The sequence below is a fragment of the Xenopus laevis genome, chromosome 3S (genome assembly GCF_017654675.1).
Source record: "Xenopus laevis strain J_2021 chromosome 3S, Xenopus_laevis_v10.1, whole genome shotgun sequence".
Taxonomy (NCBI): Eukaryota; Metazoa; Chordata; class Amphibia; order Anura; family Pipidae; genus Xenopus; species Xenopus laevis.
Window position 1 is genome coordinate 49006183 of NC_054376.1, and position 144179 is coordinate 49150361.

Genomic DNA, 144179 nt, shown 5'->3' on the forward strand with positions numbered 1-144179 from the left:
CTAGTTCAGCTCGTTCTTATTATGTTGGCTTTGAAAAAGCCAACATCTTGATCTACTAGTTCAGCTCGTTCTTATTCTTCTTCTTATTATGTTGGCTTTGAAAAAGCCAACATCTTGATCTACTAGTTCAGCTCGTTCTTATTATGTTGGCTTTGAAAAAGCCAACATCTTGATCTACTAGTTCAGCTCGTTCTTCTTATTCTTATTATTATTAGCGCCCCCCGGTTTTCTAGACGCTACTCCTCCTACAGTTTTAGGGGTACAAGCGCCAAACTTTCCACACCTATTCGCCTTATAGCAAAGTACATTGCTTGTGCTTTAGTAAGCAATCCCACCCACTGCGCCCGTGCGGCGGACCACCGAAGACGCCTTTTTTCGTATTGACTTTGACAGGGAAAATTTTCAAATCGCTGCCGCTCGTACAGTTTTGAAGCTACACTCCCCAAACTCGGACCGCATATTGTTGGTGCCACCCCGAATAAAAATATGTATTTTTGGGGGGCACCCCAAAGTGGGCGGAGCTACCAACAGCCAATGAAATTTTAGCAATTTTCTAAACGCTACTCCTCCCAGAGTTTTAGGAGTACAATTATGAAACTTTGCACACTTGTTGGGCTCATACCCGAATAGGTTGCTTGTGCTCTGTTAAGCAATCCCACCCTCCGTGGCCCTGTGGCGGCCCCCCAAAGACCCCATTTTTTCCCATAGACTTTCATTGGAAAATTTGAAACTTTTGCCACTCGTACAGCATTAAAGTTACACTCACCAAACTTGGGTCACTTAGTCATGGGGTCAACCTGAAAAGTTCTGTCAAATTTTGGGGACTCCAAAAAGTGGGCGGAGCAACAAACAGCCAATCAGATTTTCCCTATTGACTTCAATGAGAAAATGTCAAACACTGTCATTCCCACAGTGTTAAAGCCAGAGACCCCAAACTTGGCACCATGGGTCACTGGGGTTAGAATTTGGAAAAGTGGGCGGAGTCTACCACAGCCAATCAAATATTAGCCATTTGTTTCAATGGGAAAAGTTAAAACTGTCGCCGCTCTTAGATTGTTCATGGGAGGGTCCTCAAACTTGGCACAGTTGGTCACTGGAGGACCGGGATCAAAATCTGGAAAAGTGGGTGGAGCCAAAAACAACCAATCAGATTTCTTTGATGATTTCAATGGGAAAAATTAAAATTGCTGCCATTTGCACATTATTGCTGTCATGGACCTCGAATATCACAAATGTGGTCACTGGGTGTTTGCACTTCAAAGTTAGGAAAAGTGGGTGGAGCCACCAACAACCAATCAAATGTCATTCATTGATTTTCAAGAGAAAAACATAAAACTGCTGCCATTTTTACAGGTTTAATGTCATGATTCCGAAACCTTAAAGTGTTAGTCACTTGGTGACTCTGGTTCAGAATTAGGAAAAAAAGGGGGCGGGGCAACAACAGCCAATCGGACTTCAGCCATTGACCTTAATGAAAAACGCCAAATTGCTGCTATTATTATGGCGTCCATGCCAAGTGTCCCAAACTCAGCACAATTACTCACTGGGTGACTGTGGTCAAAATTTAGGAAAAGTGGGCGGAGCCAATTACAGCCAATCAGAATTTACCTATTGACTTCAATGTAAAAGTTTCAAATACTACCATTCTCACAGTTTTAAAGCCAGAGGCCCCAAACTTGGTACAGACCATGACTGGGTGACTGGGGTTAAAATTCGGAAAACTGGGTGGAGCTTAAAACAGCCAATCAAATGTTACCTATTGCTAATCAATGTCAATATATAAGTTGCTGCCATTCTTTCACAGTTAATGGCAGGGACATCAAACTTGGCACAGTCGGTCACAGGGGGACTGGGATTCAAATTTTAAAAGTGGGTGGAGCCAAAAACAGCCAATCAGGTTTTTTGGATTGATTTTAATGGTACAATTTGATCTGCTTCAATTTTCACAGTTTTAAACCAGATTGTACCAACTTTGTGTACTCTCTATGCACCAGGGGCGACTGGCCCCAACACCTCTTGCGTTTCAAAGCCAACATCTTGTGGTTTCTTCAGAAACGACACCATCTAGTTGTAATTACAATTCTATGCCCTTTGGAGAAAGGGTGATATTTTTACTTAAAGGAGAAGGAAAGTCATCTTGCACTTGGGGGTGCCAAATCTTAGGTACCCCCAGGTGATTGTATCTACTTACCTGAAACCCTGGGCCGGTGATCCTATCAGCAGAAAACTGCACCAGCCCGGGGTTATACCAGTGAGCACCACGGATCGATCCTCTTCCAGCATCTTCTTGTTGGGGGCAATCTGAGGGATTAACTGCAGTTGGTACAGGTACAAATGGGGGGCAATATGATAGGTGCTGGCACAGGCACATAGGGCAGCAGGGTGGCTGCTGGCACAGGTACAAGGGGCAATATGAATGGCACGGTGGGAAATAGTAATGCAGATCCGGGTTGGGCACTGATTGAAGCCCTTGCCTAGGGTGCCAAAATACCTTGGTCCGGCCCTGGTCTCTACATTCTATTTTGCATTGCTGAGACCTGTGGCAATTCTTCTATGTGCAGGGCAGGGTGCAAAGTGCAAAAAAAACCTGGCAGATTCTGCCATTTTATTCCCAGAATATATTTAAATGACCCAAATGGATTTGACTCTTTCTCGATTTCAAATCAGAGTCACTTACCCCATCTAAAACAAATGCTCTGAAAGGCTTTAAATGTCTTGTTATTGCTACTTTTTAGTACTCATCTTTGTATTCCGACCGCCTCCTATTCATATTCCAGACACTTATTCAAATCAATGTAGGGTTCCTAGGGTAATTTGGACCCTAACAACCAGACTGCTTAAACTGCAAACCTGAGAGCTGCGGAATAAAAAGCTAAATAAATAAACTGCAAATAATGAAAAACAATTGCAAACTTTCTCAGAATACCACTCTGTTAAGGTGTCTAAACAGTGCAGAAGGAAGAAAAAAAATGTAATAGTAATGCATGGAAATGAAACTTATGCCAGTATAAATAAACCATTTGTATTTTGGTGTTTCTAGTACTTTAGGTATGCAGCTGCAATATTAAAATGTGACCACTTTCTGACACCCAATGTATATACACCTGCCCTTCATTATTCATTGCAGGCTCTGTACAGGTTCTTCCAAAATTGGGCGGGTTTTGAAAGTCCAATTCCCAAAATTCGCCCAAATTCGTACATTGGTGGGTTCGGACTTTTATAAACCTCCACCAAGTTATAAAAGTAGCCCAATTTGACTATAATCCCCAGCCAACCTGGCAACCCTGCCCAACACTGTACTGAAGTGAAGTATTTTATAAATACAGTGCTATAATAACAGGATAATGGTGCAAATGTATTGATGGTTGTGAAAAACGACATCCCATACAAGCACGGTTACAATCTATGTCCCACAGCAGCCTTTTGATTTTGTGAAAATTTCTCATTTGGGCATGGCACAATGTCTGTGACTGGCTACTGCCACCTGCTGCTATTAAATATAAACACAGCCCTTTACATTCTAGAGAATTGTACATGGATACCTTGCTGCCACTAACCCTCTGACTGCCTGCACTGACACCCCAACAACACTTGATTGAAGAATATAAATTGTGCAGGTACCAGTACTGGCCTAGTCACGCGCCAGCAATATGGAACACCAGTACCTTGTTGTGCTTCAAACGGGGTAATCCCAACTTTTATTGCAAGGTGCTTCAGACACTGCACTCCGTGATGGAAGGACCATTTTGCTCCCAAAATGTTTGATCGGGTGTGCAGTTTCGGAAAGCCAATACACAAAGGAAATTATTTTTGGTGCGGGCTAATTTAAAGGGGAAAATGATTACATTTACCGGCTGTTAAAATATGTGACATTATGTTTGGATATTTTTAGCACACATGGAGTCACCATTCCTCCCCCCAACCCCCCCCTTTAGGCTCACTGTGTCATGCAACAATTGTTCCATTGTGAGGTTATGGATTGTGGGACTTGAATTCCTCTAATGCAAAAATCTGCCAAGTAAAAGTTGTCAAGATCCTATAGAAATCAATGGGAGCTGTGCTGATCTTATTGGACCATTTTTAATCAATTCAGATGGTCTTTTGTTTGTTTTTTTCACTAGGAATTGTCAGAAATCAAATTTTTAGAGGGTTTTAAAGGTGTTTGCATTTTTAACCCATTGTTCAGCCCTTTTTTTGTTCATACTTTTTATATTTGGATCTTTAATTATATTCCATGAAATGCGTGGTTTTAGAGAAAGCGAGTTTAGTCATGGTTTCAAAAACATTTAAAACCACATGTTGTGTTTCATAGCCTTAGCAGTGACAACCCACCCACTTAGTCACAGTTGTAGCCACAGTCTGATGATTGCCTTTTACACTGGACTATTTGCAGAGCTGTCAACTTTCAGAGGAATCCACCGTGGAACCTGCTGAATGCGACAGCTGGAAGCCTGAATAAGCAACTTATTAATTCTCACTATACCCAGGAAGGAGGTGAATGGCTGGCCCGGGTATATATTGATTTAAATGGGTATGAACAGGAGCTGGGGCTTTGGTCTTTGTGATCTTTTATCCCACATGCACATTAACTCATTTATATAAAGTCCTCAGTGCTTCATCTACTGGATCAGCTTTACTAGCCTGCCTGTGAGAATTCTGTGGCAGTGGTGTATGTGACCCCTACACCCCTTATTATTTTTACAGATGGGAGAGGGAGGTGACAGTTAGGTAAGGATGAACTTTTAGCTTCAACTGACTCTGCTTATTGCGGTAATGGGATTCACTTCTGGTTTTGGAATCCCAGTGTTATGGTTAGGGGCATGAGCCTTACATTCTCCATTTCTTTTTTCCCTTATGGGGTGGTATACTTTTATCTTTTATGGAGGATTTTAGGTTCAGAGCCAGCTGCCTCCTTCACAAGTATCTCAGGGTTAAAGTAATTTACCAAAAAAAAAAAGTTTGCCTTTAATCTGCAAGCACAGAGTTAATGTTCAAGCTCTGTGTGTAAGGGCTCTTACAGACGAGCGTTTTTACCTGCGCTCCCCTGCGTTCTGGTTTCATGCGTTCAGAAAAATGTAAGCACCGAACGCAGGTAAAATGCAACATGCTGCGTTCCAACCTGCGTTCGACGCTTACATGCGTCTGTGTGAGTACAGCCACATTGAAAAGAATTCAGTGCGTCTACTCCTGCACTCCCCTGTGGCTGAACGCATGAAACTAGAATGCAGGGGAGCGCAGGAAAAACGATCGCCTGTAAGAGCCCTAAGCCGATTCTCTGTCAGCAGTGCAATGCTGGTCTGTGCAGGTTCCAGATGTTGGTTATCAAGTAATTACTCTGCCTTGCAGTATTCAGGTGTAGGTAATGAATAGTTAGGTCCTACTCCATTCAGTAACTGCTGACAATGAACCTCTTGGAGTATAAGGTATTGTGTCCTGTTAGTTACTGCACAGGTTGGTAAGCTTCAATTTAACTTATCGGACGGTATAGCCTGGCAGCCAGTTAGTATGTATAGTACTTGGATCTTTAGCAGAGTGTTCTCAGTGTTACATAAGGCATACCTCCCAACTGTCCCTTTTTCGGAGGGACAGTCCCTCTATTGACAGCTCAACCCGCAGTCCCTCATTTGTACTGGAAAGTCCCTCTTTTCTCTGCACTGAACAGCCAGAAAAAGAAACAAAGTTTCTCACTTAATTGGCTTTTAGCAGAGAGCCCAGAACAGCTAACAGGTGCAAATAAGGTACTTTGTAACAATTTTGAGACACAAAAACACAGTTTAGATAAGGAGAAATATTTTCAAACTTTCATAACCTGCCAAATTTTGTAAAACGAACATGGTAATTAGGGGGTGTGGCCACAGAAAGGGGTGTGGTCAAAAAAATTTCTGCGCTACGTGTGGAAAAAATTTTTTGTCCCTCTTTTTACTTCCAAAATGTTGGGAGGTATGCATAAGGCAAAATTAGACTTGAATATGTTTGCTAAAGCATTTCAGTGGTTTTGGAGCTGGCTAATGTAACAGCCAAACCTGAAGATATACAGTATGCTAAAGCATTTCAGTCGTTCTGACGATAACATAACCTGAATCTGTATGTTTAAACAGGTCATTGGTTCTATAACTGGCAAATATAACCTTAATATGCATGATATAACATCCCAGTGGACCTAGAGATGGCTACTGAAGCCTGAATAAGAATGATAAAGCATTTCAGTGGTTTTGGGGCTAGCTGATGTAACAACCAAACCTAAATGATTATACTAAACATTTGGTAGATATGGAGTTAGCATACCTGTACATGCTCACATCTCTCTGGTTTGACCAGTCGCCTGCCTATTAAAAAAAATATAAATTCCAGCAAAAACCAGTGTATTAACCATAGGTTTGATGATAAGTCTGATGCAATTTAATTATGCTACTACCTTTACTAGTAATAGGTAAGTTTATCTGTGATAATGCAACGTCATTTAACAGCTGCCTAATTTATTTGCAAAATTACTTCTGTTCATTATGCAAAATATATTCAGCATATTATTACCAACTAGAGAGAACATGGACTGTAAAATTTTAGTTCTGTACATAAAGTGCAGAGTAGGGGGCACAGTTACTTCGCTCGAGTGAAGAATTAGAATAAAAAATACTTAAAATTTCAAAGAACTTTTTTGGCTACTTCGACCATCGAATTGGCTACTTCGACCTTTGACTACGACTTTGAATTGAACGATTCAAACTAAAAATCGTTTGACTATTCGATAGTCGAAGTACTGTCTCTTTAAAAAAAACTTCGACCACCTACTTCGCCACCTAAAACCTACCGAGATACAATGTTAGCCTATGGGGAAGGTCCCCATATGCTTTCTAAGTATTTTTTTATCGAAGGAAAATCGTTCGATCGATGAATTAAAATCCCTCGAATCGTTCGATTTGAAGGATTTAATCGTTCGATCGATTTTTCAAATTGCAGTAAATCCTTCAATATTCGAAGTCGAAGGATTTTACTTCGACGGTCGAATATCGAGGGTTAATTAACCCTCGATATTCGACCAATAGTAGATGTGCCCCCAGGCCTTTCTTTCACATTCAAAATGGATTTATTGATTGATTGATCATGTTTTTATTTCAAATTACTGCCATATTTATATTAGCCTATACCTCCAAACAATGATCTCTATAAAAAGGTGTTACATAAAACCTTCTTAAAGGGGTGGTTCACCTTCAATTTAACTTTTAGTATTTTATAGAGTGATCAATTCTGAGCAACTTTCCAATTGGTATTCATTATTTTCTATATTTTTCTTCCGAATCTTTCCAGCTTCCAAATGCAGGTCACTGACCCATCTAAAAAACAAATGCTCTGTAAGGCTACATATTTATTGTTATCGATACTTTTTATTACGCATCTTTCTATTCAGTGCCTCTCCTGTTCATATTCCAGTCTCTCATTCAAATCAGTGCATAGTTGCTAGGGTAATCTCTACCCTAGCAACCAGATTGCTGAAACTGCAAACTGGAGAGCTGCTGAATAAAAAGCAATAATAACTCAGAAACCACAAATAATAAAAAATGAAAACCAAAGCAAATTGTTTTAGAATATCACTCTCTACATCATACAAAAAGTTAACTCAAAGGTGAACAACCCCTTTAAGTATTTTGGGGGTACAGTTTTTAAAGCTGTAATAAGGATTTATTTCAAATTTCCGCTACTTGCAAATCAAAATTCTGCACACTAAACTTGGCAGTATTTATCAAAAGAAAAACTTCTCCCCATCTTTTGCAAAACGACTCTGAATTCTTTGAATGCTATATTATGTAAAGTGAGCTGAAACATCTTCTGTAGCTGCAAATTGCACGGAATGTCAACATTTAAGAAAAGAAAATGATACCGATATATATTTTGTTTTAGCTATTTTCACAAGAACTAGCACAAACCTTTCAAACCAGTAAAACGGGTACACATTTAGAAACCGGGAAAAGGGGGAAGAACAGCATATGTTAAATTTTATAAACTAGATGAAAAATAACCCTTTATGGACAAAATGAGGTCATCCTTCCATCATACTGTTAATCCCATCTTGTAAAGAAGCAATGAGCATGAGAACTGAAAGCCCAGTAAGTGAATGTGTTATATTTCAATCCATTTTGGTAAAGTAGTATACATTTATACAGGGAGGGAGGAGAACTAGACACCAAACTGGGACCCATGTTCTCCCCAGTGAACACACTTCCCATGTCCTTTACAGAGCTGAAACTATAGCGTTTGGTTTTGTCTATACTGTATATTTCTTTTTTTAATTAAATGAGCCATATGTGTTCAAACTTGGTCCATTTGAGCAGGTCACGCGATTTGGACTAATCAAAAGCAAAGTTTTAGCTGCTGAATTGCTGGGGGCGGGGCAGGTACATTTGTTCCTCTTCACTTCCAGCAGTAATGTTGGCTTGGATTGTCGGCCCAATTTAATATAACAAGAGCATTTGGCCAACCTCTTTTAAATTCAGTTGTGCAGTATCTGGGGGCTGATCGGAGTCTATGATCACCTCATTCAAAAAGATTCTAAAACAATCTTTATTAAAAATAAAGCTAAACTAAGCAGTGGTATTATCAGACAGTTTGCATTTGGTACTCTTTAAAGGGGACCTGTCACCCCAAATAATTACTCCAAATCCTATTTTATGATGTTAGTCAAGCAAAATGAACTTTAATTACACTGTAAAAAATATTTTAATCTTGTTTCCTTCCATCTGGTTATTCATAATTATAGCAAGCAGGCAGGAGCCATTTTGTGGACACTTGTTATTAAGACAAGCCTTGTATCATCTCAGAATCTTGTTTGTGCACCAGAATGGGGGACTTGATGTCCATCCCCATGCCCTGACTACACAATTAAATGGTTAAGAGAACTGGAGAAATGTGGGGAGAGCAGTGACATCTAGGAAGTGCTGAATGGAAAGTGAAAGTAATTGCCCAAGGCATAGAGGAGGGACAGGCAATAGTTGATTGACAGCTGAGATTTTAAATGAGTTTACAACAGCTATGAATGCTTAAATAAAATAAAAAAATAATTTGGATGTCCTGTTTAATTTTAAAAGCACTTTTATTATACAGATTTTTATGTCTGGGTGTCAGGTCCCCTTTAATTTGTTAGGCTGTTGTTCTGCAACTTAGAATTTAAACTGGAATTTATGATCCTACTTACCCTTGCAACCAGTCAGTGACTTGAACTACAGACAACAAAAGTGAGTGCAAATCTAGATCGATTCATTTGCTTTCTGGTTGCCAGTGATCAGTGAGGTCAGTGATTTTCTCTTACACATGGTACTTGTGCCCGTGACTGATGTTGAGGAGACACACTTAATAATGCAAAGCTGCCTCCGTCTATTACTGCTGACTCTGATATAAATTGTTTTATTTATTTAATTGTAATTTAAATTAGGCACACACAAAAAAAAATCATTTTGTGAATCTTCAGGTCCCTTCGGCAACTTCCATGGCGGCGCACGTGCAGTATTTCGAGACCAGAAAATTGCTACAACTGCACAAGCGCCGATACGCCGCTTGCTTAGTGAAGACTGCCGAATAGGGATGTAGCGAACGGCGGAAAAAATGTTCGCGAACATATTCGCGAACTTGCGTCAAAAATGCGAACGGTTCGCGAACGTCGCGAACCCCATAGACTTCAATGGGAAGGCGAATTTTAAAAGCTAGAAAAGACATTTCTGGCCAGAAAAATGATTTTAAAGTTGTTTAAAGGGTGCAACGACCTGGACAGTGGCATGCCAGAGGGGGATCAAGGGCAAAAATGTATCTGAAAAATACATTGTTGACACAGCGCTGCGTTTTGTGCTGTAAAGGGCAGAAATCACACTACGTCACTCAGGTGATGTTTCTGGACACGGAATGTGAAAAAGCTCACACAGCTAGGTGGCACTTGGTTAAAGACTGGGCAAACAATGCCTGCAAGGGCAACCTATACAGTAGTGGGTACGGAATATATTATTGCTGCTGTAAAAACATCACTCAGGTGATGTTTACGGACACGGAATTATTATTGTTATTTAGACAGAATGTGAAAAAGCTCACACAGCTAGGTGGCAGTTGTTTGAAGAACACACTGGGCAAACAATGCCTGCAAGGTCAACGTATACACTACAGCAGTGGATACGGAATATATTATTGCTGCTTGGAAAACGTTACTCAGGTGGTGTTTCTGGAGACGGTATTATTATTGATATTTAGACAGAATGTGAAAAAGCTCACACAGCTAGGCGGCAGTTGTTTGAAGAACACACTGGGCAAACAATGCCTGCAAGGTCAACGTATACACTACAGCAGTGGATATGGAATATATTATTGCTGCTTGGAAAACGTCACTCAGGTGGTGTTTCTGGAGACGGTATTATTATTGATATTTAGACAGAATGTGAACAAGCTCACACAGCTAGGTGGCAGTTGTTTGAAGAACACACTGGGAAAACAATGCCTGCAAGTGCACTACTATTGGTGCACTACTATGAAGAACAGCAAACAGCACTGGACACGTTAAAGAACAGTAAGATAAGTAAAATAAAAAAAAATATATATATGTATATTAAAAAAAAAATTACTCTGGTTGGTGCTGAACTACTAGGAGCAGCACACCAGTCCCACTCCCCAACACAGCTAGACTAATAGCACTGGGCTCTTATAGTAGCAAAGTAAAAAAACAAAAAAGAAAATAAAAGCAGTCATTACAAGGACTATTGGGTTACAGGCAGCAGTCAGCAGATGAGAGATCAGCAGCAGTGCCCACAGCAGCTACATACAGAGCACTGCAGTAGAAGGTAGATTACTAGCCAGCAAAGCTACCTAACCTAAAATGTCCCTCAAATCCCTGCAGACTTCTGTCCCTACAATACAGAGCAGTATCAAGTAGATTACTAGCCAGCAAAGTTACTATCTACTGTCCCTCAAATCACTAAACAGCTCTCTCCCTACACTAGCTCTTCCAAGCACACACAGGCAGAATGAAAAAACGCTGCAGGGCTTCAGTTTATATATGGAAGGGGAGTGGTCCAGGGGGTGTGGGGGTGGTCCAGGAGGGAGAGCTTCCTGATTGGCTGCCATGTATCTGCTGCTCTGGGGTGAGAGGGCAAAAATAAGCGCCAGCTAAGGCAAACCCAAATTGGCGAACGTCGCGCGACGTTCGCGAACATTCGGCGGACGCGAACGGTCGATGTTCGCGCGAATTAGTTCGCGGGCGAACAGTCCGCGACATCCCTACTGCCGAAGTGGTGAAGATGGCACCCGTGAGCTCCGCTGCGCTGACTCTGCATCGAGGGTTAATTAAAGACTATGGGGCAATTGGAGGGTAGGGGTATTTATTAGTTTGGGGTTTTAGTTCTCCTTTAAATAAGGGCCATAATTGATACCTGTTTTTTAACAGAATGAATGACCTCACTAACTGAACACTCCACACTGCTATTATTTAGAACAAGCTATTATTATTTTGAATAATTAATGATTTAATTACACAGAATCAGCAGCATACATGTCGTGACTGTTGGGTCTGTTTGGTTTCTATTACTCTACTACTCCTACTAGTAAAATATTTGCCTTTTACCAAAAACAGTGATTGATTAGGTTAGTGATGTTGGACTGCTATTATTCTGAACACAACTGTACATGAGCGCTTGTGTTATAAAATTGAGCTTTTCTGGTGCTTGAGCCATAATACTGTGTAGATTTCATACATAATATAGTTTGTGTACATATAGTAAGTCTGAGCATCTTTGCAAACCCTTTCTGTGTGCAGTGAAGGTTCTTAAATTTCCAGGACTGCAGCTGCAATGAATGTGGATGTGGAGGCGACAGCCTCAACTTGCCTCATTGGCGAAGCACCCCTGTGTGTAAGCTCTGCAACTTCTGTCTGTTAAATAATATCTGTTAAACTTGCACATAATACCTTTTAAATAAATACCATTACTGCACAATGGTCTCTCTGAGTATTACAAATCACAGAGCTTTCTACAGCTGTATATGGTCCCTTTGTGTTCTTTACTCCTATGGGTGTCCTATATCTTAACATATCATGATTAATTGCAGCACATGCACATTTCAGCTTTGCACTTTAACTCTTTCAACGGCTCAATGCCAGGACCAGCCAATTACCAGAAAACAGAATATGAATTTGAGCAATAGAGAAGATAGGACATTTTGCACTGGGCGATCTACATCACAGGGGCCCCTTGTGAAACCTCACATTTGCATACCATGATTTTACATTTTCACACAATTTACTTGTTTTTCTATGGTCCTACCAATATACAATACATGTCCTTGATTTTACATTTTCCTAGATTTTTCACCAAATTTTCCGGTCTACCGAAAAACGTAAAATGGGGGTTAAACTGTAAATATAAAGCATCCTAAGTAAAAGCGCCATTGGTCTTTTGAACATATGTAGGATTACCATTACCACTATTATCCCCAATACTACTATAGGCACCATCTCTTCCTACTATACCTGCTATCCCACAGTCCGTTCCCAGAGACTATTATATCCAGTGCTACTATAGGTACCATCTCCTACTATAGGCACCATCTCTTCCTACTATACCTGCTATCCCACAGTCCCTTCCCAGAAACTATTATCCCTCTGTTACTATAGGCACCATCTTTCCCTACTATACCTGCTATCTCACTGTCACAGTCTCTTCCCAGAGACTATTATATCCACTTCTACAATAGGCACCATATATCCCTACTATACCACAGCCACTTTGCCTTCCCAGAGACTATTATCCCCACTGCCCCAGACCCCCAAAATGTACATTGGGCAAACAAATTCCATGATTCTATTGTCTGTGTATAAAAGCCCCAAAGAGTAATTTGACTCCAGAATACCACATAGTTTTAAAAAGTACACATTCTGTCTTTCTACTACAAAACTGTAAATCTCTGATAAAATTAGCATTTTATAGGATATTTTCATGACTGGCTGCTGCAAAAGAAGCACACTGCCTGATTTCCTGGTTTTTAAAGTGTGATAAAAGCCCCAAACAGTATAAATAAAGGTAGACCAGTTGGTTTTGTTTAATCATTGTTTATTAGACGTTATGAGCTTTTATTTAAAAAATGGATATCATAATATTTTGATATTAACATCATTGTAAACTGTGAAAGGGACACTGCATGTACTCATAATATGCTATGTTTTTTATGCAATTGGTGTAAATGAGAATTCATCCAATAAAAATTACAAAAAAAAAAGGCCCAAATAGTAAGTAGGCCTCAGAAAACCTCAGTTTGGAAAGCAAATATTCTGCCAAATGCAAAATAAACTGCGTCTTTCAGCACCAATCTACTAAAGTGCAAATCTAAGTTAAAGGTGGTAATTTTTATTAAATATGCACCCAAAGGCTGCACCCCCCCCCCCAAATTGCTGCCTTAGACAAGGAACATTGGGTATTTATATAAAAAAATGTATACTGTACCTTTGATACAACTGACTTGTATTGCTGGAAAATTCATATGCATTATGCAGTCCTGGTCAGGGTGATCTGAACTCAGTGTTAGTGTTGTGGATTGGAATCACACAAAACTTAAATATTTGCATGAGGTCTCTTAGGTTATCAGAATTTGTATTTTTCTAGTTCCATGCAAAAGCGTGTAACTGCAGAAAATGCTGCAGAACAAAAATATACAAAATGCTTTTCAATGTATTGAAAATTAAGATATCATTAAATTAAACCTTTATACATAACTAATCTGTGTGCAGTACAATACTTTTTATGTTTGTCAGGGTGGTTTTGGGTTGATGAAATCACTTAACCTCCCTTCAGTTTACCTAACCCTGCAGTTGTTTTTGAGGGCCTGTAGAGGGAGTTCATGCTTTAGTAGTAAACTAAATGGGTATCACTTTATACCTCTATCAATGGCTTTTTGACTTTATCAGTGGCCCTTATTGCAACATTTATCAACGCATAAATAATCCCATTGTTATCAAGTCATGGCACTATTCCCAACACAGTCCTCTGTCCAGTGAATAAATAGTATTTTCAAATATTGTAGGCAATACTGTGCCTATGGCATGTAATTACTTGCACCAATCTGCATTAATGGTGGGAAATGCAAAAAACACCAATTTTCAATCTTTTAGTGAATGCAAATTATAGGTCACATTCCTACAAAAAAAAAAATAAAACTAAAAAGTCCTAAAGTCCAAATAAACATGAATATCTTGTAAATGATATCCTTATAAACAGTGAGTTCTGAAGTCATCAGTTATAATCAGTGAGTTCTGATGTCATTTCAGCCACATGACTGAAACGTGTGTATTATAATAAATAAAGTACCCCCAGTTGGAAAATATGAGGATATTAGAAGTTACCTCGGAGTTCCATGACCTGTATAAAAATGTTTATATGGTTATGAAACTCCTCTGTAATTTATAATATCCTTTATTTTACAAAAGGGGGTACTTTATTCACTATATATTGTCAAACTAGTCTCAGGTAAAAACATCTTGTGTATATATATATATATATATATAAGCTTGTCTGTACAATAGAAAAACCAGAGCAACCAGAACCTCAGCTTTACATTCTTAAATTTCTCTTCTCCTTACTATTAATACTACATTTCAAAGTGCCAAAAATCCCAGCTTTTGATTTGTTACATTTTCCCAGAATTTACACCAAAAAAAACATAAAATGGGAGCCACAGTCCCTTCCCAGATGCTATCATGGCACTGCTACTATAGGCACCCTCCCTCCCTACTAAACCTTATATCCCACAGCCACAGTACTTTCCCAGAGACTCTTATCCCCACTGACATTATAGGCTCAATCTCTCCCTACTTTAAGATCCCTTTAAGACATGTGCAGTTATGTAGGAATTCAGGGAGTGAAGAAAATGTGGCACAGCTAAGCGCCTCATTATGCTGAGCAGTGCAGGGCCAGGCGCTGTAGGTGACCCCCGCCGCAGCAGTGCGCAACCAAGTACGCGCGTGCGTAACCTTGCGCAACCGCGTGCGGTAGTGCCCAAAGCACTTTGACTTTAGAGAGCGCACCCACTTTTCGCTGAGGTAACACTTGCCGGACTAGGGGTAGGCTGCATGTGAGCTACTTGTCTGGCGCCCCCAAGCTTTGCGCCCTAGGCACGTGCTTCTTCTGCCTCCCCCTAGTTCCAGCCCCGAGTAGTATATTTGACTTCTCATGTCTATAACTGGACAGGTAAATTTGCGCTGGCTCTTTGGGTAGTCGCTGCCCTATTAGCGCCTCCAAAACGCACAGTACACTTGCTCCAATTAGGAACCAGGTTACAGGATGTTTGTAAGGAGCAATTCCACTTTAGCCGAGCTCGGGGCGCTTTCTCAAAGAGCCAGAGAGGGTCCCCCGCGGAATGGGAACATTAGCAGAGGAGCAAACTGCTCTTTAATGCGCTGCGCTGGTAGGAGAGAAGCTGCCGCGAGCTGCAGGCGTGGGCTGGAGGATGAGCCTGTCCCTCCTCTATGTATGTGGGAGGCTGCTGCTATTGCTGCTGGAACAGGAGGGATCCGTATCGCTGTAGAACTCAGGAGATCACTTCCCACACTCACGTGCCAGGCAAGGAGTTGGGGTGCGGGCAGCCCCTAGGAAGGCAGAGTTTAGGGTGACACTAAGCCTGAGCCGGCGTGTGTGTGAATGGGAGGGAACTGCTGAAGCCTGGAGGTGCTGCTATGTGAGCAGTGAAGCAGCGGGAGGAGATCGCTGGATCGTAAGCTTCTCACGCCTACTGGAGCGCTAGTGTGCCGGCTGGAGCCTGTCCGATTGGGATTTAAATAGCAGCTGATAAACCAGAGTGTACCGCATGCACGAGGTACTGAGCAGTCCCTTCAGGGGAGCGAGGAGATCGCCTGCCTGTGTGGGAGAGGCCACTGGCGAGCCACCGAACATGGGGTAAGTCACACTGCATCTCTCCCACTTACACATCTCTCCCACCTGTCACACATCTCTTATTAGTTCTTATTGTTACACACTCACAGCACTACTCACACACTCACAGGGACAGCAATACACAGCTGATGACCACAGCAGCAACTCCCATTTCTACAAATATCTTTAGGGGACCTTTACTTCTCCTTTAGTTGTGGGGTTGGCAGAAAGGTGGGCATCCAATGTATATATACTGCTGTAGAGCTGCCCTATCGACTGAACAAATTCAACATGATCTATAAAGCTTTAATAGTGTCCAGTTGTTCCCATCCACTTGGAATCCCTTCTAATACTGTCAATGGCCCAGGGTTTAGCAAAGTTTTGCTGTACGATGAGTGCTCACATGGAGGGTTAATTTACCCTTGGTTGTGGTTCATGTCTATTCATTTATTAGTCCCAGGTACATGGAAAAGTTTCCAGCTGAATCTCACATCTAATCTTTACTGATTACCATATATTGAAACTTGTGCAGCACATAGTACACTAACCCCTGGGGATACTACTGACTCCCAGCCTACCCAAACTGACTTATTTCCCTAGCAGCCAGGGATCTTTGTTTCTGTATATTTAACAGTAAGCCAATCAAGCACCCTTAGCCCTAGGAGGGCCCGAATTGTGTCTATTGGGAGAGTTTAGGGTAGGGTATATTTGTTCCAACTGGTTGAGTCTGGGAGGAATTGCTGTGTAAGTATTGGGCAAATCCGCATGTGTTTCTTTATGATGTAATCAAGCCAGTACCCCAGGGGCTGCTGTTTGTCATGTATTGAAGGTTGTTATATTTTCTTCACTCCAGCTCTCCTGTTCCTATAGTACTTCATAATTAATCCCTTAGGTGTAGGGATGCACCCAATCCACTATTTTGGATTTGGCCGAACCCCAGAACCGAATTTGCATATGCAAATTAGGGCTGGGAGGGGGGGAAACATTGTTTACTTCCTTGTTTTGTGACATAAAGTCACGAGATTTCCCTCCTGCCCCTAATTTGCATATGCAAATTAGGATTTGGCTAGGCAGAAGGATTCGGGCGCATCCGAATCCCGAACTGAATCCTGCATTCAGTGCATTCCTACTTAGGTGTAAATCACTAAAAGTTCATTACAAATTCCCCCTACCAGAGTTGGACAAAGTTAGCATTCAGGTTACGCTTAGCCCCTTCTGCTCGCCCACTGGGAACCCTAGGAGATACAATCCCAAATCAGCAGGAATGTACATGCAGAATATCAACAGACTAATAACCTTTTGAAGTGTCACTGCCCTTGCCAGACAAGCTGTTTATGTATGGGAATTTTGTAACATCCACAGATTATTTGCATGATATAAATCAAAAAAATATGTTTTTGCTCTATAGTTTTAAATATTGTTTTCATGAATGTTCATTTAATTGATGTATCTTTGTTTCCTGTTCCTGGGAATAAAAAGATGCTTCTGATCTCTGCTTGTACAACTGCATTGAAACCCAACAGCAAAAGATAATAAGAGGGGATTCACATGCCTCATTATTGAGTGTCCCTGCATTGTGTTTTTATTCGATCAAGTTTGCTGACAACACGTAGCCACCCCCCTGTTCTCCAAAAAGCAAATCTGGCTTTCCAGAAGTTAGACTGATTGATTTCTATCACAAATGCCATTGACCAATGAGAAGTATCCAACAGGCTATGGCTTCTGTGTCATATATTATAACTGAATCAGTGAAGGCAAAGTGCATCTACATATGACGAGCACCTCTGACAAACTTGTTGTAAAACATAATTAAAGCTCATTCTAATCACATCTGGGTCATCAGGGTTTATGCAGAAATTGAGTTTATATCTTTTAACTGTAACTCCAATTATAAAGTCATCATTCTTTAATAACCCGGTTTGAAGTTCAAGGAGAAGGAAAAGTAGAATCACTAGGGGTTGCCTAAAAACTTGATTCTACGATTCTTTCTCCTTTGAGGTGTCAATGCAAAGACATTGGCCACAGCCTTTTTGACAGCTTCTTGGCCTATATATATCTGCTCTGGTATCAGACAGGTTTTGCAGAAAATGCTGTCAGCCAAGATTCACACTGGAATTTGGATTTTCATTTTTGCAGTGATTCAACACTGGCCATTTTGCTAAAAACAGTTGGTGGGAGGTTTCATATAAAGCAGAGAGAAAGCTAAAATCACTGAGGAATGTTAGAGCACCCCTAGTGATCATAATATGATACCCGTGCTGATGCTCCTATTAGCAGAAACTGCACTGGCACCATGGAGTAATCTTCTTCCTGCTGTGTGGAGGTGCACATGTGCAGTAGACTAAAAGGCAGAACATAAAGCAAAAAGTCACCCGTTTCATTCTACTGCACACACATCGGCCGAGAGCCTTCAAAAAATGAAGAAGCCGAAAAACACAATTGCTGCATGGTGCTCATACAGAATCACCCCAGGTCTCCCAGGAGCACCAGCCTGAGTATCAAGCAAGCTATTATAACCCCCCCCCCCTGTGATTTTAACGTTTCTTCTCTTTTAGGGCAGAGGCACACGGGCAGATTCGGGGAGATTTAGTCGCCTGGCAACTAATCACCTCTTCTGCGGGGCGACAATCTCCCCGAACTGCCTTCTATAATAAGAAAACGCCAGCGCAATGGCACTCGCGGCTCTTTGATTTCCGAAGTTGCCTCACGAGGAAACTTCGGGCGACTTCAGAAATCGAAGCGCCACAAGTGCATTGGCGCAGGCGTTTTCTCATTATAGCAGGGGGAAGGCAGTTCGGGGAGATTGTCGCCCCGCAGAAGAGGCGATTAGTCACCAGGCTACTAAATCTCCCCGAATCTGCCCGTGTGCCTCTGCCCTTAACCTCTGGAGTGGAGGAGGTCCATCGCGGACCTACCCTTTAAACAGATATGTAATCAGGGTATCATGTTCCCTGCTGACATTCTTAAGGCCAAGGGTACATGCAGTAGATCTTCCACTTTCCTGGAGCTCCTCTTTGCATTTTCAGGCTGAATCCAGTAAGAAGCAGATCAGCATTTTTCCAAATGTCACATGTGCCTTTAGTCTTAGGCCATTGTCCTATTTGAGCTGGTGAAGCATGTGATACGGCCCAAACTTTTTCCCATTCACTTAAATGTGCACCTGACCATGCCAGTAATGGAACGTTTCAGTTCAAACACATTTACTGTAGCATTTAGACTAATGACGGGGGCTGGACACTGCCCAGCTGAAATGAACTGCGTGTGCAGTGGATAGTGGTGCCAGCTAGGTAGGAGGCTGATGCCAGCGCAGGCATTTCAAAGTGTTTTAAAGGAATGACAATATCATGTACTGTTGCTCTGTACTAGTAAAACTGGTGTGTTTGCTTCTGAAACACAATTTATATAAACAGGCTGCTGTGTAGCCATGGGGGCAGCCGTTCAAGCACAAGATACAAAGTAGATAACGGATACAATATAAAGAATCCCATTATATAATATAGAGCTTATTATCTGCTGTGTATTATGTGCCTTTTTCAGCTTTGAATGGCTAACCCCATGGCCACACAGCAGCTTGCTTATATACCTATAGTAGTCTTTCTGAAACAAACACACCAGTTTTACTAGTGCAGAGCAACAATACATTATATTGCCATTACTTTCAAACACTTTCATTTTTTGGGGTTACTGTTCATTTAAGACTGAAAAGAACCAGCATGGTCAGGATATTCCCGTTCAACTAAATGGGAGGTGCCAAGGGTAGTTTCAAGTGCTTCTTCCTCAGCTACAATACTGTATGCCACGGTGTGCCATAGCTCTTACACAGTCTATGGAGGCAGTTTGTTTTTTTTGCAGTTTATCTAGACAGGAGCTATAAGAATGGTTCCCAAGTAATGGAAGTTTTTCTTGGCATAACAATGCTTCTATGCCTAGTGTAAGTGCAAAATCTCCTTTTAATTAATAATATGTATACTCTAATTAGTATAATTAGAGCCTGCTTCTGTTATGGACCTGGTTAGTAGTGTTCAGCTACTTCCCGTGCTCCCCTCAAATCCCACTTAAATATTTGAGTACTGCACCATGCTATGATGGCCCTGGTGCACAAGAAGAATAAAGCAGGCAATAAATGCATATGATGATCCACAAAACCCAGACTTCATTTCCAGATTTTAGTCAGACTGTGCCATAGTATGATGGTACTTTTATCTCAGCTGTCAGCTGCTTGTGCTCACCTATATAAATCTTTTTGGAGACCCTTTACTGACAGAATGGTGTAACCTTTAGCAGGAGAAGAGGGGACACAGAGGTGACATTACTTTCATTCTTTCTTTTTAGTTTAACTTCAGATTCTTTTGAGCCTCTCTGTGTTTGTGATCTATGCCGAACTTATAAATATACACTTTTCATCATCTTTAAAACTAGGAACCTTCAGCTTCACAGGCTTCTGCTGTTCTGCAATTCTCCATTGTGATATTTTACTTGTTCAGCATGAAAATATACATGCTTCCTCCTCCACAGCTCTTAAATTATTAATATATTAACAGTGCAATGATAATCAAAGCAAAAGTGTTTGTAACAGCAACATTTACATTGCATTTATAAATTGGAGCCATGAGGTGCAGAAGTGCTAGCAAACTCTGGGATCCAGAGTACACTCCATGCACACAAAAGGTTAGCTCTTTCACTTGAGAATACAAAATACCCTTTCCTTTACCCTATACAGTAAAGCTATATGCAGGGATTGACCATATTACAGGAGGTGAAATTAATGGCCAAGTAAAATATAAAATATAAGCAATTTCATTTTGGCTTATTTAAATGATGCCCTTTCTTATAGTGAGCAGCAAAATGCCTGTTATAGAACCCATGCCAGCTCCAGTGGCCCTTAAGATTCTTCTGATATAGCCAGCCATCGATAGTGCTGGGATTTTTAGGGTTGAGACTCATAATTGGTTCCTGATGTATCAAATGGGTCTGAATTATCCCCTTCAATACAGTGACATTTCTTATTGCAATTCAAATTTGTAATTAAATAGAGACAGCTAATCTATTCTGTCGGAAATCTTGGATCCTAAGGGCTCTTACTCATGAGCGTTTTTACCTGCGCTCCCCTGCGTTCCGTTTTTCGGCGTTCGGCCGCAGGGGAGCGCAGGAATAGATGCATTTCATTTTTTCAAATGGGGCTGTACTTACACAGGCGCATGTAGGCGCCGAACGCAGGTTGAGACGCAACATGCTGCATTTTTCCTGCGTTCGGCGTCTACATGCGCCTGTATGAGTACAGCCCCATTTGAAAAAATGAAATGCGTCTATTCCTGCGCTCCCCTGCGGCTGAACGCCGAAAAACGGAACGCAGGGGAGCGCAGGTAAAAACGCTCATGAGTAAGAGCCCTTAGATAGATTCTCAGAGTTAATAGGCCATACACATGGCGATAAAAGCTGCAGACTCGGTCCTTCCATGCACCAACAAGCCTGCCCAGCCAATATATGGGTAAAAATCAGGCAGGTTTGATTTTATCATCCAACGGGGACTACATAAGCATGTTGGTCCCTAAGGACAGATTGTGCCCAGCATGTGGGTGGCCAAATTGGGGCCAGATCCATTTGCTTTGAAGATCTGGCAGTGTATGGTCACCTTTAATTTGGCTCTCATTAAAATAATGAAGGAACAATATTTTTAAAGTAACATGTTAAAAATAGCGGGGGCATTTGTAAAGCTGACACTGCTAGAACATATATACATATGTACAAACTGCCGTATCCTGTAGTAAGCCAGACAGGTGACTACTGCAAATGTAAACTGAAAATGTTTCAAATTCTCCGTTATTGTTGCCATTTACATTCCTCTGAAGTGTCGTATTCTGTGCTTTTCTTTTATGTCTTTTATGCACATGATTTTTTTAAAAAAATGTATATTATATTTATTATTTTTCTAATAAATTTAAATAAATTTTAGAACCTATATGAAAGTATATATTGGTACACACTTGTTGGTTATATTCATCCTATTGTTAGGGACTGCTTATCGCGTGCATCTGTACCTCCAGGTTGCAAAATCTGCACCCCCACCAGGCAAATGTATTGCATTTACGGTCTTACCATCAGTTCTTCAGATATGCTGTGTGGTGTTACTGGTGGGCTTTCCCGGGGGGATGATGAAATTGTGTATTGTAGATATGGTATCCCTTATCAAAAATTCTTGACAACTATTGTCAAGCAAATGCATTTCTCCAATACTGAGGTTGTACTTCTTATGTATTTAGTAGTAATTGGTATCTAACTGTTTGTGTTGTGGCTACTATTTGCATAATTTTTCTATGCAAATAGTAGCTCTCGATTTTTTCTTTAGGAAATGAAGATTTGCACAATGTATTAATGCCATGCAAATAATGCATACATTATATGGCCACAAGTATCCAGACGTTCCCTATCTTCATCTGCAACTCTCACTGCTGAATCCCAAACTGTCAACACTGGAGTGGTGTAAAGGTTGCTGCCACTGGACTTTTGAGCAGTGTAAATGTGTTCTATGGAGTGATGAATTGTGCTTCACTGCCTGTTAAGCTGGCCATAGACGCAAAGATCTTATCGTACGAATCATTGTACGATCGGACTTCCCCATCTTCCGACCTGCCACTAACCATTTCAAACAAATAAATTACAAAAGAACAGATCAGCCGATGTTCTAACCCTGACAGCAATCATAAGAAAGTTCTGTCTGAAAAAAGCTAGTGACAGTCTCCCTCTGAAAATCGTACGATACATGCAGAGATATTATCAGCAGCCGACAGAAATCTTTTAACCTGTCTGATCGACCAAGCGACCGATCTCCGCCGGACGAAAAATGTTGGGACTCTCCACACAAGGTCCGAAAATCATATGAATCCTTGATTCATATGATCAGATCTTTGCATCTATGGCCAGCTTAAGACTGTGTTGCCAAAAGAATGCTACCTGGCTTCATGGCTATTGCCAGTTGTGAAGATTTTGTGAAGGAGCATGGGTCGTAACTACAGAGGAAGCAGACCCTGCAGTTGCAGGGGGCCCAGCAACACCATACTTAACAGGCAACTTCAATATATCTGTGTAGGACTGCTACACATAGCAATGTTTTTAGGCCCAAACTTGAATTTGCTGTTGGGCCCAGTAACATCTAGTTACACCACTATGGAGGAATAATAATTGCTGTTTTCTTTGTTTGGTCTAGTTCCATGCCCGGACTGGCAATCTGTGGGTTCTGGCAAATACCAGAAGGGCTGCTGTAAATTCCCATAGACAGTAACTATTTATTGGGCTGGTGGGGGGCTGCTTGGGCCTATGTGTACTTGGAATGCCAGGGCCTATTTTGATTGCCAGTCCAGACCAGGCTAGGGCTCCTGGTTGCAGCAAAATCAGTCCTTTGTCTTACACTTTAAAATGAAATTCTTGACCAATGCTGTGCTTCCTATGTTGTGGCAGAAGTTTGCTGAAGACTTTTTCATGTTTCAGTGAGATAATGCTGCCATATACAAACCAAGGTCAATAGAAAAGGAAAAAATGTCTGTTCTTAGAAAGTAACCTACAGAAGAGTCCACGTTGCACAGTCCACAAAGGAATAAATTATGTAAAGACAGTGGAATTATACGTGTGTATAAAGCAAGAGGGAAATCCTTCATAAATCTTTGGTGGGAAACGCTCTTCTTGTGATCGCACAACAAGCTCATACACTCGACCAACCAACCCTCTCACAACACTTTTGCGACCCAAATAGAGGGGGGGGGGAATTATTGGAAGAAGGTGTAGAAAGTTACAGGTAATGGTACGTTCATCTATGATATAAAAGAGGTAGTAATTATTAAGCACACCAGTGACCATTTATAATCCGTGTCAGGGCAGTATATTTTATATTCAAAACCCATAATAGTTGCCGGCATATCAGTAGGAAGATTCAATTTGCAATGCCTAAAAACTTTGTCCTCTCAGCGGCACTTACAAATTGTGGTGGCTTTATACTTATTCTAATCCACTACCTCACAGCATTGCAAGTCTTCCCCTTCTAAGTCAAGTGGTAGCTCCGATTTAGCAGACAGCCTCAGTCCACAAATTGAAAAAAGGCCTCCCCCATTTGTTGGTAAATGTGATTCATATGGAGTAGTCATCTTATTGCCAAAAAGAATTATCAGTTTGTTTCATCCCTGCTGCCTCGCTTCCAAATCCCCCCCCCCCCATATCTCTTGTCGCTGTTCTTTTACAGTTATGTATTTCCGATGCCACAAGGCATTGCATATTGAATTCTCCTTCTTGCTGGCAACTATTATGGGGTTATGAATCTAAAATATACTCACCCGATACTGCGTATAAACGGTCAATGGTGCACGTATTTATTATTACCTCCATTATTGGATAAATGATATCCTTATATACACTTAAAGGAAGAGTAACATCAAAAATGTAAATTGTTTTAAAGTAATAAAAATATAATGCAGTGTTGTCCTGCACTACTAAAACTGCTGATAAACTCAGTAGAACATAATGTTATGAACTATTATATAAACTATAGTAGTGTTTCTGTCAGTTTTACCAGTGCAGGGCAACAGTTGGAACTGGGATAATTACTGCAACGTACATAATTTATATAATTGTCATTTATCCCGAATCCAAACATTTATTGACTAGATCTCAAGACACCAGTCATTTTAACTTATTTTTCTTTTCCATTAAATTTTATGTTAGAGCAATAAATGTTAAGAGTTTTAATTTACCAACTGGATTGCAATCTGGTGATTCAGATTCACTATAATGATGAGTTGAAATGAGACACACTAGGAAGTATATGCACTTTAATTCTGCACGTTTGCACAATATGAATTATATTCCAATGGTGATTTTGTGTGATAATGAGATTGTTTCCCACAAAAGATTTATGAAGGATTTTCTTCTTGCTTTGTACACACAAATAATTCCCTTATCTTTATATCATTTATTCCTGTGTGGACTGTGTGACGCTTAAATCTTCTGTAGGTTCCTTTCTTGGAACATAATATTTTTTCTAGTAAATTTTGGAGTTATCAGCATGTTTAGTTATCTGGATTTAATTCAGAATTGGTAAGTGGTTAGAAGGTGCGGAGAATACCTTTCATATTTAGTCAATATAAAATGAGTTGCTGAGTAGAAGAACTTGACTAGTACAGACTTCTGACCTCAACCCAATTGAACACCTGCAGGATAATTTGAAGCCAATGTCCAAGCTTCATTCTGCTCTTATGCTGAATGGAAGCAAATGCCACCAAAATTTATTCAAAATCTAGTTGAAACCTTTCCACAAGTAGGGGCTGCTATAGCAGCTAAGTGAAGGCCAAATTTAATATTCTTGGATTGGAATGAGGTATTGGACATACAGGCAACCAGTTACTTTTGTTAATATAGTATATTTCTAAAAATGGAAAAAAGAGAGTTTTGGAATCCTTATGAAATACATTTTAGCTTTGAACCAAATATACAGTATGACTCTACAAGTTGTAAATAAAACAAATGTATGACTCTGCAAGTAGTAAATAAAACAAATACATGTTTCTATAAGTAGTAAATGAAACAAATTTTGCAGTTTTGCATCTGAAAGTTCTTTGCACCCTTATCCAGAGATAATGTATCTTTATGGGAGTGCTTTGCATATTAAGTTAACATCTGCTTTCATTCTGGTTTTCTCCTCTGTGCCTCAGTGATATGTACATACCTGTTGTACATGCACCGCGGAGCAGAGTAAAGGTGGCCATGGACGAAAAGACCCGCTCGTTTGGCGACATCGCCAAACGAGCCGATCTTTCCCCAATATGCCACTAACGGGCATGGCTATATCGGGAGTAATCTGAACGTTCGGCCCTATGGCCAAACGATCGGATTACGATGAGAGCGCAATTGGCTCCGGCAGGATCGTTCAGGACAAAATCAAACCTGACGCCGCCGGAAGAAAAATGTCGGGACTCTCCACACACGGTCCGAAAATCGTGTGAATCCTCGATTCGTACGATAGGATCTTTCCGTCTATGGCCACCTTATGTTCTCTGCCTCAGGTTGAAGGTAAGACTTAAGGTGGCCATAGACACACAGATCCTATCGTACGAATCGAGGATTCGTACGATTTTCGGATCGTGTGTGGCGTGTCTTTCGTCCGGCGGAGATCGGTCGTTTGGTCGATCGGTCAGGTTTGATTTTGACCCGACCGATCCCGCCGGAGCCCACGGCACATCGTAATCAGATCGTTCTGCCATACGGCCGAACAATCGGATTACACCCAATATAGCCATGTTTGTTAATGGCATATCCGGGAAAGATCCGCTCTTTGGCGATGTTGCCAAACGAGCGGATCTTTGCATCTATGGCCACCTTTAACCTCTGCTACAGCAGGTCTAATAAGTTTGAAGAAAACTATCAGGGGGGTGTAACATGAGAGCCCTATATCAAATTAATAATTAAACAAGCCCACATTTAGTAGAAAACGTAAGCCCTGCTTTAGCCTTATGGCACCATATATGTTTCCTTGAAAATATGGGATGCATGTCTATGTCTGGAGGCACAAAGGTTAGCTGGGGAATAGGTAACACACACCACAAAGGTTATTGGGCTTCAGCTTCAGGGAGGATAGCTTTTTTGATGCCTAAGAGCTGCTGAACATTGTGTGTGCTGTGAATGTCAATGGTGAAGGTTAAGTGGACCGAGATGTTTCTGTCTTGTTTTCAGACTCACTTGCGCTGTTCTGCAAGTGACATATTTTCATATGCACTTTCTTATTCTCTTTGGTATTTATATTGTCTTTACTGTGTGTCTCTTTTTTGGTCTGAATGATATATAATCTGTCATATTAATCTCAGTCAAGCAGCAAAATCCTTTAAATATCATGATACATGTATGATAAGCTTAGGTGACAAACTCTTGCCATTGTTGCTTACTGTTAGCAGTAGATGCCTTGCTTATATAAACATGTTTATTGTACCATTTAAAGAGATGTATGTGTGGAAGATGTATATAATGGTGCATAAAATACTATTATCTCTTCATTATTTATTGTTGTATAACTTGTTATAAATACAATATGACTATGATTAGCAGAGGGTGTGAATGCTGTGAAACACTTTATAATGATTTGTAGGGCTTACCATGTTTTCTATAAGAGGATTGCCTGTAGATCACAAGTATATTTTGTCTCTGTCGTATAACTCTCAATATTCCCCACTGGCCTCATGTCTGTTAGTGTCCTGTTATAACTCTCAGTAAATGAAAGAGCTTGGGGGCTTGGCCATTATTGATGGAATCTGCAATGGCAGAGAGCATGCAATGGAAAATCTGGCAAATTCATCTACATTAGCACATAGGCTGTACAGAGAGATCATACGGCTCTGTGGGGAATTAGGTAAAGATCACTTAAAATATGGTTTTAAAATCTTGCATGGTCGTTTATTAAAACATTGCAGCAGAAATAGCTGATTCACATTTGCTCCCGTATTTTAAAAAGGGCTAGTTGCTAATTCCGTGGCACACACGGGCACAGGTCTCTTAAGCAGACGGCTAACCACTGTGTGATTGTAAACTCTCCCAGATTCAAGCAATGTCAGTGAAGCAATATATTATCCGTGTGACATGTTGCGTTTAGCACCTGCAATTCCTGCCTGGCTAAATCCAATAATGTAAAATGGCCAAAATACTGGCATAAAGGGCAAGTCTGCTATGAAATTTAACCTTCCACTTCCGTCTGTGCCGGCTTTACTCAGCCTGTAATTTTGGTAATAGCCTTATAAGATCTTAATTTTAAATGAATTTGAACACCAAATAGAATTAACTAATTTCAACAACAATTGAAACAATTTCAAAATACAGTTCAAAGATTTAACATGGCCAATTCTTTCTTGTAGAAAATTCTTGAGATTTGTGAGAATTTCACCTGTGCTATACAAAACTAATGTATCATTTATGATTAAAATTAGCACTAATGTCACAAACTTTAGGTTTCCATGGGTAGAGAGATTGGGTCCCAAGCAATGTGCAAAGGATGGGACCTGCAACTGGATAGGGAAAATTTGTCATGGATATACAATTGCATTTCTCCAGAACAGTGACCCTGCAGCGTAATGCTTTTATGAACCCTGGAGTGTGGGGGCAATATGTTATTTATCTTTTGATAGACTGTGGTATGGAGTCTAGAACATATTTTTGTGCAAGAGCTTGGTCTGTCTGTGACAAATATATAATATAAATACAGGTATGGGACCTGTTATCCAGAATGCTCAGGACCTGGGTTTTTATGGATAAGGGATCTTTCCATCATTTGGATCAACATACCTTGTCTACTAAAGAAATCATTTAAATATTAAACTCAATAGGATTGTTTGGCTCTAGTAAAGATAAATGATATCTTAGTTTGGATCAAGTATAATGTACTGTTTTATTGTTAAACAGAAAAAAGCAAACCATTTTAAAAAAAAAATTGATTATAATGGAGTCTATGGGATATGGCCTTCCCATAATTCAGAGCTTTGTGGATAACGGGTTTCCTGGTAATGGATCCTATACCTGTATATTATCTATAAGGCCTAAGGTAAATGAAAAAAAATATTGAGTGTGCACTTACTCTGAAACAGAAGCATGATTGTAGTGCTAACATAAAATGGAGTGCTGAGTGGTAAGCAAGTGATTGACAGCAAGTTCTGTTTGCGATTTCCCATACCCTTATAACAGCTGGCTGAATCTGTTGGAAAGGGTTGAGTTTGCTACAGAAAACTGTTTTGGTGTTCATGAATTTGTTTTGTATTCAGTCGGCTAAAACCATTTTCTCTGTAATGTTGTAACCTGCAGAGAATCTAGTTTCTGCAAGGCTGGTTGGCTCCCAGGGCTCTCCCAGGCATAAATGCAGTGTAGGTTGTTAGTTTCTGTTAACTGGTGTTGTACTGTTTTTTGGAAATTAAGAAAATTCAAAAAAACTATATAATGTGTTTTTGTTAGATGAAAAATATGATGCTTTTATTATACTCTGAATATTTTCTTTTTGTTAAAATATACTGAAAAAACTATTCTCTGCCTATCTTATCATGAAAACCAGAATTTAATAGGTGGAAATTCTCTTTTATATTATATAATCTGTCAAAAATGGAACGTATTCTATGCATTTAATTAGCTTCATTAATTATTTTAATTCTTTTAGTTCAGCATAAATCTGTCCCTGCACTCGTAAAAGCTTTTTGAAGTGCCTGTATCTGGAGTCATTGTACAGTACGCCCTATCATAAATATACCATAAGGATATTATAAGTCACAGAGGACTTTCATAATCATATAAAAGCATGAGGCTGAAGGCTGAGTGTTTTTATACAGGTAATGGAACTCTTTCTTCACATTTTACACACACACACACACAAAGGCTTTGCCAAAATATTTTTTAATAGACTCGATTCTCATTTAAAAATAAAACCTGTCAGGGTTTTATTTTTTTAAACATGGCTGACTGAGTTGAAACAGTAGCATAATAAATAATAATGGTAAACCTTCAAGTGCTGTTAATTTAACACGGTAAAGTCAAGCTGATAAAAGAAAACAAATAGGGTTGCAGTTGATAAATGGCAACAGTATGAAGACTGGCTTCCAGAATAGTTCTGGAATTAATCAGCCACATAAGGGACATATTGTACTCGTAGGTGTCTTAATTTACATGCAAAATTAAAAATGACAGTACGTGTGAACGGTGTTTATTTAGTGCCTTTGCATAATTCAGTTACTGCATTTCTATTGCACAGGTTCTTTGGCTGGTTGTTAAGCACCCTGTTCTAATTAATTCTACCAAATCCTGTCATGTTAATTATGTTTTATCACTGCCAATTATACACTAATTAATTGCCCAAAACAGTTGCTTTGTATTTCTTGTTTTAGAGACAGATGGCAGTGCTCACAACCATATGGTTAATTAGCTTCAATCAGTTTAAGGTAAATTCACAACTATCCATAAATATATTAATCATCTTTTACTGGGTTGGTATATGCAGCAGGAGGGACACACTGGTGGCTCTCCAGACTACAGTTCCTAGAAACAACCAGTGGCTTACTATATTTATTAAGGCCTGCATGATCTTGGTAGATATTAAAGCATACAAATTTAAAGGGGGGAGCTGCCCACCTTGCCCACCCTAAATACTGCAACTCTTTGTCTGTGGGTAGCAACCCCCTAAGGGTATGTACTCATGATGATCAGTTTTGGCAGATTCAACTGCAGGGTGATGAAAATGCTGGCTTCCTTCTGGCCAGCCTGTACCTATGCCACCAGACTTCATGGCTAGGTACTTTAAACTGCTTTCCCACTGGATAAATTCTGCCTCTGTCCATGGATGAAGACTTACCGGTATCACCGCATGCCTGCATGGTCAGCTCATTAAAGCACCGTGTCTGCTCATGTAGACAGTTTAGGGTCATGCACACTGCAAATTGACTAGCATGGGTTCAATCTAGTTATAGCAGAGCTCACATTTGTTGATGTTCGTCATAGGTCCGCATGTATCCTTGTAATGAATGTGTTTCAGCCAGTGGTGCATACTACAACTTTGTCCAGACTTGGTGTTTCTATGCTTTTCTAGTTTAACCAAAATCCAACCTGCTTGACTGAAATCTGATCAGAATTTGCAAACTTGCCTTAAATGTTAATATATAAGTATGTGTAAATGATGGCAAAAAACCTTTTAGGGGGTTATTTATTATAAGTCCGAATGCCCAAAAACTCTAGTTTTTTTTTTATTTTAATATAAAATCCAAATTTTTGGTGGATAAAAAAACCTAGAATTTTTACAGAGTTATTATAAAAACTCTGAATCCCAAAATTCAGCATCTCAGATCAACTGAGGTTGTATATAAGTCAATAGGAGAGGTCCCTATCCAATTTGGAAGTTTCGGCAGACTTTTGGGCAAAATCCGAAAAATTCTGGATGAATGGGAAAAAGCCCTTAAAAATTTACTGATTCTGGAAAAAAATGGGATTTTCACTCAATTTTTACGTGTTTGTTCCTGATCCGATTAAATTGTGCTTTTTTTTTTAATAATAAATAAGGTCCAATTGTGGATTCAAGTTTGGACTGACTTTTTTTTATTAAAATGTTGATAAATATGCCCCTTAGTGTAAATCAATTTGAATTTTTCTTAGAATTTTTTTTTATTTGGATTCAGATTGATGCTTCATTGATAAAAAAAAAAGTGCTGTTTGTAACTCTGCCTAAGGAAATTTGTTAAAGGGGAGCGGGCAAGCTGATTAAAGGAGAAGGAAAGCTACCGAAGCAGTTTATTGCCAAAACATTAGCCACAAGTACAAGCTATAACAGTATATTTATTCTGCAGAATGCTTTACCATACTTGAGTAAACAGCTGTTGAAGTGTTCTCTGTTTGTTTAGGATAGCAGCTGCCATTTTGGCTTGGTGTGATATCACATCCTGCCTGAGTCTCTCCCTGCTCGCTTATAACTCTGGGCTCAGATTACAGCAGGGAGGGGGAATGGAGCAAACTGAGCATGCTCAAGGCCGTGCCCTGGAGGTTTAAGCTGAAAACAGGAAGTCTGATACAGAAGTCCGTGTGTACACAATAAAATGAAAGAAATGTGGTGTTTCTTTTGACAGAGCAGCAATACTTTGAGAGTTTACTGGTGTATTTATATAGACCTTTTTAAAGGAAACCTATACCCCCCAAACAATGTAGGACTCTATAGAAAGATATTGCATAAAACAGCTTATATGTAAAATCCTGCTTCATGTAAATAAACCATTTTCATAATAATATACTTTTCTAGTAGTATGTGCCATTGGGTAATCATAAATAGAAAATTGCCATTTTAAAAAATAAGGGCCGCCCCTTCAAACCATTGAAACATTTTATTTCATGTATATTGGATAGTTGCTTAGAATTATATTTTGTTATGCAACCCCTCCCCCTTTGTTTTTATGTTTGTTTGCTTTTCTCTGTTTTTTTGAGCTACTGGGTTTTAAGAATGGGTTTTAAGAATGAAAATGTACGTAGCAGAGCCATTGTACGGATAGAACTGATATTCTTATACTAAGAGGCCACTATGATTTCTAAATACAGTTAAAAAGTTCAGTAACGGTGTCCTTGTAGAGGTTATTATTAGGTAATAATTTGTGAAGTTGTTCAAGTTAAGAGCCCTTATCTCTTTGGAGAAATCTGCCAAGGCTGGTTACCATAGCAAGGATGGGAAATCATCATGAGTCCGCAGCTATTCCAGTAACACCTTGTCACCAACGACATAAATGTGAACCTGCTGTGCAGTACACTTCCATTCCATTATCTAGCTCTTTCCCCCCTCTATAGTCTGTTGTAGGCTCAGAATTACAAAAATAGTTTCCATTTAATTAGAATGGTTCATATTGTATGTATCCATTATTGAGTATTATATTGTGTGTTTTAAATACTTGCAAGAAGACACTGCCATGACATCAAATTGAATGCAATCCTATTTTATTGCCTTGCACGTGGCATTTAAGGTGCACCTTTTACAAAAATAATTTCTTGTTTAAGTATATCATGTAATATTGCATACTCCCTTGCACCAGTCAATCTCTTATTCTGTTTCCTTGAATCTATCTCTATTTTAAAAATATCAGATGAGCTAATCTTGTGAGATTTGAGTCAGGTAACATCTCAAAGAATGAAAGCTGATTTTAATTGAATCTCAGTAGTGTATCAGAACTTCTGAATCCTCTCATTTGATTTGGGGTTGTTATAGTCTAAAATCTTAAAAATTCTGAATTCTAATTATATATTCATAACTGTAAATTATATGACTATAATTCCCTGTTAGTTTCATATCTAGACAAATTTTCTAGGTGCCTTTTTGCTGTTCCTGTTTTATAAAATGATTAGTAGAAAATAAGCACTTGTTTCTCTGTTGGAATAGTAATTGCTCCTGCAAATAAGCAAATGGATTATATGGTACATTATAAGCTATCAATTAAAGACAGCCTTATACTAGCAGGGAAAAGGCCTTGAATTTTATATATGAGATAAGCTCACTTGCTGCAGAATTCTGGTGCCTGACATCTTTCTGAATTATCCTGTCCTCCCCGGAAGTCTTGGTGACCAGATTTCACTGATAAACATGCAATTTGGTGTGGTGAGTTTCTGGAGAATGGGTCTTTCTGTAATTTGGATCTCCATGCCTTTTACGTCTACTAAAAAATCATGTAAATATTAACCCAGTAGGCTGGTTTCTGAGGATTAATTATATCATTGCTTAAATCAAGTACAAGGTTTTATTATTTCAGAGAAAAGGGGAATAATATTTAAAAATTTGGTTTATTTGGATAAAATGGAGTCTGTGGTAGATGGCCTTTCCGTAATTTGGACCTTTCTGGCTAATGGGTTTCCAGGTAACTGGTTGTCTATATCTACATGCTTTTAATGGGGGTTGAGTAAGAAATTTCTTCTCACCCTGTTCCCAGCAAGTACACCTGCTACATTCCCGTAACTCTTTATTTGTACTTACAAAGTAGGGGTATAATAACAAGAACAGAGCTAAATATAATTACATTTCTATGAAGACTATTCCTGGACTATTACCCACATTACGCTGTTTTTGATCAACTACAGCTCCGAAGGGTGCTCCGTCTCACCTAATTTTCCTGCCACTTTTTAAGCAGTGGCCTTTTATCTCAATATAATATGAATTTGTTTCAATTATGAATAATTTTCTACCATTAAATTTATATATATATATATATATATATATATATATATATATATATATATATATATATATATCTATATATCTATATATCTATATATCTATATCTAAGAAACTATATTGAAGCTCATGATTGGTTCATTTGAATGTTGTAGAGCTTTTACCAGCCATCTGTGGGGGATTATATGAACATTTGAATAAAGACACTAAGAACCATCCGTGAGTACTCCTAAATACTTTTTAATATTCATAAACATGAGGAGCACCCGGGGCTTGATTTTGTGATAGGTGAGTCCCGGTGTACTTTGAAAAAAAAAATATATATATATATATATATATATATATATATATATATATATATATATATATATATATATATATATATATACACACACTGTATTGTATGTTTTGAGTGCATAAGTTTAAGCAGAAAAGAAGATAAGAAGGTACTGTACTGGGGGCATCTTTGGAGGCAAAGATCTTCCCTGCTAAAGGGTGGTGGTTTTGCCAGGTACAGACATTCAAAATATAAAGTGAAGCAATGCTAGCTTGATTCTTTGTTGAGCTTTAGCATTCCTCTAATGCATGCACCCCTTAATAAAAGTTCCTTATCTTGAAAACCCCAAGCACCAAGCTTTCCTTAAAGAGACTATAACAATTTGAGCATGATACTTGTAGCCTGAATAGGCTCCCTGGGATGCTGTTGGCTTTCTACCTGTATGGAAATGTATTCATACCCCTTGCTTATGATACTGTAGCCAGCGTATCATCTAACTTTTTACCAAGCAGTGCATGTAGAGCATGTACAAGGTTGCTAACAGAAGAACTAATATCTAATACAATATTTCATCAGAACAAAAGGCTACATCAATATCGCACCTATTCTACTTAGCAGCTAGATTTTAGCCCATTTGTGTGAAGATAGAAACCCTATGGGTGGTGTTTACCAGTTACATCAGTGCAAACACCTGTAGTTGAGCTACATCCGAAGGCCAATCCTGTTCTTAACCTTTACAATTATATTAATTAAATGTGCAAAACGTTTGCAGGAGTTGGATAAAAACAGAGCTGGCAGCAGCTGATTGTTGGCCTTATTTTGCTACACTGTCTGCTTGGCTGAGAGTAGACTTATTGATTGGTCAGAGGTGGCCAATTTGAATCCTCCAAGGCCTACAAGTCTCATAAAAGCCAGAGAGCACTGATAACATTGTGGGTCATTTTGTGTCCTTCATAGCAACGCCTAAAGGCACTGTCTGCTTAATGTGTTCTGTCTGCTTCCAGTACACAGCTGTGACATTTCCTATTGTTTTTGTATCTATAGGACTTTCCTTGAGGGATCTTTTAAGATACTGTTCAGATTTGTTCATTGCATTAAAGTAATATTTTATTGCACTGTCCTTGTGTTCTGGCCAAAGTCTTTTATGATTCTGAGGCCTACAGAGATTTTGTAACACTTTCTCAGATTAGTTGATTTTTTTGCCATCACCCCTTTACTCTCATTCTACACTAACATCTTTTGTACCATCAGTCTACAAACAATTCTGAAAAACAAATTTAGATTCCTGTGCTTTAGGCAAAGTATGCCTCACCAAAATATTTCTTAGTGCTGTGCTCTTAAATGAAATGTGAATGGAAACCATTCTTGTAATTTCAACAAGTTGTAGAGTGAAGAGTATAACATCCCTCACATGCCTGGGCTGCAGGTCAATATAATGTCTTTTGCACTTGATTCCTGTCTTTTAAACTGCAAACCCCTGGCATGCTTAAGGAATGAATTCTATTCTATGTGGAAGGTAGCAGTTCTGATACATCTATGGAGCCCAACGCATTACAATTACTGTTATCTGGAGCAGAACTAACTGTAGTAGTAACTGGGGCCCTGGGTAGGTTGTGCTTAAGCCTTGCCTCTCAAATGACTGTATAAATGTTTGAAATTTACTCTTCCAGTGGTTGTGTGTGTTCCAGTTTCTGTTTTGGATATCTGAGCTGTTTCGTGGATAAATAATTTACAGATTCTTAACACCCTTATCTTCAAAGTCACAGAAGTAAAACTAAACCCTAGAATCATCTTTCTTTTGCCTTTAAATGTGGAGTAATGAGCTCAAATGACTTTGGTTTTTTTTGGCTGTGTTGAATTCCATCAAATGTTAAGAAGGTAATATAATTACAACAGCAAAGTTTGCCCCAGCTGTTATAAACCTTAGCATCATACAGTATAATTTGCATGTTTGTTGAATGAAAGCAAACACCTGATTGTGGGTTAAGCTAACCCATAAGGGTGAATATTAATTGAACAATATTGGTGGTATTTTTCTTTCTACATATATGGTTCGAAAGGAAGCCTAAGAGAGACTAGACGAATGAGCAAGTGTGCCTTGGAAGCCTAGGTTATGTGAATACAGCATTAAAGGACCAGTAACATCAAAAATTTAATTGTTTTATGGTAAGTGCACAAGATAAGATTCGGGCAGATTAAGTCGTCGGCGGGATGGCACTCAGAGCGCTTTGTTTTCACTTTGGGCGACTTCGGAAAATGAAGCAGAGTGCCATCCCGCTGGCGATTTTAGATTCTAGAAGTCTTTTCAGGGAGATTATTCGCCCGAAGAAGAGGAGATTTATCGCCGAGCCGGGAATGACATGTTCTGTCACCTCTCCAGTCCATAATGAACACTTCTGTGAGGCTCATACACCTCAGCAACCGCTCCTCCTCCTCTGCCTCGCCATTCTGTCAATCCCTGCACTGGCTTCCATTACCTTTCAGAATCAAATTCAAATTAATGACACTGACTTTCAAAGCACTTCACAACTCTGCTCCACCCTACATCTCTGAACTCATCTCTATATACTCACCCACTCGCTTACTACGCTCCTCTACTGACCTGCTACTCAACTCTTCTCTCATTACCTCCTCACATGCTCGCATTCAAGACTTTGCAAGGGCTGCACCCCTCCTCTGGAACGCTCTTCCACGGTCTGTCCGACTTTCTCCCAACCTTTCTGCTTTCAAAAAATCTCTGAAAACGCACTTCTTTCGAGAAGCCTACCCTCACTCTGCTTAACTACCAAACGCAACACCACATACAATACCACATTTCTCACCCACTCAATTTGATCTTGCCCACTCCCACACCTTGTGTATTACTCCCTTCCGTTTAGACTGTATGCCTATGCATAGGGCTTTCCTCACCTTTTGTACCTGTATTGATTGTGATGTTTGTTACTCCATGTATTCTATATATGTAATTCATGTGATGTAGTTGTATAATCACATTTACTTTACAGTGCTACGCAATATGTTGGCGCTATATAAATACATGTTAATAATAATAATAATAATAATAATAATAATGTTCGCTCTTGCTGCAAACACCTAGTATGATATGCAAATCCCACAGCTTTCTGCTTATTGTTGTTTCATACTCATTGATGGGTAGTATTTGTTAAGCAACACTTTTATTGAAGAAGATTTATGTATAGCACTTGTGAGACTTGCTCTATCAAGTACAGTGGCCTGTTCCTCTGCCACAAAGGAGCTAAGTGATAATTGCTGTTACATTAGCAGAACATGTGGCAATCGTTATTTAACAAGCTGGGTCTTGCCTGTCATTGGAGACTCCCTTCTGTAAGAGCAGTAGGAGGACTATTAGGATGTGGCATCTGTTTGTCAGGACCAGGAAATATTGAAGGTACAGATATGAGGTTTTTTGCATTGTAAAACACAAACAAAAAAAAAGACATGCAAGAGAGATTCAAGCCTTTGCATGAAACAATAGTTCATTGTATACACTCTGTCCTTGGAAGTCTCACTGTTGAAAACGAAAGGGTTCGATTCAGATAGTTATTGTTTACTTTTTTTATTTTGTCCCCTTGCCTAACATATAACTTTTTTGCTCCTCTTTGTTGTACTAGAGCACTAAGAGGGAAACAACCCTTGAGTTTGCCATTTACAACTGTCTCTACTGTTACTGCTCCAAAATAGGGGACAGAATGGTCTGCTGCACATAGGACATATTAACCCCAGACATGGCAAAGTGAGAGGACTGCACATTAGTGAATTGCAGGTCGAGAGAAACTTTACCCACACCCGACCCTAACCAGGGTGCCCCCGATCTGCGCTCACCTGCACCCAACCTCCGCTTTCCTTTTATAGACCCGTGCCGCCCACTGATGACATCACAAAAGTGGCAGACAGGCATGTACCTATAAAACCAGAAGCTGGAAGGCGGAAGCTGGTAGTGTAAGTCCTAAATGGGGGAGTGAGGTCCCCCTAACCCGCCAGATCCATGGGCAAAGCCGCAGGTATCTGGCCAGCCTGCACATCACTACTGCACATGCAAACAGATTCTTCTGAAGCCTTCTGAATGCTTTCTATGCATGTGCACAAGCTCCACTGATGCTACTGCTGGTTGCTACTTAAACTTGCTGGAAAACTGGGGGAATGGTGTAAGGTAATAGGGAGGGGGTGCAAATCATGTAATGCACATCTTGTGTGCCCATTGCCCTTTATTGCTGATGAAATCAGAGGAAAGGGAAATCTGCATCGTCTGGGGAATTGGGAGTTTTTTTCAAAAAGGTGAATACAGCCAGCTCAAAAATAAATTGCCACTTTGCGGTAAATGGTGCTGATGTTGTAAGGTGTCAGATTGCGATGTCATCATGTTGATAGAAATTCTATGCGCCCAACCAGAGCATCTGTGCAACAGGGGAAGCCAATAATAGAACAACATAGCAAAGGCATGCTTAAAGTGCTGACTTATAAAATCCCTAAACATCCTTATTTGATGTCATGCTTTTTATTTTATTTACTTTGGAAAATACATTGAAATTTCTCTTGTACGTTCAGTTCAGTGTAATAAAGAAAAAAGCTCATAGTTTCTCATTTTAAGTTTTATTAGTTTCTTTTGTAAAGTATAATTATATTTATATAATGCTTGTATGCACATTCTTTATAGTATCTCAGTATTATAGACATTAGGAACAGAAGGGCAAGGAAATATTTAATAATATACAAGTAAGAGACACGGGAGTAAGGAGGTTCCAGCACTGCAGAATTTACAATGTAAAAGAGTGTAGGGGGAATTCCTGTATGTATGTATGTGTACTTTTATTTACCACTGCTTGTGTATATAGCACTATACATTAAAACAATGCATTAGTAGAACAGTAAGTTGATAAGTGCAGCAAATGCTGTTTTTGCCCATTAAAATGTCCCTGGCTAGGGGTGTGACTTTTATGCAATTGGAAATAACTACCTAGTAATCTTACATTTTATATGGGAAGTAGGGATTTCGGATTCGGTTCGGGATTCGGCCAGGATTCGGCCTTTTTCAGCAGGATTCAGCCGAATCCTTCTGCCCAGCAGAATCCAAAATCCTAATTTATATATGCAAATTAGGGCGGGGAGGGAAACCGCCTGACTTTTTGTCAGAAAACAAGGAAGTAAAAAATGTTTTCCCATTCCCAGCCCTAATTTGCATATGCATATTAGGATTTGGTTCGGTATTCAGCCGAATCTTTCACGAAGGATTCGGGGGTTCAGCCGAATCCAAAATAGTGGATTCGGTGCATCCCTAATGGGAAGTAACCATGTTCTCTGTTGCAAGGTACATATAGTGCAGGACACAGGCACAGCAAGTCCCTAATCCAAAGGTGCAGAAATGCAAACTACACTGTGTGTGACTGCACCTGGAGCAACATAATGTTTCTGGGTATAGGCAAAGAAGAAAGCTAAATATTGGCAAACTTGGGGATAATCAGCCCCGTGTGCTATTAGCCAAATGTATTCAGTCTATATTTTATGGCTATAGCACAGGGAGTTGTACGGGGTGCTATGTAGTAAAAGACAGGAATAAAATAAAAATGGGCATTTTGTGATGAAATAATGTTCACTAGACAATTTATTACTTTAATTGGATGTATTTATGGCCAAGTGGTGAAATTTTGCTGGAAGTAAAATAACTGCTTTTCCAGTAAAATATTTATTACATTCACTGCACACACTGGTGCAAATGACCAAAGGGCTGATGCCCGAGGAAAAACTCAAGCACATCTTTACCTACATTCATATTACATTCACTTTAGTACCGCACTTATCTTGCCAAGTGTTGTTGCATCATATCCCAAGATGCCATAAAATGTGACCTTTGGAATGAAAGCTTTTCTTGCCCAGGCGTTTTGGTTTGTCTTTCGTTTTCTTTTTAAGCACTTGTTCTAACCCCAGGGAGTCTGTTCACCTGGTCCTGACAAGAACACCGACAGATACAAACACCAGTATCGCTGTTTGTTAATCACACTCTGCAAGGAAATAATTGGAGTGTTTTTATGTTGTTGATTATGTCCAGTTTGGTAAGCGCTGTACAGACTGCAGGAAAAATACACCGTCGATAAGCCCAATATCTGATTTATTCTAGAAACCAGAATCTAGATTGTTAGCTCTTCTGTAACACAGCACCAACAAGTACAGAGTTTGCCATATACACACAGATATAGATATATATATCTATATATAGTCGTGCCTGTCTGTGAACACTAAAAAAATGTATATGTTTATATGAATGTTACCTAGGTGTGTTCTGGTTTGATTCTGAATTATACCAGATAATTCAAAAGGAAAATGTCAAGACATCTGTCTGTGAATTGAATCTCAAGAGACAGTGAGTCATGCAGCAAGGCAACAATCCTAAACACACAAGTCGTTCCACCAAAGAATGGTTAAAGAAGAATAAAGTGAATGTTGTGGAATGGCCAAGTCAAAGTCCTGACATTAATCCAATTGAAATGTTGTAGAAAGACCCTAAAGCAATCAGTTCATGTGAGGAAACACTCAAGAGTAGAAGCTGTACTGTATGGAGGAATGGGCTAACATTTCTCCGGGTTGATGTGCAGGACTGATCAACAGTTACTGCAAATGTTTTAGTTGCAGTTAATGCCATACCAGATACTGAGAGCACAATTCACTTCTTATTGCCACACGCAGAAATGTTATTGAATTCTTTTTTTTTCAATAAATACATGACCAAATATAATAAATGTTGTTTTGTTTGTTTAACTAGGTTTTCTTCATCTACTTTTAGGACTTATTTTAAATCTTATTTATATAATAAAAAAAACAAGCCAAATGATAATGGCCGGATCTGTAGACTATTTTATTTTATATGACTCACTGTGTCATATAGTGTGGAAATATGTAACGCCCTGAAAACTGTGTTTTTTTGTTTTTTTTAAAGGGAACAACCGATCTTCACCACAAAAGCACATGTCTTCCAAATTGATCCCAGCACTAAGAAGAATTGGGTGCCTGCAAGTAAACTGGCAGTTTCAGTTTCTTACTTCTATGATAGCACAAGGAACAGCTATAGAATTATCAGCGTTGATGGGACCAAGGTAAGTATCCACAGAATTGTGTGCGGACCAACACACCAAATCTTCCTATAGAAAAATGATGTACTGGGATATTATACTATTGCTACTTTTTTAAAGGAGTTTTTCACCTTTGAGTTAACTTTTAGTATGTTGTAGAGAGTGATATTCTGAGACAATTTGCAATCGGTTTTTATTATTTGTGGTTTTAGAGTTTTTATTCAGCAGCTCTTCGGTTTGCAATTTTAGTTATCTGGTTGCTAAGGTCCAAATTACCCTAGCAAACATGGCCGAATAAAAATATGAGTAATAAAACGTAGCAATACATTTGTAGCCGTACAGATCACACATTTTTAGATGGGGTCAGTGACCACCATTTGAAAGCTGTAAAAAGTCGGAAGAAGGTAAATAATTAAAAAACTATAAAAAATAAATCATGAAGACCAATTAAAAGTTGCTTAGAATTAGCCATTCTATAACATACTAAAAGATAACTCAAAATTTTCAGTCGCTGAAAAGGTTTTTTGCTTCTCGGTGTAAATAAACACTAAAGTCACCTTCAAATTGAGATATCTTTACTAGCAAAAAGTAATATTATTCCATTTTTAAAGAATAAAACCAACACAAGGATTTACCTTTCCTCAATTGTGCTTCTAGCATAAAACAATTTTCAGATTTTTTTTGCATCAAAATTGAATGACTTCTCCTTAGATGTGAATATCAAGAACATCTCATTTGATATTCTGTCCTTCCTGAGCAGTAAAGACCTTTTAGCTAGAGCAGATGTTCTGCGCAACAGCAGAATAAGATCCCTTTTCATGTATGACCAATTAAAGCTTTCACAGTCATCAAAGAACCCATTTCACAAGGAATAATGTGATAGAAAAAGGCTTTGCTTCTCCAGAACAGGGAACAGTGATTTTTACTGGCAAGCAATGAACATTCTTGGAAATGACTTAATAGGTTAGTTAGGAATGGAGGTACTGTACATCAAGGAGATCTGGGCTTTTGTATTCTCTGCATCGCTTCATCTTTGCTTTTTCTCAGTCCACTCCCTCTGTAATGAGACTACAAAACTGCTTTTAGATATGCCTTGTTTAATCACTACCACCATCTACAACAGATTTGTGACTTAAAGGGCAAGTTAACCCTAAAATAAAAACTTGCCTAATAAGAGATTCTAAGCAACTTTGCAATATACTTGCATTACTAATTTTCTATGGGTTTTAAGTTATTTGTATTGCAATTGTAAGCAGTGCCTGTTCCTTTCTATTCTCTGCCCTGAAGGCTCAAGGCAGCGGATTAACAGGCCTGACTTTGCTGGGGAACCAAGACTTTTACAAAATTGTTTAAAAAGTAATAACCAGGGAATTAAGCAAATGCTGCTTTTAACAGCAAACATTTTACAAACAACTTTAAAAGCATCAAAAATGTTTAATAAATATACATTGGAAAGTTGCTTAGAATTATGTTTTCATTTATTAAGCAAATTTTTATTTTTGGGGTTGACATACCCTTTAAGTATGACAGTGTAGGAAATGGGCATAATTTCTCTCAGAAGATGAACAGTGTCCTCATGAAGATCTGGATTTTATTTTATCCTTTCGAACACAATGCTCTCAGACCCTTATACTTCTCAGTATAGAAATAATAAGTAATACGCGAAATATCTGTATGTCTGAACTGGGAATACCGAAGCCTCCCAACATATTTGAGGTGTCACAACATACTGACAAAGCAAATGGTTCATTTGGAGTTTAGAAATTGTATTTCAGCTGGATAATGATGAGCAAAAATTAACTTTGGCAAATTTTTGCCATTTCAGATTTGCCCATCACTACAGCTGAACTTTATATTCATTGTGCAAACTAAACAGAGCCAAGTGAACAATGTACAGGCCCTGTAAAATGACTTAAAATAATTTTTAAGCCCATGTTGTTCCATGGTTAACCATAGATACTCCATGAGTAGTGGAAGTATTAAGTCTCACCCAACTTTTTTTATAATATGGTGAGTTGGTTGTCAACCTTCTAATTGAATTCTCTGTGTTCGAGTGCACGTGTTTTCATCCAATATAGATGAAAAGATACAAATAAAAATGTTACAATGTATGTCCGTAGAGCCACTCTTTTAAGGATCACTGTGGATGTCATCTCTTCAGGGCTGAATTCTCCTAGCAAACGTGCGAAACTTCTTTGTCATACCCTTCTGGGGACATTTATTGCACAGAATGTCTGAAGACGCCACAATGACTAATGCTTATTAATAGGCTAAATTTAAAATCTATTCATATATAGACCTCAAAGTTGTTAACCTAGTGTTGAGTCAAATTCTGTACAAAAATATGTCACGTAATTAAATTTCTAGAAGATTATTGTAATGTATTTTTTGGCATGGGGAAATAAATAATGCTAAAAAGGTGATTTCATGGGATAGGCTTTATGACTGACCAGTTTTCATTTAAATATGAATTATATTAGTCGTGTATCGGTCATTGGGCTATACTTAGCTACTCTGTAAATAATCAATGTCCCCCAGAATGAAGGAGTACTATAGAAGTTAGATGACCTCCTATAAACTTGCCCCAAGAGTCTTTCCCATCATTCAAAGTACTTTCATTTGGCTCTCCTGTTCTATACTGAATTAAAAACAAACACTTAGGAAAATAGCATATTCTATTAACAGGTTGGTGACTAACTCAGCAGTTTGTCGTGTCCAGCAGTATCAATGTGATAACCAGTGGGTGACTGCATGAAGTACTCAACTGAATTCATTTTACCGTAACATCAACACCTGCGTGCAATGCTAAGGTTAACTAACTTCTTAATGTGCTTGGCTTACTGCGTTTCATAAGTAATGTGATTCACACATTTGAGAAATGAGTCATGCCTCTTGCAGAGTTCATAATGGCATATGAACAATTCCATTCAGCCTTCAAATTACAGTAAGGAGTTTATCAGGCTGTCTCCATTAAAGTCACTGCACATCAAAAATGCAAAAGCCTGTCCTAAGAACATTTGCCCATAGGGCTTAATGAAAATGGATTATACTCCAAAATTAGCATCAGTTTACTATTCCATACATTCAGGGCTATTCCACACGGGGAGATAGCGACGCGTTTGCGGTCGCGGCGACAAAGCGCCGCGACCGGCGCAGGCGACAGTTTTGTATGGGCGCCTATGTAAAAACGCCTGTGCTAACCACACGAGGCGATGCGCTTTTCAACAGTCGCCTGAAAATGCCTCGCGGCGCTTTTTCGCCGCGACCGCAAACGCGTCGCTATCTCCCCGTGTGGACTAGCCCTTAAAGATATAGGTTACAGGCTTTTTAGGGTAGTGACACAAGTATGACTATTCTGTGGCAATTAAAACCATACACAAAGGCACCCTGATAATGAGCAGTATCCCCACCATGGAGTAAGGCAATATGTCATCTGAGACACTTACTTGAAAGCTTACGTTCCTGTCTGTCTGTCTGCCTTTCTGTAAAGTTAGCCACACTGAGGTTTACATTAGGTAACCAGCCTTTGGTACATAGGTGACCAGTCAGATATTTAATGTAGCATTGGCTACAAATAATAACTGGAAAATGGAGACTGATCAGCCTGCAAGTGGGTCAGCTGTATATTAATTTAAATGTGCAGGCACATTTGTGTGCAGGCAAACATTCTAATGGTGATCAATAGTTTAAGCACAGTTATCAGCATGTAAATATTATGATATTCGTATCCCCGTAGTCAAATAGTCCTGCATGCCTGTGCCACACATTTTTAACTCAGTAATTTCTCTGTCTTCCTCTGCTTGAACCTCCTTTCTATCAGCCCATCATCTTGCTGTATATTTTTGAAAGTTAGAGACTAGTACCTAAAATCACCAGGCACACGAAACACCCCCCGTTCCACTCATGCCAGATGGCCACAATTCTACTCATATATAATTAATTTGGGTTGAAAACTGACAAAAGTCCATAAAGGCCAACCCTACCAAATCAGGGGGTTGAATAAGTCACAGAGGATTGTTACTTGTTTGGCACAAACCTGTGTTGTAAAACTTTCATGTTTATCTTGACAGTATGGCCACATATGGCTTTTATTGTACTGGTCCACTGAAAACTGTATTGTTAGAGGAATAAGCTAGTTTCTATTTGTTCTAAAACCAGAAGACTGCTGTCTGGATGCTACTTTCTAAATGATTCTTAGACCTCCCCCAGCCTGCTCCATAAATTTCTTTGTGAAATCATAATTTTAGGCCCTATTTTATTGGTTTTGTTTTGGTGTGTAATCTGTATGTTCAATATATACATCCATGTATTGTACAGTGAAAATGTTGGTGCTATAGAAAAAAAAGGTTAACATGACCTGAAGATACACCACCAAGTGCAAATCTTCATACAGTAAAAGGCCAAGGCACACTTGACATTATATGGAACAGCTGTATTTTAGCAAGCAGAGAAATGACGAACCTATTGGTGCTGCCTTTCTTTGACTTAATTGGCAACTGCCTCTTTATTCAGTGTTTTGAACCCAAACATACATCTTTAAACAATTTAGGACTGGCAGCTGCTTATGAATCCAGTGGCAAGTGACACCTTAGCTAGTCATACAATTTAAGACATCTTTGAAATCACAGCTCAGGTTAGGTGTATGATCTGAGGAGATGGAATTGTACAATAACAAACAAAACGTTATTGCAATTAAATCAAAACCTTTTTTTAAGAACCCATACCTAAAAGAATTTTTCCATAACCTTAAACAAGATAGAAACTTTCATATGCCAATACATAAGGAAATGAGTGACGGTCGGACTACTATTTCTTGTACTAGTATCATGAATACCCTTGGTTAAGAGATACTGGCAGCAAATTTAATGGGCCAACTACCAATTTATCATCCTGACAACCAGTGATGTGGATCCTTTTCAAATGAGTACCGCATTGCTCTTGCATTGACTTTCATAGTTCCTCTTACATGCAGAGCTTGTTTGATGAGGTCGCCAAATGAGCAGATCTTTCCCTCGATATGCCCACCTAAAGTGGTCTATATCGGGCATAATCTGATTGCTGGTCCGAGGGCCAAATGATCATCTTACAGCAACGAGAACACAAGCCATTGGAGCAAGTCCTTGATCCAAAGGGAAAATCAAACATGCCAGATTGATTTTTGGGCCTGTCGGAGTGCCCCGTACACTGGCAGATTAGCTGCCAAATCAGTCTGAAGAGTCTGTAGCTTAAATCTGTAAACATCTATTGTGGCTTTAGCTTAAGTGATGGTGAGTTCCAGCACACAAACTCTGATCCGTGAAAGGCCTCTCTATACCATAATCCTCCTTCTGTGTTATAGCATGCTTGCAATGTGAGCCGCTGACACTGAAAATGACAGAATTTACTGCTGGAGCTACCAGCTATAATTGTATAACCCTCATGTTGGAATGCAATGCCTTCAGTCATGCTCTGAAAGCAGATCCATGGGCACCAGGAGCCCACACACTGGGGGACATAGCTCTGAGGTGCAAATTGCATGAGAGATTAGCGAGGGGATTTACTGACTGCTTTCTGGTCTCACTGACACTCCACATGCAGCTGCCCTTTGTTAGATGCTCATGTGTCAGCAACACATTTGTAATCTCTGATATATGCCAAAACATGGTTTTCCAATTTGTGGTCATTCAGCTGTTGGAAGCTACAGTCATGAGAAAGTGGTGACACTATTGGGCTAAAACACCATGCTCTTGAAATGCTGTTGAGGGATTGTGATGTTTGTAGTTCACCAACAGCATAATCCCACAGCATGTATATCTTGCTTAAATAAGGAGGGCAGATGTATGTGCAGGCAGCACTATTTACTGGATCTCCTCTGTGCCACTAATAAATGTGCACCTTGCAGACATATGGGGTTATTAATGGTCTGACTCTTAGCGAAGCGCTGAAGGAGATTATAGGAAGCCAAGGCCTCTAATATTTTTATGGTGCCTTTTAACATAATGATATAAAATGAGGCCACATTAGTAAATGCTTGCTATTGTTTGCATCTTGACCTAATTACAAGATGGGGAAAAAAAAGACATCAAAGCCTGTTATTCTGTGTAATTTCTTTTTGATGCCAAATGAAATTTAAACATTACGGCTGAGACATTTTTTACATTTATTCAGAGAAAATCGAATATCTAGTTTATTGCAGATAATTATTCTAGTATTCTATTTGTGGGGGAGAACGCACCGCCTCTCCCCACGGTGTTCTGCTGAGTGCTTGCCCCTTACTGTGAGACTGTTATTAACCGGCAAATTTCCAAGGGCCTGAGCTTCCCACACACTTCTTCTTGCCCATTATTCGCTACACACTACAAATTGCTTTTTTCATTTGAGACAATATCATTCTAGAATAAAGTACAGATCTTATGCGGATACATGAAATTCTGGCACGTGTTGGTAAATGCATCCCGTTTTAAACTACAACTCTCTGATTTCTACATTAGAGCTGCAGACCCTTATCCCTGCTTATGTGGGCAAAGACCATTTGACAAACCTTCTTGTGTAACAGAGATGATGCAACGTTTTAGACTATTGCTATTATGTTATTATACTTTTTCTTTCTTAATTATTAAAGGGGAACTATCTTGAATGAAAAAAAGCACAGTATAATTAGCTATAGTAGAAATTATTTATATTATATTAAACAGATTTTTTTCTACCATATCCATTCCTCCCCTGAACTTTTCTTCCTTTGCAGTTGGCCAAAATGTTAGATGTTAGTCAATGGTTGATCTTCTCTCATTTTAGACCAGAGGTTTCTTTTGACACCATCATTGAATGCTACATCAGGCTTATAAATAATGTTCAGGATGTTTTCTTCAACATTATTGGTTATTGCAGATGTGCAGAGTATCCGGTGTGAAAAATTCAGCAAAATTTGTACTTTCAGGCCATGTACATCATAAGCCAGACCTATCTCCCCAATACACAGGGGCACATTTACTAAGCTCGAGTGAAGGATCGAATGAAAAAAACTTCGAATTTCGAAGGTTTTTTTTGGGGTACTTTGACCATCGAATAGGCTACTACGAACTTCGACTTCGACAACGAATCAAACTAAAAATCCATTCGATAGTCGAAGTACTGTCTCTTTAAAAAATACTTTGACTACTTACTTCGGCAATTTAAACCTACCGAGGTACAATGTTAGCCTATGGGGACCTTCCCCAGCACTTTTCTAAGCTTTTTTTGATTGAAGAAAAATCCTTCGATCGATCGCTTATAATCGTCCGCTTATAATCGTCCGAATCATTCGATTCGAAGGATTTTTACTTCGACCGATCGAAGGATTTGCGCTAAATCCTTTGAATTCGATATTTGAATTTAAAGGGTTTAACTTCGAGGGTCGAATTTGATTAACCTTCGAAATTCGACCCTTGATAAATGTGCCTCACAATGTTTTTCATCTAATAGTTCCACACACCCATCCTTTTTCAGGATTAAGAAAATAGCAATTTTTGGAATAATAGAAAAAAATAAGTAAGTGCAGAAAAATAAAAAAAAATTAAAATCCATAAAATGCACCCTCTGAATTATATGTGGGTATACAACATATTTTAAACACTAGACAAATATACCTTTGTTCCCATACTCATGGGTGTATAGCTTCATGGGAGCTTTGAAGCAAGAGAGTGCAATATTTCCTAACTTTGATCCTAATTGTCCAAATAAAGTCCTCCTGTAAATGGTATTCACATGTGCTTATCCTGGAACAAGTACTCTGTAGGGCGTAGGTATTGAGTTTGGTGGCATTTCTGCAGTTACCACCATCGTGGGAATTCTCATAAAACAGGAGATCACTTGAGGTACGGAGTTGTTTATTGATATGAGCTGCGTGGAGTCCGTACTCCAAAGAGACAGAATACAGAACAAAGAACAGGGGGGTATTTATACCCTTCTACACAACACGTTATTACAATGCTATTCAAAAGGCAGAAAAACATTGATGTGGGAGCCGTCCCTTCAGTTTTGACAGCCTTGAACATTGAAAAAGGGAGTTGGGCCTCCCTTAGTGGCCCCACAGATGTGAAACAATTCAATTTATACATAGTACTGATAAGACCTGTTCTGGAGATGTTACACCAATGGTACAGCAATGTAGGGGTAATTTGTAACCACTTCACTGTGTCTCTGATGGGTCTTGCCTGCTATGCAAGTTTAACCCTTTTAGTAAATTTAACCATTACACCACCATTATACTGGATCTGCAATAAAAATAGGTTTACGTCCTCTGTAGAACTAAATGTTTGAGTCTGGTTGGCAGCGTGGCCTGAATTAGATTCGCCTCAGCAGTACCTTAGTTTAAAGGCTGATTTGTATGTTTTTCTGTTTCAGATGGTGTTTTTGAGAGGGAGAGGAATGATTAAGATAATTACTTCTAGGTAAATGAGTTTTTCCCCTGGGTACAATGTATCTGTGAGGGCAATAACCTAGTTAGGAAGGAAGCTTTATTAAGCAACTAGTTCAGGTTGCTTACAAAACTAGATTGCACAGTTGTTAATCTTGTAACCCAATGGCCATTGTGTTCTGAAATTCCCAGCATGCCCCAGCAACTAACAGAGGACATCAACTAGAGTACAGACCAGTTTGCTTACTTGCTTTTGCACATATGAGTGGGAAGCATATGAATGAGAAACTGCCATAATTATTGCTGAGACATCCTCGGTAGAACTGAATCTCAGATGATCATAAATAGATATTGCTGACTGGTTAAAATGTCTCTTCTGAGACGCACCAGATTCTGTCCTGCCAACTGTCCCTATTTAGACATTGCTTAAACTGTGTGATTTTCCAGTTGGGAATGTTGGGAAAAATGCATGTTTTGCAACAAACTCTTGTGGCTAGCGTACATTTTCTCAGTGAAAAAAAATAATTAGACCAGCAATAATTCTTTTTCTACGGTGAAATTGATTGTAATACAGAAATACCACCAAACAACCAGTTAAGGCCAAGTAATATTATTTTTGCATCTCTATTTATGTTAATATAAGTGTTATATACACTGGTCCTTTCAATAATGTCATTGTATTGAAGAAGGTAGCAAAATGTCAGTTTTAAGTCATTTGTGCCCAGGATATTATTTCTGTTTATGGTATATAAGACTAAGTGATTATTACCTGTGTGGCACCTGGTTAAAGTGGGTTGGTAGAGTGCATGCTCTTTAGAAAACTTTGGATTCATATTATGATATGAGCTCCATATTAGTGAAAAAGGCCTGCATATAAAATAAACGTTATTTTCCTAGGGAGAAGGAATACCTTTATTTTTTAATGTGTTTGAGAAACCACATATCATAGATGCAAATATAGTTTGTTTGGTTTTTAAAGATGGTTAATTTGGTAAATAAAAAAAGTTACATTTTAAGTAAGTATGCAATAACAGGTGTCTTTTTGCACTTCAGCTGGGCCTCTATGGGTTGGTTTCCTTCTTCAGAGACCTCCCTATACTTTATTAAGGATTTATCTTTACATTAAGGATTTATTTCCTTTTTGCTGTTTTTTTATGCTCATGGGATATTTTCATTTCTCTGCTTGCCCATACACACACTGTTATCTGACAATTTATGGATATTTATGGATTTATGCACTCTGTAGAAGTTTTATAGTGAATAATACATATTTTCTTCTACGTGTTATGTTTTTATTATAATGGTTGTTTTCTTGTAATCCTATGCTCAAAGCTGCATCGGTTGGTCATCCCAAAGTAGAAGTTTGGCCAAAGTGTGGAGGGAAGGCCATACAGAGGTAGAGGGCTAGTTATCCATAAAGAGAGCGAAAGCTGGTCAGGAGAGGCAAGGCCATCTAAAGGGGTTGACCATCCAAAGGGATGGTGGTTTCCTCGAATTGTGTCATTTAGCAAAATGTATTCAACTTAATAGGTTCATTTACAAAGATTAAAAAGTAATTTACTACTGTTCTGTTCTAACATAATGGGGCAAAATTGGTTCCAAAGAACCCTGGGATTCTGCAAATGTATTGTCATCTATTATTCACATTTACAATGTAGAGAATATGGTTAAAAGGTCCTCAAATCCATATGTCGCCCTTATAATATTTGTATATACTCTACGTTTAACATTCTGCTAATTTTGGAATTCGCTATAATCAGTATTGTGCGTGATTTTTGTTTTGTTTTTTGCTTGTACTGTGCCACCCTGTATCAACTGTGGCTCTGAGGTTAAGTGACTCTGTGTAGTCTTTGTGCTTAAACAAGTTAGTAAACCAGCTGAGAGGCTGCTCTGGAGTATCCACCCTTGTATGACTAGACACAACCAAGGAATTGTGTTCCAGGGCCTTAATTGCCAAACAGGGTTGACAACTTTGGAGGAAATGATGCCAAGCTGAGAAATCACTCAGACACGCTTATTTTCTAGGCACATCGTCTCTCGTGCTAGTTTTTGCAATTTTGGCATTAGTAAAATGCACGGCTTGGAACAATGACTCCACTGAACAAAGGAAAACCTATTGTTCCTACAAATGTTTTCCATCAGGCAGTGGTGTTTGGAATCTGCCATGTAATTCAAACTGACTCATCAATGTTATCATCCTCTGACAAGTATGTCAATCTATAGAGCGCATATTCTACCATAGTTCCATCATTTCTGAAGGTTTAATGGATTTTAATATTTTCTCACTTACATGCTATTAGAAAGAATGTTTATTGTTATACTCCTAACAGTTGGTAATAAGCCCTAGAAGAAAGTCAAAAGTCTGCTGGCAAAATGTTGTGTATACTGCAAATTAACATTACTTTTTTCAATATTTATAATAGATTAGGGTTGAATAAAATACACCAAAGATCTGCTAGGCACCAGGGACCAGTCTTTAAAGGTGGATGCAAGAACTGTAAGTGACCTTGATTATTTATAGCTAGGTTGAGAGATGAGAAAGGAGAAAAGAATGTTTTCAGATGAAGGAACCCAAGAACATGCTGTAGGAATGCTTGGTTTTGAGAAAGAGGGAAGGTCATACTTAGAAGGTCAAGTAGAAACCTTATGGGAAAAGAAATTCAAGCCTTTATGCCAGAAATACTGAAAGGTTCATAAAAGAACCACATCAGCAGCATTTTCCTGTTGTGGATGTCTAATGGAAATGTATTTTATTCTCTGCTTGCTTTGTTATTCCTAGCTTCTATGGAGCCGTTACTGACTCAGCTTTAGGAACTAAACACTAAATTCTGGGTGCAGACATGAGATGATGTCAGATAAGAACAAATAAAAAAAAAGAATAGTGTGATGGTTTTTTTCATATAAATGTATCTTAAAACCACACAAAGTTTATAAAAATATTAAATGAATTAGAACTTAAAAGTAGCCATTTCAGTTCATGAAAGTAATGTATTAGTCTGCGTGGTTCACCTTTAAACTAATTTTTAGTATGTTCTAAAATGGTTAATTCTAAACAGCTTTTCAATTGGTCTTCATTATTTATTTTGTATGGTTTTAAATTTATTTGTTTTTTTCTTCTAACTCTCTCCAGCTTTCAAATGGGGGTCACTGACCCCATCTAAAAACAAATGCTCTGTAAGGCTACACATTTATTTTTATTGCTACTTTTTATTAATCATCTTTCTATTCAGGCCCTCTTCTATTCCTATTCTAGTCTCTTTTTTTAAATAAATGCATGGTTGCCAGTGTAAATTGGACCCTAGCAACCAGATTGCTGAAATAGCATACTGGAGAGCTGCTGAATAAAAAGATAAACATCTCAAAAACCACAGATAATAAAAAAATAAAACCAATAGCAAATTGCCTCAGAATATCACATTCTAAATCATACTAAGGGGTCCGTTTACTAAAGTGCTGTAAATCTGACTTTAAGTTTCCGCATGTTATCGCTGAGAATATTTTTACGCCAGAATATTCGCAGCGACTAAGTTTACTAAACAGCAATACGCTCCGAAGTCTTTGCGATCACTTGCGGTAACTACGTTAAGGAACCAGCTTACGTTCCCGGTAATTTTAGCGAGTTGCGAATTTTCTGGCGAAAAATTAAGCTTTTGCGAATATTTATGCTATTAAATAGTCTTGTTTTATGGCGGTTATTATGACAATTTTTACTGTGACATTTATGGCCAGAAATGCATCTTCAAAACTCATAAACTTTGACTGATGATTATACCATCCAACAACATCACCAGAGTAACACCAATCAAACATGTCTGCATCATATAAACCCTTCTGCCAATAGAATCATAGGAACAAGAAATCATACCAGTCAATCTCTTTGCTTCATAGAAATGCACAGTTTAATGTAGCCAATCACAATGAAACCAAAAAAGTGTAGAGGCTGACGAATCCTTGGACTGTGATGCCGCTGCCAATAATACGACTTTGAGCTGAAACTGCTGCTGTTGCAACAGATAGAAGCAGAAGCCAAAACATCCTGTCAGCAATAGCTACCGATCTGTCTCCTGTCAGCAAAGAATGATGGGTAAAAAAAAAACAGTATTATGGGATATTTCCTGCCCCTTGAGAATTTTCTGGCGAAAAAATACTTTTACGCCACTACATAGGTGGCGGTAAATGTTTGTGAATATTCTGACGTTAATTTTGTCTTAAGCACATTTCGCTGTTTAGTAAACCAAGCGTTAATGTGTACGTAGCGTTATTTTCAGCGAATGCGATAACTGGCGAACAATTATTCTTGCACAAGAAAATTCGCAAATTTATATTTACCGCAGGTTAGTAAACTGGCGATAACATATTTAGTGAAAATTCTGTCTATATATTGTGCGAATATTTTTAACGCACTTTAGTAAACTGACCCCTAAAAGTTACCTCAAAGGTAAACAACCCCTTTAATGCCTCTACTGCTACATTTCTTTACTCCTCACTGATCCCTCTGTTGGAATCCACTGTGCAGCCATTATTTCCCTAACACAGTTTGTGAATTTCACAGTCGTTTCTGTAGACAGGTCTGTGGGAAGTGAAGCAACGCTGCAGTGGTTGCCCTTAAACACACTAATATGTGATCCCATATTCGGAAACCTGTTGTCCAAAAAGCTTTGAATTATGGCAAAGTCATATCCCAGAAAGTTAGTGTTAAGGAAATAATTCTAATTTTAGAGAAATGCTTATCTATTTCTCTGTAATAATAAAACAGCTGTATTAATCCACCCTATTGAGTTTTGTTTGAATGGTTTTAGCAGACTTGGTGATCCAAATTACAAAAGAAAAACCCTGGAAAACCCCAGGTTCCAAGCATTCCAGGTAGCAGATCCTATACTGCAATATGTGTCATAATATATTGATGATGTTTTTACCTTTGTTAGTAAGTATACTATATATTCTGATGTTTCAAGCTTGATTGCTCTAAACAGAACAGTTTTACAACATTTATGTTTTAATGTGCCTCTATGGGTTTCCCCTGGGTACTCAGGTTTACTCCCACACTCCAAACACACAGTTTAATTGGCTCCTGGTGATTGACCCTGGTGTGTGTGAATTTTATTAATAACAGATAATATTAATAATTGTCTGTTCTCACCTACTTTATCTGCCATTACCTCGTCTCAGGTTTCAGTAAGACTCCGTCCTCCACTTTTTAATCTCCCTACAAGACCATAACCTGTATTGATTAGTGCAAAGTGAAACCCAGATGGAATTTATTTATTGTGCAAGCACATTTACAATAAAAAAGCAATAACAACTGCACGTTCCTTAGCTGTAAGGGGAATCCCAGAAGATATCTGATGTAATGTGTAAGGAGGGATTGTGGCCACTGATATTACCAAGTGTTGTCTATGTATGGTCATTCTGATAGGTCAGCAAACAAAGAATATTTATGGTCCTTATAGTCACTGTCCCATGCAGCCATTACAATCTACTTTGCTTTGTACTAAAATATGTCTGTTGGGTCCTAGACCCAAGAAGCTTGTGCATTCGATTTAGGGAAAAGTGCTCTAACAGCGGATGCAGAGCCAGCTAGCTCATTCTCCATATGTAAGCAGTGTATGGAATTAATAGACCACAGATGGGAATATTTTTTTCTCATTGGTCTGATTCTCATGATTTGTCTAGATCTTTCACCTGATGGGTGATCCATTCTGCAGCCTTGCTTAACTCTGGTGATGATTAAATCTCTTTGGCAGAACAATGTCTTCAGAGTAGTGCATGTAAAGGGACATATCTTGGCCTACCACCCCTGGATATAGAGGGCTGTGAGTTAGGTGTGTGTGAGATAAATGGGTTCAATGAATATTTGCAATGACAGCAACCTGTCTGGTGAATTTGTTAAAACTAGTAGAAATATTTAGGTGTATGCAAACCAGCTTTTAGAGGGTGTGGGCATATTACTCTAACATGTTGATAGTGAGTATAGCTGCAGGCATTCTATAAACATAAGAGGAACCATTCATTAGCATTGTTATAGGGATTTATTAAACTGTTGTTGTCATGCAAACAGGTGGAATTAGCAGTGATAGCACCAATAAATGTTTTATACAATCCAAAGGGATGTTTTTTTTTGTGTTATGTAAAAACATTTTAACTTGACCTCCTTGCATTTATACAAAAAGAATATTTTTCCAGTATCCATCGTGGGTAATTTCCCTGCTGTATTTGGTGGTTGTTTGCAAAAAGCTGGCAGTTGTGTATTCCTTGCATTAGTTAGACAGATTGTCATATTCTCCTTTAGTTGCTTCCAGTTACTACAAATATCCATCTACGGGACCTGAACCCACTGGGGCTCATTTATCAACACTGGGCAAATTTACCTATAGCAACCAATCAGTGCTTTTTAAAGCCAGCTGGAAGTAGAACAACGAATGCAGCAAATTGATTGGTTACCATGGGTTACTGCCCATGGGCAAATTTGCCCAGTGTTGATAAATGACCCCCAGTATGAGCTATGAACAATCAATGACACCAGATACAATCTTCAGACAGGATTCTTGCATATGAATTGCAGTGCATAGACTATGAATACCAGGGCTTCCATGAGTGATCTGAATGCTATCATTTTGCAACCCATAATAATGCCAAATCGTGTTATTCCCACTTGAATAACTAATGAGGTTCTCTTACATAGCACTGTTAATTGTCTGCATGGGAGTCAATTGTTCTACGATGCTAACATCCACAAGCAATCACAGAAATGGTTTGTGGAAAAAAAAAATCGGTGCCATGTATATGCCCTTTACCAAATCACAATCCAGCAGAATTTTGATGGATGTTATGAAATGGCTTTGATGATAAAATTTTCTCCAACTTTAGCAAGACATTAACCAATTGGGTTTCTCATGGAAGGAAGGTCTTGTATCAGATATTTTTACAATCTAATCTGTGAAGGGGTTGTTCACCTTCAAACACTTTTTTCAGTTTAGTTGGTTTCAGATAGTTCACTATAAACAAATACTTTTTCCAATTATTTTCTATTTGTGACTGTTTTTCTAATATTGAAGTGTAACGTTTCATATTTTATTCTTTAACTGTTCTAAATTGATACATTTGGTTTCTATACTTGTTATCTTTGTCCCTGCTGAGCACAATCCTGGAGCTTCACTAAAGGCAACTGTTAGAATTGATACATTAGTTGCTAATATGCCACAGATACTGCTGAAAAATCAACTAATTATATCAACTAAATGTAGCAAATTGTAACAGTTCAGATTCTGCAAGACTGAAACACCAGAGACATGAACATTAAACTGTAAAATTATGTTTTGGAAAAACTGTAAAAAAAAATAAAAGATGGAAAGAAATTGAAAAAAAGTCTTTTTATGGTGAACAATCTGAAAACAACTCAACTAACCCCTGTTAAAACACGTTATTTATTTTGGTAGTTATGCGTATCAGAGTCAGATCAACTGAGGTAGTGGCCAGAAATCAGAAGATGGAGTCCCCTTTGAGAGATGCTATTTACTGGAGATATCTATAGATTGCATTAAGACATTAAAATGTGACTCTAAAAACTTCTAGCCATATTTTCATTATCTGAGGCCAACCCTCTGGATATGTGGTTGTACAGAATTCAGTGTAGATCTGTCTCTTCCCTGTTTATATCTTGGGGAACCAGTTCTGCTTGTTCCATAACATATATCTTGCCCTACAATCTACAAAAATACCTAAATCCTAATTAAGAACAGGGGCAGAGGTTTTCTAGGGGCTCCTTCTGATTCTCTCCCTTTCAGGATTTGACATCTGGGCTAAATGCACTGCTGTAGCTGCTCCCCAAAGGAACCCATGAGAGCTAATTGCTAGTTGTGTAAGCAGTGACTCGTTAAAGGAACAGTTATGCGTAAAGAGAAGTTAGTCTTATATGGGTGTATAATGCTAGTCACATGCTTGACAAAACAAAACACAGAGAAGCTCTGTATTTCCTGCAGCTTTCTGTTTTCTTTGCATTACGGTATACCTAAAGGAGGAAATGTAACAAAAGTCACAAATGGAAAAAAAAAATTCCACCAATAAGAATAAAAGTTTGCATTTTTTTCAATGTAATATGCTTCAGTAGACTTACTGCTTTGCAATTTTTTTTAATTGCACGCTAAGGAATGCTTGAAGTTGGTGTAATCTCTTGAAGCAAACATTACTTTTTCAGTAAGATGCTTTATTACATACATTGCGCACTGGTAATATAAAATTCACAATCTTTTTTTCTACTGTCAGTGGTCGCTAAACAGTTTCCAAGCATGGGAACAGAGCCTGTACTTTTGTAGCCATCCTGAAATGGAATTCTTTACAGATACGATAAGACCATAAAGTTAATTTTCCTCTCCAGTGTTTTAGAAAGAAAAGCGCAGATTAAAGTAGGTTTCATTTTAATCCGGAATATGACGTTTCCCACATGTGTAGGTAAATGTCACAACATGCCCTTTCAGCTGAGAAACTGATCTCTATGCTTAACTCTGCCTCTAAGGAGGAATGATTGCACAAATACAAGTTTCTCCTACACTACGAGCATGTGATTACATTCAGGCTCTCGTGCTGAAAGCATTTATGCGATTGTTACATGCCTTTAAAGAAATACAATATATTATTGGTAAATAAGTATAAGGTATACTGTGTTCATACTAGTATGTACCCGGCACTTTGCATTTTTACAGGGGAACAAACATTGCAAGCAATACATCTAGGCAATAATAATGATTAGGTAGTACATCTTAAGAAACATAAGTGTGAAGCCCCTGCCCCATGAGCTTGCATACATTTACAAGGTGCAAGTAAGTGACCTATCTGCTTCCATTAACATGACATCTCTCATTTACAGTACAACCCTGATTTTATGGGATCAGAAAATAAAGTGTATAATCAGTGAAATGCATTATATACTGGTGGGACCACAAAAATGGGGTAAAATTAGGGAATAACAATTTTAATAACAATAATTTAATAAAAATTTTAATAACCATAATAACAATACATATTTATAAAGAGACATGTATCCTTTATTTGCGCAAATCCTTATCTTTCTTTCTCATACCACAATATTCAGTTCTATTTTGTGAACTTTAAGAGGTCTCTGAAGAGCGTTGTGCTTTTTCAGCAGTACTTACCTGCTAATAATAATAATGCTAGCACAACACAAGTGGCTGTCATTTAAGAAATGCATTTTGAGGACTCTGCAATAACAAATGCCTGTGTGCCCAGGGGCTATAGAAATTAGGAACAGCTAAATACTGAAACCAAATCTGTTGGTTGGCCATTAATCATTTATTTAGAGAAGTCTGTTCTGGACTGTTCCTGCTTAAACGTAGCGCAGATGCTAAGCAATGAATGGTGTGCGCATTGCTGGTAAACTTGTCTTTTTACCGATGATTTATTCAAGCCACGTGCTATAATGCTTTGTTTACGCTGAAATAAGCTTTAGTAGAGGTGACCTTTTTATGGTATCCATCATTACAAAGTTAATTCAGCTCATTCAGTTGTGAAAGGAAAATGCGTTTCCGTCAAGTACCTGTGAGGACAGGCAATGATTTTCTGCACATTGGGGTGTGATGGGAGCGAAACTATTTTACTGGCATCATGGGATATCCTCCCTGTAACACAGAACATGTGTGTGTGTATAGCAAACATGACTGAAATGTTAAACTTCTAGTAAGATTTGTTTTCACACTTTTGCTAAAGACCCAAGTAATGGGGTAAATTTTTCCCTTTATAGGCCCAGGTTTTTGATTGTGTTATGCAGCATGCTCATCCCTAGCACCCACCATTGTCTAATCACTGCAAAACAAGTGCATTCTAGTTATGAACACCCTTTGTGTTTTTTGACAATAGTTCCTTAATCTTCTTTGCTTTTAGATACCTGTTTCTTCACGAGTTCATACTGACAACATTTCAGACCACTTTCTTACAAATCGGACAGCAGTTAATGATTTCCCAATTTAGGAGGATTTGCCATTTACTTCAGTCTGTACTCCTTTCTTACAAGCCTCAACCTAGTTTAGGGAACATACCTGTGTTTACAGATTAATTGTATATTGCAAAACTTCCAATATAGGATTATAGCTATGAGTTTAATTATGTATCTATTAATAAATGGCACCAACAATTGTATGTTTCTGCTGATGCAAACAGCAATTTACCAATGGCATCTGTCATATCTGTCCAGATTCCTTTTTTACAATTACAAGAGTACTCTGCACTCAACCAATTATCAATATATTTAAGACATTGAGACATTTTGTGCATACTGCTACTAAAAAATGCCTTACCCTTTAAACAAAACAGAGATTGTTTGTCCATATTTTGCAATATATTTAAGTTGGCCAACTACGTCAAAGTCATCCCATATCTGGCCAGTCCTATGCTCAATTTTCATCTGATTCATTAAGAATTCTATTGCTTCATTGTACATTTTACACAGGGATTAAAGGTGGCCATACACGGAGAGATCCTTGACGTGGGCAATATCAGGCCGATCCGATCGTGGGCCCTAGGGCCCAACGATCGGATCCTAACGAATGGGAGCGAACGGTCGGATTGCGGGACCGCATCAACGAACAGATGCGGCCGCGATCTGATGGGATTTTTAGTCCCATCCGACTTTCGGCCAGATCTCGATCGGGGAAGCCCGTCGGGGGGGCCCCATACACGGGCTCGGTCGGCAGCTTTTATCGGCCCGTTTATGGCCACCTTAAGTTTTACGTGCAACTTACTTGCTACTTTTAACTCCCAAACATGGTTGCCCTTTTATTGGCCACCACTGGGATCACCTGACTATAGCTGGGAAAGCTAAGTAAGTTGCAGGTAAAACTTAGTCCCTGTGTAAAAATTATAATGAAGCAATAGAATTCTTAATGAATCAGATGAGTATTGAGCATAGGACTGGCAAGATATGGGATGACTTTGACGTAGTTGGCCAGCTTAAATATATTACAATATATGGACAAACAATCCCTGTCTTGTTTAAAGGGTAAGGCATCTTTCAGTAGCAGTATGCACAAAATGTCTATGTCTTAAATATATTGATAATGGGTTGAGTGCAGAGGACTCTTGTATTTGTCTATATGAATTTTGTGGTCACACCCTCATTGCACCCCCACCTAATGGTTTTAAAAAAATAGTGGTGAGCACAACTATCCTTTGTTTGTTACAGATTACTTTTTTAACCCGAACATAAAGGTTTTAATGTAGAGACCACAACTGTGACTGTTATCTACATATATAACGTTGTACATATATGATTGATATGTATAGTAAACCTGGCCATGAATGTCGAGGACTGCCCATTCAATCCCGTGTCTGAACAAATGGATTATTGGTCAGCCTGACTAGACAAAAAGAAGGTCAGGTTGGCCTGGGGAGATCTGACCCCTATAACTATAACGATTTATAACTATCTATAACACTATTTATTTAAGGTTTAGTTTGTCCGGTAGAGTTTTTAGAATTTTTAGAGATTTATTATGCCCCAAAGCAGCAAAAAATCTAAAAATACACTAGCTAAAACCTGTTGAATTCATGTAAATGTCAATGACAGAGGTCCCTTTAACTGTTTGAAAATGGTTTTTGCCTTCACAATTTTCAGGTGTTTGACACTGGTTTTTGCTCGAAAACTCATCGTTGACAAACTAAAAATTTTAGTTTGTTACAAATTCAAATTTGTTGCGGGTTTTTTTCTACTGCAACCTTTTCAAGCTCATTAATTAGTAAATTAGACAAATTCTGGGGTGATTTTGTTTTATTTAAAAAATGGAAAGTATAGAGCTTCAGTAAATAACCCCCTTGTTTATCCATCTTTTTCAGCAATCTCTCACAAGACAGATGTACAGTTTGCCTGTTATAAATGAGTCACTGTAGGGAACAACTTTGACAGCTTTCGATAACTTAATAAATTTTTGTTGTTAAGATTATGCTAATTACTATTGCATTTTAATACACTATACAATTAAACACAACGAAAAACCTGGGACAGCTGAAAAGTTGTAGGTCAATAACCCAGTTGATCATATCCCGACCGAGTCCGGAATCACAGACACTGCTTCACTGGAAGTTATACTGTCTCACATTCTCAGCCAGTAATAGACGTCCATAAATCATATCCATGCTTAGCTAAGTAGCATTCATGGCATCACCTGTCTCTTTCTCCCACCACAAGGATCTATCTACCAAAATAGATACGCTTCTACCCTTGTTTGATTCAAGTCCTAATTATAACAGTTTCTCTCTAGCTAGGGATCCTGGTTCAAATTTTAGTGAGAGTTCCTCGTGAGCCCCAACAACTGTCAGACTACAACAAAAAGGTGGCTGCTTTGTGCTCTGGAAGGTCTCTAGGGTTTCCAGCGGTACATATCATGCATTACAGTGTGTTTAAAGGAGAAGGAAAGGTCCAATACAGTTTATTGCCAACAGATTAGCCACAATAGTGCAAGCTAGAATGCTATATTTATTCTGCAGAATGCTTTACCATACCTGAGTAAACAGCTCTAGACACTGTCTGTTTGTTTAGAATAGAAACTGCCATATAAGCTTGGTGTGACATCACTTCCTGCTGAGTCTCTCCCTGCTCACTTATAGCTCTGAGCTCAGATTACAGCAGGGAGGCGGGGAGGAGCAAACTGAGCATGCTCAAGCCCTGCCCTGGATATTTATGCTGAAAACAGGAAGTTTGATACAGAAGTCCATGTGTACTCAATAAAAGGAAAGAGGACTCAGAGCAGCATTACTTTGACGGTTTACTGGTGTATTTATATAGACCTTTCTGATAAAAATTACTTAATTTTAGCCTTTCCTTCTCCTTTAATGGGATTCAGATTTTAGAAACAAAATGGGAAAGGGAAAAATGGGAAATTATACCTCCCATTGCATTATGTGCACATTACTAAGTGGTTTGAGATGCTACCTTCCAGCACAATTCCTAATCTAACCAGGGGTCCGTTAGATACTATATGTAATGAAAAAACTCTATATAAATACATGTATGTACATCGCTGCTCCCCTTGTGAGTCAGTTATCTACTATTCACAAGGTTGGGGGGCCAGATCATAATAAAACACTGATGCAGTGTCGGACTGGGACACCAGGGGCCCACCCAAAAACTTTAGACCAGGGGCCCATTCTCAGTACTATTATTTTTCCTCTCCTCACTCAACCTCTATTCTTCTAGTCTCTTTTCTTTATATACTATTATTCCATCTATTTAGCCTCTTTGTTCTCATAGAAATAGGGAATGACCATGAAATAGGCAAATGTTTAGCAGCATGAGGGCCCACTGACATCTAGGCCCACCAGGAGTTTTCCTGGTATCCTGGTGGGCCAGTCCTACACTGCACTGATGTCATATAAAGAAGTCTATGGGGATTCTGGGCATGCGGGTACTATATAAAATCAGTTTTAGGGCCACATCTCTCCTGATACCATATCAATTACTGTGTGCTATCATGGGTAGGGAACATTGTTTCATTTTGTATCTTCTATTTAATATCATTGTTATAGTTTCTAATTCCTGATGATAATATTGTTTATGCTTCACATGCACATTTCATATATTTAAATAAATACATGTATATACAGGTATCTCCAACAGTGTTTCCCTTTACTCATTAGGTAATAATAAACAGCACAATATCGCCCAACATGACCTTTACAAAGACATCTCAGAAGTTTGGGCAATGGGCAGACAGCAGAGCAAATACAGTCTTTGGCCTTGGATTTGCTTCTGAACAGCAGCTGTCAAAGGTAAGTTCAATGCATATTGGACAGTATTCGACTAATGTATTTATGCATGTTTATAATTCCATTGTTTCATTCATGCTTATTTATGTGATCCATAAGTTGTCAGGGGGATGCTGATGTTATCCTTTATTGGTCAGTTTCCGGCTTGCTCATCTGCCCTTATATGCAGAATAACTATACACAAAGTACAGATGGAAAGAAGCCATAGAGCAGGAGTTGTAGAAAGTACTACACTTAAAAATAATCTTGGTGGGCTGCTTTATGACGAAACAATACTCAGAAACGCTTCCAGCAAAGTAATTCCCATAGCAACCTCCCACTTGACAGAACATCGCACATATACATCCTCCTACATTCATTAGAGATGTGCCTGTCTGCTATATTCAGATAATACGGATCACTTTCATGGCTTCTCTGTGTTGTGATTTCTATTCCTCTGCTTCCGGCACAGCGGCATTCACATACTTCTGACTCTTAAGAATAAATGTAATATTTGCTTGTTTTATTTGTTTCGACAAAAAGCCTTGTACTATAAATAATATATCAACTAGCATTTTAAAATGAACAATGAAGGGTTTTCATGATCATGGTGAGAATAATAGTACAATAGTGCTGGTCAGTTGTAGCTTTGCAAATGATTTATGCACCACTTTTTGCATTCAGACTTTCCTGTTGGCATATTTACGGTACAATGTGTGCTGGGAGATCTATGTGTATATCCAGGCAAGTGCTGCTTTAATTGGGATTTCCATCCAAAAACTATTCTTTGGGGTTGTTTTCTCTGGAAAAAAGGTGCTTGCGAGGGGACATGATTACACTTTACAAGTACATTAGAGGACATTATAGACAAATAGCAGGGGACCTTTTTACCCATAAAGTGGATCACCGTACCAGAGACCACCCCTTTAGACTAGAAGAAAAGAACTTTCATTTGAAGCAACGTAGAGGGTTCTTCACAGTCAGGACAGTGAGGTTGTGGAATGCACTGCCGGGTGATGTTGTGATGGCTGATTCAGTTAATGCCTTTAAGAATGGCTTGGATGATTTTTTGGACAGACATAATATCAAAGGCTATTGTGATACTAAGCTCTATAGTTAGTATAGGTATGGGTATATAGAATTTAATTAAAAGTAGGGAGGGGTGTGTGTATGGATGCTGGGTTTTCATTTGGAGGGGTTGAACTTGATGTACTTTCTTTTTTCAACCCAATTTAATGTAATGTAACTAACTATGTGACTATGTTATAAAAGAAAATGCAGTTCTCTGCAATTGTCTGATTTGCATTAAATAAACATTTTCAGTGGGTTTAAAATTATTTGCAAATGTAATTTCAGTTGACAGCAGTGTTTAATTTATCCCTCACTGTTCAATACAGGGCCGAGCTGATCGGGCAACCTAGACAACCTGGTTGCCCCCCCCCCTCCCCCCCGCGCGTGCACGCACAAGCACACATTCACCATAATGGAGGGAGAGGGCAACAAAGGGGATGGAGGTAGCAGTGAATGTCAGAGGGGAGGGAGGTAGGAAGGGGAGAGTGACAGAGGAGGCAAGAGGGGAGCGATTCCAGACTAGGAAAAGAAAAAGACCCTTGAACAGGCACCTGCACAGTGCCCCTACATTGTTGCTCCTTAGGCAGGTGCCTCTTCTGCCTACTCCCTAGTTCCGACCCTGAACCAATGTAACAGGAGTCAGTTCTCCTCCAGGCATGTTAATAAATTAGATTTTTGTTGCATTGTTTTGACGTGCAAAGAATATAGACAGACAGATACATTTACATCGAAATTCATGTGAATGTTGCATATACATCACTGGACTATATTCAAAGTTGCTTAGAATTGCATTTTTTTATCATTATGCTCAATAGGTGTTATATAATGTAGGCAGGATTGTAATCTAATGTAGGTATGATTGTCCATAAATAAATTTGTTGTGTGCACTTGTGCCATGGAATGTGTGCAATGGTCCATAATGAGATGTCATGTTGCTTGCAGTAAAATGAAGACATTTTCATGTTGTTGTATGCTTGTGCACAAACATATTGTACTTTCTCTTAAATGATTTTGTAAGATAGAACCGGATTTGATATGGAATAGATGAGTGTTTTACCATTATTATATCTGATAACAATGCTGACCCTTTAACTAAGTAGAATAAACTGGCACTAAGTACAATACCTTGGTAGCATTTGAGGTGACAGTGTGTACTTTTGGGGACAAACATCCAATTTTCGGGCAGCAGGAATTGAAGGTGACCATCTGTGTTATTTTGTACATAGTTATTAAGGATTCTTACCTGTGTGCTTCACACTGCCTTTCAGTCACAACTGAGACTTGCAATTGTTTCGAACCTAAAAATGATAGAAAGATTTGTAACAAAAATAATAGAGAGAAAATGGAAACAGAACATTAATTATAATTGCATGGACAGAGAGCTGAAGTTGCAGTGCATTACAAGCAAGCTTCTGTAACCAGATAGACATGGCATTTAAATGCACACATTTTTTGTGCAGAATTTTGACTTGAACCAAAAGATGATTCTTCTTCCCAAAGGATTAATGATAAAATCATTAAAAGAAGCAAGAACTGTGGCGGGTTTATTTATTTATTTTTTGTCTCTTCTACGTCAGGGCTGTCAGGCATCAAATAATAGATCCTGGGTGTACCTCCAATTTTACAATAATCAGTTCTGATTCAGGCATGCACCATTTCCTAGGACAACTCACATTGTCTTCTACTTGAATTCGGCAGATTTTAGATGCCATAATTTTTAATTAGTGTTTTTGGTGCTTAATAAATCTCTAAAATTAAATTTTTTAAACTCAAACTCAAATTTGTGAGTTTTAGCTCAAAAACCTGGAATGGTGGAAAAAAATCTAAATTTGAACATCAATAAATCAGCCCCATAGTGTCTAGCCGCTTTTTAATTTAACTGAAAATAAATAATTGACGGGGTGAGGTTTTTTTAAACCTACAGTACATTCTTATCACCCTTTAATAAGACCCTTTAATATAGTAAAAATAAGCAATTTTTTTATGCATCTCTTAAAGGCACAATGCTCCAGTGTAACTTGAAAGGAATTTTCTATTGTGCCACCTCCCTACCTCGCCAGTGCCCCCTCTGGCCTTTCCGGTTAGGAATTTTTTCACCTCTGGCCTGGGTTGTCCACACTGTCCCTCACTCACACTTCGCCCTGTGGTAGAACCAGGGCTTCTAAGCCTCTGCCTTCTTGTTGGGGTACCAGCTACCCATTCTAGTCTAGCCCTGTCTGGCTAAGGCACCTAGTGCCTGTGCTTAGGAGACCTTATTATCTGTACCTACAGGAACCGAATACCACACCCTGGGTGGAAACCCTAATTATATACCTTCAGCCACCGGTCCCTCTAGTTCTCTCTAATGGTGGAGGGGAATATTACACTTAATCCCTTTTCCTTTGCCTCAACCTAGTGGCGGTTTCACCAAACTACATTCAACACATTATTTCACTTATTCACTTATCAAACAAACATTTTCAATCATTTTTGCACACATCACGGCTATTCCCTTACAAATCTTATCCATATCTTCTATTATGTCTTCTCTCCACTGTCAATTCAGTATATTGATTCAGTATATTGATATTATTAGTATTATTATTAATAATAATTCATATTATTATTATAAGCTCTTTTATTATGCTTTTCCCCTGAACCCTCTCTTCCTTGATTGCCACCCTCAAGGTTTCATCCTGTGTCTTTTTATCTCTACTTTCCATTAAAATTGCTGATTATACTCTGCTTTTGTCACATGTGCGTCCCTCTTTTTCTGTTCTTTATTTCTGCCATTAAGTAAACCTGAAGTTATATTTAGCAGGATTACAGGATTATCTGTTGAAAGTCTTCCCCGGGATGGTGAGGCAATATGATTGAAATTGGCCAAACTGCCCAACCAGATCTGGGCATTTATTACTTGTTTTAGATATTGGCAGATGGGAGGTACTTGAGTTATCATTCAACAACTGCATGGAGAGTCTGAATATACATATGCTTTTTCTGATGTACACAAAATCTACCTTTTACAGCCCTTGTGTATCCCTTGACTTACCTATATACAGCTTGCATCCATCTTGGGCTTTTCTTTCTTATCTCTAGCTCTTCTTTGCTCACAGATCCAAATATCTATTAAGAAAAAGGCTCCAATGAAACAAAAGGATAGTATAAGTGCCCAATCGAAATTTCAGGTCTTTTAAGCTTATTATTGCAGTTGCTGGCAGGCATAAATTCTAAGCAGTCTGTGTAGAGCTGGGGATGAATACACAAGTATGCATGTCCTCTTCAATGAATAGAGCAGGCACGGTGAAGATGCTTTTGTAAATTGGTTCAGGCACCTCTCCCCTCTCTCAGCACATCTATTCCATGAACATTGGCTGGCATGTGAGAACTACACAATGAAAAGCAGCAATACGATTCCACCCATGTAAGCTTGCTTCTTGTTTGGCTTCATATGTGAAATATGGTTCATTTATTAAAGCAAACACATTTGAAAAATTAGACACACTTTGACCTGTTAGCAACGGTACTTGTACTGTTACATACCCCAATAACTCCTGGTGCTAGTTTAGCTGTGGATGCATTTCCTACAGTTGCAAGCAGTGTGCAGCCGCCATGCTACAGTAATAGTTAAAAACCCTGTGCCTTTTGCACTGTACACATTGCGCTTTCTATGTAAATAACTCCTGAGGCTGGAGAACCATAATAAATGATAGTGGGGCTCTCCTATCTGCAACTGAAGGCTATCGAGGCATGCCAGAAACCGTAGTTCAATAACTGGATATTTGCAGACTCAATCATAACTAATGGGCTATGTTTTGCTACATGTGTGGGCATTAAGAAATACTAAAATCCATCAAACTCCAAAATTACCTTCAGCACTATAAATATAAGTATACATATACATACTATTGGCAGGCTGATTTTTTGTACTGCCTAAATATTCAAGATGTACTTGAGATTCCCTACAGGCTTCCCATCTACAGCCACTGCTGCTTTGTGTTGGCTACACAGGGCAGTGACTCCATGCTTAGACCCATCCTGGAGACAGCACTGCAGATAGCAGTATATCAGCACTATGATTCTTCTGCTATCATATGCACAGTCAACTTGCTGCTTACTAAATGTGCCCCTTTCAGTTTAAACTCAATGAACTGATTCTATAGGTCTATGACTCCTATCCTATAAATATGAAATCAAATCGGTTGACTCTAGGTCTGTGCAAACATCTGACATGGTATTTGTATTAATAAGCTAATTTTTTATTGAAATAAAATCTTTTCATGCAATGCAAAATCATCTTATTTTTAAAGTGGGTTTACATTGGGCGTAGCAATGAATGCTTCCATAGATACATACATTACCAGGCACTGCCTTCAGGTGGGTTTTTAGTGCTCCACTTTTGTGGAAAAATGTCAAAAAACACACACACACGGATGTTATTGTTATATATTTATTGTATATATTTGACCATGTTGTGTCCTTGCTAAAATAGAGAGACAGATTCAATGACGACAATATTATCTATACAAATCAAGAGAGAAAATAGTGAAATAAATCATTGCAAGGATACTGTAAAAGTCTGTTTGACATAATATAAATCAGCATATAAAAGAACTTATGGATACATTTATAATAACATATAATCCTGTTTAATCGCCAAAGCAGGGAGAAAGGCACATTCAAATGATATTTATGCACCTCTATTATACACACGCTAAACTAATTTCTTCCAAACAATACTGTAATGGATGTGTGATACTGCACATACATGTCCTCTTTTCATTGTATTCTCTGCTTTTTGCATGCCTGCAGTGGTGTTGATAGGAAACATTATAAACACACCAGGTTAAAGGGATCCTGTCATTAGAAAACATGTTTTTTTCAAAACGCATCAGTTAATAGTGCTACTCCAGCAGACTTCTGCACTGAAATCCATTTCTCAAAAAAGGAAAAAGATTTTTTTATATTCAATTTTGAAATCTGACATGGGGCTAGACATTTTGTCAATTTCCCAGCTGCCCCCAGTCATGTGACTTGTGCCTGCACTTTAGGAGAGAAATGCTTTCTGGCAGGCTGCTATTTTTCCTTCTCAATGTAACTGAATGTGTCTCAGTGAGACATGGGTTTTTACTATTGAGTGTTGTTCTTAGATCTACCAGGTAGTTGTTATCTTGTGTTAGGGAGCTGTTATCTGGTTACCTTCCCATTGTTCTTTTGTTTGGCTGCTGGGGGGGAAAAGGGAGGGGGTGATATCACTCCAACTTGCAGTACAGCAGTAAAGAGTGATTGAAGTTTATCAGAGCACAAGTCACATGACATAGGACAGTTGGGAAATTGACAATATGTCTAGCCCCATGTCAGTTTTCAAAATTGAATATAAAACAATCTGTTTGCTCTTTTGAGAAATGGATTTCAGTGCAGAATTCTGCTGGAACAGCACTATGAACTGATTAATTTTGGAAAAAAAATTTTTTCCCATGACAGTATCCCTTTAACAAATTATGGATAGAATCCAATAGCTGGTGTATCTGTTTAATTACTTGTACCATATCAGAGGGATAAGCAAGCTAGTAAGTGAAGCGGGGCGAACCCCTGCTCTTTAATGCGTCAATGATGTAACGCAGAGGTTTACCCTTCTTTACTTGCCACTGTATGTTTGGTAATTGCCTTACAATAATCGTGGGAGTGGTGCCAAACTCTCTAACCAACACAAGGCAGTTCTTCTATATCAGAGAGGCTGGGGGAAAAAGGATAATTGGTTCTTCATGCTATATGGTTAGTCAATACAGATAATGCACTTGGCACGGAAAAGTGGAAGAGAACACTGGCCATCAGAGAGTCTACCATACATTGAGAAACATTCAAAGGGACACATAGATTTCTTAGGTTAAACAACTTAATTTTTTTTTAATGGTTTCCTCTCACACTTTATATATTTGAGAATAAATTACAGTGTTATAAGGAATAATCTCTCTCCTGCTTCAAAATAATTTAACTAGAGTGAATTGTGACAACTTTGATCACAAAGGTACATTGCACTTTCACTACATGCAGTTCCCACAGTGCAAAACAATTGTATTAAAATTAAGTAGAGCATTAATACGTGTCATGGATGGTCAGTTGTAACTTGGAGAGTGATCATAATGCTGAGTGTAGTACAATCCCAGACATGGGCATAACTACAGAGCAAGCAGACCCTGAGGCTGCAGGGGAGCCCAGGAGGTAAAGGGCCCCATCCATGAGGCCCCAATCATTCTCAATTTCCCAGAAAGTTCAGCTGCAATCATCACTTGTCTCAGATTTCTGGTGTTTATGATCTACCATGTAGCTGCAAATTCATGCTATTTAGTTGCGATAGACAGGTGTAGCTGCTATATTGTAAAAACAGGATATTGCAGGTGTATGTTGACAAGAAGGCATTGCATTCAAGCACCCTTATTACTCTGAAACAATTAAAGGAAAACTATACCCCTCACACAATGTAAGTCTCTATAAAAAGATATTGCATAAAACAGCTCACATGTAAAACCCTGCTTCATGTAAATAAACCATTTTCATAATAATATACTTTTTAGTAGTATGTGCCATTGGGTAATCATAAATAGAAAATAGACATTTTAAAAAATAAGGGCCGCCCCCTGGGATTGAATGATTCACGGTGCACACTAACATACCAAGCAAACCAGACTTGTTAGCTCACATGAGCCAATTAACAGACAGAGTTGTGTCTTTTGCTCCCACACTTCTTCCTGTTACAGTTAGAGTTGAAGTATTTCTGGTCAGGTGATCTCTGAGACAGCACACAGACCATCATGAAATGGTGGCTCAAGGCAAGAGATGTAAAAGGACAATATTTACTTAAATATATATTCCAGTTTGATAAGATTCTTTTATAATATTTGATATAAATTTGCTCAAGTATTCATTTTGGTTTATAGTTTTCCTTTAAGAGAGCTTTTATTACTCATGCTTTTATAGCACTTTACAACATAAACATAGTATTACATTTTTAGCCTGCATAAAATGAAATGAACAACAAATTAAAAACAACAATAAATGAAAATCAAAGTACCTGTTTTACGGAATATTTATTTTGTAATCTTCACATCCTACACAAGAGTACATCCAGTAATTCTCTTCAGTGGGAGAAGTGGTGCTGCCTGACTGAGTGGTGCTTATACAGCACTAAGTGAATGCTGGGAAAGCAGGGAGAGCAAGGAGTAAGTGGTGGCACAACTGCCGAGAGACTGTATATACAGCATCAGAGACACATTTCATATGTTGTTTTCCTTGCTTTACATATTGTGCAGTCGGTAGCCTTCCAGTTCTAAGTGGCAGTATTAGTTGACAAAATGTCTGTTAACCCTCAAACAACTTAGAGGCAGATGTATTGGGGAATCCCAAAAGATTTCTGCCAATTTGATCAATTTTTTTCAGATGTATCAAAACTGTCCTCACTATCACATACTTGATAATGTAATGTAATAAAAAAATTCTACGTCTAGTAACCAGTAGCAACCCATTTATTTTTTTTACCAAACAGAATACAGATAAACTTTAAAATACAAGGGCTGTGTTATATATATATATATATATTGCCCAGGCCTGGACTGGTAAGCTGTAGATTCTGGCCAATGGCACAGTGGCTGCTGTAAGATGCCATAGAGAGTAGTTGTTTATGGGATTGTCTTGACCTGAGTTTTCCCCCATAGGATCTGGAAGACTGGAGTTTTTATGTTGCTCAGTGCTGTCCAGCTTCCATATAGTTGGCTGACTGACCAACTGTGTGGGGACTATAATGAAGTAATAATGTTATATAAAAAAAGTCTCTAGAACCCTTGAATAGGCTGGACAAGAGCACTAAATATCCTCCTCTTCTTCATAGTATATTGTCATGCGATGAGTAAACCAAATGAGATCATCATTTTAGCATTCATCCAATTCAACATTAACTTGGTAATGCATCTCTGTTGTATGTGCTTGTCAGTTTGCAGATAAATTTCAAGAAGTCAAAGAAGCAGCAAAGTTAGCACGAGACAGATCTCAAGAGAAGATGGAGACCTCAAGCAATCACTCCCAGGTAAATCTTCATACCGCCAGCCCAATAAATTAGGATTAGAAGGAATGTTAAAATGAAACCCCAGCATCTGAATAGCCATGCCTTTAAGATTCCTTCTCTATGTCTTTAAATATACCGAATAGTCAGTTGTATTGGTCTTCTCCAGCTTTATCATCATCAGCATGCATGTCTCAGTCACTTTATGCATTCTCATAGATCTTCAATAAAACCTTCTGCCTGTGCCTAATTATTGTTGTTACAACTAAGCCCCAAGTCAAAACAAAGCTTAAATCTGTTTACAATTGTGTGTGTGTGTGTGTGTGTGTATGCATACAGATTTTGTTACTATGCAATGTCTCTGTTGTCTTGTGAATGAAAAACTAATAAAATGCAACTTTTAGGCCAGTTAGCAAGCTATTAAATACCGGGTACTGTGAAACTGGCGGATGCTATTATTGTAGAATTTAAAGAGAAAATGATGCCAAACAAGTTACTAAGCAAATGCTGCTGTCATACCGCTGCTGGGTTAAAATGTTACTATAGCAACCAAGCATGAGTAGGGTTCAAGCAGGTTTCTCATCTAGCTAGGATTGACAGGAGAAGAAAACAGTGTTAAAAAATATTTAACCATTTTGTCTGTTTAAGAAGAAAAAGGATTTCTGGTTTCAGAGTTATTTTCTTAGAGCGGTTGGGTAAAAGCTTCCAGAGTGAGACCCACACGTTCAAACTCTACCCTCATAGGTTTGTGGGCATAATGAAATGTTTTCTCCATTTTTGCCAGAAAAAGGAGACAGATAGGGGCCTATATATTTATATATATATATATATATATATATATATATATATATATATATATATATATATATATATATATATATATATATATATATATATTGTGGTGTAAAATGAAATTTTCCAAAGAAAAACAGTGTAAAAGCTTTGTAAAATAATGGAGAATTTATCAAGGTGTGTTTTATGTTCGCCATGCGAACGCCAAATTTGCAGACCTTTGTAATTTAGTTCCGGCGAAAGTTGCTCAAAGAAAAGTTGCGTAAAAACAATGTGCAGTTTGTACATGGCGATGTTTGGCGAATTGTTCGTAGTTTCAATGTTGAAACCATTAGATTCTGGCTTCAGGCACCAAGTCATATAGTAACCTAAAGGGATGGGTTTAAAAACTGGGTGACTCTAACATAACACTTGCTCAGAAGCATTATGAACAGCCCATTATCTACTCCGGAGTACTTCTGTACATTCTCAAAACCTATATTAATTATTCCTAAAAATGAATGGAGCTAAAAATGCCATTTTTATTGCACCAGCCTAAAGTTTCAGCTTGTCAATAGCAGCAATGATCCAGGACTTCAAACTTGTCACAGGGGGTCACCATCTTGAAAAGTGTCTGTGACACTCACATGCTCAGTGGGCTCTGAGCAGCTGTTGAGAAGCTAAGCTTAGGGGTCGTTGCAAATTATCAAGCACAAAATGAGGTTTGTCTGTAATATAAGCTGATGCTACTGGGCTGATTATTAAATTCTGATGCTAATTGCACTGGTTTCTGGGCTGCTATGTAGTAATTATCTGTATTAATTACTAATCAGCCTTATACTGTGACAGTTATATTCTATGTGTACTGTATAGTGTGAGTGAGTCACTTACTAAGCTCAGTAAGTGACAGCAGCACAGAGCATGTGCAGTGAATCAGCAGAAAAGAAGATGGGGAGCTACTGGGGCATCTTTGGAGACACAGATCTTTACTGTTAAAGGGCTGTGGTTTTCTTGGGCTGGTACAGAAGCCCAAAATATAATGTACAACATTTCTAGCCTACTTCTTTAGTTAGGCTTTAGTTCTCCTTTAATGTAAATGTAGTGTACATCCCCCCCGGAAGCAAGGAATCCCAGTTGAAGAACTCCATTAGCAGTAGGGTGGGTAACCTTCATTTCTTCTTGTGTGTTTCCTGTGTTTAACTCTACATTGCTGTATACTGTATGTAGACAAAAAGTAGTTAGAAGTTGCACATTCCAAGTCACAGGTATGAGGTGCTGATCCCACGGAGGCTGCCCATTAAAGTCTCCAATATCAATAATATTCCAAATTAAAAAGGCAGATTGCACACTCCACATAAAAATAGTGAAAGTTTTATTAAATAAAGAGTTACATAAACAGGGGCAACATAAATACTACCCTTTATATAAAAACAGGGAGAGGTTTAGTATTGGTATTTCTACAAGATGGATGTTGAAGAAAAGGCTAATAATGACCAAACGTGCTGTGAAAAAAAACATGCACTCCTACTATTAGCAGCATTTAGTCCATCTAGCTCTTTATCTTGGCCATGACAGCTTGCTCTCCAGATTTATAACAAATTGCCAAGATGTGTGGTCTTTTTCCTGGCTTCAAGCTCCAGACTTATTAATGCAGCCTGTTATAACAAATGAAAGCTTCCAAATCCTCTGCTAATTGTCAGAGTCTGCACACTGGCAGATAAACGTGCTGCTCACCAGCTCCTTCTACAGCAGCTTTGGCTTGCAGCTAATGACATCTTCGAGTAAAACAATGAAGTAGCTTGCTAAAGAAAAGCTGCACAGTGTTTAAATGTTATAAGGTTTCAAATATCTTAGGAAAGGGAAGATACTGTATCACTGGGAAACTATTGTTTCTTCATGTGTCTCACTCAGGAAACATCCACACAGTATTTTACAGAACAACCTTGAAATATGATAAGATACAATAAAGCCCACAATTATCCATTTGGAAATAGAGTGGAAAGATAGTTTCTTAAGGTGGAAAGGTGATGCAAGGTTGTTGTTCTGTGGCATATACTATGAATGATCCCTCGGCATATACTTTATATGGCCGCGAAACTTTCTTGCTACTATTGTGATACCTCAAGCCATGTTGGAGTTGAATGCCTTTGCAAGACCAACAAGTCAGCATGTTACCAGTTTTCCCTTCTATTTATAATTTCTTATATCTTTTCACAAGGTTTGCTAAATATTTAGGGATATATGATGACATATCAAAGTATTACAAGCAGGGCTGCCATCAGTAATGGGACCTGATTATTAGTCACATGGTGGGATGTGCTGTCAACATGTAGAATGGGGCCACACTACAAAAAGTTCACGTGCCTGCCTTTAGGTTTTCATTTATTTTTTGAAGAAGTCGGTTTATTCAATATCTTTATTTTTGCTTGTGAAATGTCTATATAAGGAGGCCTTTATAGTTTGATTCAGTTCAGCACAATGATGTGTTTGCAAATATAAGTATTTGTGATTGGTCCTATCTTTGGTGTTTGCTTTAGGAGTCTGGACGGGAAACTCCATGTTCTACTCGCGCATCAAGTATTAATGGAACAGATGATGAGAAAGCTTCTCATGGGGAGCCGCCTGATGCAGAGCTAAAGATTGAAAATGATAAGCTGAAGACTGCCCTAGCACAAAGGTAATTTGCTTGTACTCGTGTGTCACAAAGTTGTCAAATTAATAATTCTTCTCTATAGGAATTTATAGCTTGGTCATGAGTGCACAGAAATGTTGCATGTTATTAACATCTTTCTAAAAGAAGTTAATTTTCTACTATCACAAACCATTTTGGATCACAGAAGGCAAGTGTATTTTAAAGGGGTTAACTTTGAATTAACTTTTAGTATGATGTGCAATTGTTTTTTATTATTATTATTATATCTTTTTATTCAGCAGCTTTCCAGTTTACAATTTCAGCACTCAGGTCCTAGCAACCATACATAGATGGGGTCAGTGACCCCAGAAAAAGAATTAAAGTAATTAAGCATAAAAATTAAATAAGAAAGTTGCTTAGAATTTGCTATTAGTGTTGGGCGAATCCAACCAGCTTTACTCAAAATTCATGGAATTGTGAAATGCTGAATGCTGGAATGCTGAGTGCTGAACAGAAGATGCCATTTTGACCAGTTATAAGCATCGCCAGCATTATTCCTATTACCAGTCAAACTATATTTAGATCTCAAGCCATTGCCAAATCATTTTAATTAAACTAAAGCTGATCAACTGTGTATTTTGTTCACATTTTAATAAGCAAAGTAGATTTTGTATTTGGCCAAATTCAAAGAAAGAAATCCAGTACAACAAAAACTGCTCCTAAATATCAGTGTAACTCCAGTCGCTTTCTTGCAAAAAACAGTTCAGCAGTGCTACCTATAGTATATGGATTTTGGCCAGCAGTGTCCATATTTCTCACTGTGCCTTCACATTTTATCTACACCAATTATTTTGTCATGAAGTTTCTGTCTTGCTTTCCTCATTTGTCTTGATGTATTCTCATATTTACTAAAACTTGCTGATTATAATGCCTGGGCAGCCCATATTTAGAATCAAGCCTGGTTTAAATTGGCCAATTTTGTGGTTTGCTTATAAATTGCAGAGAATGATAATTCAGATCTTAATGCAGCATAGCAGCCAGATTCTCACTTCACTTGTAGATTTCATCTTACTCACCATGAAAAGTCGTGTTATGTGGAGCCGTGGGCTCTTGTCACTTACATTTTATAGGGAGAAAGGGATGGGCGAATTTGACCTGTTTCGTGTCGCCGATGGTGATCAAAATTATAGTAAGATCCCTTTCAATGGCGTAACTAGATATTACTGGGTCCCACTGAAAATAATTTTCAGGTTATGTTTAGAGGTTCACTTGTTTTTCCAATATTTATTGAAACTCCATATGAATTAGGACCCCCTGGACTGCAGCTGCAGGATTTGCTTCCTCTATAATTACACCCCTGATCCCTTTTCTGGAACCAGGTCCCAAGCATTTCGAATAACAGATCTTATACCCATGGTTTTCTGGATAGCAGTTTCTTTGTAAGGATCACCATACTTTAAGTCTGCAAAAAAAAAAAAATTCAAACATGAAATAAACCCAATTGTTTTGCCACCAATATGGATCCATGCAGGTTAGTCACACTCAAGTACAAGCTACTGTTTGATCATTACAGACAAAAAGGAAATATTTTTAAAAAGTTGATCGCCTTGCTATAATTCAGAGCTTTCTGTATAATGGATTTCTGGATAAGGGATCCCATACCTGTACTTCCATTAAAGTACAGGTATCCATTGTTAAATTCACTGTAATTGGTTCTTCTTTTAAATAATTGTTTTCATATGAATACCAGCTCCTCCAATGTGAAGAAATGGGAAACTGAACTGGAAACACTAAGCGAGAACAACGCCAGGCTGTCAACTGCTCTTCAGGAATCCATTGCCAGTGTAGAACATTGGAAGCGACAGTTTCTGGCCTGTAAGGATGAGAGTGATCAACTCAGAATCAAGGTATTTATTTATATTTAAATCTGTAAATGTTATTATAGTTTTCAGAAGGGTGGCTGGGAAATCCTTGGAGAGCTGACATTTGCTGAGGTACCTTCCATTTGTAACAAGCGATTTGTGACTAATGATCTGAAAACCGATGAAGACACATTTGTAGTGCTAGAATTGCCTTTCTTTCAGTTCGGAAGCTCTCCTGTTATCTGCTCTCCTGTTATCTTGCAATGAGCTTTACATACCACTTGCTAGGGTTATTGACCAACATTGTCAAAGTATAAAAGGAGCAAAGCCAAAGCAAATAGAACTTCAGGGTATGTTCAGTCACACAAGTGAACCACGGACAAATGAATCCGTGCCCTCCAAAAAAATCATAAATTCAATAAATAAGAATATCTGATACATTTCACTATTCTACTGTGAAGTTGATTCAGGCCTGGACTGTGATTCAAAATAGGCCCTGGCATTTCGCAGAGGCCCAAACAGCCCCCACCAGCCCACTACTAAGGGGCCCATTTACTGAGGGTCAAAGTGAATTTTTGAATTCAAAAACTTCGAATTTCGAAGTAATTTGTTGGGTACTTCGACCATCGAATAGGCCAAAATTCGATTCGAATTGAAAAAACTTCAACTTCGAAAATCGAAGTACTGTCTCTTTAAAAAAACTTTGACTTCGCCACCTTAAACCTGCCAAATGGCTGTTTAGCCTATGGGGGACCTCCTATAAACTTTTGCTAAATTTTGAGTAGTCAAAGTATTTTTTTGTAAAATCGTTAATCGATCGATCAAACGATTTTTACTTTGATCGAAAAAATACTTTGACTATCCAAGTATCAAATTCGATGGTCGAATTTCAAAGTTTTTTTAACTTCGAAATTTGACCCTTAGTAAATGTGCCCCTGACTGTCATTTTACAGCAGCCCCAGTCCAACGCATACAGCTGCCACTTGTTGTTACTTTGTGTTAAGTGTTGGCGGCCCTGCCATATTTAAAGAACAGGAATCTGGGGCTTCACTATCCAAAACCAGGTATTGATGCTCTCCAGGCGGGAAAAATGTTACAAAACTCTTTTTAGAGTTTGGACTTCCCCATTACACTGTCAGATCTTGTATAAATGGGCAACACCTCCCCAGGAGTCTTTGACCAAAAATGATCACATTAAGAACAAGTTGTCTGAAAGAAACTACAGACCCTTTCTTGGATTGGCAAATATCATTGTTCATGGGTACACCATCAATAGAGCCCGGAACAACAATAAACCAAAGCCAATTCTTGGCTTGAATGAAAAGTGTTATGATTGGTGAAAGAAAAACGTTGCATTCCAGCATAAAAACCTTATTCCATCTATATAACATGGTTTGGGCCTACTTTGCTGCCTTTGGACAGCTTGCCATCACTGATGGAACTATGAATTCTTAATTATACCTGCCAATTCTGCAGGAAAATGTCAGGGTGACCTTTTGTAAACGGAAGCAAACATTATGCAGCAAGAATAGTTAAAGCAGAATCATATCTGACTCCTCTGTTTAATTGGGTTCTCACTATCTAGTTTTCAGACTTGCATGAAAAAACATCATGTTTTAAATCATATTGATACAGAAACATTACATTTAAAAGCATTCTTACCATTTCAAGGATTATTGTAGAGTAATATCTCCAAAATAATTAGTATGTACTGTATGTATTTATTAAAGTCCGAATGGTAAAAACTCGAAAGATTTAATTTTTTTAAACTAGAAAATCTGAATTTTTTGAGATATATTAAACCCCAAGACTGCAAAAAGTCTGAATACGAAAATCCACCATCTCAAACCTGCCACGGTTGTATAAATAAAAAGTATGTACTGTATGTATACATATACACTCGGGTGTTATTTATTAAAGTCTGATGGAAAATACGTTTTTTTTTATGATGAAAAAACTAAAATTTTGATTCATTAAACCCCAAAACTGCAAAAGTCTGAATCCGAAAATCCGCCATCTCAAACCTGTCGAGGTTGTATATAAGTTAATGGGAGAGGTCCCTCTCCTATTTTGAAGTTACCATGGTCTGCACGGGAAAAAGCCCGAAAAAAACTAGCGATTCTGGGGAAAAAATCACATCGGCTCTTCTCTCCATTGTATTGAGTTTTTCCCCGATTCAATTTTTAATAATAAATAAGGTCTAATCGTGGATTCTAGTTTGGTCAGACTTTTTAATTTTAAAAAATCAGATACATTCGGATTTTGATAAATAACCCCCTTAGACTGAAAATGCTCCTTTATTTGCTGTTTCATTATAGTTCAGGACTGAGACAGTTCTATCCAATGTGTTTTTTTTCCTAGATTGGAGACCTTGAAACGCAATGTGATGAGATAGAAAAGGAAAGAGAGAGGAACAAGGAGCTCAGCAAAAGATTACAAGAACTGGAAGTTGAAATCCAGGACAAAGAAGCAGTAAGTTACCTTGTAACTGCAATATCTTCACTTATAATGCATAATGTCTCTGTTCTATTAATAAGCTCTGGAATGTGACTGCTAACATCATGACGTGCAGCTTGTCAGCCATAAATAGAGACCACTGTAAATATATTGTTACTATAATTTACTGGATTCTTAAGTTTGGCCCCTTTGCATCTAAGGGCAGTGGCACACTATGCTATTGAGGGAGATTAGTCGCCCAGCGACAAATCGCCTCTCCTTCGGGCAACTAATCTCCCCTAAAAGCCTTCCCATCTGCTAGAATGTATATTCTGCGGGATGGCACTCGGATCACTTCAGCTTTCTGGTCGCCCGAAGTTTCCTCGTGAGGCAACTTTGGGCGACTTCGCAAAACCAATTAGTCACCTGAAGAAGCGATTTGTCTCTGAGTGATTAATCTCCCCCCAGTAGCAGCGTGTGCCACTGCCCTTAAAATAATTTAAGGGGGACCTGTCCCCCTAAGAAATAATTCCAGATTCATTTCTATCATGTTAGTTGAGCAGCATCAACTTTATTTACACTGTATTTATTATTTAAATGCTGTTTCCTTCAGTCTTGGAATTACACAATCACAGCAAGCAGGCAGGAGCCATTTTGTGGACACTGTTATTAAGACAAGTTGTGTGTCACCCCAAAATCTTGTGTATGCACCAGAATTGGGGCCCTTATGCCCATGCCCAGTGCCCTACACAATTATAGAGCCTGAAGAGGGAGGGGGAATATGAGGAGAGGAGTGATATCTAAGAATTACTCAATGGAAAGTGAAAGTAATTGACTGCCCCACCTCTATGCCTCAGGGAGGTAATATTTGATTGACAGCTTAGATATTTAAACAGCTTTATAACAAGGATGGATGTTTTAATGAAAAAAGTTGACAGGTCCACTTTAATACAGGTAGGGACCTGTTATCCAGAATGCTCAGCACTTGGTGTTTTCTGCATAAGGATTCTTTATGTAATTTGGATCCTCATACCTTAAGTCTACTAAGAAAGTATTTAAACATTAAACTGTTTGTTGTAATTTGGTCCTTTGACTTCAATCCATAGCTTTGATTCCTTTGTTCTTCTCCTTATAGACTGAGCTACTATTTGTTTGAAAAAATCAATGCATAGTGCTAACAATCAATAGTACTACAGCAGTACAAAGATAAGATACAAATGGACATGGTTTCCTCTTATAAGCCCTTGCTTTTTTTTAACATCTTATCTGGCTGATTTTTTGCCACACTATACTAGAGGTAAAACTGTCACAGTAATGCAGGACATTTTTGTTTAAAAAAATAATAAAAAAATTAAAAAAAAGACGCACACACATATATATATATATATATATATATATATATATTATCAAAACAGGGGGGTTGTGGGAGCACTCTAAAGGCTTTAAAGTATATATATATATATAAGTATAATAAATGCTATTGCATATGTACCCAAAACAGGGGTTATTTTGTTACAAAGTTATGATCATAAAATTGATAAGCCACCATACCACGTCAAGGTAAACCCCGAATGGCGGTCCCTAACTTGTTTTATATTTTATGTGCATTTTAGCATTACCTGTAATCAATGTCCGTTGAACGCTGTTTTTTCACTGAGGGCTAAATCCTCCCCAGCCAGCAATCAGGCTTTTAAAGGAGAGATATTCCCAAAACAAACGCCCAATTTTAAAAGCATAGGATCACCACTAGTTTAAAGGGGGGGTATGGGGTGCTACAACCACTGAAGCTACGCCACAGCTTCCGGCTAAATATACAATATCAAAACAGGGGGGTTGTGGGAGCACTCTAAAGGCTTTAAAGTATATATATATATATATAAGTATAATAAATGCTATTGCATATGTACCCAAAACAGGGGTTATTTTGTTACAAAGTTATGATCATAAAATTGATAAGCCACCATACCACGTCAAGGTAAACCCGAATGGCGGTCCCTAACTTGTTTTATATTTTATGTGCATTTTAGCATTACCTGTAATCAATGTCCGTTGAACGCTGTTTTTTCACTTAGCCCTCAGTGAAAAAACAGCGTTCAACGGACATTGATTACAGGTAATGCTAAAATGCACATAAAATATAAAACAAGTTGGGGACCGCCATTCGGGGTTTACCTTGACGTGGTATGGTGGCTTGTCAATTTTGTGATCATGACTTTGTAACAAAATAACCCCTGTTTTGGGTACATATGCAATAGCATTTATTATACTTATATATACTTTAAAGCCTTTAGAGTGCTCCCACAACCCCCCTGTTTTGATAATATATATATATATATATATATATATATATATATATATATATATATATATATATATATGTGTGCGTATGTCTTTTTTTAACAAAAAGACTTATGCCCTGCATTACTGTGACTATTCCTCTATTCTGTACAGTGCAAAAGAAATCCTTGGCAAATTTAAATCCTGTCATCTTAATTGGATGCGCAGGAAATAACTGTCAGTATCGCTTTCCAAACAAGACTAAGATGTCTTTATTGGTGTGGTCAATGAAAGCATAAATAGGGGATGGTGTATTTATGCAAAGGAAACACGTACAGGGTGAAGACCTGTTAGCAGATGCCCAACAATAATCATTTTCTAAATGTTGTTTCTGTGTAAGATGCCCTTCTATATTGGTAATACATATCTTGGTATCACTGACATAGATATAGAACTGCAGGGAATTCTTTCCAGTTCATCATCTTATAGGGATCTTATTTATATAGACCTAAGTAATCCAATGCCATCACTTGTATCATCTATGTTTATGTAAGCTTCAGGTGTTATGTAGTCTAGCAGAGATAGGAAGCTCTACCCTGGAAATCCCTGTCATTATATTGGGAATGAAAGCCAAAGGAGGTTTTCATGGGCGAGGGGGTTTCACTGGATGAGGGGGTTTCAACATAATATTATAATCTTTTCTCAGGAGCTGGAAGACCTCAGGAAACAAAGCGAACTCCTTCCCCAGCTGATGGCAGAGTGTGAATCTATGACTGAAAAGCTTCAGGTACTGAGATGTGTATGATATGTTATGGTACTTGTTTCCTTAGCCGAAAGCTGGGAGATCTGATTCAGGAACTCCACGCACTGCTGATTACCACTTCTGCAATCTTGCAGTACATTAAAGCATTATTGAAGTACAAAGAGATACAGTAAGGTGCCTATTTATTATATTGTGTAACAAATGGCATTTAAATGCATAACTGTGTGCTGTAATACCAGGCTTTGTAGTGGAAAATCCAGCATATTTATCACTTCTCCATTATTTATAAAAGCAAGTAGTGATGGGCGAATTTGGTGCGTCTTGCTTCCGCTAAAAATCCACTAAACGGCACCGGCGTCCGTTTTTGGGGAAATTGCGCCGGCATCCAAAAAAACATTTATTTTTGGATGCTGGCGAATTTTCGCTGTGGTTTGCGAATTCGTGCCTGGCGAATAAATTTGCCCATCACTAAAAGCAAGGTATAAATGTCATTCCTGTAACTTGTTGAATGCAATCTGTGTTTGACACATGTGCACTGTTTAACTTTACAAGATGCAGGTACTAGTAGTACAGCAGCAAAATGGCTACCTCATCCATTCGCAGACCTGTCTATTGGCATTCCTGTAGCTCAGCGTTACTTTAACTCCATGGAATTGTGCTTGCCACACGCAACATTTGGATGAAGTACTCATTATTTCAATGTTCCTGAAGTGCATTAAAGGAGATTGCTACAGAAAACTGCTATATCATGCAGGAAAGAAACTGCAGCTTCAGCATTTTTAACTCACCTTTGCATGAAAATATTTATTTTGCAATGCAAGAGAATAGTTTAAATAGAACAGCAATATGCTTCCTAGCCTTATTTTTCCTTCAACACATTAAAAACATAGTTAAACTGATTCCTTATTTTTAATTGGACAAGAAGCTCCTTTGTTTCATCCACAATTCCTTCAGCAGTATATCTTACATACACCTCCTTTATCTGCTGATTGGCCATCCTTCCAGTCTTCCTTTTCTGTATGTAGCCATCTGTTCCTTAATCTTTAACGGTCTTGCTTAATAATTTAGCAGCGGCAGGAGAATGTGACTTTCAATTAATAAACTAAAGGGGTTATTGAACCTAATTCTGCTTGAATAGATCATGATCGGGCTTGTTCATTTTATCATTATGGAGAATTCTGTTACTATAAATACTTTTAGCTTTTTATCATGCGGGTGCATAATTTCCAATCGTCTTTCTTCTGCGTAGCTGCTGCCATGTAGTTAATTATAACCTTCAAACCTATTCATTTCCTTTTCTCAAAAGGTTTACGGCTGACTTCTATTTGTATATGTACACCTTATTCAAGCTTATTGAAAGTCCCTGCCACATTTAAGGGAAGACTGATTTATACTGTGATTGCGCCACTGCAATCAAAACAGCACTTAATGGTGCAAAGGCCAACTGACCTGAACCTTGCAATGATTGCAGTGTGCTTATAGTTATCCTCTAGTGAGAAAAGAACTGGCATCCCTCAGGAACCGATGGCATGTCATTAACAGAGTGAGGGTGATAAGTCATAGAGCTTTACTTTAAATAGCTTTAAATACACCAGATTTGTTCATTACCAGCAATGTGACCTTAGCCTTTAAGCAATGTTCTCTATGGTGTGCTCTCATGCGTGCCCACACACGCAGTGCACACAACAGGACAGTGCACACAACAAATTGTGGTGTACACAAAGAATTTTGTATGAAAACACAAAATTTTGTATCAATTCTGACCCAAGCACACAGTTTTTAAAACACAAGTTAAAAATGTGCACACAAAAGAATTTTTTTGCACACATATCCAAGAAGGAATTAGAGGGAACATTGGATGGATGATACCTCTGGTAGCAATGCAAGGGGAAAGGATCAGTGTTGTTAGTGGAGTACCGCAGGGCTCTGTACTAGGTCCCTTGCTTTTCAACTTGTTTATTAATGACCTGGAGGTGGGCATTGAAAGTACTGTTTCTATTTTTGCAGATGATACTAAATTGTGCAGAACTATAGGTTCCATGCAGGATGCTGCCACTTTGCAGAGTGATTTGTCTAAGTTGGGAAACTGGGCAGCAAACTGGAAAATGAGGTTCAATGTTGATAAATGCAAGGTTATGCAATGGCAGTGTGTTGGCAGTTTCCTTAAATGAGAAGGATCTAGGGGTTTTTGTAGATAGCAAGTTGTCTAAGTCTGGGCAGTGTCATTCTTTGGCCACTAAAACAAATAAAGTTCTGTCTTGCATTAAAAAGGGCATTAACTCAAGGGATGAAAACATATTTATGCCTCTTTATAGGTCCCTGGTGAGGCCTCATCTGGAGTATGCAGTGCAGTTTTGGACTCCAGTCCTTAAGAGGGATATAAATGAGCTGGAGAGAGTGCAGAGACTAAGTGCAACTAAACTGGTTAGAGGGATGGAAGACTTAAATTATGAGGGTAGACTGACAAGGTTGGGGTTGTTTTCTCTGGAAAAAAGGCGCTTGCGAGGGGACATGATTACACTTTACAAGTACATTAGAGGACATTATAGACAAATAGCAGGGGACCTTTTTACCCATAAAGAGGATCACCGTACCAGAGGCCACCCCTTTAGACTAGAAGAAAAGAACTTTCATTTGAAGCAACGTAGGGGGTTCTTCACAGTGAGGACAGTGAGGTTGTGGAATACACTGCCGGGTGATATTGTGATGGCTGATTCAGTTAATGCCTTTAAGAATGGCTTGGATGATTTTTTGGACAGACATAATATCAAAGGCTATTGTGATACTAAACTCTATAGTTAGTATAGATATGGGTATATAGAATTTATGTGAAAGTAGGGAGCGGTGTGTGTATGGATTCTGGGTTTTCATTTGAAGGGGTTGAACTTGATGGACTTTGTCTTTTTTCAACCCAATTTAACTATGTAACTATGAAAGCACTGGAGCTATGGATGCAGGGGCTGCATGGCAAGGGATTCAAATGACCAGCAGCCAGGTTACACTGGTTTTTGTTTAGCGATTGGCAGAATCAGATGTAGCTGTGATTAGGTGAGAAGGAATACTGTATATAGTGTATATTTTACAGCACCAATACACTGTAGGTCTCACAGTTTATATATAACTGGGGCAAATGGAGTCTTGCCATATCTGTGATAAGACTGTAATTTATCAGCCTCCCCCCCCTTTTAATCATATCATATCGAGCTGGCTTACTGTGCTTTTACTTGCTTTGGGTGCCTGGGGTAGATACAGTTTTACTGTCATTTTTATATAGTTGTTAATCCACAGCACCTGCAAATATATGTTAGAGCACCTGCACAATGTCACTTGCAGTTTCACAGCACTCAGATTGTGTATCACTTGGGGTAAATGCACGGTCATCATATCTGTGCATTTATACAGAATTCAGCAGCCCCCAAGATTATATCATACAGGGCCTTCTTACTGTAGCTTTTCTTTTGTGTAGTGGGGGCAGATGTAGGTTTACTATATTTATATTAAGCACCCCCTGGGACCTGCACAATATTAACCTTCATTTCCATAGACCGTAGCTTTTTATTTTCTGGACATAAAGCAGTTCCACCATAATCAATAGAACATTTGATGAGCATCTAGCAACCCCTTAAGAAAACACATTAAACCTGCTCAGTCTGTTGCACTGCTAATTTATTTATTTAGGTTGGAATTGCTTAATTCAGTTGCCATTTATTACCTTTCATGGAGTATATTGGCACGGTAAGAATAGGTCTGTTACCTTTTTGTTTTGGTAAACCGCTTCCCCAAAAAAAATAAAAACAAAAAACCTCCCATTTGTTCCCTTTGTGCCAGTTGTCACAATTGTGGCTGGTGTTAGTGGGATTCATGATTGAATTTTTTCTTCGAGTGTGCAAACCAATTATATATTACAAGTGGTGTTAATGGGATACAGGCTAAGTTGACCTGGAAAGGTGAGTACTGTGGGATCATTGTCAGGTAAGGGTTTATGGGAGTATAGCTCATTGTCACAGCCTGGCAGCAGGTCCCTGACAATGTTAATAGTTTGTTTGCAGTCCCGAGTTTAGCAAATGCCAATTTTGTCAGTGGGACATGGTTGGATGTTTCTTCTCTATGGGTCACTGGGAGGTGTTACGTTACATTGATATACCTTGGTTAAAGCATAGAATCCAGCGTACTCAACATGCTGGAAAGCACAAGGGACTGGTGGCCTGGTACTATGGATCCTGCATATGTTATGTTACACTGGATATAATAAGATAACATAGTACAGCAGCTAACACATTTAGAGACTGCATCTAAGGTAAAGCAAATGCATAGTTGGTAACTTGTTAAAATGATCATCTAACTAGCAGGAATGCTTTTGCACTTACTACTGCTCTGGTTAGGGAATCCCTAGGTAGGTTTTAGTTCATAGTGTATTAGGAAAGCTGGTGTTACATGAAGTGGGGCGAGCAAGGAGTAAGGGTACAAGAAAGCGATAAAACGAATAGCCCCATCCCAGTCATGACAAAGATATCAGAAGGGATTTGTTTGGTCTGGCATGGCAGTTCACGTTGCTTTAACTTGCCCAACCAATATATATCCACAGGAGGGGGCTGGTAGTTACGCACGGTCATTGTTTATTTTAAACATATTTCAACAAAAATATTTACACCATAAGGCTATTGGCCAGTTTTATTCCATCCTGGGGTACAGTATGTTATGGTAGGGATGAAACCAACTGAAGGTTTTCAGTTGGGCTTCTTGTGGCAGTAGGACCTTGCCAGAGTACTGCACATGTAAATTTAGAAGAGAGAGAAAGGGTTCTCTCCTGTGACTGCATGGTGGTTTGATTGATACAGATGCTGCTACTGTTTGTGCTAGGTGGCAGCCTGCTTGGATTTCCTATCTGCAGATTCAGGACCGACAGTTGGGGGCAATCCTCTCTGCAGGTAGAGGCAACCTAATAGTGGTGGATATAATGATATAGGGCTGATCTCAAGTGAGGAACGGCAGAGCATATTAGCGATCTACTATGGCTTTAGAATATTGCCTTGGGGTGAGGCTGGCAAGGTCCTATTTATATGATAAAATGTGAATAAATGTTGTGGCCATTTTACCCCTTTTCGGACTCCTGGTGTTTCATTAAGGCAGTGTTCCCCAACCAGTGGCTTGTGAGCAACACGTTGCTCACCAACTCCTTGGATGTTGCTTCCAGCAGCATCAAAGCAGGTGCTCTCCGCCTTTTTTTTTTTCATTTGAATGTGGCTCATCTGTAAAAAAGGTTGGGGATCCCTAAATTAAGGTATGAAACAATGGGGTTCAGTAGGAGGGATCAAGGTGAAGGGTCAAATTGAGGAGTCCCTTTGTCAAGTGTGACTGTGAGATCTGAGGTATAGCAGTAACAAATGGAAACTATAGTAGCAGTGGCATATTGGTATAGTAGGAGGTAGCTTCATATCAGTATTGTGAGGAGATACTGGGGGTTTTACCTTGGACAGTTTGACTTGGAATAACAGCATATGCAAAAGCATTTAGAAGGCATTGTAATGAGATACTGGAAATCTGCTTTATGGTGGCCATATTCATACACCCCTCATTGACCTAAAACTGTCAGGCATGTCAGAACTGATTTAAGTAAATCATTACGTTTACTTCATGCAGTAAATTAGCTCAATCTGCTACATAAAGTTTAAGACATACTAGGCATGTTTGTGACTTTAACATACTCCCAAGTATAATGGCAACCTTTATAGCTCAATAATGCTGACATTAAATAAGGCATTGCTTTTTATCTTGTGTTGCCACATTCATTTTATGGAAATATAAACTGAGATGTGAAATTCCTGACATACTACCAATGCAAATCAATTGTGTGGATGGGGAATATGCCTGGAAGAGGATTTTATTACAGAAAATGCTGAGAAATGGTATATGATACGCTGGTGTTTGCCTAATTGCCGGCTGTATGATATAGCAGCACAGGTTGAGTTGCTGACATCAGCACAGGAGGCACTCAGGAGGCCTTCTCCCCTATGGAGGCATATTAGACGTTGTCATGGCATGGTAATGACTGTGACTTTCTTTCCTCTTTTCTTGGCTCAGCTTTACACTGCCCTGGGCTCCAGCGGAGTGTAGCAAAGCAGTTTAGGCAGCTTAAGAGCTAATCACCTGGTATCAGGGCAGCTACATCCTATAAATAAAGAGGCTGTTCTTTAAGTCACACACAATAAAGATGACTACAATGGTTCAAAAATGAGTTACAGCAAAGAGTGTCATTCAGCACAGGGGAAAAAGCAAATCAGTTACACATGATTGTTTGGTTTTGGAAGTGTATATATTATAAAAGACTGGAGCTTGCAAAGGTATTGCTATTAAACACAACACTGAGTTTAATATTTCTATCAATGCCAACTAAAGTTACAGGAAACTCGGGCTGCCTTCTGTGGCTATGACCATAGGGCAGATTTTAAGGTAGGTTAGAAAGGGTATTTGTTTTAGGTTCCCGCATTTACAAGAGCCCCTCAGGGGTAAAGAGTATAAATAAAAGTACACAAGGCATGTTGTGTAACAACATATATTTTTTAATATACATTAATGCTGTCAAACAAGTACCAAGAACTGTAAATTTAGGGTAGCTCATGAACCCTTGGGGTTTCAGATCGATCTGTGTTGTTCTCTTCCCCAGACAGAGCTGATAAATAAGTGACTGTTTATAATTCAGCTCACCATTAGCCCATGGAATTAACCAGTGACACCTTGGAGTTGTCTGCCAGCATAGTAGCTATAACATACCATAGTTGTACCATTCTATTACTGCTCTTCAGTGGAGTCAGTCATATACAGTATAGTGCAGGACACTGTTTTTTGGTCTTTGTGGGCTCAGTCCCTTATTGTGGCATGCAAGCATTTGTATGGGTCCCAATAGCTCATACAATTGTGTTCCCCAGCACAAAAGTAACATTTACCAATTTCGTTAAATCTTAAAACGTAACTTTTGCTACATCTCCCTTTCCAGGATGCCGAGATAAGGAACCAGGAGCTGGAAGATAAAGTAAGGACTCTGAGAAAGGACATGGACGAGAACCGGCACAGACATGGCCACTTGAAATTGGAACTCAAACATTTTTTGAATGTATTTGATGGCAAAATGGATGACTTGCATGAATTACGTCAAGGACTTTCCAAACTACAAGTCGATAACTAGGCTCACGAGGATTGTTTTCACATGGTAGGGTGTGCGGGCCACTTGAAATACAGGGTTCGAGGATGCTGTGCTCACTTTGAACCTTTTATATTACATGCAAATTGCTGGGATTTTACCCTTTTTTTTTTTTTTATTCAGATTGGCAACCAATAGCTGCCTGAAACTCTAAAGCCATTTGTTTCAATTACTACAGAATTTGTTTAGGCTTAGATATAGACTCAGTGTAATGTGTAACCAAACAATCAAAGTAATGGATAGGACACCAATGTGGCATGGCTACTGTCTGGTAATAGTTCCGGTCACAGCACATATTTCTTGCAGAGTAAATGAAACAGGTCAGAAGGTCTGTGGAAGGGCTGCAGATTGGTAGGCCCCAGTGCAAATAATTTTCAGCCATTGCTGTAGGGAAAAGAGAAATAACAAAGTGCCCCTATCGGATATGGGCCGCAGTGAAGCACCGCCTTCTGTAATAAACACAGTTCCACCTTGAATCTACACAGCTCCCTATAGGAAGACTAGAATGATGGTGCTGCAATAAATAAATGAAGCACATAGCAGGAACATGGTTAATTTACTGTTTCAGAAATACAAGTAATACACTGAATGGGGCAGATGCCATAAACACTATTCATCTTATAAGTGACAAGGTTTCCTTCTGAATACCAGGGGTCCTTAACCTTCAAGTCTGATCCAAACACAGGATACCATGCTCTTAACGCTTCCCTATACTACAATGACATTTCTTCCTTATTTAATTTGTGAAATATTACACAATTTATACTTCTAGTATTTTTACATCTAAACTGGTGCAAAGCTGACTAATTTAGTTCCGTACTAGACACTGTGGTTAAAGTAGATATAACTATTCTTTATGTCCTATTTATAATAAATTGTCTCTTCCATGTTTAGTTTGATAATTAATGATGAGGGTTCCGTTATTTTTTGTATATCTCCATCTGTACATACCTAGTGTTGAATATATCGGAATCACCCAGAGATATTCATGTTTTTGATACTTGTATTCACCAAGGTAGAGTTACACTGATCAGAAATGTTAATATAACACTCTGTTCATCAAACTTTGCATTCATCGAGGAATCTTCCGTTCCAGCTTTGCAGACCATTGGAATCCAAGTTGTCATGTTTTAAAACTATTCAGGGGAAATTTCAACCTGCGCCTTCTGTAGCTCTTCCCAGAGGCACCACTGGATTGTTGGGTATTTTCTCTGACTTCAAGGTGAAGTTCTTCCCACAAGAGCACATTATGGTTGAAATCTGCTGCTTCCTGTTTCTTCCCCAAATAGGTAGTGTGATTGGGATCATTGTCCTGCTGCATGGGGAAATTTGCATCAGTCATTGATTTCTGAATGAGGAGGAGCTGCCATGAGAACTGCCATGTCTGAGGGATGCTCCATAGACCATAGCAGACGCCGGCCATCGGGTGATCAAATGACATGTGTTGTTCATTGATAACTTTAGAGAAAAAAAAAATTCTTGAGATTTATTAAACCCTGAATAGAAAAGTACTCCTACATGAACTCGGTAGTTCTAAGTTGAAGTCAATGGCAGATCTCCCGTTGACATTTTGAAGATATCCTGATCTGCGCTGGGTTTTGTTCAATAAGATTTTGATGGTTTCGGGCATCAAATCTGAAACAGTCACAGTTTTTGGCGACAAATCCGAAAAAAACATACGATTCAGATTTTTTTCACGATTTTATCCAGCACAAGAAATCTTAGCGGAGGAGAGCCTACCTACTGGTGGGCGAGTGGACTGGGTCGCTGGGGCCCATCAGCTTTTTTTTTTTCCAGCGGCCCAGTCCAACACTGGTTCCTATGGGTGTTTTTTTTTTCACTTGACGTGTTTGACATGCAGATTTGGGTACAATATTATAAACTTACCCAGAGGTTCAGCAACCCTAAAACTTTAAAGATCTAATGGTTCAGACACGAAAATATGAATCGTCTTTGATTCGCACAAACCTCGAATGTCAGGAAGGCTATTAATATCTCCAAATGGCTCAGCAGGCCTCTGCCACTGACTTGTACATGAACTCGGAAAGTTTTAGGTGACGGAAATTCGAATAAGCACTGTTTCCATGGTCGAGGTGTCATAAACCTCACATTCAAATTTACATTCCAATAGGGGAATTAAAATTTAAAAGTGTGTATTTCTAAACTCGAATTTACTATTTGACCCTTGATAAATCTGGCCCTTAATGTGAATCTGAAATTAATACTAAGCAAACTTATATTGAGAATCTATTTTTTTTATATATGCTATATATTGTTTGTTGGTCCCTAAGCTCAGGTTAGTGACAGCAGCCCAAAACATGTGCTGTAAATCAACAGAAATAAAGGTGGAAATTACAAGGAGCTCAGAGGCACAGGATAATTTATCTGGTTTAGTTTTCATTGTTGAATTGGCAGTGTGAGCATACAGCTTATTACAGTACATACACAGGACATTGTTGTTCTGTATAGTTGAATGTATGCCTCTAAACTGCAGCTGACATTTTCTTTGCCTTGTACATGGACTACAATAACAAAGCCTTTGTGCTCAGAAAAGGTTCAGCAGGGGAAAGCATTATGGTAACTCACACTCATTTGTTCTAATACATTACTGTTTCTTAAAAGAGAAAGAAACACCTCCATTAGCCATTATGAGAAACCCTGTGCTACAAAGTCACTAATATGTTGCATCTAATAAATAACTGCATTGCAGTGACGGGTGAATTTATTCGGCAGGTTGCTAATTTGGGGGGTGGAATTTCTGCATTTCACCACTGGGGAATAAATTAGCGAAACTGCCGTGACAATTCGCTGCTTCAAAAATGTCAACGCCGTGCACCCATTGACTTTAATGTAATTAAACAAAATAGGCGCACATCAAATAGTCGCCAGCTCCAATTTTTACACCCGCGAAATCGATCCCGGCATCAAAATTCGCATTTCGCTAATTTTTCGCCATTTCATGGGAAATTCACACATTTTTCTGCAAAGCGAAACAGAACAAATTCGCCCATCACTACTGCATTGAGGTTGGCTTTCTAAATGGAATTGTAGTAGTAAAGGAACCATCCAGTTAACCTGCATTTGACCACCATGTTAGACAGTAAACAACTGTTGCACTGACATCTTTTTACATATACATTTTTGTGTAGTTGCTGAACTATCTGCAGCTTTCTTTTAATTCTGTACCCTTCCTCACTAGTCCAGTATACATTGCAGTTCAATTAACCATGCTCTCTTGTTTGACCTTCTAGTGGTTCTCATGGGTTGACTTTGGGAAAAGTGATCAGCTATCTTCAATATTCTTTCAGTTCTTCACTAGGTTCAACCTTTTTTAATATGTGCTTGGATTAGTGGTGGCCAGTAATTCCTGACGTCCCTTGTTCATACTGTGATGGCAAATCTGGGGCCATTAAGCTTCATCGCAAGCCAGAAGACTACATCATCATCATCATCATCATTTATTTATATAGCGCTGTCAAGATACGCAGTGCTTTACTACATGGTTGATGACAGCTACAGTACACAATGCACCCAATGGAAGTTATAATGAATCAGGAAATGGTTACGCAACTCAATGGGGCAGATTTACTAAAGGGCAAAGTGGGCATCGCTAGCAAAAGTTCACCAGAAATCCATCCGCAGGTACATCGCCTATTTACTAACAGGCATAGAGTACAATTCGCTAGCGAAAGAGACCGTCGCTAACGTAGTTTCGTACCCAATCGCCAGGCGAATTTTTGCTCGGGAAAATGATTGTTACTTTGCAAATTCATTAAAGTGTAAATTTTACAGAATGTTCCCTCTTTCGCCAGAGTTTCCTTTGCCACCTTAGATCTGACGAACTGATAAAATGAAGCTACATCCGCCTCAATCTTGTGTCAGTGACATCATATCCTGTATGCCGGAAAGTCATAAAAGTTCTAAAAAACACTGGCGTTTTTTCATATTTTAAAGTGGGATTGTCTTTAAAAGCGTAAGAGTACTAAGGACGTTTCACTACGCAGAATTTAATGCTAGCAAAAGATCGCTATGAAATGCTCGCACTGATGAATTAGTAACTTCGCCAGCGTTAGGCTGCATAGAAGCAACTTCGTATTTTGTGAATTAGCATAATGAATTTGCACCTGATAATGTTGCGCAAAGTGTGGCGGATCTTTCGATGGCGATAATTCGCCCTTTAGTGAATTTGCCCCAATTTTTCTCATCCACAACCACCCACTGTTCTAGATCTCCAGATCTAGACCTTTAACCAAAGTTGCCTTCTGCTGCCACAGATCAAAATGGGAATTCTCTAAAATCCACCAGGTGCACCTAACATGGAGACAACAACAGTAAGAGAAAATAGTACCTACTTACATGGAGCCTTGTAATGACTCCCCTTGGGTGTAGTAAATCTCTCTCTTCGTAAGGACAGGCATTTTCTAACAATGTTGTTTTATTACAAAATATTCTGTTTTTTCAGAAAAAAAACCAAGATGGCTACCTCCAAGATGCCTGCTTTTAGTAGGGATTGATCTCTTGTAGTGCTGTTTGCACTATTTCTTTAAATCCTAGCATATTGTACTGGTCGTGATAGAATTTATGTGTGCGAGTTTACATACTTCCGAAGACTTTAAAAGGGCAGTGTTCGGTGGGGGCGTAGCATTTATTGAAAAGGAGAGGCCTAAAGTTTTGAAGCAATAGTTTATAAATAAGATGCGATAATGTAGAAATGAATGAACACAAAGAATTTAAATAAAGCACTTGTGAAATATGTTCAAGAAGTGATTTCTTTTTTCAATGGAATGTGCGTCTGGGCAAAGTGTTACTTTAATGGAATTGAAAAGATATCATGGAAGCCTGTTCAACCATGTGCCCTAGCTAGCATGGGTAGAGAGGCTCTAGTACGGACACTACTGACCTATGTTGGAAATAAGAGCCCCCAGCACCCTTCTACTCTTAATACCGGCTGGGAAAAGTTTGTCTGGTATGACATGCATTGCCTATGTCTTGGCCCTAGGGACGTATTATCATTCTTTCCTCTGCACTGCTACGACTCAAGTATTCTTCATTTATTTATTTATTTTGTTCTAATGGTACAATACTCTTTAATGAGTTACTTATGTCATATAATATTTTCACACCTGAAAATAACCCATTTACTAATATCCAGTACATTAGTGAATAGTTGTCCTCTGACTGCAGTTCAAATTACACTGTCTGTTTTATTGTAGCAAGTAAATATGCTTTAGGGATCCCATGAAATATGTACGATGTGGCTTGACATGGCTCAGTGAAGGGTAATAAATGAAATTAAGAGGGCAATCCTCCTTCTCATTAGTCTGAAATATGTTCTTGGAAATGCCTTGACATTTCACTGTAATGCCTAACAGCTATTGCAAGACCCAAAATAGGGCAATTTAATTTTATTCTTACTGTATACATGCAACATCCCATCTCTGCACTTACATTTATTCATGTGGCTATCCTTTATTTGCTTGCCTCAGCAGAAGTATGTTTGAAACAGAAGCAACAGTGTTTGAAATAAATGCTACTGTATATTTGTAAAAGCAGTCTATGGGGAACAACTTACACAGCTTACACTTGCTTCACATTACAATTGTTCATGTATGGGTTGTTTTGTGTACATAAGTTATGGTTTAGCACTTAGCTGTCTATTAAAAAGAAATTACATTAAGGAGGTGATTTATCAAGGTTTGAATTAGAATTTTTGCCACAATTTCGAATTTTTTTTGCACAAAAACTCACAAAAACTCACAAATTCAAATTATATTTAGAAACTCAGATGTCTGGTGTATATTAAACAAAAAATGTAAAAAATAGGCATCTAAAAGCTGGTGCGATCATGTAGAAGTCAATGGGAGTTGTCCAAGGTAAAATTCTAGGCATTTTTTAAATTTTAGATTTTTCAAATTTGTAAACTCCCAAATTAGATTTTTTAATGCCTATAAACATGAAAATTTGAGGTATTCGAGTTCTTTCCACAATTGTATACAACAGAAATTTTTACATTCAGATCTAATTTATAATTGAAATGAAAAGAATCAGCTTTTAATGCAAATGAAGTGCAAAAATTATCTGGTACTGAAAGACTATTTCAACAGCTGATTGTAATCAATAATAAACAGTTTTAACGGAAGTGTCCATTAACTGGATACAGAATGTGGTGGATGTTTAAATTCCTAATCAAAAGAAAATACAGTTACATACTGACACTCTGCATGATCCATGATAGTGAACACGATGTGACTAAACATTCTGCCCCTAAATAGCTTTACACTTGAAACATATGACATCTGAATATTCAGTGACCTTTAAGGCAGGGGCAGAATAATGAGATGTGAGGCCATAGGCTACACTTTCCACTGCCCCCCCCTTTCTAGGATAATCCCAAAAGTTTAGAAATACAACAATACAACTGGCACGTTCCCATTCAGTTCGGTGCGTGCCAAAACCCAACACATCTTAGCAGTGGCGTAACTAGTTATTACTGGGCCCATAGCAAATTATTTTTCAGACCCCTAAAATGTCAGGGCCTGGCCAATCCGACCGGGTGCCCAAGGCGACCCGGCCGGCCACCGTGCTTCCCTCCATGCTTGTGCTTGGCCCACGGTCCCCTCCGTGTGCACACCCGAAAGCAGTGTGCGCACACATGTGCAAAGCACCGGAGAGGAGGGCAGGGGAGAGCGCAGGAGGTAAGAGGGAAGGGAAGCGCCAGAGAGGGAGGGGAGAGTGCCAGAGGGGAAGGGAGAGGGAGGGGAAAGTGCCGGAGGGAAGGGGAAAGAGCTGGAGGGGAGAGCAGTGAGCATTGACTAGGGGTAGGCAGAAGACAGGTACCTGCCCAGCGCCCCCCTTTCATTGTGCCCTAGGCAGGTGCCTCTTCTGCCTACCCCTAGTTCCGTCCTGCCAGAAGCTGACCTATTTCAGCAGTACTTATTGAAAATGTACACGAATTAGGGTCTCATGGGGCCCCTATATCTACTGGGCCCCCCTGCAGCACTGGGTCTGCTTCCTCTCAGACACACACTGTGCAAGCCTTGCCTTTTCTGGCTGCCTAATCTTCCCCCAGTAGGTATCGACTGTGCTTCTGTCCTGACCAGGCTCAGCATTGCGATAAAAATACGTTTTTTAATGGAAAAAGAAAATAAAAATATTTAAATTGAAAAAGCCAGATGGGCCCCTAATTACTCTGGGCCCCTAGGCTATAGCCTTGGGTAACCCATTCATTAATCCGTCCCTGCTCTAAAGACACCGGAAGACAACTGCCTTGATAAGAAAGAACTGTGTAACCTAAAGGAGCTCCTGTTCTAATTGAAGGAATAACTTCCTCTATCAACTTCATTTTTTTATTGTGCTCTGCCACAAAAAAGTCGCACTGACGGGCTTATTCTCTTTCCAAGGGCAGCGCCATAGCAAAGTATTCTGAGTGGATGCTTTACAGGGTCGGATGCTGTGAGGGATATATTGCAGACATGTAACCATCACTGAGGGCCACCGTATCCATAGTAACATAGCTCATCGCTCAGTTTGATCACTGAATCAGTGCTCTCTTTCCAAAGGTGTCACTTACATTACCCTTAGGCATTTAATGGAATATACACAGGGTTTCCACTGTGTTTGCTTGCTTTGCCAGTCCAGAAAAAGGGCATTTGATGACCCTTTTATTTATCTAAGCGTCTGTTTTCTCTACACACACACTGCAGTGAGAGGCTCTTGAAACACCCCTGACACACTCACAAGCACCTTCTATATTTGATTTATTTTTCTTTCTTGATACTGTTTTTAAAAAAGCATATGTGATACTGGATGTATGGAAGGGTGTTAACACAAATAATGGATTATATTGCAGGCTCCAGAATCCAAGCTACGGCAATATGCAAATCCCCCCAGGATGCACTCACACAGTTTGATACTATAAATGGTAGCTCATACGTAAGAGGGTGTTTCATGCTAGTAGGCCTTTCATTCAAGCCAGCCATTTGCGTATTTGTACTATAAATAGGAATGAGGTTTCTAAGGAGACAACACTATGCAGCTAAATGAAACAAATGCTGTTATTTAGAGAGTCTTTTGGGAGTTATAATAAGGGTCTAGCACTCTAGGTCCCCCATTACTGTGCCTCCAGATAGGTTATTAATTGAGTGAGTAATAATATTCTGCTTTGTGCTACAGATTCATCTAAATTCAAAGTAGGAGATGCAGGCTACTGTATAGAGAATGGTATAGTGTAGTACAGGTATAGGACCTGTTATCCAGAATGTTTGGGACAAAAGGTTCTCCAGATAAGGGGTCTTTCCATCATTTGGATCTCCCTTTCTTAAGATGGTGATTTATCAACATCTGAATTCCAGTTTTTTTCCCACAAATCAAAGTTTTATAGCGCTTAGAACCGGCAAATTTGTATGATGCTTTCAAAAAATCATATGTATGATATTTATTAAACCCCAAAAAAAGTGTTAATCTTGATTGGAAAACATTGGCATCTAAAAACTGCCGAGTTCATGTCGACGTCCACGGAGCTGTCGATGGCAAAAGCAGCTATTCAAAAAAATGTAACCCAGTAAGTAAATATTTGAGGTATTTTCCTTTGTTTAATCAAATCTTTTCATATTCAGGTTTTTCAAAAATGTGGCATTTAAATAAATAAGTTTAGAGTCTACTAAAAAAATTATTTAAACATGAATTAAACCCAATAGGATTGTTTTTCCTCGAATAAGGATTGATTATATCAAGTAAAAGGTACTGTGTTATTATTACAAAATAGTTTTTTTTAAAAAAAGTTGAATTATTTCATGAAAATGTAGTCTTTGGGAGATGGCCTTCTGGACAATGGTGTTTCTGGATAAGAGATCCCTGTATTGTATAGCATTTTAACATTTTATATTAGCAATTCCAATTTGTCCAATAAGCTAATGGCTTGAATAAAGGCAGGGTTGTCCTTCATGGTTTATACCATGTTGCTGAATTACAATTTTGAGCATCTAATGATAACCAAAGATAGTACAAAGGACAAGAGGCTAATGGCGACTTATTCTGAATTTTTAGTTAACGCTACATTTGTTTTTAACCCTACACAGCACTGACCCTTGCAGATGAAATAAGAAATGGCTTTATTTTTAAAATATATAATAGCCTTTTATACTGTGGGGGCACAGTGGTATAATAATTTAGATGTGTATATCACTTTAAACAGAAACATTCTCCTTTTCATTGGCGTGGTTGCCATTCATTATTATTCTATATATGTTCAGCAGATGATATTGGAATAAGGCAGGGCTTGCTTGGACGCTTATATGACTAGTGTGGCGAAATATGTAATACCGTGTTCTGCTTTAAGCATGAAACAGCAATTTACACAGTTTCCAGGATTTATTGGAGTACATTACCTTGCCCATTATTCAGACCAGCAATTTTCCTTTATATTTGCAGTTTCCTTGGCATAGGGTATTCTATATTCGGCATAGGGTATTCTATATTCTGCATAAAGAGGTGCATGCATATTAGCTCATATATTGTGATTTATTCAGTTTTGCTTCAAACATACACCAACCAGCAGACCCCTGCTTACTCTTCACCAGGCATGCAGGACTCTCTGTGAGCACGAAAAAGACGGTATCCAGAACAGTTTGAAAGCTTTTTTTTTTCTTGAGCTCTGCTCAAAGGAAAAGTGAAGTGCCTATATATTGTATTCCTCAAACATGGAAGAAGCTTAAACATTTTTGTGAGCTTCCTATTTTTGCGAATTGATCCTGATATGTTGTGAGATGTTCTGCAATCTATTTCATATGGGTATGTGCTATGAATATTACAGCAATTTCACTGTTTATGTCAAGAGCTCATTAAGATTATTAGCCCCAGATCTGAGACAAGGCATTCCTCAGTGTTAGTGAGATATAATACATGCTGAATGTTGCACAGACAGCCCTCTGAGCTCTGTAGGTATTGGGCACACTGACCTACTTTCCATACATGTTTGCACAGATAATAACTGCCTTCAGCACAAAGAGATGACAGCTGAGGTCACATGCAATACTAGCATTGGGACTAAATAATCATCTAAATCAAAGGGCAGCAATGATCAATGGAGAGTTCATACACAAGCTTTTGAACATGGCTGTCCTTTAACTTCTATCTCTTCATACTGAACTCTCTTCATACTGAACCTGATAATATTCCCTCCCACTAATATATCGCATTCAAGCTAATGTCTCAATTGCAATAAATAATCAGTAAAAATACACTGCTTTGTTGTGAACTTTGTAATCATTTGTGTCAGACCTAAACCCCTTCTCCTAATCATGGAGCTCACTAAAATATGAACAATTTCATCCCCACATTTCGCTTACATTTTACCCCTTGCACTTTATCTCCTTGGTCCTCTTACTATTACACTCCATAGTTCTGCCTATATCATTGTTTCCTCGCACTCTTCTCCCTATTTTATCTTTATTTCTTACCTCTATTACAGGTAGAGGAGCGGTTATCCAGAATGCTCGGAACCTGAGATTTTCCGCACAATGGATCTTTCTGTAATTTAGATCTTTGTAAGTCTACTAAAAAATAAAATTTAATTTAACCCAGTAGGGTTGCTATAGGGATTAATTATATCTTACAGAGAAAAAGGAAATCATTTCTAAAAATGTAAATTATTTGGATAAAAGAGTCTATGGGAGAAGGCATTCCCGTATTTTGGAGCTTTCTGGATAATGGGTTTCTGAATAACAGATACAATACCTATATAACCTTTAATACCTGTTAGTTTCTCGAAGTTTAATCTCTTATGTCCGTTATGTCGGTTGGCGGCCAGGCCCGGGAAGGCGGGCGCTAGGACCGTGCGGCCGCCTGGTCGGACCGCGCGGCCTAGGGGCGCCCAAAAGTGAAATCCGGCGCTGTTGGCGGCGCAGCAGTAGCAGCAGCGGCCTCTCCAGACCCCGGGTAATCCACTTGACTTATGAGCAAACAACTCTGTACTCCTTACATTACCTCATGTACTATTTTCCAAATATGTTATATTGAAGGTCTGTGGGTGTCGATAAACGTAAGTCTATGGAAATCACATTTATAACTGTACAGCTAAATTAGGTCTGCAAAATAATTAACTGCAATCTATGTAATGTTAAATAAGCAGAAGCAGATAAAAATCAAAAGTCATTATATGTACAGGGCAAAAGCCAAACAGTACCTACCCCAACAAACCCATTCAGTTGAGCTTAAAGGGGTTGTTCACCTTAAAATTAACTTCTTGTATTTTATAGAATGGACAATTTTAAGCAACTTTTCAATTGGTTTTCATTAGTTATTTTTTATAGTTTTTTTTAAATTATTTTCCTTCTTCATCTTACTCTTTCCAACTTTCAAATGGGTCACTGACTGCATCAAAAAACAAATGCTCTGTAAGGCTACAAATTGATAGTTATTGCTACTTTTTATTTCTCATCTACTGTATCTATTCAGGTCTCTCCTATTCATATTCCAGTTTCTTATTCAAATCAATGCATGATTGCTAGGGTAATGTAGACCCCAACAACCAGATTGCTGAAATGGCAAACTGGAGAATATATATATATAAATCATATTCAAAATGGTGCACACCATGTATAGCTACAAAACCAGGGAGCTAGTACAGAAAAACTACATGGGACTAAGGACAGCACTCCTAGGATTTAAATAATCGGTATACAAAAATGCAAATAAATGCAAAAAAAGAAAGGTTTATTACTCTACATTTCATCTGACTTCGCCCCTTGTTCTCCGTTCCAGTTATACTTTACTGTTCCTCGCCAGCCCGGCACTTTCCCCTTGGTCCTCTCGCATTAAGTCCTGGCGGCATTTGAGTAGCGGAGGGCTCCTCCTGAAGGCAAAAGCGGCTGCAATAGGCAGAAGTGCGAGCTGAGACCGGTACCTTGGGGTTTGCTCTGGGTTTTGGGATACCAGACATTACAGAGCTTATGTCAAAAGGGGGATATTTTTATCTAAACAAGGTATGACTTAATCCTGAAGGTAAATTCTTCTCGAGAGAACTGCCACCATGCTTAGAATAAGCCAACGACCTGTACCCAGCTGCACAAGTATTGTCTGCATGATAACTATATTACTAGGTTACTTTCATAATTAAAAACAGAAATCTGTACAAACAGAACCGTGCTTGTCATTGTGTGATCAGTCACCATGGCAACGCATCAAAAGTCATAGCTTGTAATACAAAGAGAAATCTCTGAGAAAGTGCTCCTTCTTTAATTTCACCTCCAGTTACTGTAGCCACTAGATGTGCCAGATTATAATACATTGGTATTAAAATGCAATAAATTGCATGCAGGTGTTTTTAAGTATCCAACTCTGCATGTGGATGTGGCATTAGACATTTCCATCAGCATAAGCACCATGGGATACTGCATTAGTGCAAATCTGCCCATTGTTAGGAAACCCCATATTACCAGTGGTGTAACTACTCGCCAGCAGGTCCTGGTACAGGATAAGCACCAGGGCCCCTCCTATTGGGCCTTCCCCCCTATGAATCGCGTGCATTAAAATCTCCCCCTCCACAGCCACCTGCAATAACTGTTATCGCACCCTCCGCACCCCTGGTAGTTACGCCACTGCATTTTACATTCTTGTCCACCAAGTTTTAACCAAGAAAAGATCTTTTCTGGTTTATATTTTGCTGTTTCAAGAACAGCTGAAATTTCTTGAATTGGCTGAATCAAAAACTATACCCCACCGAACAATGTAGGTCTCTATAAAAATATTCGACATAAAACAGCTCATTTGAAAAACCCTGCTTTATGTAAATTTTGTACCATTTTCATAATAATATACTTTTTTAGTAGTAACTTCCATTCAATGTTCCCTCTAAGTTGAAAAAATTTTCAGGCAGGGCACACAACAAATTGGGGTGCGCACAAAGAATTTTGCATGAAAACACAATATTACTTATTAATTCTGACTTCGGCACATAGTTTTTAAAAACTGCACCCACTGCTGCCCACATAGCCGAGAAGGAATTAGAGGGAACGTTGGTGCCATCAGGTAATCCTAAATAGAAAATTGTAATTTTAAGAATTAAGGGGGCGAATTAATGGCGCCCTCTGTGATCCTACGATTTGCGGGGCATAAAACAAAGTAAACAAACCAAACATGCAGGCCCTAGGGCGGCAGGGTTTTAGGGGGCTGCATGAAGCCCAATCACACCCACATTGGTCCGGAAGCTCTGGGGCTGATCATGAGATACTTTCTCATGCACCAATCTCCAGTGCTCCCGACCTGATGATGAAAATTCGTGAATGTGCACAAATGAAGGGGAGGGGACAGGGGTGACGAATGGCAGTGGACTAGGGGCGCCCGCTATGTAAATCTGGCCCTGCATGTATCTTATGTCACATGAGCCAATTAATGGACAAAGTTCTGTCATTTTCTCTCAGTTACTTTCAGTTTCCGCAGTATTTGAGGTCAGGTGACCTGTGAGGCAGTGCAGAAAATATCATAACAAGAGAAGGCTCAAGAGAAAAAATGTGAAAGGGGAATATTTACTTAAATATATTTTCCAGTTTGGTAAAATTCTTTAATATACCACTAAATATGATGTCTGTTGCTTAAAGGACATTTAAAGGCAAAAAAATAAAATCCCATTTTTACTTTCTTTAATGAAAAAGAATCATATCTCCAATATAATTTAATTAAAAAATGTGTTCCATTTTTATAAGAAACTTGACTGTATGCAGTGAAATTCTCCCTTCATTTACTGCTGTGGATAGGAATTGTGAGACGGTCCCTAACTGCTCTGCAGGGAAACAATCATACTTATGAACAGCAGGGGGAGCACCTGCCTTACTTCCGAGCCATGCTGAACTCAAGCAGCTTTGTTTATGACAATCCCTAAGCAGCCCAGACCACACTGAGCATGTGCACAGTCTTAGTCTTGCAAATATGTTTAACAAAGTTACAAGATGATGACCCCCTGTAGCCAACTTTGAAAGCATAAATTATTTATTTGATTAGGCTTGTGGTGCAGTAAGTTCATGTTTATATTTAGTATACAAAATCCAGCATTTCTAGCCTTATTCTATTTTAGACTTTACATGCCCTTTAAGTATTCATTTCATGCTTGGGACCTGGGGTTTACTGGATAACAGATCCAGAAACATTATCCAGAAAGCTCCAAATTACAGAAATGCTGTCTCCCATAGACTCCATTTAATCCACATTATCCCAATTTTTTTAAATAATATTCTTTTTCTCTGTAATAACAAAAAAGTACATTGTGCATAATCCAAGGTAAGATATAATTAATCCTTATTGGAAGAAGAACCAGGCTATTGGGTTTATTTAATGTTTACATTATTTACTAGTACATTTAAGGTATAAAGATCCAAATTATGGAAAGATCCATTATCTGGAAAGCCCCAGGTCCTGAACACTCCTGGATAGCAGGTCTCATACCTGTATATCATAATGCAAAATCAAAGGCATGTGTTCCTTCTTTTTTGCTGTTGCTTTTTTGTTGTTGTGCAATTGCCCACAAATCACCCCATGTTCTATATCTCTCTGCTATATGAAGCTTGGGGCAGCCTGGGAGCACCAGCAGAAAATAATGATCAGTAAGTGGTGTGCTGGAGTGTGTTTGCAGTTAGAGAAGGAACAATTGTAATGTACTGCATATACATACAATTCATTCAATTTCCTATCAATAACTCTTATGAAATTCCCTAGTAATTATAGAGAGAATACAGTATTTTGTTTTCAGTGTAGCCAGACCATTTCCAAATGCATGAAGACTGAAGAGCCAAGCTGATAAACACTTATGTGGAGTAAGGATGCGGTTGGGTGATAGAGAGCTACACTGAGCATTATCGCCCCAATAGAACAGAATGACATTCAGTACATTCTGTTGCGTTGTTCAATGTTTCAACTTCAATAAATACATCAGTTCGCTAAAAACGTTCCTGACTTTCATTTGGTTGATCAGCTTGATCACCATTGTACCAAAGGTAATGAGATGAACAAATGGCCCCATCTGGTCTGAACAATCATTATAAAATGCTCCTTTTTTTATTTTTAGCATTTTAGCATTCTCACCGATATATGGACAGTTTTGAAGTGGGTCTTACTGCTATTCTACGGCAGATTACACTATGAAATTTAGCATATGAACTATGTAAACATGGACTATTATTTTTGTACTTGCTATATGATGGGTGATCATGGGAGTTATGTCTCTTTTTGGAAGACAGAATTATTTTCTATGGCCACCCCTTAATATGCCAAAACAGATAAGGGATCTATTATCCAGTAACCCGTTACCAAAAAAACATTAAATTATGGCCATCTCCCGTAGACTCAATTTTAATCAAATAATTAAAATTTTAAAAAATTATAGTTCCTTCCTTTTTTTCAGGTAATAATAAAATGGTACCTTGTACTTGATTCCAACGAAGATATAATTAATCCTTATTGGAGTCGAAACCATCCTGTTGAGTTTAATGTTTAAATGATTTTTAGCAGACAAGTTCTAGTGTTTCAAATTACAGAAAACCCCAGGTCCCGAACATGTCCTATGTTTGTTACACATGTGAATAGGCTTGATAAAGATTTGGTGTAAAGCCCAAACTTTTGCTCTGTGACAAATGACTATTTTTTTTATTCCTATTCGGAGTGCTGCTGCATTATTGTTCAATTGAATCTATTGGGACACTAATGCCTGTAACATATATGGTTGCTGTAACTCTGGCTTGGTAGTGAAAGCTTGTGTGCATAGGAAACATGATTTTTATTCTTTGTTGGGTTTCATTTGCCATTTAAATTTTTGTTCCAGTTCTGTATCTTGTTTCTGTGAGTTTTAATGAGTGCAAATATGGGTTTGACAAATGCAGTAGCTCAAATGGTTTATTGGGAATTCTGCATATCTTTATGAGGATAAAATAACATCAAAATGATTCAGACTCAGCATAAAAAAAATCAATTAACCTTGGAGAAAGCTAGCAGTGTAAGCCCTGTAGAACAGATTATTTTAACTTTAACTGCTTAGTAGAATAAACAGCTGTTCGACTGCTTTGAAGTAATAAATATTAAATTGTAGGAGGAAATTCTTTGGAATTTCTGCTCTCCGATGTTAGTGCTCTACGATGACAGTCCCCAAAGTACATGTGTCTTATGCATAGTTGTATTTGGTCTTTAAATGACAATGTTTAGCATTTGCATGGAAGGGACTGATCACAATGTTTAAGCAAAATTACTGTATATAATAGAACTGATTCTAGCAGAGTAGAGGTTAAAAAGCTGTCAAAATTTAACATAGTAAGTTAGGTTGAAAAAAGACATATATCCATCAAGTTCAACCTTTTAAGTCTACTATATATATAGTAACCTGCTTTAAGGGGAAGTAAAGTCTAAAATAGAATAAGGCTAGAAATGCTGTATTTTGTATACTGAATATAAACATGAACTTACTGCATCACAAGCCTAATCAAACAAATAATTTATGCTTTCAAAGTTGGCCACAGGGGTCACCATCTTGTAATTTTGTTAAACATATTTGCAAGACCAAGACTGTGCACATGCTCAGTGTGGTCTGGGCTGCTTAGGGATCATCATAAATGATCAAAACAGTACAGCCGATACAGCAAGACTGATTAATAATCAGAATATGCAGACTGCACTGGGTCCTGTGTTGTCATGTAATCTAATGTGGATTTTATAGTTTTTGTATTGTTTAATAAAAACTTTATCCAACTCTGCAGAACCAGTGCTGCAGCAAAATAATCCTCCAAATAGAATCCCAGTTTATCCGTTTGAATCTGGCTCTGTGATCTTTTTCCCTGCAGCTGGAGTTGGAAACTGTAAAGAGGATTTAAAGGCATAAATAAATCCAATAAAAATCTCTACACAGTCGCCGACTGCTCTACAGGGAAACAAACAAAGCTGCTTGAGTTCTGCATGGCTCGGAAGTAGTGATGTGCGGGTCGGCCCGATACCCACGGGCTCTGGTGGAGGGAGGGCGGGTGCAGATCAGGTGCGGTTTGGGAAAAACCCGACCCGCACATCACTACTGGGAAGTTAGGCGAGGGCTCCCCCTGCTGTTCGTAAGTATGATTGTTTCCCTGCAGAGCAGTTAGGGATCGTCTGACAATTCCTATCCACAGCAGTAAATGAAGGGAGAATTTCACTGCATACAGTCAGGTGTCTTATAAAAACGATACACATTTTTTAATTAAAGTATATTGGAGATAGGTCTCTTTTCATTAAAGAAAGTAAAAATGGGATTTTACTTTTTTGCCTTTACATGCCCTTTAACTACTAGTTGATCCAGAGGAAGGCATAAAACCCCATTTGAAGCTTCTCCAATTTGCCTCAGAGAGAGGAAAAATTCCTTCCTAATTCCATGATGGCAATCGGACCAGTCCCTGGATCAACTTGTACTATGAGCTATTTCCCATAACCCTGTATTCCCTCACTTGCTGAAAAGCTATCCAACCCCTTCTTAAAGCTATCTAATGTATCAGCCTGTACAACTGATTCAGGGAGAGAATTCCACATCTTCACAGCTCTCACTGTAAAAAACCCTTCTGAATATTTAGGCGGAACCTCTTTTCTTGTAATCGGAATCAGTGAGCTTGTGTCAGCTGGAAAGACCTACTGGTAAATAAAGCATTAGATAATTATATGATCCCCTTATATATTTATACATAGTTATATCACCCCTTAAGCGCCTCTTCTCCAGCGTGAACAACCCCAATTTGGCTAGTCTTTCCTCATAGCTAAGATTTACCATACCTTTTACCAGCTTAGTTGGTCTGTTTGATCACTGTATATAATATTTATGCATGTACTTAAAACCACTTTTTTTTGGGGGGGGGGGGGTGTATAGGTCAATTCTTAATTCTGTCACAAAGCAGCAATCATGTCATGCTGTGATTTTAGCCAACATTGAAACAAAGCATTCAGACCACAGTGGTTAGGGATCCAATAAGAAACCCTCTGCAGCATGGAATTCATTAGAGGGATCCATGAGAATAAATATTCCACTCAAATATTAATTACTGATGCAGGAATCATGCCTGTCACATGCAACTTAAACATTCCCAAACAGGATTTTACATCACATATTGGGGCAGATTTGCTAAAGTACGAAGGTGCCAATTCGCTAGCGAAAGAGATAGACGCTAGCGGTCATTCACACTCTATCACCAGGTGACAATATGCTCTGGCGAATGGACGTTACTCCGCAAATTCGCTAAAAAGCTGATTTTACTGAATGTTTCCTCTTTCGCCAGCTCAGACCAGGCTAAGTGCACTGGAGTGCATAGATCTTCCTCAATCTTCTGTTACATCATATTCTTTAGTGGAAAAAGAATCAAAGTTCAAAAAACGCTGTTCAGAGTGATAGTCTGCAAAAGTCCTTTTTTTTTGGGGTAACCGGGTTCCCCCTGCATTTTCTAACATATGGAACATTAACTATACAGTGGGCTCATGTGTAGGGCATTATAACAATTATAACAACTCAACTGTCTTTATTAAGGTTCTCTGCCATTTTGGCTGTTCTTCTATTATTATTATTATTAACATGTATTTATATAGCGCCAACATATTGCGTAAAGCACTGTTCTATCCATTCGAATGTTAGTTTTCCATTTTTTTCCACTTCTTTCAGATTTTGGTTGCCATTTTAAATCATTTGAGATCATTTTGCTCAAAAGTCATTCCATACACAGTCGCACATTAGACAAAGACACTGGCACTACATTTGTGGAGCATTTTGTTCTCCCAAAATAAGGGAACTGTTGCAAAAACAGGAGGCATTTCAAATACTGCGGCTATATTTACTTACCATAAGGTTTTTATTTCTCCAGCTATATCTACAAAAGAGTAACAATGGTATATTAAGATGTGGGTCTCTGTGAACTAAAGAAGCATGGTTTGATAGACAGAAAAAATTATTTTGGATTAGGCTGTTGTGAATGGTGTCAGTATGGTTTCCTTAATCACCTTTGCTTATGCAAACATTTACTAAATAGAACTAGTCATGCATTTTAATCTCATCATGACCTTTTCAATCTTCTTTGCAGGCTCGGTATTTGTACCCCTTCATTTTCCTTCCTCTTGAGTGTAACTATTGTTCTGCTGCGGAACAGCTCCCACAGCATCTAATAGATACATTCAGATTCTTAGCTGGAACTCCAAAGATGTCTGCTTCCTCACACTTGCACACAGAGCCAGAGCTTGCTGGAGTCCCAAATTGCCCCTAATTACAATGCAGGTTAATGCTGTTGAGCAAAAAAATAACATTCTGCTGGAAGATAAGTATAGAGTGAAACTTGGCAAAAAGCATGAAGCACTGCAGGTTGCAGTTTGCATTGTATAAGAACACATTTCATTTATCTAAGATCTAAATATGTGAGCTAAGCTGTGATGTGTGCCTCTGTAATATGTTAACTACAGACACTCGCCCTGTTGGATTCCCAGTCATTGTATCTGGTCATAAATTTTTAAAAAATCGACCAGTAAAACTATGAAAACATATTTGTTTACTGCTATCCAGTATTAATAAAAATATCCTTTTTGAAACAGATATCCAGATTTTCTAATGTTATTTCTAGTCACCTACCATTTTCTACAAGTTATGCAGAAGACATAATGTATGTAAAATCTGCAAGGGCCAAGCCAAGACAAAGGATGTTTACAAAATCCCCATTAAGGGGTGCAAGGATAAGATTCAATATATAAGGGAGGTTGTATATTTCAAGTTCAAGTATACGTTCCAGCTGCCATACTGCTTGCACATGGAGAGTATTGTGACATCTAATATACAGTTACTTTGTTCATTGTATTTCATAATTTACTCTACTGAGAAAGGCAAGACTAAATCCAGAAAATAATGGATGAACTCAGTGAATCCAACACCGATCTTGGTTTTAGAAAGCCAACCAAGTTAAGATTGTTTATACTTAAAGTAGTCATTGTATTTACTGATTTTACTAAAACATGTGCAGAATGCAAAAAGAACCAGAAAAAAAGGCTTCATATGTTATAACTAATGATAGAATAGAATATTTTCTATACTATTTATGTAAAACATATCATTCACTTGTAGGGACCTTAAGGGTTAATTTCCTCTTTAGTCCGAGCCTCATGGTATATACAGGGTTTCCTAAGGGGCAGATCCCTTATGATTGGTGCAGCATGGCTGATCCCAAAGGCAGCCACAAGGTGTCGCTGTGCAACAATATAAAAGGAAATGGCATGTGCTCAGTCAGCCATTACAGATTACAGGATTACAGTTTTGCTGCTGAACCTTCTTCACTGTGGAGATAATGAATCCTATACGGCAAAATGTAGGCAAAAGGGAGTTCTATAGGCCTGCCAAGACTGGGTAGGATCCTCCAGTGCCTGAAAGCTCAACCAAGGAGGGATTGGAGTTTGGATTGCCAGATTTTCGTGTTCACACGAGTTGCGGACTTATCAGGACTGGACTGCTACAGGTTCCTAGGGTAGTGGGTCATGCTTTGAATGCATTTATGTGTATAATGTTAGTTTACTTCCCCTTTAAAATTGCACTTCATCCTGACAAAACCACTGTACATCTGGCACCTGAAAGCCATTGCAAATATTTTGAGAATAAGGAATTATACAACATAATTGCAGAAATGACAATATCAGTGTTTTGCAAATGTAAAAAGTACAATCTTTAATTAACTTCACACATATATAGCATGTGAATCGAATTATGGCAACCTAGCCTTCACACTACCTATACACATCCCTTTGTTATCTGAGAAACCTTATGCCATGGGCTTATATCCTATATCTTTGGCTACTGTCAATAACATTTTCTTTTCATAATGCACTGATCCAAACTTCTATACCTCTCCTGTCACTAGGCCTTATACTACTTTGTTCTGCCAGTTATACAGTACATGCACCACAGTTAATCTTTAACATGTTTAAGGAGAACTCAACCCAACACTGCCCTCCATTGGCATCTCCTCCACGCTCCCTCCCCGTAGAATCTTTTCGTCTAAACAGCCCACTGGCTTAAAATGCTAAATTAAATTTGAAAATAATAATAAAAAGTTACCTATTAAAAAAAAGTGCTAAATTAAATAATTTCTTTTCACAATAGTTTCATTTTAAAAAATGCTTCTTCCAAGGTTACACTGTATTCTTCTCTGTTTGGTGTCATAATACTAATAATAATGGCTAGCACCGGTCCTCTAGTTATAGAAAAAGAACATTATCTTTGCTGTGTTATTTCCTCATTAAACTGTTAATGGTTGTAAATGGGAAATTAAATGAAAGCTACCAGCCAGTCTTACCTGAATACTCATTTGAAGACTTTTTTACAGTTATTGCTGTAGTGTCTTGTGCAGGACTGATGGTGCCATAGGAGAAGCAAGTGGAGGTGGTAAAGGAGGAGGAAGAAGAATGGGCAGTGGCAGAAGTGGTGGAGGAGAGGGAAGAGTTGGAGGTGGTAGAAGGTGTTGGTCTGTTCTGTCAGCACCATCACTGGATAATCTAGACTCGGGTCCTCCTCCATTTGGAAGAAATATCTTAACAGGCACGTTGGCTTGACCACTGCTTTTTTTGCTGCTTGTGTAGGTTTAGAATTTTGCCATTTTCCTTGTCGTAAGCTTGGCATAGATGACTGTATGCGAGACGACTTTATTACAAACTGTGATTCTCTTTTCTACAGAAAAAATATAGTGTACAGTGAAAATGCCATACTACCCAGGCAGGTTTCATACCCACAGGCACATGTTATAAGTTCTGTAAGTACTGAGATATTTATCTATTACACTCACATGTTTGAATGATTTTAAACGATGTAGTGTCTGCCAACGCTCCTGCTCTAACCATTCGTTTTTCTTTTTCTCCTCATCTCCCTTTTCTGTTGTTACAAAGAACACTTATAAGCTACCACCCACACAATATGCTCTACGGTGCAGATGCCTCCCCAGCATAGGAAGGTTGGTGCAGGAAGACAAATGCATATTCATAGACCCTGCTCTACTCACCATCTGCACAGAATGGTGCTGGTGAAGGTGTTTCTGCATTTCTTCAGCCTGTTTCAGCTTTAACTCCTGTGTCTCCATGCACTGATCCTGTGTTTAAAAAAACAGTAATGACATTTATCAACATCCAACCTGATTGATTGTATGTTTGTATGTAGGATACACAGGGAAGACAACCTTATAATAAATAATGTTAAATAAATAAGTATAGAGCAAGCACCATGTGGTAAAATACACATTAGGAAGGAATCCCTGACTTGTAGAGCTTACAATCTAAATGGGTGGATAACATACAAGCAAAAGTGCACAAAGGTTTGGGCATTGCCCTTAAGTTCCAGGACTGGGCAGGTAGTGTTCTAGAGCTCCACAATGTAGGATCTGAGTTTGTTTTTGAAGTTGTTCAAAGAGTGTTTCCTCATGAACAAATTCAAGGATAGAATATGGAGAAGCAAATATAATGATGAGAGATAGCAGTAGGGTGTGGATGGTGTGAAAAGACATGAGATGTAGTATGGAGCAAAGGAGTGAATGACTGTGAATGTTAGCAGAAAGATTCTGTATGTTATCCTTTGCTTAACAGACAGGAATGATAGGGAATGAACAGTCTCTCTAGCAGGAGAGAGCAGGATTCTAGCAGCAGAATTTAAAACTGATTGCAAGGGAGAGAAATTGGGAGTCTGGGAGACTGGTTAGTAAAAGGTGGCAGTAATCTAAGCAGAATAGGAGAAGGGCACGGATTAGTGTTTTAGCTGTTACTTGGGAAATAAAGGGTGTATCTTGGCAATAATATGAAGGAAAAAGTGTCAGGTTGCAGCAGTGGCATTTAAAGCACTCCAAATTGGGTTTTTTGGTTTTTCCACACCGTCACCACTGTTTAGAAGTCCTTTAATCTTAGACGTGCCGACAGCTCTTAAAAATTAACATGAAATTTGTACCAGAAAGAAAGGAACTGCAAAGAAGAGCTAACGAGGTCGCACAGCCTTGTTAATAAATATAATTATATAATCTAGTATATATATTAATTAACAAGGCTGTGTGACCTCGTTAGCTCTTCTTTGCAGTTCCTTTCTTTCTGGTACAAATTTCATATTAGAGCACTTCCATCAACAGGGTTACAGTATGTGGCCATAAACGATCTTTCCCCGACATGCCCACCAACGCCAGGGTGATATCGGGTTCATATGAAAGTTCGTCTCTAGGGCCAAACACTCGGATTATACGAAGAAAATGAGCACAGACGGATCGTAGGACCACATTAACTAGCTGATGTGGTCCTCAATCACAGGAAAAATCAAACCTGCCTGATTGATATCAGCCAGGAGACCCATCAGACGCCACCACACATGGGAAGATAAGCTGCCGAATCAGTCAAAAGGACCGATATGGTCAGCTTTAACCTGCCCATGTTTGGCCATCTTTACTTGAAAGAGAAAGGAGTATCTTTGTACATCTAAATATCATCTGCATAAAAGTAATATTAAAAACAAATTGAAGAAATAAGGTCAAAGTCTATCTGGAGCTGCGGGGGTCACACAGGGAGCATGACTTAGTTGCAGCTGCAAACCTGTGTATTCACCTGTCCTGCATTGATTCTTGTTAGAGAGAGCAACAGGTCTTTGATGTGGTCATGCAATGCTGTTGACCAGCATGGAGTAACTCTAAAAGAAATAAGAACCAGTGCAAAAGATTTTCTAATCTATGGCACATAAAGGGTTAACACAGACGTATACTGGTTCTGCTGCTCTACATTAGGTATATTAATAAAATAGACTGCATTGATTCTGGAAGATCACTAGGGAAATAAACTGTGTGCTGCTAGTACCCCAGGCATTATGAACTGTGACTAATTGATAACTCTCAAAACAATACTTGCACTTATATCATTTCATCTTTTATATTTATACGTATTCGCTCAAATTTAAAAGCCCACACAATATGAATTCTAACAAAACAGAAAAGTGAAATAAAATCTATTCCACCTTGAGAAAATGATTCAAAATACAAACAGAAAGAAATATGTTAGTGTCGCCACAGGCCTGCTGGCTGTATTGCTTTATTTTGTAATAAAGCAATTTGACTGAAAGACAATTTGATTGTGAGATAAAAAAAGCAAACCCCAGCCTGATGTAGTTCAATATACAAGCAGAACACAATACTGCTCTGCATAACTCCATCCCATAACACAACAAGCAAGTGATCTTTGTATACAAAGCAAGTGATCTTGATTTATACAAGAAACCCACAGCTGCCATTCATGCTGCTCCTTCATGACTGAGCATTTGTAATCCTCAAAGATTCCTAAAATGACCCTTGTTGCATCTTAAATGTATTCTGGTTTGATTTATGTAACCCTATACCCTTCATATTAGATTATGAGAGAGGAATGTATACTGTTCTTGTTGCAATGATTTCCCTGGTTTCTAATAAAGGTATCACTAACACAGCATTGATAGTTCTGCTTGTTTTCCCCAATTATCTCTTATCTGTTAAGGTGGGAATCAGGTCACATATAAACCGGATTGTTACCCAACCAACTGGCCAAGAGGCGAACAAAGAGATGTTATAAGTGAAACCCAAGTGTGGCCGTTTTTACATTTGTATCGGAACAGCAGTAGTTACTACCTTCCTAACCAATGATAGTTTTCAGTCAGGACAGATAACCCAGAGGTATCATTTGAAATGCTGCTGATTAGCCAAACATCTCCAGATGGTCAGGAAGTATTGTTAAAATCTGCCAAACTGCCTAACCAAACTTGGGCTAGTTTTAGGATGGGGCATATATGGCAATATTTCCCTGTTTCGTCTCTGAAACAGCAGTAACTTTACTGTCCACTAGAAATGCTGAGATTATTCATGGTATACCAGACTTTACTTGTTATTCTTCTATGTTTCTTTTTCTACTCCTGACCTCCTACTTGTAAAGCTATTGCAAGCCACAAAAAAACAAAGACTTTTTTTTTCTAAACTGGGTAACTTTCAGCAAGGTAATACAGGATTGGCAACCATTATTCCCAAAAGAATCCATTTGACCAATCTAAAACTGGCCATAGACGCAAAGATCCGATCTCCCATCTCCTGACCTGCCACTAATCATTCAGATCAAATACAGTAGTAAAAGAACAGATCAGCTGATGTTCTGCCCCTGACAGCAATCGTACGAAAGTTAAGTCCGACAAAACTAGTCTCCCACTGAAAACTGTAAGATCAGCAATACACGCAGAGAAATTATCGGCAGCCGACAGAAATCTTTTAACCTGTCTGATCGACCAAACAACCGATCTCCGCCGGACGAAAAATGTCGGGACTCTCCACACACGGTCCGGAAATCGTACGAATCCTCGATTTGCGTCTATGGCCAGCTTTAGACATCCTTGCAATTTTAGTTATGCAACATCTTGAGGGTTTCAGATTGCCCAATCCTGAAACTGACCTGATCTTGCCTCTTCCACAGGCAATTAATGTCATGTGTCACAGAACTAAAAAAAAGCAAACAAAAAAAACTAATCATTAATAGCAGAGGTGCAGAAAGAAAGCTACAAAAAATGTCAGCACGATAAGTGTTGGTGCTATTCCCTAGCTGGATCAGCATCTTATTCATAAGATATTAGTGCATATTTGTGGCAGCAGCTCTATGCACAGAGAACCTTGTAATAAAACAATGCAACAGGGCAAATGGTAGTTATGGAGCCTTTGCAAAACATTGTATTTGGTCCCATTCACTGAACTGTGCTTCCAGCTTAGACACAGAACATATTTCACAAAGGAGAAACATATACTAAAGGTTTAACTTTAGTCTTGTGCGTTAAATGCCAAATAATAGAACAACTAGAACTTGCTTGTTCCTCAGCAAAGCTCGCCAGGCACATATGTTCCCACGTTTAGTTTCCAGTTGCTGAGTTTTCTTCTTAAGCCTCCCAGACACCGAATACATACACCTGAAGCTCCTGGGGGTCTTCACATGTATCATAGTATACCACCAACATGACATTAGCTATATTATATCACGCCAATGTCCTGGTTTTAGTTCGTAGACAGGAATACTGCCTAACATATTATTGAAATGATGCAATACAGACTAACTAGGTGAGAACTGTGGAATTTGGCCAAAGAGGCACCTTCTAGTGCAGTGATCCCCAACCAGTAGCTCGTGAGCAACATGTTGCTCTCTAACCCCTTGGATGTTGCTCCCAGTGGCCTCAAAGCAGGAGCTTATTTTTGAATTCCAGGCTTGGAGGCAAGTTTTGGTTGTATAAAAAATAGATGTACTGCCAAACAGAGCCTCAATGTAGGTTGACAATCCATATAGGGGCTACCAAATGGCCAATCACAGCCCTTATTTGGCAGCCCAAAACATTTTTCATGCTTGTGTTGCTCCCCAACTCCTTTTACTTCTGAATGTTGCTCACGGGTTCAAAAGGTTGGGGATCCCTGTTCTAGTGCATCTAATTACAGCTCTGAAGATGGAACATAGGATGTAAAGTTACAAATTAGTGCCAGCAGACAATGCTTGGCAACAGTGATATTATAAGACAATTGGTTTTCAATTATTGGTGTGGCTTTTCAATAATTTATATTTTTGTTGTGCACCTGTTAAGAATGGAATTGGTCGCTTGGGCTTAATTACTCAATCAAACAGGCAACATTTTGGAAATTATAGTGGATGATGAATAGTAAAGAGGCTGAACAAAAGTTAATACAATTAGGTTATACATTTCTCAGTATCAGAGCAGTATCTGGGAAATATTAGCAATTATTGTATCAATTCTGCTTTTCAGAATCCAGCAGCCTTTAATTAAGCTCAAGGCATTCTGCTCAGCAGGGACAAAGATATACAAATGTATCACCTGTAAAAAAGTGTTTGAACCACCCATTTAAGGAACTAAGAAAGGAACTAAAATCAGCTCAGCTATGTGGGACATTAGTGATTTGGTCTCAAAAATGAGCCCCAATGTTAATCACAGCAAGGCTTTGAGGGAAAGCAGGCTAGGTTGGAGAAGAGACAACTACCAATATATATCATTTAATTGCAATGAGTAGTGAGAAAAGTAAGAGATCAACAGATACTGTTGCTAAATGCAATTACATTTTTAAATTACTTTAAAATATATTTAATATCAAGTGGAAAGTGGCTTAGAAATGTGAATTTAATTATAAACAAACTTTTTTTTAATACATTCAGTGGAATCCCTGTTATGATGTATGTGATTCAATGCTAAAACATAGGTGAAACACATCCTTTTAAAAGACTTAACCTGAGACCCATAAGATAAATGTTAAGAACTTGGATTTAACAAAAAAAATCTGTCAGCTAAATTTATGCTTTGCTTAAAGCAATTGTTCAGTATAAAAACAAAAACTGGGTAAATAGATAGGCTGTGCAAAATAAACAATGTTTCTAATATAGGGGTCCGTTTACTAAAGCGCGATAAAAATATTCGCACAAAATATAGACAAATTTGTCGCCAAATATGTTTTCGCCAGTTTACTAACCTGCGGTAAATATAAATTTGCAAATTTTCTTGCGCAAAAATATGTTTTCGCCAGTTATCGCATTCGCTGAAAATAAAGCTACGTACACATTAAAGCCTGGTTTACTAAACAGCGAAATGTGCAAAAGACAAAATTTACGCAAGAATATTCGCAATATATTACCGCCACCTATGTAGTGGCGTAAAAGTATTTTCTCACCAGAATATTCTCAAGGGGCAGGAAATATCCCATAATACTGTTTATTTTACCCATCATTCTTTGCTGACAGGAGAGAGATCTGTAGCTTTTGCTGGCAGGATGCTTTGGCTTCTGCTTCTATCTGTTGCAACAGCAGCAGTTTCAGCTCAGAGTCGTATTATTGGCAGCGGGCATCACAGTCCAAGGATTCGTCAGCCTCTACGCTTTTTTGGTTTCATTGTGATTGGCTACATTAAACTGTGCATTTCTATGAAGCAAAGAGATTGACTGGTATGATTTCTTGTTCATATGATTCTATTGGCATTGTTCATATGATTCTAGTGTTAGTAATGTATAAAGGCTGGAGTGGCTGGATGTCTAACATAATAGCCAGAACACTACTTCCTGCTTTTCAGCTCTCTTGGTTTCCACTGATTGGTTACCAGTCAGTAACCAATCAGTGACTTGAGGGGGCAACATGGGTCATAACTGTTGCTTTTGAATCTGAGCTGAATGTTGAGGATCAATTGCAAACTCACTGAACAGTTATGTCCCATGTGGCCCCCCTTCACGTCATTGACTTACTCAGAGTTAGAGAGCTGAAAAGCAGGAAGTAGTGTTCTGTTCTGCTATGTTAGACACTCAGTCACTCCAGTCTTAATAGATAACTAACTTTTTAGTAACCAAGTACTAACACAGTATGATAATTACCCATACTTAGTCCTCCGCAGGGTGTCCAGCTCTGCTATGAGCAGCATTTCTTCATACTTCTCACACTGGTCATCATAAAGTTCCAGCTATGTCTCATAATACTGAAGCTCAAGTTTGTCTAAGCACATCATAGCACCTTCTGTATTACAAAGGCTTTCCATCTGGTGATTAAAATAATAGCCTGTTACAAAGCAAATCCTATATGGAAAATCTATGGAAAACACCACTTGTTCTCCTCCTCCTCCTTTTCTACTTTTCTACTGTTCATTACAAACAGATCTATTGTTTTCATTACATGCATTACCAAACAGCACATATCCCATCTCAGAATTCATGGATCATGTATCTATCTATCTATCTATCTATCTATCTATATATATATATAATACACAAAAGCCATGAATATCTTGTAAATTATATCCTTATAAACGGTGAGTTCAGATGTCATCAGTTATAAACGGTGAGTTCTGATGTCATTTCTGTCACATGACTCACTGAAACTTGTGTATTATAATAAATAAAGTACCCCCTCTTGTAAATTATAAGGATATTATAAGTTACAGAGGAGTTTCATAACCACATAAAAACACGAGGCCAAAGGCAGAGTGTTTTTATACAGGTCATGGAACTCCGAGGTAACTTCTAATATCCTCATATTTTGCAACTGGGGGTACTTTATTTATTATAATACACACGTTTCAATGAGTCATGTGACAGAACTCACCCTTTATAACTGATGACACCAGAACTCACCGTTTATAAGGATATAATTTACAGGATATTCATGGCTTTTGTGTATTATATCCTTATATGACTCACTAAAACTTGTGTATTATAATAAATAAAGTACCCCCAGTTGCAAAATATGAGGATATTAGAAGTTACTTTATCCACTATACGTCAAAACATACCGTTTATAGGCTTAAAGAGACAGCACTTGCAGTTGCTGCTTTCTCCCCTAGCCTTGTTTCCCGCCAGTTTTGCTTTCAATCGCCAAACGCCCACACACGAAACACACTCCGCCTGTTTCACAGCCTCCCATATATTGGCTTCTCTTTCCTCCCTCTCACTCTCACGTCTCCTGCAGCTGCCTCCCTGGTGTCACTTCCTTCCTCACACAATTCCTGTCCACTTTTGTTCCCCCTCCCGTCCATTATCGCAAGTCGATCCCCCCTCCCATCCACTATCTCAAATCTTACTCTCCTCTCCTTCCCTTGCCTCCCCCCCCCCTATCTCTGCTGAAGCTGAATGACACAACACAGAGCAAGCTCCTGCAAAAGAATGTGAAGAAACCAAAATTAATACAGGTACATAGCCCCCCCTAAAAGAGCTGCAGGGAAAGAAAAAATCAACAGTAAAAAAAAGTATCACATTTTGTAAAAAGCATAGACAGGAAACTGAGAAACTGTAGATTAATTAATCAATAATGTACCCCCTACTTAAAATTTATAAAGATATTATTAGCACCTCGAAGTTATGTGGCCTGTGGCCTCGTGCTTTTATATGGTCACATAACTCCTCCGTGACTTATAATATCTTTATAAATAACAGTACGGGGTAGATTATTCACTACATATCTATTATCCAATCTCACTTTCTTCTTATCTGAGACAGAAGAGTCTGTGAAAGAGGTGGTAATTATGCAATTTCCACCCAAAAGTAGTTTTTTTTACATAAAAAAAGAAAATCTAATTCTAAACAATATTCCAAAATACATAAATTAACATTTTTTAGTGATTTCAGTTACTGAAAGCAGCAGCTGGCTGCTTATATTCTATGCCTTCACATTTCTTAAAAATACGGCTGAATGGCTGATACACCAATATTTTTTATCTGTAACTTAATGAGCTAAGGGGGGTACTAGAATTGTAATCTTATGAAATAAACAAGGCCCTATATATATATCTGTATCCTTATTAGCTAAGGTGAGGCCCTGACCAATAGTTGAACTTGCAAGGGGCATTTGAACTAAAAAAAAAGTCAGTAAGAAAATCAATATATTATAGTGAAGACAGAGGCAACTAGTCTTTGCCACACAAAACAATGCAAGGTGATTGCATATAACACATTGCCAATATAACTTTTGGACAATCATATCAGCTGCATCACAAGAAAAACACCAGCAATTATGAATTACAGGAAAGAATTACTGCAATTAGATACATGGAAAAAAGTGATTGAAAAGTTAGTGTTTTCCTGGTGGGTTCCAATTTTCAGTAATCCCACAATAAAAAGAAAAGCAGCAAATTAAAATAACTGTGATTCTCATGTACAGAAATACTAAAGCCTTTATAGAAAGGCACTGTTTACTTTTCAGGGCAAAATTAATTATATCCTTTAGTTAGTATTATATTTTTTAGAGGAAAAGCCCAATTAACCCTAAGGATAGGGATAAAAACACATTATTATATTCACTAAAGACATATTGGAGGAATGTAATAAAAGTCGGTAACGGTAAAAATATTCGCAATGCGAAATGTTATGCCTCTGTGCGAACATATTTGCCTTCGTGCGAATTTAATATAGCTTTTGCGTATCCGGACCTGTTTAGCGACCAGTGGAAAAAGGTTTGCGAACTTTATAGGTAGCACCAGTGCACAGTGAATGTAATAAAACTTCTTACTGAAAAAGTTGTTGTTTGCTCCAAAAGATTACAGCACCTTCAAGCACTTTTTAAAAGTTGGCAATGTGTTATTCCCAAATGTAATAACAGTTTAAGGAAGAGTATTACATTGTGGTAATTGTTTTGCTCTTTGCGACGTTTTATTAAATTTCCTCAATTGTATTTTATTTAATATCTGTCCAATGCCCTGGGAATATAAGAATTTCGTTTGTCTTTACATGTACAGCCAATCAAAGCACTACCCAATGTCAAGCACTGCCCCATTCAAGCACTGCTGATCACCTCTCATGGCAGACTATCACCAGAAAACACACCAGTGTGCGTTATTGGGTGATAATTACTGCTCGAAGTTTCCTGCAAAGAGTAGAACTGTTGCAAACAGGCAGCAATTTGCAACAAGCATCAGACAGAGTAAGTTGCTGCCCAGATCCCAGCCAGTTTGTGAAAGAAAACTGTCAAGGGAATGGTAGAGTTGTAAAACACTATTCAGTCAGTCATTAATGTTAATTAAGCATTGGTTTGCTTTTACTCTATGCACTATTATGGGTCCATATAAAAAGTATTCACTGATTTTGAAGATTTCAAAAATGGTATTACAGTGGATTTTTTTACACCGTTCAACAGAAAAAGATTCCTTCACGGTTATGTAGTATGGTCAGTTCTTGCAATAATCATTACATTCCTTTATAAATTATTTAAAGAAAAACCAAACCCTTTTTCATTAAAAGTCCCTACCCTACATAGTCCACAATCCCTGCTCCTCCAGCCTAGGTGTTACCCTGGGTAAATGCCCCTAACTCTTTACTTACCCCTCGTTGCAGATTCAGGGCATCAGAGTTCATGGGCGACCATTTTCTTCTCTTCGGTAATCTTCTGGTCTTCTTCCAGCGCTTCAGCAAATTCTGTGGCTTTCCGCGAATGCGCAGTTGTTCGGGATCGGAAGATTGCATCAATTACTCATGCGCCGATATGCCACTCTCTTCACGAATATTACCTGGCGCCTGAGAATGCCGATACTCTGAATCTGTTACCCAGGGTAACACCTAGGCTGGGGGGAGCAGGGAGGGGGGGTCTATGTAGAGTAGGGGGGGTAGGGGATGTTAATAAAAGGGGTTTCGTTCTCATTTAAAAGAGATATTCAGTGACTTGGAAATGTTCTAGCATCCCATTCTCTGAGTTGTCATTTTCAATCACCTTTCTCCAAGTTGTTTGGAGTTTTCCCTTGCCTTCATGACATAGGTTACACTATGATACAGACTCACAAGAGGTTACACTTTCCAGATAAATGTTTATTTAAACTACAATCAATTAAAGTGCAATGTGCACAGAAGATCTCCATTTAAATAGTTGTGTGACGCCAGGGTCGGACGGGGTCGGCGGGACACTGGGAATAAAATGGTGGGCCCAGGCTCTTTTGGTCCCCACCAGCCCAGACCTGCTCCCCACACCTCCCCCTTACCTCCTGGGCCCCGGTCTCAAGCTGCAACAATGTATGCACGTGCGCATGCACACACGCATGTGTGGCGCGGGCCCGTAGGCCCAGACCCGCTCCCTGCTCTTCTTCCTTACCTTCCGCCGGCAAAACTTCCAAGGTAATGAATACATTTTGCAAGGACTATATCTTGCCCCAAGCAACAATCATACTGTATATGTGCAGTATTTTGAACTTGTTGTTTTGTGGCCATTAGAAGAAATAATTCACAGTTTTCAATATTTTATATAAAATACAGCAACTGCAAATGAAATGAACCAATAGTGTAATAAACACAGCCTAGAAATCTGGAGTAAGATATGAATAGGCTCCAAAGTCTTCATAATATAGATTTGGAATTACATTCATTTAATTTTTGGGAGAGATTAAATGTTAGAGGCCATTTTCCAAACAGAAATGCTGTGGATTATTCTTCCAATAAGAGTGCTGCAAGGTACTGGACATGTGAATGCTGACAGTAATACATAACAGAAGTCATAAGGTTACATTTCTCTTGATCTCTGCCCTCCTCTGATTCAAACACAGCTCTTTGGATCGCATGTACTGGAGTGTTTCCTTTGCTAACATGGACTTTAGATTCTCCAGTCTGGGCAATGCCAATGCCCATGTGGTTTTCCCAAATCTTCTTCCATCTTGCTCCATTTGTTTCTGCATTGCTTTTGAAGCATACAAAACATTAGCAAGGCAAAGCTGTAAACACACTAATAAGAATCTTGCAAAAAAGCTGTTAGCTACAAATTACCACTGAATCATTTAGTGCTGGATAAACATTTTAGCGGCATTAGCCATGCAATATTTTATATCTACCAGTTACTACAATTTCTGTGCTTTTACACTACAAGATAATAGACCTGTAACTCAATACTGCCTAAAAGCAGTGATTTGAAATAGTGGAGAAAAAGGAATATAAAGGAGCAACATTTACCCAGAAAGAGCCAGAAGCTGCTGACGGCAGAGGTGCTTATGTGTAGGGAAATTCTATTCAAATAAGACAGTAACAAATTCATACAACTTCATATTTCAAATGTACTCAAAATACATTGTGACAGTTCACTGTACTTTCCACTGTACAGGAATGCAGGAAGTAAAGTATATTTCACTTGGGGATGCCAAAATATTAGGCACTCTCTCAGTGAACTAGGTCCACTGGCCTGTGGGGAAAACAGTTTCAACGCTGCATTTATCTGCAGACTACATGTTCTTTTAAAGACTATTCTCCTGTATGGGAACTGTAACCACAAAATCACACGGAATGCAGAGAATATGCTGCATGTTACATCTTATCTTCATCCAACAGTGTGGGTCTGTTAAAACCAGTGTTCCTGTGCAGTGGCTCATTGTTTTGTTACTGGTGTGCATCGGTTAATTGAAGGTAAGCACAGCAAATTAACAGTGCGTCCAGCAAACATGTTTCCTGTAGAAGAAAGCAGAAGAAAACAACATGCCTTCCTTAGGGCTCTTACACACGGCCGTTCCGACCTGCGCTCCCCTGCGTTCCGTTTTTTGGCGTTCAGCCGCAGGGGAGCACAGGAATAGACGCAAGTCATTATTTGAAATGGGGCTGTACTCACTCAGGCGCGTGTAGGCGCCGAACGCAGGTTCAGACGCAACATGCTGCATTTTTCCTGCGTTCGGCGCCTACACGCGCCTGAGTGAGTACAGCCCCATTTCAAATAATGACTTGCGTCTATTCCTGCGCTCCCCTGCGGCTGAACGCCAAAAAACGGAATGCAGGGGAGCGCAGGTCGGAACGGCCGTGTGTAAGAGCCCTTACCCATAAGTACCTCCTCCTCCATCTCCCCTCGTCTTTGTTTTCTTCAAACAAAGCAGTTGTAGGTAGGGCACTCATGGATTCTTGTAATCCAATCCAGTGCCGGGCCTACTCGGTCGGGCACCCTAGGCAACCCGGCCAAGTACTTCGCCCCCGCCGCTCGCACATGCCCAGAAGTGTACGAGTGGCAATAAAGCGCGAGTGCGCATACGCAGAAAATGCGAGCGTGCGCATGCGCAGAAGACCATATATTATGCAGAACTTCAGCCACAGCTTCTGAACACAGCGGTCAGAGCTAGGGGAAGGCGTCAGAAGAGGTACGTGCCTGGCGCCCCTGTGCCTTTGCGCCCTAGGCAAGTGCCTCTTCTGCCTACCCCTAGTTCCGGCCCTGATCCAATCACTGGGTGCAGTTCTACAGCAACCTCCACACAAGCTCTGCCAATATATTACTGTGCAGAGGCCCCTGCAGCCAGGGCAGGCTTGTTTGTATACATACCTTTTTGGTGCTCTGGCACCACCTGCAGTCGCATATCGGAAATGACGTCACTGGCGGGTCTTTTGATTTAAACAGCGTGGCTTCAGCGTTCTGTGCCCAATGGAGTCCTTACAGTGCCACAACATGGATCAGGCTGCTAGCAATCGTGCTGCCTTACAATCTACTGGGTGAGTGACCTACCAACATACTTATATTTTATTTTAGGGTTCTGCGAAAAGAGCTGTTCATTTATTATTGTTATGCCTTAGTGACCCTGTTCCTGCTGCTTCTAAAAAAAACGGCACATGAGGGAGGAGAGTGCAGATTTCAGACCCTGTAGGGCAGGGGTCCCCAACCTTTTTAACCCGTGAGCCACATTCAAATGTTAAATGAGTTGGGGAGCAACATAAGCATAAAAAGTCCCTTGGGGTGCCAAATTAAGGGCTATGATTGGCTATTTGGTAGCCCCTATGTGGACTGGCAGCCTACAAGAGGCTGTACTTAGGCACTATACTAAGTTTTATGCAATTAAAACTTGCTTTGAAGCTTGGATTTTAAAAACAAGCACCTGCTTTGAGGAACCTGAGAGCAACATCCAAGGGGTTGGAGAGCAACATGTTGCTCACGAGCTACTGGTTGGGGATCACTGCTGTAGGGCATCCTGCAATAAAGCATTAGAGACTTTGCAGACATGCTTTCAGGAATTTGCTGTGCATGATAAAGAATGAGAGCCTGCTTTCACTTCTACTATATCCTTCAATCAGCGGTCTATTATGCAGTGGATCAAAGACGCTGTAGCTGATACACTAAGGCAACCTATGGTTTCTAAAGAACCTGTTCCTTCTACCTCTGTTGTTTAAGATTCCTTATTTTCAGAGGATTATGAATCCCATTCCTCTGAGGAGGAAACTGAAAGTTCAAAATGGTTTGAGACTAATTGATTCTTTCACTTCTTCAGCTGTTAGAGATCAAGAACATAATTGACCAGGAGTGGATGAAGAAAAAGATTCCTGTTGAGAATAACATTTTTTTAACCTTTATTCTTTTCTTAAGGAGTACCTGGAGATCTGGGAAAATCCGCTAACTGTGTATGCTCCAGTGGTCTGTCTGGCTAAAACGTCTGCACTTCTGACTGACGACATTTCAGCCTTAAAGCATCCAATGGACAGACGGAATTTAAAAAAAGCATTTTTAACAGCAGGAGCTGCTTGTAAACTGCAGTTGCAGCTATTTTTGTTTAAAGTGATGTCTGTTTTGGCAGAGAACATTGAACAGGCCGTGATGGAGAATTCTTCTAAGGAGGCAGTCTGTGAAGCAATTTCTGATTTGAAGAAAGCAGCAGAATTTTGTCTAACGGCAACAGTAGATTTATCAAGATTGGCAGCCCGTAATATCTCATATACCACTACATTTAGTTTTACTTCTGAAAAAAAATACTTTATGTAAACTTCCCTAAGAGTATTTTTGGTAAATCTTGGACAATATTATTTCCAATTTCTTCATTTCTTTAGCAAGAAACAGTGGAGCTGATTATTCAGTCTTTCAGGACTACATATCTCCACTACTTTCCAAGGAGGCAATTGTGCCAGTTTCCCCTCAGCAATGGGGTCTAGGCTTTTATTTCCCCTTCTTCCTAGTTACAAAGACATCAGGAGATCTATGGCCTATTCTAGATTTCAGATGTATAAACAAGTTTTTAAAACATCAGAAATTCAAGATGGGGTCACTTGCCACGATAAAGTTGGTTGCCCACACAGGTGATTAATTAGCTTCTCTCGACTTAATGGATACATATATTCACCTTCCTGTGGCAGAGGAGCATCAGTGTTTTTTAATATTTGCCTGGGAAGGTCTCCATTTTCAATTTCATTGCCTGCCTTTCTACCTCACCAAGAACCTTCACCAAGGTGTTAGTGGTGCTCATTACCAAGCTGAGGAAAGAGGAAGTGGAATTCTATCATTATTTAGACAATCTTCTAATTGTAGCAAGACATCCACAGACGCTCAAGAACCAAGTACTGTTGGTGAGGTCAACTCGTATCCATTTTGGTTGGCTTCTGAATAAAGAGAAGAGTCAACCAGTACCCACACAGAGGATTATATTCCTGGGGGCTCTTTTCGACACCAGGCTGGGATTGGTTTCTTTACCCCAGCAGAGAATTTCTCAAGTTACCTTGGAGGCAAAGCATCTCCAAAATCTCAATTCTTTGCAAGACAGTGAACTCATGAGTTTCTGGGTCCTCTAATTTCTACCATCAATATTGTGAAGTGGGCAAGGTGGAGAATGAGACATGTTCAGAGGTGGTTCCTGGCTCAATGGAATCGGTATCTCAAGGATTGGTCACAGAAAATCTATCTATCTCTAGCCTTCATCTGGTGTGGTGGCAAGACCCAGTGAATTTTTCCAGGGGTTTTCCCTGGTGGAACCTCAATGGATAGAGGTTTTTGCCGATGCATTTGGCACAGGCTGGGGAGCCCATACAGAAGGTGTAAAGTCCAGGGGGTGTGGAAGTAAGTTTTGTCACACCTGCCGTCGAACATTTTGGAGTTGAGAACGATTCAGGAAGCCTTGACTGCTCTCAGGCCAAACCTGATGGGACTGTCCGTGAAGATCAGGTCTGACAATGCCTCAGTGGTGTCATATATAAAGAAGCAGGGAGGCACAGGCAGCCTCATGCTCTTAAAAAAACTATCCAATCAGGGCTTGGGCACAGTTCCATTTAAAGGACATCACAGCCATCCACATTCCAGGAGTCTTGAACTATCAGGCAGAAGTTCTGAGTCGGACAGTCATAGACAAGGGTGAATGGGAGCTGAACCCAAAGGTATTTTGGTGGATTGTGGCTCACTGGGGCCTTCCCCAGATAGATCTGATGGTCTCAGATTTCAAGATCAAGACTTTCTTCTACCGTTTTCCATCGATAAGAGCTGTGGATGCTCTATCGCAGAGTTGGAAAAATCTCTCTGCGTACATATTTCCATGCTTTCCACTAATTTCCTGAAGAAGATACTTTTTGTCTCGGATAGATGCTATAGCAATTCTCCCAGATTGGCCACAAAGGCCATGAGATCCACTATTGAGGCTTCTGATGATCCGATCACTTTTAAAGTTGCCAGTGGTGAAAGATTTATTAATTCAGGGATCATGCCTGCACCTGGATCCAGTTACCCTTAAAGGAGAAGGAAAGCTACAGAGGCATTTTATTGCCAATAGATTAGCTGCAATAGTGCAAGCTAGAATGCTATATTTATTCTGTAGAATGCTTTACCATACCTGAGTAAAAAGCTCTAGAAACTCTCTGTTTGTTTAGAATAGGAGCTGCAGTATTAATGTGGTGTGACATCACTTCCTGCCTGAGTCTCTCCCTGCTCTGGGCTCAGATTACAGTAGAATAGGGAGGGGGTGGGGAAGAGGAGCAAACTGAGCATGCTCTTGCCCAGGGCAATGAGGTTTAAGCTGAAAACAGGAAGTCTGATACAGAAGCCCATGTGTACACAATAGAAGGAAAGAAATGCAGTGTTTCTTTTGAAAGGGGACTCAGAGCAACACTACTTTGGGGGTTTACTGGTTTGTTTATATAGACCTTTCTGATAAGACTTACTTAGTTTTAACCTTTCCTTCTCCTTTAATATAGCTGCTTGGAGATTTAAAAGTTATGACTGAAGCAACAGGGTTGCTCTGACCAGGTGGTCAAAACACTTACGAAGGCCAGGAAAGTGTGTACTTCTTTCATTTATCATAGGATTTTGCTTCATGGTCTGTGGCTTGGGCATCCCCTGAACCCTTCTACTTCCAAGATCTTAGATTTTCTTCAGTCTAGTCTGGATTATGGATCGAGTCTCGGTTATTTGAAGTGAAAATGTTTGCCTTATCTGCAGTATTAGGCAAGAAATGGGCAGAGGAGTTTCTAATTGTTCAGTTTAAAAGCAGTTCTGCGGATCAGACCTTCATTGAAAAAGATTGCTCCTCCATGAGTCTTTCCTCTGGTCCTCAAGGTCACCTTTTAGCGGATTCTTGAGATTCCCTTTGTCCATTGTCTTTAAAGACTATTTTACTGGTAGCCTTGACATTGGCTAGAAGAGTTGAAGAGCTGCAAGCTTTGTCTGTGGATCAGCCCTATACAGTTTTCCATGAGGAGAAGGTGGTATTGAAACCTGCCCTGTCTTTTTTGCCAAATGTATTGTCTAATTTTCATCTTAAAGGACAAGTAACACCTTTTAGAGAACGCAGTCCCAGTCAATGTACTTACATTAGTAAAATCCAATATGCAGCTGCATTATGCTTTCTAGTAAGGAAAGCTGAAAAAATGGAAACCACAGTTTTCTCATGGAGACCAAGGGGCCCGGCAATCTTGCAGCAGTAGAAAGACTTCTTTTCCCCTGCCTGCGTGCCACCGTAAGCCTCTTCCTGTTCTTCAGGTTGCAACTTCTTGGTTCGTGACGTCACATAGCAACCACTAGTTACCCGTAAGCATATTCTGTGCTGTCAGCATGCTCCTATCTGTTCCAGCACACTGTTCCCTTCACCCAGCCTTCTCTTCAGTTCCCATTTATTCCTCTCCCCCAGCTCTTCCGTATGTCTGCCTCTCCCCCCAACCCTTCCGTGATCCACTCCCCAGCCCTTCCGTTTGTGCCTCTACCCCCCCAGCTTTGTCTGTGGATCAGCACTCTACAGTTTTCCATGAGGAGAAGGTGGTATTGAAACCCCCGTCTTCCTCTGCAAGCAGCCCTACAATTTATTCCTCTCCCGCAGCCCTTCAACGTGTTCTTCTCCCCCCAGCCCTTCCATGTGTCTGCCTCTTCCCCCAGCCCTTTGGCGATCTCTGCAGCAGCCCATCATGTGTGCCTCTCCCCCAGCCCTTAGGTGATGATCTGCAGCAGCCCATCATGTGTGCCTCGCCCCCCCCAGCACAGAAGAGGAGAATGTCTCCATTTGAATACTCTGCTGGCTGCTCTGAAAATGAAGCCACTTCCAGGTTCAGTCCTGTATGGAAGTCATGTGAGTAGGAGAGCTGTTAGGGGCACGCACATACATACAGAGCTGCAGCTGCTGGTCACCATATCGCCTTTTTCCAAAATGTATTGTAGAACGTGGAAGTGATTTTTTTTTTGTTGACTTTTTAGCTTATCCCAAGGTAAATATATAACATGCAGTAGGACATGGGTAGAATTTGGAGGGTATAGTTTTGATTTTTTAAATTAAAAAAATGGTGTTACTGGTCCTTTAATGAGCTCATTGTTCTTCAATGGAGAAGAGAGTCCTTTAGATGTCAAAAGGTGTCTCCAAGCTTACATTCAAAGAACGGAGGAAGTTAGGAAATCTAGATGACTATTCATTATTCCAACAGGTGCAAGAAAAGGGGAACCTGCACCTAAGAGAACCTGGAGCAGCTGGATTATGAAAGCTATTTCCAAGGCGTATACAGAGCAGGACAGACCATCACCTTCAGGTTTGAAGGCACATGCTACCAGGAGTGTTGCAGCTTCTTGGGCAGCAGAAGCAGAAGTCTCTTCAGAGGCTGCAGGGTGGCTACCTAGGCATCATCTCATAATTCTGTAAGCATTATTAATTAGATTATTATTTTTCAGAGGTTCTGTTTGGACAGTCTGTCCTTGCAGCTTTTGTTGATTTAAGCATATTCAGCATGTTATATTCTTCTCCCTTTGTGTTTTATTGCTTGGGTATTACCCAAAGGTTATTATTATGCTGCCAGGGGTGACCAGGAAAGAAGCAAATTGTTTTCATACTTACCGTCATCCCTATGGCAGCATACCCACCCTAGCTTGTTTGTGCTTAATACTACGATGAGGGGAGTTGGAAGAGGAGGTACTTATGGGTAAGGGAGGCGTGTTGTTTTCTTCTGCTTATCCAACAGGGAGATAGCATACCCAAAGGTTATTATTATGCTGCCATAGGGATGACCAGGAAAAGAAAATTACAGTAAGTATGAAAAATGTTCTTCTTTCTTACCTGCCAAAGCCTTTAAAGTTTCTTTGAAATAACGGACAGATACATTCTGTATCGAGAACACAGCTTCTTCTACTCTTGCATCCCATTTATCTACTTCCTTCTGAAGAGCTTCTATTCTTTTAGGCCCCAGGTCATCCAGTTCAAGGGATTGCTACACAAAGAAGAAAAAAAGGAATTGTATGTCACTTCCAAAATATATCTGAGTGTAAACAAGCAGCTCAAGATTATCTCTGCAGTACAGAGTTGAGGGAGCACTCCTATATAAATTTGGGAAAGTCAAAATAATTTATCTTAAATGTGCATTTGTTGCATTTTGCTTCCTTGCAACCTTTATTAATATCTAAAAGCAATTAATAAAGATGACTATAAAACACAGATCTAAAACATGGGCCTCTAAGCACACGTAACTCTGCTGAGGTATAATCTCCAGATGCAGAGTATATTGTGACTTCTGACACAATGATTAAGTACAACTGATGTGTAGGAAACAATTCAGAAAGATCATTACTCTGAAAATGCAATAGTCCTGTTTTCTCCTCTGTTTTTTGTTTCAGCACATCAAAAAGAAGAGCTGACCTGCACCAGTAGCCCATAAGCTCAAACACTCAGTCTCTATTTGGACACATACAATTGCGCACACATACAATTGAACGTATAAATCATTTTGACTATAATTACTTTAAAATACTCAGTAAACAAAGCCCTTTAGGATTCCCTCTATAAAATGCTATAAAAATACAGATAAAAGGAAGTAATTTCCTACCAATATTTCTAGCTTGTACAATATTACAAGCTCTCTTGTATCCAGTGTCGGACTGTGCCGGAAGACCCACTGCATACAGCCTGCCTGCCCTCCTGACCCCCCCCCCCCCCGACTGATCGTAGAAATGGCGAGCACAGGTTAGGGGGGATTAGGGCTGATTTTCGGTTTAGGAGGGGACCTGAAGGGGATGGGAGGGCCCTGATCCGACAGCTCTCCTGGCCCCGCTGGCCCAGATCTGTCTACACCGAATGCACTCTAAAAACATCACCCTCGTCTGATGCGCACCGGTATGTGCTGGCGGGGGGAGGCGGCAGGGGATGTGAAAGAGGGCAGAGGTGATTTATGGCTGGGGATGGGGTGAGGGCTTTGATCCGCCAGCTCTCCTGGCCCGCTGGCCCAGACCCACTGCACACAGCCTGCCTGCCCTCCTGCCCCCCACCCCCTACCTGATCGTAGAAATGGGGAGCACAGGTAGGTGGGGGGGTTGGGGGTGATTTGCGGCTTAGGAGGGGGGCTGATGCGGCAGCCTCGAGGGCCCAGACCCCTCCCCCCAGTCCGACACTGCTCATATCACTGAAAAGCTGCAGTAAGTACTGGTAAAACTGGGTTGCCACAGTAACTAATTCCATAAAGGCATCGTCTTCCTCCTCATAAACTTTGAGCAGAGATTTCATTTTGTCAGCATTTTGTGCTGATGAAGGATCTAAGAGGAAAAAAAAATCCTAAACAGTAGTCTTAAAACAATTACTAAGATTCGGGTACAATTATGAAGTTTATACCTGTATTCTGCTACAGAACTATTTCAAGCCCCATGGGACAGGTTTACCAACAACTGGATCTTTTGTCCCCAATTTGACCAGCCATGCTAGGGGTGAATCTGGGCTGATCTGAACCTTTTGTCCCCAGACCAATGATAAGGTCATATAGGGGTCCTATGGAGATCAGTTGGAAAAGTAGCGCACTGACAATTGCCAAAGCTACCAAAAAATATCTGGCCAATTTTTGGACATATATATGTCACCAGCCAACTGGTGGGCACCAGTCAAGTCTGTGGCGATAACATAACTAGTTGTTTGCCCCCAGGACCCCCTACCTGCTCTCTGGAAGCTATCTTTGTACAGGATTCGTGCCTGCAGTGATGTGGTCCATCACACCCGCTGCACCCCTGCTAGTTCAGCCACTGATCTGCAGTTTTTATTTTATGACCAGTTTCAGTTGCTGTGGCTTTTACTAATGCATTGGGGCATCCAAGTAGGCAATACTAATGCATAGGCATGCTCAATCCTGTGTGTGTGTTAGTGTCTAATTGCACTTATAGAAACATATTATCAACCTGCAGCAGCACTAGAAACAAACTAGAAGGACGTAAATCATGTAGTGTTATTTTTATTTAAAAATACATTATATGTGTCAAAGCCAACACCTGCTCCATAACTGACCAATTATCACCAGTGTAGTGTGACCTTAACTTCTTACATCGAAACATGTCTTGGCACAAGTGAGCAGCCATAAAGGGTCCCAAGCTACACAAGGTGGTTCCCATCCTCAATGGAGAAGAGCATTTTGACCCCGGCCAGCGACCAAAACATTACTTGTGCCATAGCACTAAGCTGATTGAATGTTTAGGTTTTCAACCAATGAAAATTTATGACGAGGGAATCAGTTAGAATGGTGAGAACTAGTGATCTAGAAGGATTACAAGTTATAGGATAAAGAAATGCAGACTATAAGGGCAAAGGAACATGGGGATTTATATTGTACTGTGAGCAACAAAATAGCCGAAAATACTTTTGAAGTGAAAAAACTTGAAATTGCCTGCTATAAGCCAGCTGAAAATGTGGAAGGTATTGCTTAGTTCGATTATCTGATTCAACAGATTTGAACACATGATTGCAAGCCTTTAAAATGAAAGTTTTTTTTGGGCATCTTGTCTGCAGGGAGCATGATTTTTTTTACTGGTGATAAAACTCCTTTTATGCCATTACCCTAAAGAATGAATGTTTGAGCCTATTGATGTCTATTAATAGTGCACCTGTGGCTGGGTTTGTGATAGTGAGGAATTAGCACAGAGGCGTCGGATTTTCTCTGCTAATCACTGCGCTGCCAGATGTTACAAGTCTTTGTTTCTAATTATAGTGCCAGTTATCTGTAAACTGGAAAGGTCACAAACACTCAGTGCTATACTAGTGATTCTCATGTGCACAAAGGTCATTAACAATGCAGTTCATGAATTCAAAGCTAAGTCTGAAAAGCTGCATTTCTTAAAAGGGAAGTTTCTAATTGTGATGTATAGCGCACATGTAATTACACTAATTCTTTGTGTTAACTCAGTATATAATGAACAGGCATTGGGATGAACATCCTTCTTGCCTATTTTATTTAGGAAATATCTGTTCTCTGCTAATTCTTGCATTAAAGAGTGAAAATCCTGCGAATGAAAAAAGTTATTAAAAACAAAGTATTAGCCCACTAATTACCTCCTCTAAGTTGCAAAGCCTAACAAACTGCAATTGGAGGATGGGAGGTTTATGTAGAGCTGTTGAGGACTTAAAGGAACAGTAATGATAAAAAATAAAATACCGGCTAGGTGGCAACCCTACACTCAAAGGACAACAAATTCTCAGTGTATTGGGCTAGTGACTCTAATCAAAAACCTGGTGGGACCCCGGGCCTGTTCTACTCTAAATTAAAGCATTCCAGTGCTGTACTTTTTGGCACTGAAGAATTTATTATTTTTATTACATTTTGCAGGGATTTGGAAACATTAGAAAAAGGAAAACTACCTACCTTGGTCCTGATTTTCATGGGAGAGTCCTGTATCACATATCTGAAATGCTTGGGGCTCATTAGAAATCAAAAGAGGTTTGGGAAGCACGGGGGCATGTACTGGAGGTCTGAACTTAAAGTGATACTGACACTAAAAAACTAGTTTTTAAAAATATGAATGTACATTAAGGGGCCAATTCATTAACTTTGAGTGAAGGATTCGAAGTAAAAAAACTTCGAATTTCGAAGTGTTTTTTGGGCTACTTCGACCATCGAATGGGCTACTTCGACCTTCGACTTCGAATCGAGGATTCGAACTAAAAATCGTTCGACTATTCGATAGTCTAAGTACTGTCTCTTTAAGAAAAAACTTCGACCCCCTAGTTCGCCATCTAAAACCTACCGAACTCAATGTTGCCTATGGGGAAGGTCCCCATAGGCTTGCCTAAGTTTTTTTGGTCGAAGGATAATCCTTCGATCGTTGGATTAAAATCCTTTGAATCGTTCGATTCGAAGGATTTAATCGTTCGATCGAAGGATTTGCGCTAAAATCCTTCGATTTCGATATTCAAAGTCGAAGGATTTTAATTCCCAGTCGAATATCGAGGGTTAATTAACCCTCAAAATTCGACCCTTGGTGAATTTGCCCCTAAAAGTTACCTATAGGTCATGTTGATCGTTTTTTTTCTGAGAGGTCTGTGTTTGTAAGTAATTGTTAGTTAAAGTTCCTAAACCTGACTGTTTTATCAACCTGACTGTCCCATCTCAACCTGGCAGTTTAAGATTCTAATGCTAACGGACTCCTGCTTCATAAATATGGCAGCCCCTGCATAGATCAACGCAGGGAGTCAGACAGGTAATAGAAAAGCATCAGGCCAATACTTTATAGCAAAATTCTAAGTAGCACGCAAAGCCAATATTATAATAGATGCAAAAAAGGTTTAATTTCTGGTGTTGGTATCTCTTTAAGCCCTGTCATTTCAAGTACACAGAGTCTCCCACAGCCCATTAAATAATGACTGTCTATATGGAATCTTCCAGCAGCCCCTCCTGGCCTGGGGTTATGGTCTATATCAGGGGTGTCCAAACTTTTGGCTCGCAGGGCCACATTGGAAAAATAAAAATTTGTCTGGGGCCACACAACAAACACATTTGATTTGTAAAAGTAAAGGAAATGCACAGAAAAGAACTACAATGCCAGTTGGATAACCAGATGGAGCTATAAACTGGAATATGGGACACCTGGATATTAAATAAGACTTATTATATTATTATTACTAACTGGGCAATGGGCAGAGTCCCCCCATCTCCTAAATCCTTTGCAACATGACGTTTCCTCGGGAACCAAGCTGGGCCGCATTCATATGCATCCTGGGCCGCATGTGGCCTTTGGGCCGCAGTTTGGACACCCCCGGTCTATATTGTCTCTTATTTGAGAATGTAGAAGCTGGGAGATATGATGGATTCATACTTTATTTCAAAACAGCAGGCTGCCACAAACATAATCACATATATAGCCTATGGTTTTGAGCTGCTTAAAACATAAGGCTTGTGCCTTGGGATGTATTTTCTTTAAATAAAACATTAAAACATAACATAAAAACATTTTAGTTAGTGTATCATTTATTATGTCATGATGGTGCAGTTTGTGCAAGCCTGATGGTTATAAGAAAAAGTATAAATAACTTCTCTTTTGTTTATAGTCTTAGGCACATGCACCTGTTTGTACATCATGTGCCATTGTTCAGTGAGTCTTTCTCATATTTGGCTTTTCTTTATTTAGCAATACTTAAAGGGATACTGTCATGGGAAAAAAAAATTTTTTCAAAATGAATCAGTTAATAGTGCTGCTCTAGCAGAATTCTGCACTGAAATCCATTTCTCAAAAGAGCAAACAGATTTTTTTATATTCAATTTTGAAATCTGACATGGGGCTAGACATTTTGTCAATTTCCCAGCTGCCGCCAGTCATGTGACTTGTGCTCTGATAAACTTCAATCACTCTTTACTGCTGTACTGCAAGTTGGAGTGATATCACCCCCCTCCCTTCCCCCCCCCCAGCAGCCAAACAAAAGAACAATGGGAAGATAACCAGATAACAGCTCCCTAACACAAGATAACAGCTGCCTGGTAGATCTAAGAACAGCACTCAATAGTAAAAACCCATGTCCCACTGAGACACATTCAGTTACATTGAGAAGGAAAAACAGCAGCCTGCCAAAAAGCATTTCTCTCCTAAAGTGCAGGCACAAGTCACATGACCAGGGGCAGCTGGGAATTGACAAAATGTCTAGCCCCATGTCAGATTTCAAAATTGAATATAAAAAAATCTGTTTGCTCTTTTGAGAGATGGATTTCAGTGCAGAATTCTGCTGGAGCAGCACTATTAACTGATTCATTTTGAAAAAAAAATTTTTTCCCATGACAGTATCCCTTTAAAGGTATGAGGAAAGGCTTACATCTGACCCTTGACCAACAATTGTCATAAAAAAAAAATACTTCAGACCATTATCTGGTAAGCGCCATGCTCTCATTTATTAAAATTTCCTAGAGATTCCTTGTGGCTGTGTTAATATGATAGACATTCTTGTGCCCAGGGTGGAGCAAGGGATCCGTGGGGGAAATCATCGTTCATTATACACAACAACCCCTATATGGGTCTAGGGACAGTCAAATACAAATGAAGGCTTGTTTAAATTAGCTGTAATAGTGCAAATTACTTTTACATTCAATACAGACACCTGCTTAAGTTTAGCTAATAATTCAGATTATAAACATACTTGGGGGCAGATTTATCAAAGGTCGTGGTGAATTTTCGATTGAAAAAAAAAAATCTTTTTTGTGTACTTCGACTAGGGAATAGTCGAAAATTGTAATATTAAAATTGATCATGTACTGTCTCTTTAAAAATTTGACTTCGACCATTCGCCATCTTAAACCTGCCGAATTGCAGTTAGCCTATTGGGGGACTTCCTAGAACCTATTTGGAGTACATTGGTAGACTTTGAAAAAAATTTTTTGGGAAAAACTTTGAATCGAATTCGATCGAATGCGCTATAAGTATGAATCGTACCATTCGATTTCAGCCGAATATGGACCAATTTGATCGAAAACGGACCTATTCGGCCAAAAAAACTTTGACTTCCTATTGGTTGGTCTTTTTGAGTGTAGGATATTGTTTTTCTATTAGGTCTGCAGTTTATAAATGAAACATTTAGCTTTTCTATGTCATCATTTGAACTGAAATTATTTAAGAGACAAGCAACACTTCACAGACTACCAAATATTATATATATCTCCCTCTGACGATTCATAGACATGACGATTAAATACATTTTTTATATAAGTATAAATGGTGGATTGGGGATACTTGAGTGCCAATAAGAACAACAAAGGTGGGAGCAGGTCCTATACCTCTGGACCAGACACTACTATGAGCTCTATTAAACCTGCAAATATTAATGAATCAGTGATTTCTACTGAATATACCCACATCTGCCTCCTTCTCTTGTATTTGTCATTGATCATGAAATAGACAGCTTGCAGACATGATTTGGCAAATCCAGACTGTAATCTTGTACCCACAATATTATCCATGAAAGGTACATTCAACTTAAAATACTATAGAGTTTTATATAATCTATACCACATGTAAAATATTCTGTGAACCTTCTACTTCTTCTACTTCTGTGTCCTCAGTATTAATCATCTCACTTGCTGTGCTGATACAGCATAATAATAAATAATATCCCTTATGGAAATAAAAAGAGTTTGAAGTTAAAAAAAAAAAAAAACAATAAACAGCCTTTTTAATGACATTCTACACAGCTCCCTGATGTCTGTACTTTGGTTAAACTAGTGGACTATAAGAGAAAGCTGGGTAAATATTTTCAGTATACTCATTACTGTCCTTTGCCAATGACATAGCATAGTTGAGACTATCAGACTAAACCGGCAAATACGAAAATTAGAACATTTTTTTTCTTCTTTAACAGGTGGCAAAAAGAACATGCGTCAAAGAATCATAACAGCTTGTTTACAGATCATATGCTGTTGCTTTATTTTTTGTAATATAGACAGTCTACTTAGGAAGCTTGTTGGTACTTTATGGATCACGTCCACACTGAGGGGTAGATATATTGCAGACTGAACATGAGTACTCCAGTATGATTCATAGCAGATAAATCTTTGTCCTTGGGACATTTTGTTAGGAAAGTGTTAATGAATTAACATATTTATCAGTGTCAGTTTGTGTCAATGCATTCAACTTTGGTACTGCCAAAAAAATAAATAAAAGTGAAGTACTGACAATCTAAGGGCCCCCAGCCCTAAGAACAATACTTCAGCTAATTTTGGATTGTATTTTACAGCTATTCTATAGCTACATGCCAGGTTCAGTTAATATAGAAATTGCTTTAAGTTTTCCAGTTGTTTTTGGTTTACGGTATGTAGTTTAACTTTGATTTTGGTTTAGAATTACCAAAGGATGTGGTTTATATTTTTGCGCTTTAGCAGTGATAAAATGCCTCTTATGTTGTGTACTTAACTTCTTTCAATCAATATGGAAAATACTTAAGTATATTAATAGTGATGGGCGAATTTCTCCCGTTACGCTTCGCTGAAAGATTTGCGAATTTCCCACAAAATTCGCGAAATGGCAACAAATTTGTGAAAAAAATGGTGAAATCAGTTCACAAAAAAACATTATATTCAAATGTTTTCACAAAAAAATCGAGCACTTCGAATGGTTTCATGGAAAAATCTAGCAGTTTTCCTTCGAATGGTTTCATGGAAAAATCTAGCAGTTTTCCTTAAAACTGAACAATTCGAACGTTTTCACAAAAAAATTTAGCAATTCGAACGTTTTCCCTAAAAAGCGAGCAACTCAAACGTTTTCACGGAAAAATCGAGCAATTCGAACATTTTCACAAAAAAATCGGAAATTGACGCACAAATTTTCACAAGCGAATTTTCGCGGGAGATTCGCAAATTTATTCGCCGGTTGGCGAAATGCGCAAGTTTGCCTCAATTTTGTGCCAGGTGAATTTAATCGCCCATCGCTATATATTAACAGTAACACCGACAAATTGAATTGTTTTAAAGTAATGATAATATAATGTATTTTTATGCTGCACTAAATGTACTTTTATGCTGCACTTTCAAAACTCTGCAATAGTTAATAGAAACAAGCTGCTGTGTAGCCATTGGGGCAGCCATTCAAGCTGTAAAAAAGGAGAAAAGGCACAGGTTACATAGCAGATAACATATAAGCCCAGTCCAATACAATGGTGTTTTATCTGTTATCTTCTATGTAACCTGTGCATGAATGGCTGCCTCATGGCTACACAGCAGCTTATTTATATAAACTATAGTAATCTTTACAAAGCAAACACTCCAGATTTACCACTGCAGAGCAACAGTACATTATATTTTAATTACTTTGATTTACTTTCATCATATACAGTCCTAAAAGAAGAAGAGGTAAGATGCATATGGGGTCTATCCACTAACATTTACATTTCTCTTTTTTTCCCACAAGTCTCAGAAATTCATGTTTTTTCTGTATTTCTAAAACACACAAAAAATTAAGATTTATTATTGTAAAAACCATAAAAAACTCTAATACAAAATTTTGTCAGATAAAAGCTGTCAAGGTCCCATAGAAGTCATTGGGAGCTGTACTGATCCTATTGTACCACTTTTAATCAATTCCATGTTTTCTGATTTTTTGTTGTTGCTAGTAATTGTCCAGCGTCTTTGTCATTCACACTTTTTTTATAAACGGATCTTTTCATAACTTGCAAGGCATTCGTGATTCTAGAGAAATAGAGTTTAACCAATAAAATTCGACCTTTGATAAATGGGCCTCTAAGTGTGTGTGCAAGTATTTAAATATATATTAATAGACATATAATCTGTTTTAAATATGTTTAATATTCTGTATTTTGTCGTACTCTTCAGACATTCCCATGCCCACAACTTTGCTTTTCCCCCTGATACATGAGCTGGGTTAGCAGGGGAAGGACAGCTGGGGGAGATTCTATATTTGTCAGTCTCTCTCAGCGCATGGACATTAGTATTTCAGGGCACTTTGTGTAACAGTACTGCTGGTCTTTTCAAGCCTCAGTCCCAGGGACACAGCACCGAATCTACTTTATGTGATTATATATTTTATCGCCAACTTAGAATCTGGATCAGCAGGTACATTTTCACAAGTACCATGTGTGTTTGTGTGTCCTTTGGCTATTTCAGCCTGTGTGTGTAATTTACTGTATCATGAAGTTTGGCAAGTCTAGTAAAATCCAGTAATTATTATTCCCAGGCCTGTGCAAAAAATATTTCCGAATCCAGTGATTCGGAAAGAGGTGTCATTTTAGCTCATAATTTTACAATCTGTTATTGATTTGTGCTATGTAATGTTTTCCTGTTATATCATTATGTAAGTGTGGGGACTGCTCTTGTTCCACCTAGCCAACAGAAATGTACCTGCAGTATGTTGTATAAGAAATCCTATTTCATTAAAAGTACTTGTGTCAACAACATGGGCTCCTTGTACTTCTACATAGTTATGCTCGCCATTACTGCCTGCCTCCTGCTTCTTGCACTGCGGCTGCACCTATTGACACAGGACATTGTGGGATCCTGGGAGCAACCACCACCTCCAAACCAGGTGGTGCTTCAGATGCATCTCCCTCTAGTGCCCACAGTTATGCAGGAATCATGGGGGGAAATGCAGAATTTTGTGCAAAAAACATAGATTTTAGAGATGGATCCAAAACTTTAAGGGATGCCTTTAAGGGTCCTGTTTATGAAGCTTCAATTTTTTGGTGGTTTTTAGGGGGAAATTCTAAATTTTTAGAGGAAATTATTTTCACGATATTTATTATGCTCCATAGCAGCTAAAAATTCGAAAACCAAAAATACTTCAGCTAAAACCTGTCAAAATCATGTAAAAGTCAAAGGCATATGGTCCCTTCAACAATTTGGAAATGTTTCTTGCCTTCATGATCTTAGAGGGTTTTCTGCTGGTTTTCATTTGATAATCTGGAAAAGTCGTGTTTTTGAAAACATTTTTTTTTATGCACAATTTTGTCGCAACTTTTTTCCAGCACATGCTTTTTTTGTTCTGATTTATTGGTAAATTAAAGTGAGGGAGTTTGGTATAATTTTTTTTATATAGCGAGAAAAAGTCAAGTTTTAGTAAATAACCCCAAAAATGTTTCCTTCCCCCCTTGTAGTCAATGGAAAGCAACCTACAACAAATCTTAATCTTTTTAGCCATTACATTTCCCAAATTTGATAAAGAATCTAGTTATTGCTTTGTGTGGGCATACACAGTAGGAACACTAGGGGGCACATTTATCAAGGGTCGAATATCGAGGGTTAATTAACCCTCAAACTCGACCCTCGAAGTTAAATCCTTCTAATTCGAATATCGAATTTGAAGGATTTAGCGCAAATCCTTCAATCGATCGATCAAAGTAAAAGTTGTTTGACCGAACGATAAAATCATTCAAATCGAACGATTCGAAGGATTTTAATCGATCGATCAAACGATTTTTCTTCAATCAAAAAAAGCTTAGCAAAGTGATGGGGAAGATCCCCATAGGCTAACATTGTACCTCTGTAGGTTTAAACTACCGAAGTATGTAGTCAAAGTTTTTTTTAAAGAGACAGTACTTCGACTATCGAATGGTCGAATAATCGAACGATTTTTAGTTCGAATCGTTCGAATCGAAGTCGAAGGTCGTAGTAGCCTATTCCATGGTCGAAGTACCCAAAAAAATATTCGAATCCTTCACTTGAGCTTAGTAAATGTGCCCCTACGCAATGGTGGCTGAATGCTAAAGCAAAAGAGCAGTTCATATACAACTTTTCTGTGTTGGCATTTTAATGATGGTTTAAGATCTGTGTTTTTATACAAACCTAAACAGTGTCCCTCAGTGATTAAAGATCAGATCATTATTTTGCGTTTACTATAATATAAGGGTATTTTGAAATCCTACTTGTGATGGCCTAATTGTGCTGGGGTTCCTTCAATTCGCTGATGTGTCAATACTGGAACATTTTGATATTAATCTGCATTGTGACCCCTTGAAATTTCCAATTCTCTCTTTCCTAATGTTTTGCCTCCTAAAATCTCTATATAAACCCTTACTTGGGTGTCCTTTCTTGCTCAAACAGACCTAAGGTGGCCATACATTATTGGATCCGCTCATTTGGCGGGGTCGCAAGGTCGCCAAACGAGCGGATCTTAACCCGATATAACCACTAAGGCTGGGCGATATCGAGTGAATCCGAACATTTGCCCTGGGGCCGAACAATCGGATTACAATGCTGCGAATGGGCGCCAACGGTTCGCAGGACTGCATCAACTAGCCGATGCGGTCCTGGATCACAGAAAAAATCGAACTTGACCTATCGATATCTGGACGATTTTTGGCCTGATATCGATCGGGAGGACCTGTCGAGAGCCCCACACACGGGCAGATATCGGTAACTTTAATCTGGCCACCTTTACATGGGCCTAATAAAACCTTTCCTGCTACTCAACATTTTCTGATCTGCCTAATTTTTCACTCCTTCATATCAGAGTCGGACTGGGGGGCCCGGGGGCCCACCGGGACTAATGTCCAGGGCCCCCTCCATCCCCCCCTGCCTCCTACTATGATGTTCCGAGCACGCATGCATGAAGGCGTGTGTGAAAGCACCGCTCAGCGCTCCTGAATGAATAGGTTTTTTTTTGCCAATTGTTAGAAGGGACTGGCGTCGGGAGAGAGGACTGGCCTGGCGGGGCCCATTAAGGGTTGGGAACCAACGGGTTTTTTCCTGGTATCCTGCCTGGCCAGTCCGACACTGCTCCATGTGCATTATGATTCTAGTGCTCTGACCTGTGTATCAGCTTGAGTACATGTTTTGGGATTGGGTTTCTGATACTGACCCTCTCATTCATGCTTTTCCTTATTATGGCAAAGAAGCAAAGATTCTTAAGCTCAAGGTTTTCTGTACCAATTTTGTATTCGGTTCTTGTCGGTTGGTGTTGGTGTTTCTAGATTTGGATCTATATTTTGATACAATACATTGACACATTTTAAATCAATTAGTTCTAATTTTTACCTGCATACCAAAAGTATGTATCCTCTGCATTGTATCAATAATATCCTATTTGGCCAATTACTGATTTTGATAAACAGGCTGGAGACCTTCCTGTGAAGTTTAAAGATAAGGGTTATGAGACAAAGATTACTGAATCAGCTAGTGCTAAGGCCAGGAATATATAAAGTCCAAAAACAAAATTGAAAAGAAAAAATTACTTGTTGCTCGTCTGCAGCTCCTTTGGTCATGGGAATTCAGCATTGGTGAGTCTTGACAGCCGATCCTGTATTATAATATAATATTTCAGCCCCAAGACCAAATATAACTAGAGGGAGAAAAATTAAGTTGGTGTTTTTGGAAAGGGTTAATTTAGCAATGCTTTAGCAATGATCCCCAACCAGTGGCTTGTTGACATGTTGCTAACTAAGCCCTTGGGGTGTTGCTTCAATGGCCTCACAGCAGGTGCTTATTATTGAATTCCTGGCTTGAAGGCAAATTTTGGTTCAATAAAAACTGGTGTACTGCCAAATAGATCCTTCTGTAGGCTGCCAGTCCACCTACGACCTACCAAATTGCTCTCCAATTCATTTAACATTTGAATGTGACTCACGTTTACATTCACAAGTTAGATGGTTAATAGTTGTGTGTACCAATACAGGTCATTAGTCGTGCCCCTTGATTCCTGAGGAAGTGCTGTCGAGCACGAAACATGTTGAGGCTGAAGGTTTAAGTTCTTTAAT

General features: G+C 38.9%; 2 protein-coding genes and 1 pseudogene across 3 annotated transcripts in view; 2 read left to right on the plus strand and 1 right to left on the minus strand.

Annotated features, from left to right (window-relative positions):
• Positions 1-15427: 15427 nt before the first annotated feature.
• On the plus strand, positions 15428-91243 carry homer2.S (homer scaffold protein 2 S homeolog). Its single transcript, XM_018255388.2, has 9 exons — positions 15428-15908; positions 40803-40959; positions 62951-63082; positions 72096-72188; positions 75473-75612; positions 77318-77474; positions 79791-79901; positions 82849-82929; positions 89900-91243. Exons 1-9 carry the CDS (start codon positions 15820-15822, stop codon positions 90086-90088), a joined length of 1149 nt encoding a protein of 382 aa, XP_018110877.1. The 5' UTR covers positions 15428-15819; the 3' UTR covers positions 90089-91243.
• Positions 91244-111278: 20035 nt separating this feature from the next.
• On the minus strand, positions 111279-133120 carry LOC108712317 (annotated as a pseudogene).
• The window catches only part of fsd2.S (fibronectin type 3 and SPRY domain containing 2 S homeolog), a 32784-nt gene continuing 18080 nt past the window's right edge, over positions 129476-144179 (plus strand). The window contains exons 1-2 of one of the 2 annotated variants that reach the window (XM_041588278.1): positions 129476-129842; positions 130192-130399. The gene's annotated coding sequence lies outside the window, so the exon portion shown is untranslated. Of the gene's footprint in view, positions 129843-130191; positions 130400-140414; positions 140545-144179 lie in introns of those variants that run through there. The other variant, XM_018255389.2, reaches the window with a different exon arrangement.

Bases quoted from the DNA above. Each gene is read 5' to 3' on its own strand.
- homer2.S (XM_018255388.2), top strand. From the start codon at position 15,820: ATGCACGAGGTACTGAGCAGTCCCTTCAGGGGAGCGAGGAGATCGCCT. The intron at 63,083-72,095 runs GTAAGTTCAATG...TGTGCTTGTCAG, and splicing joins CTGAACAGCAGCTGTCAAAG to TTTGCAGATAAATTTCAAGA. The intron at 75,613-77,317 runs GTAATTTGCTTG...TATGAATACCAG, and splicing joins AAGACTGCCCTAGCACAAAG to CTCCTCCAATGTGAAGAAAT.